The sequence below is a fragment of the Gadus macrocephalus genome, chromosome 16 (assembly GCF_031168955.1).
Source record: "Gadus macrocephalus chromosome 16, ASM3116895v1".
In the NCBI taxonomy this organism is placed as follows: Eukaryota; Metazoa; Chordata; class Actinopteri; order Gadiformes; family Gadidae; genus Gadus; species Gadus macrocephalus.
In genome coordinates this window covers 17,736,085-17,873,584 of record NC_082397.1, presented here as the reverse complement: position 1 = coordinate 17,873,584, position 137,500 = coordinate 17,736,085, and the positions used below count along the sequence as shown (strand labels likewise).

General features: G+C 42.9%; 9 protein-coding genes and 1 long non-coding RNA gene across 14 annotated transcripts; 5 read left to right on the top strand and 5 right to left on the bottom strand.

Annotated features, from left to right (window-relative positions):
- Positions 1-1,545: 1,545 nt before the first annotated feature.
- Positions 1,546-2,503, bottom strand: ly6d (lymphocyte antigen 6 family member D). Its single transcript, XM_060075685.1, has 3 exons — positions 2,344-2,503; positions 1,972-2,070; positions 1,546-1,834 (listed from the first exon to the last, which is right to left on the bottom strand). The coding sequence occupies exons 1-3, from the start codon at positions 2,393-2,395 to the stop codon at positions 1,749-1,751; spliced, it is 237 nt and encodes a 78-aa protein (XP_059931668.1). The 5' UTR covers positions 2,396-2,503; the 3' UTR covers positions 1,546-1,748.
- A 14,710-nt stretch (positions 2,504-17,213) lies between these two features.
- On the bottom strand, positions 17,214-36,828 carry LOC132474201 (integrin alpha-E-like). Its single transcript, XM_060074750.1, has 31 exons — positions 36,673-36,828; positions 36,480-36,591; positions 36,305-36,390; positions 36,131-36,207; positions 24,938-25,046; positions 24,721-24,831; positions 24,472-24,593; positions 23,808-23,962; positions 23,533-23,689; positions 23,265-23,412; positions 22,120-22,190; positions 21,832-21,955; positions 21,374-21,525; positions 21,119-21,259; positions 20,763-20,981; positions 20,542-20,675; positions 20,225-20,358; positions 19,991-20,139; positions 19,782-19,901; positions 19,633-19,700; positions 19,321-19,456; positions 19,122-19,232; positions 18,936-19,015; positions 18,756-18,836; positions 18,609-18,678; positions 18,409-18,510; positions 18,299-18,322; positions 18,086-18,166; positions 17,750-17,836; positions 17,558-17,668; positions 17,214-17,452 (listed from the first exon to the last, which is right to left on the bottom strand). Exons 1-31 carry the CDS (start codon positions 36,701-36,703, stop codon positions 17,417-17,419), a joined length of 3,339 nt encoding a protein of 1,112 aa, XP_059930733.1. The 5' UTR covers positions 36,704-36,828; the 3' UTR covers positions 17,214-17,416.
- A 7,085-nt stretch (positions 36,829-43,913) lies between these two features.
- On the top strand, positions 43,914-57,115 carry dhx40 (DEAH (Asp-Glu-Ala-His) box polypeptide 40). 2 transcript variants are annotated; one of them, XM_060076322.1, is made up of 32 exons: positions 43,914-44,044; positions 44,483-44,809; positions 44,983-45,865; positions 46,030-46,071; positions 46,183-46,242; positions 46,327-46,356; positions 46,459-47,180; positions 47,266-47,387; positions 47,496-47,598; positions 47,692-47,918; positions 48,004-48,089; positions 48,183-48,316; positions 48,542-48,731; positions 49,308-49,452; positions 49,522-49,582; positions 49,731-50,347; positions 50,428-50,573; positions 50,662-50,781; positions 50,967-51,203; positions 51,299-51,365; positions 51,452-51,583; positions 52,156-52,255; positions 52,401-52,487; positions 52,606-52,788; positions 52,927-53,007; positions 53,476-53,633; positions 55,324-55,438; positions 55,576-55,684; positions 55,868-55,962; positions 56,062-56,131; positions 56,459-56,684; positions 56,827-57,115. In XM_060076322.1, exons 16-32 carry the CDS (start codon positions 50,137-50,139, stop codon positions 56,940-56,942), a joined length of 2,253 nt encoding a protein of 750 aa, XP_059932305.1. In that variant the 5' UTR covers positions 43,914-44,044; positions 44,483-44,809; positions 44,983-45,865; positions 46,030-46,071; positions 46,183-46,242; positions 46,327-46,356; positions 46,459-47,180; positions 47,266-47,387; positions 47,496-47,598; positions 47,692-47,918; positions 48,004-48,089; positions 48,183-48,316; positions 48,542-48,731; positions 49,308-49,452; positions 49,522-49,582; positions 49,731-50,136; the 3' UTR covers positions 56,943-57,115. The 2 variants fall into 2 exon arrangements, with proteins under 2 accessions (XP_059932305.1, XP_059932306.1); XM_060076323.1 differs by lacking the exons at positions 43,914-44,044; positions 44,483-44,809; positions 44,983-45,865; ... (10 more) ...; positions 49,308-49,452; positions 49,522-49,582 and having other exon boundaries at positions 49,944-50,347; positions 56,829-57,115.
- Positions 57,116-57,210: 95 nt separating this feature from the next.
- akt2 (v-akt murine thymoma viral oncogene homolog 2) lies at positions 57,211-67,176 on the top strand. 2 transcript variants are annotated; one of them, XM_060076326.1, is made up of 15 exons: positions 57,237-57,636; positions 59,253-59,339; positions 59,467-59,629; positions 59,907-60,038; positions 60,138-60,249; positions 60,966-61,119; positions 61,357-61,488; positions 61,605-61,670; positions 61,781-61,849; positions 61,962-62,084; positions 62,291-62,419; positions 63,544-63,758; positions 64,671-64,758; positions 64,859-64,961; positions 65,272-67,176. In XM_060076326.1, the coding sequence occupies exons 3-15, from the start codon at positions 59,584-59,586 to the stop codon at positions 65,349-65,351; spliced, it is 1,449 nt and encodes a 482-aa protein (XP_059932309.1). In that variant the 5' UTR covers positions 57,237-57,636; positions 59,253-59,339; positions 59,467-59,583; the 3' UTR covers positions 65,352-67,176. The 2 variants fall into 2 exon arrangements, with proteins under 2 accessions (XP_059932307.1, XP_059932309.1); XM_060076324.1 differs by lacking the exon at positions 59,253-59,339 and having other exon boundaries at positions 57,211-57,636.
- Positions 67,177-68,907: 1,731 nt separating this feature from the next.
- Positions 68,908-72,545, top strand: ccnp (cyclin P). Its single transcript, XM_060076327.1, has 9 exons — positions 68,908-69,117; positions 69,381-69,503; positions 69,591-69,663; positions 69,835-69,968; positions 70,148-70,246; positions 70,426-70,581; positions 71,128-71,286; positions 71,454-71,632; positions 72,013-72,545. Exons 1-9 carry the CDS (start codon positions 68,977-68,979, stop codon positions 72,269-72,271), a joined length of 1,323 nt encoding a protein of 440 aa, XP_059932310.1. The 5' UTR covers positions 68,908-68,976; the 3' UTR covers positions 72,272-72,545.
- An 830-nt stretch (positions 72,546-73,375) lies between these two features.
- On the top strand, positions 73,376-78,865 carry LOC132474107 (uncharacterized). Its single transcript, XM_060074544.1, has 4 exons — positions 73,376-74,539; positions 75,913-76,065; positions 76,457-76,707; positions 77,026-78,865. The coding sequence occupies exons 2-4, from the start codon at positions 75,921-75,923 to the stop codon at positions 77,824-77,826; spliced, it is 1,197 nt and encodes a 398-aa protein (XP_059930527.1). The 5' UTR covers positions 73,376-74,539; positions 75,913-75,920; the 3' UTR covers positions 77,827-78,865.
- Positions 78,866-80,566: 1,701 nt separating this feature from the next.
- On the bottom strand, positions 80,567-89,458 carry LOC132474106 (sodium- and chloride-dependent GABA transporter 2-like). The gene is given in 15 exon segments (XM_060074543.1): positions 80,567-81,571; positions 81,695-81,865; positions 82,083-82,183; positions 82,300-82,402; positions 83,042-83,179; positions 83,305-83,417; positions 83,579-83,630; positions 83,632-83,704; positions 83,827-83,930; positions 84,383-84,517; positions 85,996-86,128; positions 86,201-86,288; positions 86,535-86,675; positions 87,490-87,624; positions 87,725-89,458. Coding segments are annotated over 15 exon segments (1,926 nt in total). The 5' UTR covers positions 87,858-89,458; the 3' UTR covers positions 80,567-81,265.
- Positions 84,800-85,987, bottom strand: LOC132474108 (uncharacterized). The gene is made up of 2 exons (XR_009529576.1): positions 85,187-85,987; positions 84,800-84,949 (listed from the first exon to the last, which is right to left on the bottom strand). It is a non-coding gene; the product is annotated as an uncharacterized LOC132474108 (long non-coding RNA).
- Positions 89,459-89,598: 140 nt separating the features above from the next.
- Positions 89,599-99,236, bottom strand: vwa7 (von Willebrand factor A domain containing 7). 3 transcript variants are annotated; one of them, XM_060074539.1, is made up of 17 exons: positions 98,792-99,233; positions 97,790-98,041; positions 97,311-97,544; positions 96,601-96,697; positions 96,086-96,220; positions 95,696-95,891; positions 95,261-95,433; positions 95,010-95,122; positions 94,684-94,800; positions 94,051-94,260; positions 93,221-93,353; positions 92,722-92,874; positions 92,322-92,414; positions 91,574-91,875; positions 91,173-91,309; positions 90,588-90,747; positions 89,599-90,153 (listed from the first exon to the last, which is right to left on the bottom strand). In XM_060074539.1, the coding sequence occupies exons 2-17, from the start codon at positions 98,033-98,035 to the stop codon at positions 89,629-89,631; spliced, it is 3,024 nt and encodes a 1,007-aa protein (XP_059930522.1). In that variant the 5' UTR covers positions 98,036-98,041; positions 98,792-99,233; the 3' UTR covers positions 89,599-89,628. The 3 variants fall into 3 exon arrangements, with proteins under 3 accessions (XP_059930522.1, XP_059930523.1, XP_059930524.1); XM_060074540.1 differs by having other exon boundaries at positions 97,796-98,041; XM_060074541.1 differs by lacking the exons at positions 89,599-90,153; positions 90,588-90,747 and adding an exon at positions 90,774-91,091 and having other exon boundaries at positions 98,792-99,236.
- Positions 99,237-106,459: 7,223 nt separating this feature from the next.
- On the top strand, positions 106,460-120,562 carry LOC132474095 (von Willebrand factor A domain-containing protein 5A-like). Its single transcript, XM_060074526.1, has 19 exons — positions 106,460-106,709; positions 107,335-107,382; positions 107,789-107,991; positions 108,141-108,363; positions 108,618-108,799; positions 109,355-109,469; positions 109,567-109,742; positions 109,850-109,938; positions 110,028-110,172; positions 110,699-110,778; positions 111,209-111,323; positions 111,450-111,608; positions 111,697-111,800; positions 111,927-112,150; positions 113,725-113,841; positions 117,010-117,111; positions 119,363-119,586; positions 119,785-119,908; positions 120,012-120,562. Exons 2-19 carry the CDS (start codon positions 107,340-107,342, stop codon positions 120,089-120,091), a joined length of 2,505 nt encoding a protein of 834 aa, XP_059930509.1. The 5' UTR covers positions 106,460-106,709; positions 107,335-107,339; the 3' UTR covers positions 120,092-120,562.
- Positions 120,563-137,500: the final 16,938 nt, after the last annotated feature.

The following is a 137,500-nucleotide window of genomic DNA, read 5'->3' as shown; positions in this document are numbered from 1 at the left end:
TTTTTGGTCAACCCCAAGGTGTGATGTAGATTAAAGAGCACAACCAATCTTCTTTTGACCCGGCCGCCAGAGAGCAAATCAAGTTCACCATGTGAGCCAAGTGTGAAACACACACACACACGCACGCACGCACGCACGCACACACACACACACACTCACACACACACACACACACACACACAAACACACATGCGGTTTATTCAATATAGAGAACCTTATCAGACCCTGCAATCCAAAAGAGTCAAGGTAGAGAAACATTAACATCAACAATTGAAAGGTGTGGCACAATGACATATATTGTGCCAACATAATTGTGTGTGTGTGTGTGTGTTTGCGTGTGTGTGTGTGCGTGCGTGTGTGTTAAGACACACAGTTATCTTGACTTTGTTCGAGCACATGTCACACACCTACACTTTGTGGCCAGGGGGATTAGCAACCCTCCTGACCTATATCTGTGACTCTGAGTACAGTCTGACCTACTGCATGTGCCTCACAGCGTGCTCTGGCTATATGTAAGGTGGAGCAACACTCATCTGATCAGGACTGACTTTATTTTATCTATATAAAGCTCTCTCTCTCTCTCTCTCTCTCTCTCTCTCTCTCTCTCTCTCTCTCTCTCTCTCTCTCTCTCTCTCTCTCTCTCTCTCTCTCTCTCTCTCTCTCTCTCTCCCTCTCCCTCCCTCTCATATTGTTGGTTGACATCCACACAAGTCCAGGTATGTAATTTTTTAGGTACTTATTATCAGATCGCTTTTTATCCCAAAAAGATATGTCATGTAGGGTGACACTCCATTAGAGTTAAAGTTACATTTTTGGAAATCTAAGCGTCTATTCATCATGTTTTTCAAGCATCATAGTCGGTTCAAAAAGTGGAACAATTAGAATATGGCATGAGCTATTAGTTTTTCTGAAAATGGAACAATGCACACAATTCTGAAAACTTGAAGCTCATTTATCAAATACAAGACTCTAAACTCTGCTAAACTCTAAGCACAATTCCACTGATTTCAAATTTTTGCTAAACTCTAAGCACAAATCTCATCATTTAGCACACTTGGTTCACCTGGATCACACTGGCCTTCAGAACGCAACAACTAATTACCACTAAGTCTAACTCACTTCTCACCTGTTCAAACTCAACTGGCAAAACACTTCAATCATGTGTCAGAGGATAAAAGAGGACTCGGTGAGCTCTACTGTGTTGTAGATATGGTCCTTTGGGCTGATCAGGATTGGAGGTGGGATACATACTGATTTACATGTAGATCTGTTTCACCTCATTTAAATTCTTATTTTTTTTTTTTTGTTGGCCTACGAAAAGCATTTTAAGCAGTCAGTTCAACTGAACATTTTACTGAATTACAGTAAAAAAATATATTTGCTTTGTTACCTTTTTGTACTTGCATTTCATCATTACATCCCCCGAAAGACAATCTAAATATTTTCTTACCGTAGTGTTGTTAATTTTGTGTGTGTGTGTGAGTGTGTGTGTGTGTGCTTGTGTGTGTGTGTGTCAATTGAAATACCGAAAAAAAAGGCAACATCTTGTTTGATTAAAATTGCACTAGTTTAATGCATTATAGCATATTTCCAAGAAAAACTGGACCAATCAAACTAACGAAGAAACAAATGAAGAATATCTGCTCTCTGATTACCAAGTGACCTAGCCCATATGGTATATAATGTTACATTGCATAACGTTTTTTAATGATTCCTTTGATTAAAAAGCGTGGTGGTTGGAGAGGACTCTAGTGGTTGCATTCGTCTTCAATGCAACAGTCCTGGTTCTCGTCAATCTTGCACTCAGACGCACAGCTTCTGGACACGGAAGTCTCTGTTTCAACAAGGAGAGAAAAATTAACATTCACATGTAGCGCTCCATGTGTGTATGTTTTGATTTTCTTCTCTCTTCCGAAAGGAAAAAAGGAAAGCAAAAGAATACCTTTGTAAAGGTATACATAGTCTATTCACCTGTGAAAGACATCTTGCAGAATTTCTCTTGGTTGAGACATTCTGTGGCGGTGGCGCAGCCCTCCTCTCCCTCACAGACGAAACATCTGAGTGTGTGCACTAAGGAAAGGAAAAATATGAAAAGGTTGCTAGTTACCATGTGTTGCTCTTTCTGCCAAGGTGACATCTAAATACACAAATTATGGAAAGTAAACAGCGAAAATAATTCATTTTTTCGGGTATGACACAACCATCCAGATAATTGCAATAATCCAACGATTTAACAGATCATGAGGGAAGAACAGATGAAGCCTCCATGAACTCACTAAAGATAACGTGATACAAATGTGACAGGACATTTAGTCAGAAAGGAATCCAGAAGAAATGACCTACCCTGGGTGCTACACATCAGTACGACCAACAGTGCTAGCAGGAAGACCTTCATGTTGCTTCTGGACGAAGTGGATAGCAGATCTACAGCCAGACCTGCTTTTATGCTGCCACACCGCACGTCCAGCCGAAGCCGGTTGGTCCACTTCTCTTTGAGTCTGTCATACCATTCAGGGTTTGTTTTACTTTTTGTTCTGCTGTTTCACTACATGGTTACGCAGTTGCTGAAACTTACTGTGAATTCCCTAATGGTTACAGATAATATGGTATATGCTATGCTGTGTAGAGTTTCTACTAATGGCTACTTATGTAAAATACGCCAGCATCATATGCATATTTGGAAGTATAGCACATATATACTTTTTCCGGGAGCTCAGCCTTTGTCTGTATTTCCTCCATGCGCCTCAGATTTCTTCCAGTAATTACATGACTGTTTTTCTTTGAAGGGTGTTTTGTTGTCCAACTGGTGGGACAACATTCCTCCCAGCCTGCAACAATACAACAAAGGCTACAGATCTTGTTTTGATTTTGTCTTTTTATTTCCTTGAGGAACTTTTAGAGTGTGCTTTCTTTTAATATCCCCGAGCATGTTGACATGTTGACTGTCCTTTAATTGGTCCAACAACCTCAAAGATACGGGCCTGCAGTCCCCAACTGCTGTGTTTGAAACCTTTCAATCAAGATGATTTGCAACGATTATTTACACATTTTGTAAAATGAATACATTAAGTATATAACCTCAAATAGTGTAGAAGCCTCATTCAGACAACAGTATTTTAAAGTATTTTGGAAAAGTGTGTAGAATTGAGTAGCATGTATCGGCCTATATAGTGTAAAAGGGGCCAGAAGGTACTTCCCAAGCGATGTCACATTGTCTACGACAGCATCAAATAGCCAAGTATCAATTGAAGTGGTTCCTTGATACATTCATGAATTGTATTGAGTAATTTATTCTGTAAACATTTAACCATTGGTATTAGCTTGGGAGTAGAAGCCCTTTGAAGTTTGACGCGATTGTATGTATAATAGAAAAGTTACAATCATGAAGTTGCTGAATGGGACTGTAGGCCTGCTCAAAAGCCACAATTTCTGTTTTGAGAAAGCATTGCTAGATTGTAATCGCGCCAAAGGTCGATTTTTGACAGCGCTGTACTGGCGGGCCCCACCAAACACTTTGTATTTGATTTTTATTATTATTTTTTAACTCAAAACAACTGAGCACCTGTGGCAGTTGGATATTTAGTGGTAAAAAATGAAAGGGTGAATTTGAAGTCACAGAGAAAAATGCTTTTGCTTTTTCTCTCCCACAACCACAACAACCTATTGTTGTGTCACATGTGTCGCACATTTAGAAACTCATACGTTCACATTTTTGCTACAGTTGCTACAATGGATATGGTGTTATACACGTTCACACACCCAGATCAAAATATTTGAACAGTCTCAAATGTGTTTTTTTCCTTTAAAAAATGCCTGGCACTCTAAATTTTTTTATGCACCTATGATTTGTGCACCTGAAGAGCCAGGGCAGGTACTCTTCAGAGATCGACAACCTTTTCACCCAATCAAAGGAGCTTGTATTCCCTGGCGACCAAACGTGAAAAACAAAAGAAGCCATGTTTAAAGAGACCCCACTATTTAGAATTTTAGGAAAATCTTATCCCAATAGTTATAACCCATGCCAACTTTGAGTTAATTTTTTTCGTACCGTTTCATATCGTGCGTTTGGCCATCTGATTGGACAAAAAACATTCGGTGAGTACTTAATATATCTGTCTGTGTGTGTGTCTGTACTCATAGTGTGTTCCAGATGCCTCATACACAACACGCACAAGTTGCTCCTGTGACGTAATTTCCTGGCTTGTAGCACTTATAGCGTTCCCGATGGTCATTGTTATTGTGTCATGTCATTGGCTAGTCATTGTTATTGTTGGCTACATTAGCCTCTTTAGCAAACCAGCTCGAAAAAAAACAACACAACTTTACATTATATTGCACGCACAGCAAGACCGTGCAATGCATAAATTGATGGCTGGAATAAAGAAGCACTGTAATCAAGTGTGTAGGAGCATTTAAAATCAATATAAAATGGACACAGCTTTACGGACACAGCCATTTTTTTATTTGTTTACCTGAACTCGGTGTACTCTCCGAATTCCGAGTGGGACAGACCAAAAGGGGGTGTTCCTCCGTGTAATGCCGCAAGAACACTGGGAGATTTCCCCACTTGCAACTACAGTAGTACGGATGGTTTGCGAGGCATCTGGAACACAACCTCACTTTTCAGTGAGTACGCTGCTTTAAAAGTGTAGGACAAAAATTGTACTTCAGTTGACTTTATTCAAATGAGCGCGTATTGCAGCGTGCATTCACCCATGCGATTGGACAATCAACAATCATGGAACATTTCCACTGCCGGGTACGCCTCAGCCCAGCACGCCTCAGCCCAGTAATGAAGGTGCTGTATAGCCCAGCTCAGTTACGGCTCGCGTTTCCACCGCCGGCGAAGTATGCACTGTTCCTGGGGGCTTGAGTCACCCACAGGTGCTGCCTGGGAGACTATAGGTAAATGTAAATTCCCTTCAACAAGAACACATGTTATTCGTTGCCATCTGGTAGCCATTTGGTGCAATTGCATTGTTTGGCCCGATGTCATTCAGTTATATTTGCCCTGACCTTTCAATAGAGGGGTCAAGCGTCAAAATTGTAAAATGGATTCTCAAAACATCGACCTGTTTGTGTCTCATCAAGTTTATATTGTTATTTTGTATTGGATTTATTGATTTATATATTTTGCCAAAACAAACCTCCCTCTAACTTCACTAAAAACTTGACTTTATCTGCGTCAAATATTGATCCAGGCACTGAAATATTATGCTTTGGTCCAATGGAATATTGGCTACTAACTGATAATGCACTGGGTGGATATCACTTAAAAAACATGAAATATGTCATGTAAAAAAAACATGACACATATTTCAGGTGGAAATTAAATCTTCCATTTATGCTGTGTTCTAGCTTTGTTCACTCTAAACAAGTAGTATCCACACTTTTTAATTTACTTGCGCAGCAATCTCACAGGTGTTATATTTCTTGTGGTACCAATATTATATATTATAGCCCATGCAGTTGATGAGATGTACTTTATTTACTTTGAATGTTATTTTCAGAAAAGAAAACTTGAAGAGGGAAACCACCTCAAAAACAAATGAATCCAAAACATTGATGTATTAATCTTATGCATATATCAAAACATTTATTTAATAATCCCTCTCGCAAAACACAAAATTCATCATCTGATATTTTAGCCTTTAATGATTGTTCTCTTTCACATTAACATGATTGGTTATTTGTCATGAGGTAATGCTGGATGCCGGGCAACCAGAAGTTTGCTGGCTGCTGCCTTCCGTGGCTGACACTCCTATGTTGATGCATGAATGGGTGAATCTGTGTATGAACCATTATTGTAAAGCGCTTTGAGTCTCCAAGTCTGGTCCAAAAAGCGCTCTATGAATGCATTTCTATGTCACTGCTGTCGGAAGAAGAGCACGAATTATGAGCACGAATTATGAATTCAGATCCGTTCAGATCCGTTTGTGGCACATTGTGCTAGAATGTGATTGTTATTGCATTTCTCCGTTACCCTACCCTCCTGTTCGTTCACATTTCCTCTTCCTGTAAATCTGGCTATTTAATAGTAGGTTGAGAAGGAGGTCACAGATGATGTGTGACTGTGAAAGAGGACAACATGAACAAAGAACTATGATATCATGGAAACCTTAACCTATGTTGCATTTACTTTCGGCTTTAAGACCAACAACCTAAAAACTGGAATTTAAACCCCCCTAACTATTCCCTGATTCTGAAGGAAACTTAATCAGAAAATGCAGTGGAAACAGCCCCATTACTTTATTTACTTTCTTTGAAGCCCTAGCCTAGAATAGGACCCATGAGCAATTTGGTAACTGAGAAAAGTCCTTTAGGCATGAACAATAAATAGTTAAATGTTTAAAAACATATTTTTTATCTCAATAGGTAATACTTAAAAATAAAAAATCATACCCAGGTCAGAGGCTATGTTTATCATTGTCGGGATTGTACTAAATTGCCCAGCCTGTCGAGAAAACAAGATCAAATTTCAGTTCCAAATGAATCATTATGTAACAGCCCAAATAGCTTGTAGACTTTGTACAGCACTCTGCTTCGTTCCCCAGCGTCATTTCGGAAATACTGGGTGTGTCCTTGTTGAATCCCGCTGTGACAGATGGAGATTTTAAGATGGAGAGGTCCAGGCGTGTGAAGTCATATTTGGGATGGCAGTTGGAATAGCCTTTTTCAAGGTCACAGTTCCACTCGATCGTGATACCGTTTATGCCGCCTTAGGATAAAAAAGGATGAAATGAAAAAAATCACAAATCAAATTTCAATATTTGTTTCCTTTTTTGTGTTTCGATTTTGAAGCCACATTGTCAAAAAGTTACACATTTTCCCCAACTATGCATGAAGAGAGGTAATTTCTAATCATGTGATAGGTAAACACATGACAAATATGGGACAGTAGAGGTCGTGCTCTAAGCCAAAATTACATTTCCTTAGATATGAATTGTCTGGGGATTCAAGGACGTTGGATCTGTAAAGATTGAGTTAAACAGGAACGGACCAGGGTTGGTACACTTGATGTCACTTCTCTTGTCTTGCATTGGGGAGGCGATATGACTCACTTTGTTAAATCAAAATGGCTAAATTGGATGAAATTCTTGATATTCTTTATATTGTGAAGTTCTAAGCATTTGTTAAAATATGCTTTCTGTGAAGAGAGGAGGCTAGACAATTCAAACATACAAATAAAATCTGAAGTACATGACGACGTTGTGGACCTTAAAGTGGGAATGTGTAGTTTAATTGTGGAGAAACACAAGTGGGAAGATCTCCTGCTCATAGTTGGGGGTAGGGATACTGTAATACACTTTTTAGCCATTAGAGGGGAGAACCAAAAATGTACAGCCCATGGGCCGTACACTTTGTCACAACATACATATGTGAATCGCCCTGTAGTGACTTTCATCAGCATTTCAATCATTTACCTTTATACAGCTACATACATCACCTCTAACTCTCTACTTGGAAGTGTTTATCTTCAATAATAAACACCAGGTTATTAGGTTAACTGGGTTATATAGGTAACATAAACCTGCAATAATCTCTCTCTTGCATGATTTGCACGTGTCCATGCAAATTCTTACTTCTTACTATCAAATTTATTCTCAACGGGACACCAAGCATATATTTCACAGGTCCCGTAAGAGTGCATCTTTCCGGCATCTGCCACTCATGACTCCTAGAGAAAAGAAAAAACCCACAACCAGTTCACATGCCTCCACTGGGAGAACTGGCCACACACATATCGGTTCATGCAGCTAATGCAATCTGAGCAGTTGAAGACGGTAGTAGACAGTCGAAAACTTTTAGAAAAACACACACATTCAGATAATAGCAAGCATCCATCCATCCATATACAGATATATAAAACATACGTACAAATCAGCCGCCATACAAATACAAAGCGATCTGTCTTTTCTTGCAGTTGTCATCAGTTGTACAGTGGCTGGTGAGCAATGTGGGACTCTGGCAGCAAACACAGTTCACCGACACATTCGGGGACCTTTCATTGTGTCAGGCTTTTTTCAATGCATTGTATCATTTGGAGAGCCTTGTGCCTGAAGCTGTGTCACAACAGTTGAGAACTACTGTACTTCCGTTTCACTGCCTGTCACCGAAGTAACGTTGAACGGAAATAACTATCAACTAATTGACGGCCTATAAGTGTTTCTGACAGCGGGCCAAACAAAATGCTATCACATAACAGCAGCCCACCATCAAACCAAGCCAGGTTGCCGAGGACAGACTCCAATTCAATTCAATTACATTTTATTTGTTTAGCCCTTAATCACAGGAACAGTCTCAGCTTGACAGCTTAACAGGCCATATATTTGTGATTTACTGACGAGGCAGTGGGAAACAAGATACAGTGATGGAATAGTGATCCATATGGGACCTTACGTAGAAATACCATAGGAAGTTCAGTTTGACAGTATCATGTTGTTGTGATCGTAATATATAGGCCTATGGATATTGTCAAATTCCCCATGAGTATTGTCATGCACATCATGATCTACACGTTGTGGCCCGGGATTACTTTCATACATACCCAGCATTCACCCACAAATATCCCTACCTCAGCACACAATCCAAGCTTCTGATTCGGTATCTCTATGAAATCGGTCACAAGAAGGTGCGACCCATGAGAACGAAAAGCAAACATAAAGCAGATCTACTCCCACAAGGAACTCTGTCAGAACATGCACTGGTAGCCTATGATCATAATGTTGATTGTATTCTTCACCTTGGGTGGAATAGCATAGTCTTCAGGACCCCAAACCATCAGCCCTGACTCAGTCGTGTTCGTGACTGAGACCCCTTACATCTTACACACAACAGAGCTCAGAATTGACTCGTCTTTCTCCTGGTATCCTTTCTTGTTCACGAACACCCACCTTGGAGTGGCAACCAAATTACAGGCAAGAAGAGAGTTTTGAGGTGGCTGATGTGGATTTTATATTTAAGTTGAGCCTACTTTTGATAGCTTTCTTGCATTATTTATGCACACATAAATATATATTTCAGGAATGGTTTCAAATATACGTACATAAATGCGCCAACAAGGATCCCAGCCATTGTAATGTAACGATGTTGCCGGTGACAAAGGAATGTCCAGTCAGGAGTATGCAACATGCAGTTTTATTCAGTGTATACAAAAGTCACTGTTTGTTAGAAACCTACACCAAATAAAGACTGCATGCAAAAATCCATACCCGGAAGATCTGCTCTCTGATTCTCCATCCATAAACTTCCAAACACAAAATCCCCTCATTTACCTCCGCGCAAAGCGTCTCCCTCTTGCCACTTTGATTGACCACCCACGGATTCAACGTAGAACATTCCAATAAAAGCATGTGGGAACAACTGGCCGAACGGATAATGATTAAACATAACAAACACGTAACACATCAGCTCTATAGAATCCAAGGGGCAAGACCCCCCCCCCCCCCCCCTTAAAAGTCCCTCATCCTCAAAGGGACAAACAAAGTCCTTGAAGCTCTCCACTCCCAACGAGGCCATGTTGGGGCCACGGGGGGCCGGGGAGGAGGGCCTGGTGGTGACTGGGGCCCACTAGGGTCAGGCCAGGGGAGGGCAAGAGAGAAGGGCCGGGTCTGGGGGCCCAGTTGCTGTCTGTGGTGAAAGACCCGGATGGCAGACAGGAATGGGGTCGGTATATAAAGTTCACATGCAACCCTTAATTATATTGCGCACTGTATTGTTTTATCTCACTTATCCTGTGTATCCAAGTGAATCCTGATTGTATCGTCCTTTTGGCATAAATCATTTCAGATGTCACTTCCTTCTCCAAGCTGGGGTCCGGAAGGGGCCCCTAACATTTTTAGGGGTCCAAGCCAACAGGTTGGATCCCTATTGTTTTTGTAAGGATTTTTATTATTATTATTACTAGTATTATTGCTATTTACCTTCTTTTTGTCCTGTTCCCTTAACAATACTCTCAATTATAATCATTTTGTACATCCAATCTTTATCAACATAAAATAACCTGACATCTACAAAAAAAATTGCAATAAACCCGGCCCGTACTAGATGGCTGTACCTGGCCAGGTCCGAGCCGCACCAGGTCTGCTAAAAGACTTGCTCTGACTTGCAGATTTGTCTTTTTCCAAGGCTCGACATAGAGTACTAAAAACAGTAGAAACCTGTTGAATTAAATAATGCATATTTTCTAAAAATGCTCAAGCCTACTAGATATTAAAAAAAAAAAAAAAACTTGTCAGATTCCTTTGGTAGATTAAAGAACCACAATTGAACCTGAATTGGAGCCATGTGGTTGGGCACCTTGATACAATGGATGTGTATGTAGGTAATGCATATGTAGTCACATTGTCTTACAAATAAAAAGTAAAAGAATGAGGATTCACATAAGTGAACTATAGGCTAATTTGGTCTGGGAAAATATCTGCGTTGGTAAAATTTACATCAGCAATTGGCAACATTCAGAAATATATTAAACGGCATTATAAGTGGGCTAGCGTAGCGGTTTGTGAGGGCTGATTAACACCACTTATTTTATTTTGTTTTATGTCAATGCCTAGCACTTACAGACGAGATCGATTGACCCATCTATTTCAAATGTTAAAACAAATCAAATCTCGCTGAATTTGTATTTTAATATTGAAATTAAAAATGATTATTTTACTGCAGTCCAGTTTTATTCTTTCAGAGCTGCCAAGAGGAAGAAGGGGGCAGATGGTAATCGTGAGAGATTGATGTCACAAGGCCTGTATAATCAAAGGTCTCCTCTACTTCTGTGAAAGGTTACTTCTCTCCAGCAAAGTGTTTTAAAAATGTGTTTCTTCATTCTGGTTCTGAATTGACTGCAATACAGTGGCAGTCGGATACGGGATAAATAATTTTTCTTACGGAATTATTTTATGAAAACTCCTTACAACTCCTCCTACATGAATTAATGAATTAGTCTTTCCTTTTGCTGACACTAGTTCATGCTTATATAGTGGCAGCATGAACCATCCACATTGATTCCTTTAAAGTTTAGCCCTGTTGTCCATATAGGCTGATGTTTAAATATTTACGATTAGCAGAGTTACTCTTAAATTATATTCACCGTGAAAATGACACTTTGTTTAGGCATCATGAATATATTAGTGCATACATTAATAGCGAATACATTATCACCTACACACAGCATACAGCGTACACTCAAATTTATGCTCTAAATGCCGGTTTACTTTTTTGCACACCTATGAATCATGGCTGTTAGGCCCTGTGCTGTTCTTCCAGAAACCCATCTGCTCTCAGCTCGATGGTGTCTTCCCTCTGACTTTTAAAAAACCCACTAACTTATCTTGTTTCTTGTCTACCTTTCTGCCACAATTATCGTGGTTCTGACCATTAATAATGCATACAAATGTGTGTTATTGTTTGAAGCCCAAATTAAAAGAGGAAGAGGATTTATTTGTGAAAGTGTTTATGGATTTTTGTTAATGGAAAAGCTAAAATATTTAGCTTCTTCAGCGATTTTGTTTTTAATGCATTTCTGCATGGCCATATCTTTCCCTGCCTATATACTTCCATGATACATGTGCATCAGCAAAGAGGAATGACTGTGCAATATGCCACACAATTGTAATTAGGGGAATTAAAGTTGAAATTAAATGGCATTTTTTAGCACCAAAACACATTTTGATGCATTGAGAATTTGGTAGCAATGCATTGCTACCAAAGCCACAGAAAGCCAGTCCTAAATCCAGACTGCTCTATCCTAACACCACTTAAAACACCTCGCCATTCCTCAGCTATGGCATTAAAGTTAAACTGACACGTCCCCGTCATGTCACCCAGTGCGAGCAGAGACCCCCAAGGTCATCTCCAACGGCCCTCCTGGCGTTCCCTGACCTCTGACCCCTGATTTGTGTGACCCCCGCTGCTGCAGGATCCGCTGCTGCGGATGAGCGGCATACACAGCTACAACCCGTAGCAGATTTTAAATATTTTTCAGGTAAAAAATGTGTTGAATATAGAACTGATTACTATTAGCAAATGTAATACTAAACACTGCAAATCCAAACCATGTAACTGACAGTATTCATTTGTATCCCTACTATGCTGGTCGTTTGGCGCCCTCTAGAGGTCAGAAATGGCCAGGTCACCGATGAGGGGCTGGGCCCTATTCATTCATTCTTTTAAACACTCACTCGCGGTCAAACGATGTTTTCTCACGATCAAATACTCATCAGTCCTAAAAGTTATGGGCTTGTACACGATTTCTGTGTCAAGAAAATATGTGTTTGCCGTACGGTGTTTGCAGATGCATTGATTTAAAAGTACAACTTATTACCGCTGTATCAGCTGTTCTTTCCTTAATAATTTAGGGTTATAATTTACGTTGTAATTTACCCTGAAACGAGATTTTGTTTCAGAAGGCTGGGATATAGCCTACTTTGCTCAAGTTTATTATTTTTATAATTATTAGTAGTATTTTAACGCATGGCATAGCCTACTACACTACAGTGTTCATTCATGTAGCCCCTATCGATTTTTTTTCCCCCACAATCCACCTCATCATCATAATATTTCAATTAGGCATATCGTTTGTATGTTTGTGCTGTGTATAGACTACTGGTGTGCATGCTTATGTTGCAGTCCCGACCTGCCATATGGTACGTCAAAATAGCAACACCAACTGCGCTATCCGGGTAGTGCATTTAGAGCAATTTAGTCAGTTTCGCAACTGCTTTATCGAGCTGTAAGATAGCCATCATGTATCTTTTGGGCCGGAACAACCTCTGCCTTTCGCCGACACGCCACTCAAGGCGCAACTTTAGCGGCGCGAGTATGTGGGGGAAAATCAGCTTTGCGCGGGGGCAAACTAGCGCCGATAAATGCGTTGTGTAGAAAGTCAATTGCATTGGGTGCATGATAGGGCCCTATGACTATTACACTAATAAAGAATCACAAAGTGATTTCCATAAACGATCATAATATGATTGTATATGGCAACCCGGTCCCAACCCCTCGGGCCAGGCGGCCCAGGGGAGAGGTTGTGGAGGGCGTGTACCACCGGTATCCAGCAGACGGAACCAGAGGGCGTCCATTACGTCACCCTAATCGGCCTGATAGACACCTGCTGCGGAGAATGAGGAGGAAGACAAGAGGTACCTTTTAAAATACTGTGTCTCATGTTCTTAAGGGCAGAAGTTGGAGGACGCACGTCCAAAGGAGGACGCACGTCGGGTAAGGATCACCACCGCAGATCGGAGCCCCAGAGCGACCTCCCTCTTCCGGGACGAGACCGGCTGGTCCGGAGAGACCAGAACATTGACCCTTTTTCATGGCTCAGCCCCGCCCAGAAATCGTGAAATCGTTTCTGGGTCTGGTGGGGTACTACCAGAGGTTTATCCCTGGCTTTGCCACTCTGGCCAGCCCCCTGAATGATCTGACCCAGAAGGTCCTGCCAGACCGGGTAACGTGGTCGGAGGCAGCGGAGGGAGCCTTCGCGACTGCTGCTCAGAGCCCATCTAATTTCTTTTAAAGGAGACATATTATGGCGTTTTCACAACAAGTTCAAACATATTATTTAAGTTCCAGAAAACATGTTTTTGAAGCTGTTTGCTGGAAATTACGGTGGCGCTGAGCATTCACCAAATAAAAAAAAGTTTCACAGCTAATGTAGCCGTTAGCACACTCAGGATCTCGTTACGAGATAATATCTCGTAATTACGAGATAAGGATCTCGTAATTACGAGAAAAGATCTCGTAATTACGAGATACGGATCTCGTAATTATGAGATAAGGATCTCGTAATTACGAGATAAGATATCATATTTACGACATAAGGAACTCCTTTACGAGAAAAGGATCACGCCTCTCATTCATAAATAACGTTGCTGGCTAGCTGCAGGCCGGCAAAGATGACGCTATCCGACGCTATCGTATTTAATCTCCTGCTCGGGTTGAGGCAATGGGAAATATTGATGTTCCTTAAAAGTGAGGAGGGCATTAATATAAGTATGTCAACATTGCGCAGACATCTGAAGTCATTGGCCGGCAAAGATGACGCTATCCGACGCTCGTACTTTATTTCCTGCTCGGGTTGAGGCATTGGGAAATATGGATGTTCCTTAAAAGTGAGGAGGGCATTAATATAAGTATGTCAACATTGCGCAGACATCTGAAGTCATTGGGACTGTTCAGGAGAAAAGCCCAGTCGGACCTGATAAATTGCCGGCGAACCGCTCTAGCCGAGCCTTCTCTCGGAGGGACGCTAAAGTGTGTTGCATAGCGACCGTCGTGCATTTTGAAGGCAGCCAGGAGGGATTACTTTTTTGTATTCTTTAATAAAACAGCTACTTTGACTTTCTTGTTGTTTTTTAATGTAGTGTGTCTATGACTTTCGTTTTGCCATAATAGTAACCGTTGTATAAAAGCAATAGATCACTTCAGTCAGTGGTATGTGCTCATTAATAATTATACCACTGTGAAGGTTTTTTTTAAATAATTTAACAACTGACAGGGTTTGCCTTAACTATGTATTTTACATAGTATTTTAAATTTGAATACATTAATTATGTGACATACTGTCACAGCCAATATTAAAACAAAATCTAATGTGGGCAGTGGGACAAAAATTATATTTCCCCACAAAAACAATATTTTATTGATTTGTATAAAAACAATTTAGCTCATTAATTGGAAAAGAGCTTGAGGTAAGACGTTTTCTGAACAATAATGCATAGTATAAAGTTAAACACATAATGCACTGCTGTATTCAACTTTTAAGAGCCGCAATGTGAGGGGCCAGCCACATGCCCTTTAAACCACCATGACAACAACATTTCCACTTCTGGGTTCCACTGAACAATTAACGCGTCAATATTCGAGGGGCTTTGGCACATCAAATGATGGAACAAGCATCCCGTACTGGTTCAACTGCTCCTGCAGGAAGAGAGCCACTTGTAGCAGGTCCGACTGGGCTTTTCTCCTGAACAGTCCCAATGACTTCAGATCTCTGCGCAATGTTGACATACTTATATTAATGCCCTCCTCACTTTTAAGGAACATCCATATTTCCCAATGCCTCAACCCGAGCAGGAAATAAAGTACGATAGCGTCGGATAGCGTCATCTTTGCCGGCCAATGACTTCAGATGTCTGCGCAATGTTGACATACTTATATTAATGCCCTCCTCACTTTTAAGGAACATCAATATTTCCCATTGCCTCAACCCAAGCAGGAGATTAAATACGATAGCGTCGGATAGCGTCATCTTTGCCGGCCTGCAGCTAGCCAGCAACGTTATTTATGAATGAGAGGCGTGATCCTTTTCTCGTAAACGAGTTCCTTATGTCGTAAATATGATATCTTATCTCGTAATTACGAGATCCTTATCTCATAAGGATCTCGTGTCTGTAGCTTTAATGCAAATGAGCTGCTGCCCATTGACCAATGAGCTGACTGAACCACGGCATGGAGGAGAAGGGATTGTTGCCGTTTGCGGACTCCTCAAGCTCTACATTTATATAATATAATATAATATAATAATAATAATAATAATAATAATAATAATAATAAAATAAATAATATTATATATGGGTATTTATATAATATAATATCGCGGCCAAAAGCTATGTGTGCCTCGGAGGATATTATGAATCATAAAGACTGCGTGTGACGTCTCTGGCACTTTCACAACAAGTAAAGCCTTGTAGTGGGGGATATCTCGGCCATGGTTGAGAAGAATTGGGGGAAAGGAACTTTGGCCTTGACTCTCTGAAGTCCATGAATCGCGACATGGAGGAGAAAGGGATTGTTCTCTGGGAGTTGAGATGCCGAACTGCCGCCGAGCTCCCCGCGCCGGAGCTGCCGGACTACCGCCGAAGCTCCAGCGGCAGTCCGGCTGCCGTAGAAGCCGTCCGGCCTTCTACGGTAACTGTGCCCCCTTCCTACGTAGGAGGGGGCGCCGAAACAGACTCTCTCGTTTGGTAACTGTAGGCGGGGTGCTTTCGGAAATGGAAATCTCACTCAAAAAATCATGTACATATTTCATAATATGTCCCCTTTAAGCTTTTGTCCCCATCCACTTTCAATATTAAATAATAATATTATAAAAAATTAAATAAAAATGTTCGGCGAAAGGAGGTGGCGCAAACGTTCCCTGGTGCTATTTTGAGTCACAAACCAGGAAATACCTGGTTTAAAGTCAGTGGAGCGTTGTTCAGATGCTATTTTAAGGGCGCATGCTTAATGTTGCTTGTGCACCTTGCGCATTCACATTCTTGGGAAATTATTTGGGAAAGAACAGCTGATACAGCGGCAATAAGTTGTTCTTTGAAATCAATGCATCTGCAAACACCGTAGAGCTAACACATATTTTCTTGACACAGTCATCGTGTACAAGCCCATAACTTTTAGGATTGACGAGTATTTGATCGTGAGAAAACATTGTTTTACCGCAAGTGAGTGTTAAAAAGAATGAATGAATGTGGGTGCGTGTGTGTGTATGTGTAAAATAATTAATGAATGCGGGCGCGCGTGTGTGCGTCCATCTGTTTACACACTCGCAAACTAAACACGTAACGCCTTATACAGTCCATGGCAAAGTATATTAACGGGGGGACACATGCATACTACGAACACAAGTCGATAACGATAATGCATACAATACTGGTAAGAAATAGAAACACAGTTACCGCGTATCATATGTGTGATAAGTTTTCTTTGCCAACATTTATTTGAGGACTCAGTGTTTCTGAAGTTGCGGAAGAAAACGCTATTCCATGTGTGAATTAGGCATATTATTTGGCCATATTATTTGAAATTTATGTGGTCATGCATCTGTCTCATCGGAGACTGCAAAGGCGCTGTCAAAATATAAACTCGTCAGATTCAAATGCGCTCATGGCCCTTAAAGGGGTTGGGAGATGACACTCTCAGCGGCTTGCTTTGCAACCACATAATACCGTTTTTATTCTTATTTTTTGCATTTGATTTGAATAAGGTAATACAGCAGTATCTAAGGATTTTGGGGCAATACATATGCATGTCATCTTCTTCGTCATTTTTTTTTCCGGCAGAACAAGGATGTGGAAGCCAGGTCGCAAGCATCATAATTCTGGGTTTTTTAATAATAACATTTGTTAAAGAGCGAGCTCCGTCGCTAAATTTTATGAAAAACAAAGATTAAATATGTATTAAATATAGAATTTAACCCATGAGCAGATATTCACACTAGATGCAGAAAACTGTATTTATTATAATGGATATGTATGCAAAATATGTTACAGCTCCATCAGTCAATCATAAAATTGTGCATCCATTAATAAGAAAATAATAATCAGAATAATAATAATAATAGTAATAATAATCATACAACATTTTTAGAAAACAACCATGAACCAAACAGGGCCACCAACTTCCAACTGTTTTTTGATCAGAACTACGTAGACTGATTACGTTTCTTGTAAAAGCCACACTGCAAAAAAAAATATAGATGAAATCAAATGAAGAGGAGACAATAACACGAATAGAGAATAACATGATTAGTTTGATTCATTAATGCATCAATATATCTCTTTACCTTGAACAGGAGGACCACAAACAGCACCAGGACTAAGAAACCCCCAATAGAACCCCCAATGATAGCTGCTTCTGATTTGATCACTTCCTGCTTCAGTATCATCACATGGACCTGAGAGGTGAAGAGTTAGGGAGTGGAACACAACGGTATTCCACCAAGAGCAAAGAGGAATTGTGTTGTTCGAGCCTGTACCTTTGATGACGTTGTGTTGACACCCATGAGAACGAAGTCCTCATCAACGGTCACATTTGCAGAGGCAGTAATTTTGCTCGATGTTCCCTAATCATCCCATGAGGAAAAGTGGAAGGAAGTGAACTTAAGTACCATACAAACACTCACACACACACACACACACACACACATATATATATATATATATATATATATATATATATATATATATATATATATATATATATATATATATATATATATACACATACATAGCCTACATACACACAACTATTTGAAATGAATAATTTGTATAATCTGTCATCTGTCTTGATTATAACGAGAACATCTACCAACCTTCACATCACTAATTGACGTATGGACTCTGATATCTTTCAAATCGGTCACGAGGCACTTGATGTCATAATATCCTTGAGTCTTTAGAAAGAGAAAAAATAAAAATGATTATGTATTTATTCAATCATAATTCAACAAACAAGTATTCCAACCATTATAAATATATGGATGCATTTATTAATGATCTTGAATAACTACATTAGGTATACTTACTTTTTTATTTATCTTACAATGATCCTGCAATTCAAAGTGAAAACTGTTAAAATACAGACCATCACTATTACAACAGAAACATCATTCAAATGTTGTAGTTGCTGACCTACCCTTGGCTCAACTGTAGGTTTAGCCATGTTGGTGTTGTGTTCAAACGTCGTTAAACTGATGTCAACTGTTAAAGTTGCATTATACTTGTTCTCACCACTAAGCTGAAAAGAAGAAAAACATGGAAGAAGAAAACATTCAAAATTGTAGCCATGCATCAAAACTCTAGAAGCATGATTTTCTGGTTGGGTCGAAAACTGACCTTAAATGTGAATGTGATGTCCGCCTCTTTAAGTCTGTCCTCAAATGGTATAACATTTGGGCTGGCAGTCCTATAATAAAATTGTATTCAATCAATACAATTCACTACTCACTACAATAACTGAAGTCACTGCATAGATAGACTTACCCCGATAGCTGCACTGTCAGAGCATTCTTCATCATAAAAATATATGTTTTTCTGTCCAATATTTGGTTGTCTTGGTTTGCACTAAATATATAAACAAACAACTTCATGTCAAGGAAATAATAAAGAAATTGGGTTTCGGATTAAGATCTGTTGTGATCTGAATTGTAAAGTATTACACACCTAGTTAGACTTGCATTGATTTGACCATCACGCATCTCTGCCTTCATATCCACAATTTGCCAATGGATGACAAAGTTGGCCTTTTGGGGAGAAAAAAAAATGAATGTCTGCATTTTAAATAGTTTGAGTAAAACACAATTAACCCTGATTGATGCTGAGAAGCTCTTTGTGCTAGCACCAACCTACCTGTGCACCTTTCTTGAAGTGCGGATGCAGAAGGCGACACCTGACCTCAGAAAGAGGCGTTCTGAGTTCATGATCACACTTGGTCCCCTCTAATGTGGATTCCGGATTATTCTAAGGAAACATGTGGTATTTAGACACAGTTAAACTTAAAGATGATGAGCAATATATCCTGGTAAAACACTTTGACATGATATATTACCACAGTCATATGGCTGTACTGCAGATTATGAGGGTAGGCAAGAACAAGCTTTGTCATGTATGCTTCATCCCCATGGTTGGTCAGATTGAAGGATATTGAGTTGCTCTTGGATGATCCAATGATAATGACGTCCTGACTAATGCACAGGGATGAGATATGAGTCAGGGATCAGTTTTTCAGTGAAATTAGAACATTCCACTGCATTTCACTCAAGTGTTACAAGGCCAGGATCTTTATGTCTGATGGGATATTGGATGATATTTCATTAATTTTTGATATGTTCTGCTATGTTGTGAATGCTATTGGACTCACTTGAGCTTTGAATCCGACAAGGATATGTTTGCAACACATGATCCTTCACAGTTATTGGCAATCATCACCTGCAAATAAATCATCACTGAAACAGACCTTATCAAATCTATTATTTAGGATATTATATCTTTATTTATTTTACAAGGTACCTTTTGAGTAACCTCCTTGGGAGTCCAATATTCCAAAACTCTTTGTGGTTTGCGATTGGCAGTAGTATTCAAAGTGAAGTTAAGCTGTACTGCAATGGGTGCGTAGCAATCATTGCAGCCCTAAAGGGAAATTAAAATGCCGTGTATCAGATGCTCATATATTTCCATTGTATTTTTGCTGAGAGACAAACTATAGGTATGTGACTCACGCTGAAAGTCAGGCTGATATATTGAGGGCCTACAGATGGTTTCCAGTCGAACGCTCCCACCTTATCTGAATTGTTGACGAATGTCAGTCGCTTTTTGTCTTGATCCACGTCCAAAGAAATGTTATACAAAATTCGAAGTTCTTCAGTGTCTGGGAGAGAAATTAGTCAGTGCATTCTGGTCAAGTCGATAAGAAAACCTCTTATTGATTAGTTTTGGCTGTGCCTACAACATACCAGCAATTTCTCCCTGGTCTCGTTGTTTGAATTGGATTTCCAAAGTGACCTTGCCTGTTTTTTCTCGCCATGAAAACGGGATTTTTGTTGGTGACACTTCCAGTACGGGTTTTATGCTAAGTATGGGAAGGGTCCTGATGGAATAACCAAGAGACATTTGAAGCTTAGCATAATCCAGAAAGCTCACTTGGTAGAAGAGTATGGCAGTAGCAATGCCAGGGTTGTGGGTTTCGTTCGACTGGGGCCACCATGTTCAGATGTAGTCACACTCAAGGTAAGATGTTTTGGACAGGTTTTATTTTTGGGCTGCAACTTACTCAAGGACAGTGACGTTGCCTTCACTGCCAACACTGATGTGGCGCTGTCTTTTTCTGTCCACTTGCTTTGAGAAAGCACTGACTGACTGGCCAAAATGTCGGAGCTTCATCCCAATGGACGCAGGGGAAATTCTCTGTAGCAGGAACAGATTTAGAATCGTAACATGTGGCTCTTACTGGCTCTTTGCATCCAAAACAGAGGACCTTTTCAGAGGAACTACCTGTGAATGTAGCGGCTGTAGCTTGTCTGAAACGCCATTGAAGATGTAGATGCTTCCGGAGCCTCCGGATTGGCCATCTTCTTCCAGAGGCGCGCCGACGGCCACGTCAGTACATCCGTTTCCATCTAGGTCCCCGACGCTGGCGATGGCCGAGCCGAACCTGGAAAACACATACTTCTCCAAGCCTCGCCATTCAAAGTCCTCCTTTTGAAACGCCCCCTGGTGGCGGGGAGGGGTGAGGGGGGTTGGAGGGGAATAAAACATTTCGTACAAAGAAGTTAAGGTTTCTTGGCGACACGCAAGGCTGATTTAAAACATACAACTTGAGGTGCTTATTTGATATCGGATCGGCTCACCTCTCCCAGCAGCTTGTATAGAAACACTTTTCCCTCCTCACCCTTCTGGTAGTGGAACGGCGCCCCAACAAGTAGGTAGTCTGTCTCTCCATTTTGATCAATGTCCACAGCACACAACACTGACCCAAAGTACGACCCCAACTAAACATGTGGAGAAAAGATATTACGGGGGAACATAAGAGCATGAGTGAACGCTTTTTCTATGTGAACAATGGCATCTACAGCACAGATATGGTTTATCCGATTTTGACCAACCTGTTCCCCCTGGAGTAGCTGACGCTGTTTGTGATTGGCTGCATCAAAGACAAGCACCCCGCCAGTCAGATTATAGCGAGGGGCCCCTGAGATATAGAGGTACTGTTTTTCTCTAGCGGTGGAGGGGACTGTCGCTGACAGCACACTGTAGCCTGTAGGAAACACAAACACACACACAGACACACTCTCACACACACAGACATGCATCATGAAAAAACACACACACACACACACACACACACACACACACACAAACACACACAAATACACACAAACACATACACACACACACACACACACACACAAACATACATGAACACACATACACACACACACACACACACACATACACGCACAAACACATATACGTAAACACTTGTTACACATTGCTTTAGTGCTCTAGAGTGTTTCATTGCAACAATCTTATGTTTAGCAGCATGTCAATGGTTCCACGTCACCTAGATAGGAGAAGCGTTGTTTTGAGGATTCTGCCTGCAAGAAGCTCACTGGCTGCCCGGGAGGCCTGAGGATGACGCCACCGCTCCAGTCGTTGGCTCCCACGGCTCCAAACAGCAGGGACTCCTAATAAAAGCCCACCCGCAAAGCAGACATGCGTTCCCTCACTGATTATGAATCCCTTGCAGATGGTCGGGGACCCATCCTCCTGATATGAGGTCATTCTAGAGCACTTGACATGGTCCATTTCTGGATCTGGTGTATCGACATGCTCGTGACAGTGGACTTACATCAGGTGCTATGTGACTGCTGAAGCCAGCCTCAGAGAGTTCGAATTTGAAGCCATCCCCTTCGTTTAATCCTTGTTGGACAAAATACAGAATCATAATAATTATGATTCATCGATGTACCTTAAAATAACTGAAACTTTGAAGCATCAATACAGTAATAGTAAATTGGGAATTCATACTAAATTCAGTATTTATGAAGCATTTTTTCTAAATGAATACTCATTAGTAAGGAATTCATAATCAGTTATCAATTACGATAATTCAATTTATGAACCTTTAAGATTATTGATTATTAACAAACTATTTACAACGTGTTAATAACTCTTCATATGTACTTAATAACGTAGTTATTCATATTTGGTCCAGGGAGTTAAACAATTAGATAAGAATTGTTTGTGAGCTCAATTGAGGACTATATATGCCTTACTGCTTTGTACTACTTATTACTAATGATTACACTGTACGGCTGCAATGATTGTTGCAATGACAGTTATAGTATAATGCCACATTGTGTAATTCATTAAATCGCTTGCTCCTATACAACGACGTTCAAAAATGAGTCGTAGCAATTTGGATAACACCTCCTTATTAGAACTCTAAGCCCATTTTTTTTTTTTAAGCTCATAGTGTTTGAACTGAAGCTACTGGGGTTCACATTTTATTTCAAAGTCTCAGAATCATTTGTCCATTCTAAGCTACTGTAAAAACATGGCGATTCAGTGGAAAGAGACTCAATCCCCATGGAGAAATAAATGGCTCATTCTAAGGCAATGAACACAATTATTACCCTATTTTCATGGGAATATACACTAATTAAAACATACTCTTTAGTATTATACTCCATTACTGCCATACCATTCCACTACAATTCTACACTCTGCACCTTTAACTTGCGCCCCATAATGATCATATTAACCATTATCAAACTATCTTATTTGATCATTTATAACATATCACGAATAGCTTACCAACGAGAAGTCATGTATGAAAAATACTATATGAGGATAAATGAGGAATTCACTCTATACTTCTGCTTTATTAACGCTTCAAAGCTGCAGTCATTCTAAAGGACTAGCCAAGTGATTTGAAAAGTGATAAATTGAAAAAAAAAAAAAAAAAAAGTATGCAAAATGTATTAAACCCACCTTCAATGCTACTTAAGAGATTATTTTCGAGTTGGGCAAGGATTGATGTCAGCGCATTGTAGTTATCCACAAAGTTGACATTTTTCAGATCTCCAGCAATATCTTTCATTTCCTTTATTGCCATAGGTTTATGTCTAATTTCTCCCACCTGTATTGTATGTAGAAATATATATATTTGATTAAATGTTTGATCAATTGGATGATCTTGATTATTTGATCATTGAGCATGACCATTATTCAATTAGCAAATTCCTAAGATATTACTTACACCAATAGCAAATCTGGTGACATCCATTTTCTTAAGCATTTCCAGCGCAGGGATAAGGTTTTTTCTATCAAATTCAGTGATTTCTCCATCTGACACCACAATCATCATCTTCTTGGCTGCTGGGTTCGATCCATTGGCGGAAGCAAAGCTATGATCTCTTAGAAAGAAAGAAAATAAATATAAATTAACAGCCATTAGGTCCACTAGTCAATCCTTTTGTAAAAAACAATATACTAATCTATGTATTCACCCCATTTCTTTTTGATTATACTTACAATAAGTACTGTATTGCTGAAGCGGTTACTGTAAGATTACCGATTTGTTCGATGTTCTTCACCTTCTCAAGAGCTTTTTGACCGTTCTCCTTGCTATCATTTAGTGATAGTTCAGACCTGACACTCAATCCATATTGAACCAAGGTGAAGTCACACTGTGAATACACAATACTGTCATTTAATTGCAATTGAGGATGATTATTGTTAATTATTTGATGGATAGATTTCCACACATTAAATTCCTCTCAACATATTCCAGTGAAGAGCAAGGGGCCTATGTGTCAATCAAGGCCTGCAAGCTTCTGAAGCTACATGGACTTCAGCTTTGCCCTAACCTGTAAGATAGTTCATAGCCTACATGTTAGATAGCAATTATGGTCATTAAAATAAAATATGTGTCTCTGTTCACTGTGTTTCTCTGGTCCAGGATACTGTAGAAACATGGAGGTGCAGTCTGGCTCCCTGGAAGAAGACCAGCTCCCTATCTAGATATAAAGGGCTCATTCTATGGTGACAAAGTTCTTGTTTTCATGGGATTAACACTACTTTAAACATACTCACATACAACTCACTACACAACCCTAACTTTAACCGCAGTTGTTGTTTTTGTGGTGTCTATCAAAGATTCATCCATGTAGAATCAACAGTTGTTGATATTACTTACGTTATAGCATTTCTTCCATACATTGGACATCACATCACAAATAAATTGTTTTGCTATTGCAAAATCGGGTCCTGATATACTACCAGAACCATCCAGTACAAATCCAATCTCTGTACCAGGAACTGCAAAACACACACAAACAGACGCACACAAACACACACACAGACACACACACACACACAAACATACATACACTGATCATCTTTAAGTCATTAACCATTAATTGGTGTTGATTGCATTATTACATACCCTCTTCGTCATCGTCATCGTTGTTGTTGTTGTTGTTGTTGTTGTTGTTGTTGTTGTTATTGTTGTTGTTTCTGTTGATGCTGCCTTTGATTTTATCGAGTTGCTCGACCACTTGACGTATTTTTACAGAGGGATATTCATAATTTGACTTTTAAAATGAATGGATGAATTGAATACTTTGCAATGCTATGATGTTCATTAAGGATTCACCACCTACCCAGGGTAGCCGGGTACAACACCTCAGTTTTGCCGAATGCAGACTGAAGACTGCAGTTGGCGTTAAAGTATTCAATAAAATTGTCCATCTTTCTCTGCTGTTGACAGACCTATCAATGGAAGATAAGTATTATTCAATGCAAGTGTCTGAATTCAATTGTCTCCTCTTACCCTCGGCGCAAAGGGGATTTTACCAAAATAAATACCTGGGAAAAGTGGTGCTTGGCAAGCAAACGTTAAAGACAATAATATCAGTACGGTATCATTGCCTTATATTACGGCATCTATAAATAACATGGAAAGGCTGGATTGATCAAATCTGGTAGTAAGAAAGAATAATTTAAGTATTTATAGGCATTATAAATGGCATTTAATGGCTGGAATTAACCATTGCAGCAATGAGGCCTGGGCCCCGTTTCCCGAAAGCGTCGTTAGTGGATCGTGAAGTGCGTCGAAAGGGCATCGTAGAGTTTTCACCGCGTTTCCCGAAAGCATCGTAGGGAACGAACGTCTTGAAAACGCTCGTAGCTAACGAGTACTCCAGGGGTGCTCGTAGGTACTCGTAGGACGCTAAGAGCATCGTCAGCTATAGCCTCAGTGGCGTCACCATCGGACATTCCGTATATTGGATGCGTTTTATTAAAACGCATTGCGCCTTTATGTTCTTAGTTTGGTAATTAATAAAGATTATTAATTAATTTATTAATAAAGATGTTAAAATGGCCAAAATAAAACGGGACAGTCCAGAAAATGTTTGCGCAGGCAGGGCACTCAAAATGTGTGAGAGAAAGTGGGGGGATTTGTGCAGACTGACATAGGCTACTCATAAAACGTAGCATAAAATAATGTAAAAAAAAAAATTAAATTAAACAAATAAAAAAAAAAAAAAAATAACGAAATAAAATAAATGAAAAAAAATTAAAAATAAAGAAATAAAAAAAACTAGAACTGCAAGCAGTTATGCAGGGGTCCAAGAAGTGTGCATTTCGCCGGCACAACGCGAAGCATGTGTTCGAAATTGAGAAACGGCGTATGCCAAAAGATGCAGCTGACTCCAGTGAATCTGTGGATGTAAAGGTTTTGACTGTGGGAGGTTCGGTGTGGGAGTTATAGCCCAAAACGCGTTTTCAGAACATTCCATTGGCCAATTAGGAGATGTATTATTTCGTCGTTTATTTGCGCCCTCTTGTGGCGAAATTTTCCAAAGACAATTTTCCTTTTCCAAATAACTCCCGCCCACATTAATAATTCTTGGCCATATTATCTATATATACTCGGGATTACCCCTTGATGGTTTCCCTTGAGTTTGAAGAACATTCCTTTGGCCAATTAGATGATATACAATTTCCTCGTTTATTGCGCCCCCTAATAGCGAAATATTCCGATTTTCTTTTTGAACGTCAGTAAGGGTACCGCTAACATGTGTCTAAGATTTGGACTCGATCCGATGTCTAATCTCTTTTTTTTTCTGGATTTTAGATTTTCGACTTAAAACTTAGCTAAGCGACAAATATTCAAAACGCTACCGTTTCGTCATCGATGGTCGGATAAAAAAAGTGTTTCATGATTTATTTTCGTGTGCATCTGAAGATGTCGTGTGCAAAGTTTGGTATCGATTGGTCAGGAAATGTGGGAGGAGTAGGGAAAAGGCAGTTTTGCGGTTTTCGCGATCTTGCGAAAAATAATTATGGACGCAAATGGGCGTGGCCTATGCCAAAAGATGCAGCAGACTTCAGTGAATATGTGGGTACAAGTTTTTGACTGTGGGAGTTTCGGTGTGGGAGTTATAGCCCCAAACGCATTTTCCCTTGGAATAGCGCCACCTAGTGTTCGGCTTGTCTGGATTTTGTCGTCTGCGTAGTCCGAAGAGATCTGGATCTAGTCATGTAATTCGCGTGTCGGCACCATTTACGGTTTGGGCTGTGGTCCCACTTTTAGGGAGGTAAGAATAATAGGAACTAGAACTGCAAGCAGTTATGCAGGGGTCCAAGAAGTGTGCATTTCGCCGGCACAACGCGACAAGAAATGTGCATTTCGCCGGCACAACGCGAAGCATGTGTTGAAAACGCTACCCTGAACCTGTGGATACAAAGGATTTGACTGTGGTAGGAGTAGCGAGAAGTCAGTGTAGCGTTTTCGCGGCGAGATTTTGTAGAAGAAATACAATTTCCTCGTTTATTGCGCCCCCTAATGGCGAAATTTTCCGATTTTTTTATCGTACGACAATAAGGTTATCTACAACATGTGTGTACAATTTGGACTCGTTCCGATGTCTAATTTTGGATTTCTTTGGATTTTTGATTTTCCACGTCTAATTTAGCTCATAAACCAATATTCAAAACGCTACCGTTTCGTCGTCGAAGGTCGGATCAAAAAACTGTATACGATTCCTTTTCGTGTGTGTCTGAAGATGTCGTGTGCAAAGTTTGGTGTTGATTGGGCGAGAAATGTGGGAGGAGTAGGGAAAAAACTGTTTTGCGGTTTTCGCGATTTAGCGAAAAATATTCATAGACGCAAATGGGCGTGGCCTAGGCCAAAAGATGCAGCAGACTCCAGTGCATCTGTGTGTACAAGGTTTTGGACTCTGGGAGGTTCGGTGTGGGAGTTATAGCCCAAAACGCGTTTTCAGAACATTCCATTGGCAAATTAAGAGACATACAATGTCTTAGTTTTTTGGCGCCGCCTTGTGGCGAAATTTCCGAAGACAATTTTCCTTTGCCAAATAACTCCCGCCCACATTAATAATTCTTGGCCATATTTTCTATATAGACTCGAGATTGCCCCTTGATGGTTTCCCTCGAGTTTGAACAACATTCCTTAGGCCAATTAGAAGATATACAATTTCCTCGTTTATTGCGCCCCCTAATGGCGAAATTTTTCAAATTTTTTATCGAACGTCTTTATGGTTAGCACCAACATCTGTGTAACATTTGGACTCGATCCGATGTGTAGTTTTGGATTTTTTCTGGATTTTGGATTTTTCACGTCTAATTTAGCTAATAAACCAATATTCAAAACGCTACCGTTTCGTCGTCGAAGGTCGGATCAAAAAAGTCTCCGAGGATTTCTTTGCGTGTGCGTCTGAAGATGTTGTGTGCAAAGTTTGGTGTTGATTGGTCAAGAAATGTGGGAGGAGTAGCGAAAAAACAGTTTTGCGGTTTTCGCGATTTTGCGAAAAATATTCATAGACGCAAATGGGCGTGGCCTATGCCAAAAGATGCAGCAGACTCCAGTGGATATGTGGGTACAAGTTTTTGAATGTGGGAGGTTCGGTGTGGGAGTTATAGCCCCAAACGCGTCTTTCCTTGGTATAGCGCCACCTAGTGGCCGGCGTGTCTGGATTTTGTCGTCTGCCTAGAACTCAGGGACCTGGATCTAGTCATGCAATTGGCGTGTCGGCACCATTTACGGTTTGGGCTGTGGGCCCACTTCTAGGGGGGAATAATAATAAGAACTAGAACTGCAAGCAGTTATGCAGGGGTCCAAGAAGTGTGCATTTCGCCGGCACAACGCGACAAGAAATGTGCATTTCGCCGGCACAACGCGAAGCATGTGTTCAAAACGCTACCCTGAACCTGTGGATACAAAGGATTTGACTGTGGTAGGAGTAGCGAGAAGTCAGTGTAGCGTTTTCGCGGCGAAATTTTGTAGAAGATATACAATTTCCTCGTTTATTGCGCCCCCTAATGGCGAAATATTCCGATTTTTTTTTTTAACGCCATTAAGGGTAGCACCGACATGTTTGTAAAATTTGGACTCGATCCGATGTCTAATTCTTTATTTTTTCTGGATTTTTGATTTTCGACTTAAAACGTAGCTAATAAACAAATATTAAAAATGCTACCGTTTCGTCGTCGAAGGTCGGATCAAAAAGTTTTGCGGGGTTTTCTTTTCGTGTGCGTCTGAAGATGTCGTGTGCAAAGTTTTGTGTAAATTGGTCAAGAAATGTGGGAGGAGTAGGGAAAAGGCAGTTTTGCGGTTTTCGCGATTTTGCGAAAAAAAATTATAGACGCAAATGGGCGTGGCCTATGCCAAAAGATGCAGCAGACTCCAGTGGATATGTGGGTACAAGTTTTTGACTGTGGGAGGTTCGGTGTGGGAGTTATAGCCCCAAACGCGTTTTCCCTTGGTATAGCGCCACCTAGTGACCGGCGTGTATGGATTTTGTCGTCTGCGTAGTCCGAAGAGATCTGGATCTAGTCATGCAATTTGCGTGTCGGCACCATTTACGGTTTGGGGTGTGGGCCCACTTTTAGGGGGGTAAGAATAATAACAAGAAGTGTGCATTTCGCCGGCACAACGCGACAAGAAATGTGCATTTCGCCGGCACAATGCGAAGCATGTGTTCAAAACGCTACCCTGAACCTGTGGATACAAAGGATTTGACTGTGGTAGGAGTAGCGAGAAGTCAGTGTAGCGTTTTCGCGGCGAAATTTTGTAGAAGATATACAATGTCCTTGTTTATTGCGCCCCCTAATGGCGAAATTTTCCGTCATTTTTATCGAACATCATTAAGGTTAGCACCGACATGTGTGTAGAATTTGGACTCGATCCAATGTCTAATTTTGGATTTTTTTTGGATTTTTAATTTTCCACATCTAATTTAGCTAATAAACAAATATTCAAAACTCTACCGTTTTGTCGTCGAAGGTCGGATCAAAAAACTGTCTATAATTTCTTTGCGTGTGCGTCTGACGATGCCGTGGGCAAAGTTTGGTGTTGATTGGTCAAGAAATGTGGGAGGAGTAGCGAAAATACAGTTTTGCGGTTTTCGCGATTTAGCGAAAAATATTCATAGACGCAAATGGGCGTGGCCTAGGCCAAAAGCTGCAGCAGACTCCAGTGCATCTGTGTGTACAAGTTTTTGGACTCTGGGAGGTTCGGTGTGGGAGTTATAGCCCCAAACGCGTATTCCTTGGTATAGCGCCACCTAGGGACCGGCGTGTCTGGATTTTGTTTTCTGAGTAGCGGTGCCGATTCTGGATCTAGTCATGTAATTGGCGCGTGTGCACCATTTACGGTTTGGGCTGTGGTTCCACTTTCAGGGGGAGGTAGAATAACTAGAACTGCAAGCAGTTATGCAGGGGTCCAAGAAGTGTGCATTTCGCCGGCACAACGCGACAAGAAATGTGCATTTCGCCGGCACAACGCGAAGCATGTGTACAAAACGCTACCCTGAACCTGTGGATACAAAGGATTTGACTGTGGTAGGAGTAGCGAGAAGTCAGTGTAGCGTTTTCGCGGCGAAATTTTGTAGAAGATATACAATTTCCTCGTTTATTGCGCCCCCTAATGGCGAAATTTTCCGAAATTTTTATGGAACGACATTAAGGTTAGCACCGACATGTGTGTGCAATTTGGACTCGATCCGATGTCTACTTTTGGATTTTCTGGGATTTTTTATTTTCCACGTCTAATTTAGCTAATATACCAATATTCAAAACTCTACCGTTTTGTCTTCGAAGGTCGGATCAAAAAACTGTCTATGATTTCTTTGCGTGTGCGTCTGAAGATACCGTGTGCAAAGTTTCGTGTCGATCGGTCAAGAAATGTGCGAGGAGTAGCGAAAATACAGTTTTGCGGTTTTCGCGATTTAGCGAAAAATATTCATAGACGCAAATGGGCGTGGCCTAGGCCAAAAGATGCAGCAGACTCCAGTGGATATGTGGGTACAGGTTTTTGACTGTGGGAGTTTCGGTGTGGGAGTTATAGCCCCAAACGCGTATTCCTTGGTATAGCGCCACCTAGTGACCGGCGTGTCTGGATTTTGTTATCTGAGTAGCGGTGCCGGACCTGGATCTAGTCATGCAATTGGCATGTCGGCACCATTTACGGTTTGGGCTGTGGTACAACTTCTAGGGGGAGGCAGTATAATAACTAGAACTGCAAGCAGTTATGCAGGGGTCCAAGAAGTGTGCATTTCGCCGGCACAACGCGAAGCATGTGTTCAAAACAAATGGGCACGGCGTGTGCCAAAAGATGCAGCTGACTCCAGTGAATCTGTGGATATAAAGGTTTTGACTGTGGGAGGTTCGGTGTGGGAGTTATAGCCCAAAACGCGTTTTCAGAACATTCCATTGGCAAATTAAGAGACATACAATGTCTTAGTTTTTTGGCGCCGCCTTGTGGCGAAATTTCCGAAGACAATTTTCCTTTTCCAAATAACTCCCGCCCACATTAATAATTCTTGGCCATATTTTCTATATAGACTCGGGATTGCCCCTTGATGGTTTCCCTCGAGTTTGAAGAACATTCCTTTGGCCAATTAGAAGATATACAATTTCCTCGTTTATTGCGCCCCCTAATGGCGAAATATTCCGAAGTTTTTATTGAACGCCATTAAGGTTAGCACCGACATGTGTCTAAAATCTGGACTTGACCCGATGTCGAGTTTTGGTATTTCTTAAATTTTTTGCTATTCGACATAAAACGTAGCTAATAAACAAATATTCAAAACGCTACCGTTTCGTCGTCGAAGGTCGGATCAAAAAACTGTTCTACGATTTCTTTGCGTGTGCGTCTGAAGATGTTGTGTGCAAAGTTTGGTGTTGATTGGTCAAGAAATGTGGGAGGAGTAGCGAAAAAACAGTTTTGCGGTTTTCGCGATTTTGCGAAAAAAAATTATAGACGCAAATGGGCGTGGCCTATGCCAAAAGATGCAGCAGACTCCAGTGAATATGTGCGTACAAGTTTTTGACTGTGGGAGGTTCGGTGTGGGAGTTAAAGCCCCAAACGCGTATTCCTGGGTATAGCGCCACCTAGTGACCGGCGTGTCTGGATTTTGTCGTCTGCTGAGTCCGAACAGATCTGGATCTAGTCATGCAATTCGCGTGTCGGCACCATTTACGGTTTGGGCTGTAGTACCACTTTCAGGGGGGTAAGAATAATAATCCCTACAAAAACAATAGGGTTCCAACCTGTTGGCTTGGACCCCTAATAATCCTTACAAAAACAATAGGGATCCAACCTGTTGGCTTGGACCCCTAATAATAGGAATAATAATCCGTACAAAAACAATAGGGATCCAACCTGTTGGCTTGGACCCCTAAAAATCCTTACAAAAACAATAGGGATCCAACCTGTTGGCTTGGACCCCTAACAAGAAATGTGCGTTTCGCCGGCACAACGCGAAGCATGTGTTCAAAACGCTACCCTGAACGCTACCCTGAACCTGTGGATACAAAGGATTTGACTGTGGTAGGAGTAGCGAGAAGTCAGTGTTGCGTTTTCACAGCGAAATTTTGTAGAAGATATACAATTTCCTCGTTTATTGCGCCCCCTAATGGCGAAATTTTCCGATTTTTTTTTCGAACGTCATTAAGGTTAGCACCGACATGTCTGTAAAATTTGGACTCGATCCGATATATAATTCTGGATTTCTTTGGATTTTTGATTTTTCACGTCTAATTTAGCTAATAAACAAATATTCAAAACTCTACCGTTTCGTCGTCGAAGGTCGGATCAAAAAACTGTCCGACGATTCCTTTGCGTGTGCGTCTGAAGATGTCGTGTGCAAAGTTGTGTGTCAATTGGTCAAGAAATGTGGGAGGAGTAGCGAAAAAACTGTTTTGCGGTTTTCGCGATTTAGCGAAAAATATTCATAGACGCAAATGGGCGTGGCCTAGGCCAAAAGATGCGGCAGACTCCAGTGCATCTGTAGGTATAACGTTTTGGACTGTGGGAGGTTCGGTGTGGGAGTTATAGCCCCAAACGTGATTTTCTTGTTATAGCGCCACCTAGTGGCCGGCATGTCTGGATTTTGTCGTCTGCCGTCACCTCACGGACCTGGATCTAGTCATGTAATTGGCTTGTGTGCACCATTAACGGTTTGGGCTGTGGTACCACTTCTACGGAAGGAAGTATAAGAAAAATCCTTACAAAAACAATAGGGATCCAACCTGTTGGCTTGGACCCCTAACTAGAACTGCAAGCAGTTATGCAGGGGTCCAAGAAGTGTGCATTTCGCCGGCACAACGCGAAGCATGTGTTCAAAACAAATGGGCACGGCGTGTGCCAAAAGTTGCAGCTGACTCCAGTGAATCTGTGGATATAAAGGTTTTGACTGTGGGAGGTTCGGTGTGGGAGTTATAGCCCAAAACGCGTTTTCAGAACATTCCATTGGCAAATTAGGAGACATACAATGTCGTCGTTTTTTGGCACCGCCTTGTGGCGAAATTTCCGAAGACAATTTTCCTTTTCCAAATAACTCCAGCCCACATTAATAATTCTTGGCCATATTTTCTATATAGACTCGGGATTGCCCCTTGATGGTTTCCCTCGAGTTTGAAGAACATTCCTTAGGCCAATTAGAAGATATACAATTTCCTCGTTTATTGCGCCCCCTTATGGCGAGATTTTCCGATTTTTTTATCGAACGACCTTAAGGGTATCACCGACATGCGTCTAAAAGTTGGACATGATCCGATGTCTAATTTTGCTATTTTGTTAATTTTTGCGTTTCGACGTAAAACATAGCTAATAAACAAATATTCAAAACGCTACCGTTTCGTCGTCGAAGGTTGGATCAAAAAAGAGTTTGAGTATTTATTTTCGTGTGCGTCTTAAGATGTCGTGTGCAAAGTTTGGTGTTGATTGGTCAAGAAATGCGGGAGGAGTAGCGAAAATACAGTTTTGCGGTTTTCGCGATTTTGCGAAAAATAATTATAGACGCAAATGGGCGTGGCCTATGCCAAAAGATGCAGCAGACTCCAGTGAATATGTGGGTACAAGTTTTTGCATGTGGGAGGTTCGGTGTGGGAGTTATAGCCCCAAACGCGTTTTCCCTTGGTATAGCGCCACCTAGTGTTCGGCGTGTCTGGATTTTGTCGTCTGCGTAGTCCGAAGAGATCTGGATCTAGTCATGCAATTCGCGTGTCGGCACCATTTACGGTTTGGGGTGTGGGCCCACTTTTAAGGAGGTAAGAATAATAATAAGAAAAATCCTTACAAAAACAATAGGGATCCAACCTGTTGGCTTGGACCCCTAATTATAAAAAAACAAGCAAAGGAGCAGGCAAAAGGCTGGGATATGGTGGGGATTGGTCACGTTGACGGGAATGTTTAGTGACATGAGGGAGGGTGGAGGGGGTTAAAAAAAAGTCTCAATCACTATTCGACGCGCATGAAAACCAGCCGCGTAGTTATGAGGGAGGCCGTCCTCACACCGATCTTCCTCATCGTCATCGTCCTCAACGTCCTCCGGTTCAAGCAATGCCACCCCAGCCTTAGCTGCAATGTTGTGCAACATAGCCGTCACACATATCACGGCGCATGACTTGGCCGGAGAAAACTGGAGCCCTCCGCCTGACTTGTGAAGGCATCTAAAGCGCAACTTCCACCTCCCGATCGTGCGCTCAACGATGCACCGGGCCAGACGGTGGGCTTCGTTGTATTCCTCATCATGGACGTCTCCCGGGTTATTCACAGGTGTGAAGAGGAATTATTTAAGGGGGGAAAATGCCGTGAAACGCACAGTGCATTCAGGATTAGGACTGATATATGTCGGTTTAAGCCTAATCAATTGTGTTTTAATGTCTTTAGCATTCATATAATTGCAGTCTATTTTTTTCGTAGGCTACTCTGCTGTTGTCCTTGATGGGGATATATTTTAACCCTTTTTAACACAATTTTCCTGCGACATTCCTGCGTCTCCCCCTCCTACGGAGCCCATTTCAGCAGTCAGTAGACAGTTACAATCCTACGACGTCGTGAGTGCAGCAAATGCGCGTTCACGTTAAGAGGAGTTTCGGGAAACGCTCCAAAGAAATTGACGATGGATCGCAAGATCCATCGTGAGAATGATCGTACGAGCGTGGATCCATCGTTATCGGGAAACGGGGCCCTGGTCCTCACTTTAGATGAGTTCCACAAATAACTTATAAAAGCTTATTAATTACCTGAACTAACACGCACTTCAGCATTATTATGTTATAAAGCATTTAGTGCTGTCAGTTAAACGCGTTATTAACGACGTTAACGCAAACCAATTTTAACGGCGTTAATCTTTTTATCGCGCGATTAACGCAATTTATTATTATTATTATTTTTTTTTTTTGGCTCAAAACAAAGAAGCAGTAGCCTGACTGCTATGTTCAAGGCAGCATGTTTGTATGTTCATCGTTTAATTGCACGATAGGCTTTTTTTTTGTATCGTCCTGTTTTGATCAGTATATGCCAATGTTGTTATCAATAAAAAAACATTTGCACAAGGCAAGCCGATGCACTTCTCCATGTTGATAAAAGCATTTAAATTAGAACAATTAATGGGACAAAGAAATCAAGGGATATTTAGCATAGACATTTTTTTTGGATTACTCGCGATTAATCGTCAGTTAACTATGACATTAAATATTTGAATCGCTTGACAGCACTAAAAGCATTACATACATGCTACAAATACTTTTTAAATCATAAATTAACACTTAATAAATGATCCTAATTTTTTTTATCTCATCTCATCATCTCATTTTCGTCCGCTTATCTGGGGTCGGGTCGCGGGGGGAGCAGCTCAAGCAGGGGGCCCCAGACTTCCCTTTCCCGGGCCACATTGACCAACTCTGACGGGGGGATCCCGAGGCGTTCCCAGGCCAGTGTTGAGACATATTCTCTCCACCTAGTCCTGGGTCTTCCCTGAGGTCTCCTCCCCACTGGACGTGCCTGAAACACCTCCCAAGGAAGATGCCCGAACCACCTCAGCTGACTCCTTTCTAAATACATTTTTTTTGATAACTATCTAAATTAGAATTCGAAACCGAATATTAATTAATAAGTACAGCTTACTATACTTTTATTAAGGCTTCAAAGTTGGAGTTATTCCAAATGATACCAAACAATTTAGTACAAATCGCCTATTCATTTCATGCAGCAATGGCTGCATTGAGGAAGAGCCATACAGACAGATTTTTGTAAAAACTGTTACAGTTTATGTCTGTGTGAAATGCTGCTGCGTGGACATGAACATTCAGGAAGCATTTTGAAGTGCACCAAATTTAGCATGAGAGGAAACTGCGGTTTTGAGTTGAGAGTTGTCTGGTTTAACATCACTTTTCAAACATGTCAAATAAACATATGTCAGGCTGCATTTAAATGGGATGTTAATATTGAATGATTTACTAGCTTTAGAATTGGAAGAAAAATACTTAATTTACACAAGTCAGTTGTAATATAACACATATTTGATTTAAACACATATTACCATTGTCTTCTGGTTATCGGCAGTCATGAGGTTTGTTACTGAAACAACTGGCTTAGTTCCTTCTACTTCAGTGAAACCTGTAAATTAAGCGCATTTGTAAAAAGACCAAGGTAAATTGAGTGTATAACATATTTAATAATTGCTAGAAATGTATTGTGATGTTATTTATTTCACCTGTAAGTTTGGCACATTTGCCCTCATCTCCTTTATTCAAAGTGCAATCAAATACCACTCTGGAGTTTGGAGAGGGAATCAGGACTCTAAAATTGAAGTAACATCATGAATAACAATAAATCTAAACACTTAAAACGCTATCGCACTAAGGATGGCAAAAAAGGGTTCCCATTACCCATCTTTGGACTGAGCCTCGGTTTGTCCAAAAAGTACATCGTTATCCTCTTGAAAGGTCGTCACTGGTTTCTCATAGATGTTAAAGCCTTCAGTAGGCCTAGTCCATGCAACTACAACCGTTAAAAGGGTTTATTTGTGATCCTTTGCTCATTTGATTGAATAAAACATTTAAAATCAATTAATGTACTTACCAGTCAATAGCAATAGATGTGCCCACGCCATCCTTTGTATAGTATGGGAGAAAGCAAAAATATCAAATGCTATCCTTCTCTTAGCACATCACACCAGACAGAGAAGTACTCGACACATAGACCACTTCCTGTTTCAATTTTTTCAATTGAAGCTACGGATTTCTGCCTGCGCGTCAGAAACCAGTGACGTGCAGTCAGGGGGGGCAAACGAGGGAAGGCCCCCAGGGAGAGACTTTCAAACGCAATATTTTGGGAAGCCTTCCCATAATGTAAATAGGATCTAAAATGTAGAGACTATTATATATTTCGATTTTTTGTATTTTCTCAATACAGTTCTTACTAGTTTGCTGCTGCTAAAAAGAGTGGTAAAGACAAAACCATAGCCTATAAAGTTGTATGGGTCTGTGTTGAGTCAGATCCTATGGGCATGGTTCCAGAAATCTGATCATTATTCATACTTTTCTGTCTGATAATAATAATTATAACAAAAGAAGGAGACATATGATCACGATTATTATCATTACACTCATAATAATAATTATTGTTGTTGCATAATGTATTAATTATAAAATAATCTTATCCTGCGTGCTATTGTCTTTAGATAGAGAGAGCTGACAGACAAACTGACAGACAGACAGACAGAGTTACTGACACACTGACTGACTGTATGAGGGAAAGGTACGGAAGAGGATTAGGGCCACACATGTAAAAAAAAATTAAGTTCTGACTTTATTCTCAGAATTCTGAGAAAAAAGTCAGAATTCTGACTTTATTCTCAGAATTCTGAGATTAAAGTCAGAATTCTGACATTAATCTCAGAATTCTGAGATAAAAAGTCAGAATTCTGACATTAATCTCAGAATTCTGACTTTTTACTCAGAATTCTGGGATTAAAGTCAGAATTCTGACATTAATCTCAGAATTCTGAGAAAAAAGTCAGAATTCTGACATTAATCTCAGAATTCTGAGAAAAAAGTCAGAATTCTGACTTTAAAGTCAGAACTACGGGTATCTGAAAGGACCAACCTCCGTGGGAGAGACACTTTGCTTTATGCAGTAGGAGGAAACCTATGGAAAGCCAAGAATGGCGCGGTAAAAGTGCAAAACCGCACAGATTCCGTGCGGTTTGGCAAGAATTCCGTACGGTTTCCGTACGGATTCCGTACGGTTTTGAATGACTAATAGCCGCGGCTATTAGTTATTCACTCCGGCTATTAGTTATTCACTCCGGCTATTAGGTATGCAGAAAGAGCCCTCCCTCTTCTTTGCTTGACCACTAAGTTTGAAGGCTGTCTAACCAATCAGTGATGAGAAATACCAGACTAAAGTAACGCATTGTCGAGACTAGAGCTGCAGTGCCTCCATGTTTCGCCGTAACATAAAGCTGTGTTGTCTTTACTAGTTTCACTACAATGTAATGACCACCACTAGCTAGTGGAAAATACATTTGTGTTTAGTACAGTGATATATTTGTATATGTTAGGCTATATATTGAGATGGCAGTGTGCGAAATACCCGTCAATATTCGGGGATGCCCTCATCCCCAGATTGTTCTCGATATGCAGTAGCCAGCTAGGCCATAACATTACAATATTTCATGGATGCAAGCAAGCCAAGACAATCTATCTATATCTATAGCCTACATGACAACACACACACACACACACACACGCACACACACACGCACACACTTTAAACACACTGGTAAAGCAATAGGAGCCTGCATTGGCTAAAGTTGTTGGGATGCACGTTATTTTATAACAGGGAGGGGCAAAGTTGTGCATTACAATGCAAACACGACAATAATTGGCACCGTTCTTGCGCACTCAGAAGAACATGAACTGAATAAATGCCAGGTATATAGCATATCGGAGACGGGCACACAATCAGTGCATTTGCAAATGAGAGCCTGCAGTATGACCGATCTACAGCTAATACGATCAGACGGATACATCATTGTCGATCACATATAAGCCCACAACAAGCCCAACATCCCCACGGCAGGTGCGCTCTCTCTCGCACATTCACACAATCACTCCAACTTCTCCAACTCCAAGGCAAAGCTGTTTCAATAAGACCACAAACAACCACAACTAACCAGCCTACATATCCACAACAATGCACAACAATCAGTTCTATACATTGCGTCTATCTTCTGTTTGGCGCACATGGCTAATTTGCATACTTGCACAGGACTGTCGGCTCCGCTTGTCAAAAAAATAGAACGTATTTGGGAATAAATGCTTTGAATTCTGAATACTGGACTTGGTGAGCCCTCCCTGTTATAAAATAACGTGCATCCCAACAACTTTAGCCAATGCAGGCTCCTATTGCTTTACCGGTGTGTTTAACGTGTGTGCGTGTGTGTCTGTGTGTGTGTGTGTGTGTGTGTGCGTGTGTGTGTGTGTTGTCATGTAGGCTATAGATATAGATTGATTGTCTTGGCTTGCTTGCATCCATGAAATATTGTAATGTTATGGCCTAGCTGGCTACTGCATATCGAGAACAATCTGGGGATGAGGGCATCCCCGAATATTGACGGGTATTTCGCACACTGCCATCTCAATATATAGCCTAACATATACAAATATATCACTGTACTAAACACAAATGTATTTTCCACTAGCTAGTGGTGGTCATTACATTGTAGTGAAACTAGTAAAGACAACACAGCTTTATGTTACGGCGAAACATGGAGGCACTGCAGCTCTAGTCTCGACAATGCGTTACTTTAGTCTGGTATTTCTCATCACTGATTGGTTAGACAGCCTTCAAACTTAGTGGTCAAGCAAAGAAGAGGGAGGGCTCTTTCTGCATACCTAATAGCCGGAGTGAATAACTAATAGCCGGAGTGAATAACTAATAGCCGGAGTGAATGACTAATAGCCGCGGCTATTAGACATTCAAAACCGTACAGAATTCTTGCCAAACCGCACGGAATCCGTGCGGTTTTGCACTTTTACCGGCTTTCCATAGGTTTCCTCCTACTGCATAAAGCAAAGTGTCTCTCCCACGGAGGTTGGTCCTTACAGATACCGTAGTTCTGACTTTAAAGTCAGAATTCTGACTTTTTTCTCAGAATTCTGAGATTAATGTCAGAATTCTGAGAATAAAGTCAGAACTAAATTTTTTTTTACATGTGTGGCCCTAATCCTCTTCCGTAGAAAGGGAACTATAGAAAGTGTCAGACAATGCTGTGGTTCTCACGCAGAAGTTGATCTGAGACTTCCTTGTGCATCGGTGCTGGTGTGACCACAGTCATCTTGTTTGTATGTTGCTGTTATACCAACACAGTCTCACTCTGAGAACATCAAATACCAACTGGCAAAGGCACTTTAGTGTCTTTCGCTGACGGGAAAGGTACCCTTGAGCGTCGTCTGCAGACGGAGAGGGGGTTCAATTCACTACAATGTAATGCCATCTCCGTCGATGTTTGACGTTCAGAGCGGGTGGTCCAGCAGCCCATTCACTCCTGTATTAACCCGACTACGGCTCTAGTAGACTCTCTGAGCATCTTTCCTGTAGGATCGTTTTTAGGATATTTTTCTGTGAAAATGGCGGGCATACTTTTTATTCTGGTTGGAAAATATGATATTTTAGAATAGTTACGCCATTAAAAGTGTTTATATAAACATTTTTAGCGAGAAATGTTCATTTTACTTTCATAATCTTCGCTCTGTGAATGTGGAGGATGTTTGGTTTGATAGTAATGACGAAGAATATTCCAGGTCTCGACAGAAATATAATAACAGAAAGAGACGATAGAGGATTGTCCACTACTGGCTAAGCAGGCGTACACAGTAATTCTTCTCAATATTGAGACTTATGTACCCATGTATTAGAAACCAATCTGTGAAAATAAAGTATGTGAAATGTGTTTTATTTTACTGCAGTTTTCACAGTGTTCCGTAACTTTGTTGAGAGAATAAAGTGGTTGTGGACATCAGTAAGAGGCGTACATAATTTTTACCAGGGTAGATACAGACCTGCTTAAAGTTTTTTTAAATCATTACACGGTTACATAAATTGACATAATCAGCAAAGACAATGGTTTTATCTTCTTTAATAGGTCCATGGGTTTTATAGCCATGATTTAAACGGCAGGCGAGCTGCTGGTTTCGGCGTCCATAGCAACCATCATAGCAACCATATTATTATATTTCTGTCGAGCCCTGATATATTCTTCGTCAAAACTATCAAACCAAACATCCTTCACATTCATAGAGCGAAGATTATGAAAGTAAAATGCCCATTTTCGCTAAAAATGTTTGCATAAACACTTTTAATGGCGTAAAAATACTGAAATATGATATTTTCCACACAGAATAAAAAGTATGTTTATTATCCCAGAAAAATATCCCAAAATCTATTCGATAGGAAAGATGCTCAGAGCGTCTATTAGTGCCGTAGTCGGGTTAATACAGGAGTGAATCAGCTGCTGGAGCACCCGCTCTGAACGTCAAACATCCCGGGGGATGGCATTACATTGTAGTGAATTGAACCCCCTCCGTCTGCAGACGACGTCGAAGGGTAACTTTCCCGTCAGCGACCGACGCCGAAGGGTACCTTTCCCATCAGCGACTGACGCTAAAGTACCTTTGCCAACAGTCGGTATTTGACGTTCTTGGAGCGAGACTGTGTTGGTTATACGCGTACTCACGTGAGTAAATCCATTTCACACAATGTTAGAAAACATTGTCATTTTGTATTTTAAAGGTCCCATGACATGCCACCAGGTGTGAGTGTGATTAGCCGTTACAAGCCGTTTTGAAAATATGGCTCTTCTGACATCACAAGCGGGCGTGTCCACCTAGATGTACGCAGGAAAGATCATTCTACCAGCCTACCCAGTGGACTGTAGCAAACGTTGCTCATCTATAACATCTAGCTTGACACGCCCACTTGTGTTGTCAGAAGAGGTCAATTTTCAAAAAGGCTTGTAACGGCTAATCACACTCACACCTGTCTTGGGAAGTTTAACAAACATCTATCCAGAAATACACAACAGCTCAAGTTTCCTGCGTTACTGGGTGCATGACTACTTAATAATAGTAATATTTCACTCATGGATCTCATTATAGGTTGCTTGGTCTGTAAATGTATATTGATTTTCAGAGGAACCTGGTCTGGGTCTGTCTGGCCCTGTTGCCCGTTCACCGCCGGTTTCATCTGCACAGTTGGCGCAGACCTTTCTCCAACCCAACTAGCTGGTCGGTTGGCTCTCTTTCGCCATGGGAAAAAGAGAAAGATAAAGTTGGGCTGTAACTATTTGAAATGTGATTCTGCTTTTATTATGACCTAAACATAAGGATTGTACACATGTAGATGAACACGGATGTTGCAACTTTGCAACCCCGAGAAAACACGCTTTCTGTGGAGGACAGTCAATACAATATTAGACGTTAGCTGACAAACATGAATGTGGGTTTTGTATCTTCTGTATGGAACAGGCAGTGTTATTAAAAACCTAGATAACACAAATGATATGCCTATAAACAGAAAACTGCCAGCTCATTTTGTAAAACTTGAACCAATTTTATGTGAATGAGGAACAAATATTTCCTTTCCTTTGACCATGTTTGAGATCGTGTTTCAAAAATAGGTCTGAGCGCTTCACGCTCAGACCTCTTTTTGAAACACGATTTGCATTCAGAAACGCCTCCAATGAACCATATATGTTCACAGACTTCCCTTTCCTTAGACAGGAAGAATAACTGACCCACTGACTATGAGAGAAAGAGAACTATAGGAAAGGTCAGGTATGTGAGATAAAGCTGGTGTTTCTCACGCAGAAGTTCATCTGAGTCTTCCTTTGTTCATCGGCGCTGGAGTGACCACAGTCATCCTGTTTGTATGTTTCTACTGTTGTTACGCGTACTCACGTGAGTAAATCCATTTCACACTATGTTAGAAAACAATATCATTTTTTATTTTAAAGGTCCCATGACATGCCACCAGGTGTGCGTGTCCACCTAGATGTACGCTGGATGGATCAGTCTACCTGCCTACCCAGGGGACTATAGCAAACGTTGATCATCTATCCGTCACACATCTAGGTGGACACACCCACTTGGGATGTCAGAAGAGCCCGATTTTCAAAACAGCAGTTTGAGTTTCCTGCGTTACTGGGTGCATAACTACTTAATAATAGTAATATGTCACTCATGGATGTCCTTATGGGTTGCTTGGTCTCTAAATGTAAATTCATGTTATTTGAACGTCACACATGTCATTTCAGAGGGACCTGGTCTGGGTCTGTCGGGTCCTGTGGCCCGTTCACCGCCGGTTTCACCTGCACAGTTGCCGCAGACCCTTCTCTGACCCAACCTGCTGGCCCCTGGTGGTCGGTTGGCTCTCTTTCGCCCATGGGAAAAAGAGAAAGATAAAATTGGGTTGTTGCTATTAGAAATGTGATTCTGCTTTTATTATGACCAGAACATTAGGATTGTACACATGTTGATGAACCTGAATGTTTCAATTTTGAGACACCTAGAAAACACGCATTCTGAGGAGAATGACAGCCAATAAAATATTATACATTAGCTCACACATATGATTGTGGGTTTTGTTTATTCTATATGGAACAGGAAGTGTTATTAAAAAACCTAGCTAAAACAAAGGACACGCCTATACATAGAAAACTGCGCTATAAATTGATCTAAGTAAATGTGCCAGCTCATTTAGTAAAACTTGAACCGATTTTATGTGAATGAGGAACAAATATATATTTTCCTTTGACCATGTTTGACATCGTGTTTCAAAGAGGTGCTTTGTTAATTACGCTCTCAACTTGCATGTATTCCCTTGTCAACCACCTAGACAGTTTTTGATCTAAGTAGAGACATTAGAGGCTTTTAACAGAGAAAGAGTGCATGTCTGTTTACCTTGTATCGCTGAATAAACCATGCGTTGAACCTTTACCACTCTTAAAGTCCTACCTCCGAATCCACGACACCAGAGACTTAAAAATAATGCCTCATCCGTTTCCACAGGAAATGCACAGGCGCGTTGACATTTGCGGCTACAGATGGTTTTGAAAACCCTTCCAATAAATGAAGCTTTCTACATTTACACACATAATGTGTAGTCTATCTATGTTGCAAAAACATAATATAAAAAATAAAACATTGCGTACTGAGGTTCACACATACATCACACACAAATAAAAAGTGTTGTAGTGTTAAAGGCCTACCACTCTCCTATTCAACCTATGACCTTATTTCCAAATGTGAGACATTTCCGGAAACTAACATGTGGTTTTCTCAAGCTACAAGAAGACAACTGTTCAAACTCGATTTAACCTTCAAGATGTTTGACATGCACAAGAGCATAGCTTGGTTCGCCTTATGCAATTTATGTGCATCTTTAAACGGTAAGACGTTTTTTTTTAAGCTGAGATCAGACTACTTGTGTTATTATAATATTATTAATATTGTATAAATGGTATTAGTGTGCTGCACGTGAACCTCCTAAGATGGCGCAATTTTATTGGTTCGCTGTCTCGGGATATTGGGCCATATCCCATGATTGAGATCTCAAACTCTGGATATTATTTTTGCGTGTGTGACGTTCGTCTCGTCACGCTAATGAAAACAAATAAACAGCTAATGAAAAAAAAAAATTTGTGGCAAAAAGTGTTATCTTGTATTTCTTTGGTGTGTTCACGTGTAGTTTATTTATTCACCTCTGGATAATTGTTAATTATTAAAAATAAAACTATTTCTGCCACCCGTCTATGGCCATGCATCTCTTATTGACAAGATGGGAAATGCCACATTTGTGAATGCAAGCTATATGGTATGTCTTTCAGACCAGTCCCATTGCCAGGATTCCTGTGACACTGTGATGATCAGTGCCTCCCTGCGGTCCTCTATCCTCCTACCCTGCCATGCTCCCTTCCTCGGTAGAACTGACTGGATGCTGTGGGTCCAAAACACTGGAGCACCTCTTGTTAATCTGTCGTCTCAAGGGAAGGTTTGGTTCTTGGAGCCCAGGGAAGGTCGGGTGAAAACCTTCCCCAATGAGGGCTCCAGGGGGAACTACACCATCCGGATCGACGGCCTTCAAGAGTCGGACCTGGGATGCTACCAGTGTGGACCAGCTGATGCATGTCACCAAGTGGTAGTTCAAAAAGAGGGTGAGAAATATGATTATTATTCATACTTTTCTATCTGATATTTATAAAAAATAACACCTGTTTTTGTTTTGATAATGATAATAGTAATAATAATAATCATATAATTGTATTATTGTTGTTATAATTACAGAAAGTGCCAGGTATGTGAGATAAAATTGCTGTTTCTCGTGCAGAAGTTGATCTGTGGCTTCCTCTGTGCATCACCGCTGGCGTGACCACAGTCATCCTGTTTGTATGTTTCTGCTGTTCATTCTCAAGTGAGTTATTCCATTTCACACTACGTAAGACAACATATCATTTAAAAACGGTTGACTTAATCGATTGGTCCATGTTTTAAGCAGAGGGCTGTTGGATCATTTAGGTCATTTATTGGCACAGTCATTGATTATTTACTATGAAACAAAATCTGTAGGCCGTCATTTGTGACTCTAACAACAATTGTAGAATTGTACTTATTAAATGGGAAATAGGAGCAAATTGAAAATAGATAATGGACGTGCATGAACAATGTAAATAATAAAGATCTATTTAATGCAATTAAGGACATATTCTTACTTCTGTGACAGGGTGTAAAGGGTGTTCCCTGTCACAGAGAGGGACCCGTAAGAGACAAGGTATGAGGTCGGGCTAAGCATGCACTCAATGCAATATAATCAAAGGACTTATGTAAACCCACAAACAGAACTACGTTTCAGATACTGCCATTCTACATTGTAAAAATGTCATCTATCATCAAGTTGAGGGTTAGGGTTAGGTTGAGTTCATGCTGACTTTATTTAGGTTCTTGCTGGTAGTCCAACAGTATTCATCCATTGCTGTTGGATTTGGGGTTTTATTTTTATTTTTGTTCCTAAGAAAACGATGAGCAGGACCCTGCAGACATTGGTCTATCTGAGGACGAGCGCCTGGCCAGAAATCAGGATCAAGGTCCCCCAGAAACCATCAATGATTATGAGGAACCGAGTGAAAGTGTCGCCCCATGTAGGCCAGTCAGGGGACACCCGCAGCTCGAACGTACCAGGAGTACCGAGAGAAATCATGCCCTGCTAAACCGAGGTTTCTGAGGACGTCTTGCGGTTTATATTTGTGGCAAATCCATATTTTAACAAGCATCTCAATGCCAGCCTAAATCTTACAAGCTGACCTCCATTTTCGTGGAGCGAACTTGGTCTGGCTGTGTCAGGCTATCTATCCGTCTAATACATTTTCTTCATTTTCAGAAATATTCAGCAGACTACGACAAGCAAGTCGTCATTTTTACGGTAATTTGCAATTCGGATGCCTTAATGTGGGCTGTATATTAATATAATTTTCTACATAATGTCTTTAAACTATATATTTTTACTGATATTAAGGCCTTTATAACTTTACAGTAAATCAAGATGATATAATCCAGCAAAGGATTTCCGCTCAAAAAGAAAGAAGACCCAGAGGTAAAAGGAGCAGAAGCTTCAGAAATTAACTAATAAACATAACGGAAAACATTTTCATCGCATGTTATTTGTTTGTTATTGCAGCAGGTCTTCGGGGAAAGAAAGCTAAACAGAGTGAGTAGACCAAGTAGGCCTATCTTAAGTATGTATTATCAGGGTCAAAATTGTCTTTATTCTGTTTTAATGGCTGGCCACTAATTTTGTTGTCTTCTTCAGGATATGAAAACCCAATTTACAACAGCAGCCCCAGCCAAGTCAATCATCTTTAGAAAAAACTAATTTCAATGTCTGCTATTATTGGCTTTTTTATTTTGAATTGAAAATGATGAATAATTAATGACATTCGTTTTATGTTATTATTAATTGTAAGTATTTGATATTTATTTATGTCTCTTGATTCTTATAAAGTTTGAAACTCTCCTTTCATTGTCCAGGAATGTGATTGTATTGCGTGATCCCATGGTGCATTTTTTTCCACCAGGCCCCTACCCGACTGAGCTCATTTCTAAACATAATTATAATCAACATAATACCTAAACTCAAACTTCCCAGACATGTATTTTAATTTCATTACTTTTATGTTATACCTTTGATTGAATTTGTCTTTGTCAAATTGATCAATAAAGGACAAAAGAGAATACCATCCTGTGTTGGCTTTAGGATAATTAGAGTAAATGAGAAACATCTGGTGGTTTAGACCAATCTGCTGACCTAATTTAACATTATGACCTGTACTCACAATAATATTCAGTGCAGATTAATCCAATTCTCCCTGTTGTATTTACTTTATATATGCAAAGTATGTTGTTCCTCAAAACCATTCCAAATGGGGGATTATTCTGGAAAAAACAACACTTTACTTTGCCAGAAAGACTTCATGTCTTTTTTTATATCAAAACAGCAGGTCGAAAATCTCCCCTTTGCAATTCATGTTCAAGGTAAGGCTAAGGAATATGTTCTTATTCAGTAATTTTTTTGAGTTTATGGCCAAGACGTTTTGCTGATTAATACATTTCTACATAGATGAACAAGGCAGGAGTTATGAAGCCATGGCCATTGCTCATCAATGCCACTACTTATTCCAAGAAACGGATAACTTTGTCATCCTTACGGTTTCTTACCATGGCTGTTTTGTGACAAGACAAGTAAGCCGTACTTTGAAGCCAACACACACAATGACCCACATTAATTTATGTTCATATACAGTATATATGCATCATGTCTTACCTACCAAAACCCTGTTGACCTTTCAGAAACATTTCAGAACTTTGAATGTTCTCATTATACAATTTGCAAACAATGGCAGGATTCATATAGGGAGGCCAACCCTTGTGAGATGCATTACTGAACAGAAAGGTACAAATAACTTCCTTGCAGACGCTATTTTGTGGCATCATGTTTGAAGTGACTATTGGAACTCATTGTTGATTATCAGAATGTGTCCAACAGAGGAAATAACAGAACACAAAGCGCTTCCAAAGTCCCCACAATTAACCAAGCCCTGTGACAAAAATGGATTCAACATCGTTATTCACAAGAATGCCACAGTGATCCCTTTGAATCTGGACACCATCCGGATCCCCTCGAACCGGAGCGTTAAGTGTAAACCCAAAACTAGATCCATCAACTCTGTCACTTTCAGCTTTCCCTTCACTGAATGCGGTACCCAGTCTGTGGTATGTGAATCGCTTAAACGCTATGCTGGGTTTAAAGATTCTGCGGACCAATGCATCAAAAATAAGTATTGACTTTATTTATCAGGAGATGAACAACAGCATTATCTATTGGATCAACATTGGTGCAAGAAGAGTCCTTCACCGCTCTACAATAAGAACAGTTCCCTTTCGGTATGAAAAGAAAAAGATTAAAAAACAACCTGGTTCATGTCGCTCTCTAATTCACTTCAATACTTATTCAGTTGCAATTCTTGTCTGTGTCAGACAGACGGTGATGTGCAGCTTTGCCTTGCCGAGCATGTCTCTGCTGGACGTGACGATCTTGGACCAGAAGCCAGAGCATCATTCAGCACTCAAGAGTGATGGAACCATCACGGCAGAGCTGAGGTTTGCTAAAGGTTGTTCTGTGTTTTTGCTCAAATCCTTTTGTTTGTATGTGCAAAACAAATTGACATGGCTAATTGTAGGCCGATATTATCATTTGAGTATTATTGATAATATCAATATAAAATATGTCAACCAAGTGTTTAAGACATTGATTAATATTTAATCGTTTTTTGGGTCAATTAGCAACCCTTTATTGAATAAGGTAAGATACACACATCTACTGTACATCTCTCCAGATTCTTCCTACAGGTCCTTCATCACGTCACGCAGCCCACCAAAAGCCATTCAACTGGGACAGCCTGTTTACGTTGAGGTGCATCTTCTCAAATGTGAGGACGGAGCGCTGGAGCTGCTGCTTGAGGACTGCTGGGCCACGCCCACTCACGACCCGGACCACACCCTGAGATGGAACCTGCTCGTTAAGCGGTCTCTGCACTCTTCTTATTGCAAGTGGTGGAAAGTAACCAAGTATCCACTGAGTCAAAATGTATAGATTTTACTACACTGTATTTATCTGACAGCTATAGTAGTTACTTTAGATTCAGATTAACAATACAAAATATAAGTGCCAGATACATTATATTATTATTTCTACAAGTTGATATTGGTCCCCAGGGGGAAATTCATAAGATACCCAGCAGTATGTAAATTAATATAAATGAATTAAAAATGGCTTTACCTTTTACCAGCTACCACATTAAAGTAATGTACATATTAGTGCATCAATACAATTATTTATTTATTTATATATATATATATATATATATATATATAATTATTCTGACATGGTTCATTTTGCCTAACGAATCAGGTTTATATTTTGTTCTATGAGTTTACTATCGTGTAGGTCTACTTTTCAGTAAAGTAACATTTTCAATGCAGGACTTCTATAGTGCAGGCCTGCTTCTTTTAAGTACAAGATCTGTGTACTTCTTACACCACTGCTTATTCCCTTAAACACTTGAGAAAGTCAAACTAAATCTTTGCTCTTTAATGATCCAGGTGTCCTTTTGGCGGGTATAGCCATGAAGGGACTCTTTTGTTGCCGGTTAAGTCGAGCAAGGAGGTGAGGTATCCATCACTTCGAAAGCGCTTTGTCACCAAGCTCTTCTCGTTTGTGAATGTGCCCCCAGGGTGGAAAAGACTGGTATGTGACCATAAGAAAACAATATACATTTAAGCATTCAAGTCAACTGAAAACAAAATGTTCCTACAGGTGTATTTCCACTGCAATATAGAGATATGCAAAGGACAAGATTGCACACAATGTGACAATAGTGAGTGTTTATATGTTTTGCTTTAAATTCATTAATTTCTTATTTAAGCTACTTTGTAGGCTATTCTCGAAATGTATAGCTATCCTTCACCTTTTAAGAGGTTGTAATAATGCATTGAACAATACATTTGCTGTTCCATCTACTCCAGAAAGAGTACTACAAACAAGACAGGCAAGAAGTCAGAGAATCCTGCCTGATATAGTCTCGGCTGGACCCCTTATCCTTCTACTAAATAAATGACCTGCTGTGTGTTCAACATGGACCTATCAAAGAAGGTTTACAACTGTTCACCTGATCAATAAACATGGAAGGCTGCTGACGGAAACGATGTGTCACGTGTTCATGTTTCAGCCAATACCAGCGCGATGTCAAATGTTTTGCGGAAGTTACTTTTCAAGTAGGCATTTTCGAAACGAAAACCAAGGTAGGCTTTTTTGGAGCCAAGTTAAAATAATGCCTTAATGTTTACCATCACGTGATAAGTTAGACAATTCTATATTATTTGTTACTTTTATTTTGGCGAAAAGAGGAAACCTTTTATACACTTTCGCATCATGTCAAAGCCAAATAAGCATGAAAGTAAGCATGAAAGTAAGCGTGGAAGTAAGCGTGAAAGTAAAGGTTGTGTTGAAGCGCAGTGCCTGCCCATCCTTCAACACAAAGCCACACTTACAAAGCTGGTGAAGGACAACGTGTTCCTTGTTGTGACTGGTGAAACCGGCAGCGGGAAAACCACACAACTTCCTCAGTATTTGTATGAAGCAGGTACGTGAAATCGATTCCCGGGGGGGGGGGGTATAAAACTAAAACGTGTTCTCCAACGTTGACATGACTCTTACTTCAAGGTCTATGGAAGGGGGGTATGATAGGGATCACCCAGCCGCGGCGGGTGGCGGCTATCACAGTCGCTCAGAGGGTCTCTCAAGAGATGCACTTCACCTTGGGCAAAGAAGTGGGCTATCAAGTGCGCTTTGATGACTGTACATCCCAGGTGAGAGACCGAAGCAGGGAGCCATGGGGGGTTATTGAAAATGGATTCGAAATGTGTGAAATCATTAAGTAATTTGTGTTGGAACCAGGCTACGGTGGTGAAGTACATGACAGACGGCTGCTTGTTAAGAGAGATCCTGGCAGATCCTGGCCTTTCCCAATACAGTGTTGTGATTTTGGACGAGGCCCACGAGCGAAGTCTCAACACTGTGAGTGGTTTGTGTAAACGGTGTATTCCATTCTTCTTAATCTTCTATTATTTTAGTAGTAAACTTATATTCTAACTTATATACTTGACTGAAAGAAACAAGGATACTTAAATAGCAATTGGTAAATAGCGAAAGTACCAATTCACTGATGACTATTGTTAACACATCTGCAATTTCTTTCCTAGGACATTCTTTTAGGTTTGTTAAAGAAAACCCTCCTTCAGGCTGATAAAGGCTCCAAGGACGGCTCAGTCCGGCTGCGCGTTGTGGTGATGTCTGCCACGTTGGAGACGGATAAGCTCTCCACCTTCCTCGGCCACTGCCCCGTGTTCACCATCCCTGGAAGGACCTTCCCTGTGACCAGCCGGTTTGGTAACGCCATAGGCCCCAAAGAAGTCGACAGCTCCAGATACGTGAACGAGGTTGGTTGTTTGTAGACTTGCTTGGTTTCAATATTTCATCTTTATATTGTGCTCTTATTTCTTGATATAATATGTTCTGCCCTTCTGTTTGACAGGTGGTGAGAGTAGCCCTCGATGTGCACGTCAGTGAGGTGGCAGGGGACATTCTGGTTTTCTTGACGGGTAAAGACAAACTCAATGTTCGGCTTCAACCCAACAAATGGAAGGAATTCGGTTCTCCTCAACTTTTATTTTTTAATGTCTGACAGGTCAATCCGAAATTGAAAAGGCCTGCGACATGTTGTATGAGAAGGCAGAAAGTATAGACTACCGTTATGATGTTCAGGACCAAACAGTGGAGGGACTTCTGATCCTGCCTCTATATGGATCCATGCCCACTGGTATGAACACAACAATCACTTCATTCTTGGATCCTATATTCTCTCGTTCTTGTTCATGTTTTGAATTAGTTTTGTCCATGGATGAGCAGGTAATGAGATTTCACATCTTTAATGAAAGGTTAATCTTTGGATGTTTATTTGACTTTATTAATTGTTATCTGAAGAAGACCATACACATTGTGTGCACCCCAGTCCACAAACATTTGATACGGATGGATGACCTTTATGCATGTGGAATTTTATATTGGACTTGAATATACATAACCGACAGACGGTCATGTTTCGCAATCCAGAACCAAATTTTACACACAAAATAAAAGCATTATTGGATCCTGTAGTTTTGTCCAATGTGTACAGCACCTGATCAGAATGTGGTTGAGTACATGAATTTACCTCTTCAAGGCAATATGCTGATTAAGGTGCTGCCGCCTTCTCGTCTTGGTCAGAAAAGAGTAAATAAACTGATTGCCAGCAATGGCTATGTTAAATGTCTGCATCATAGTGTGATTTCAATGATGAAAACAAGTTTAATAAAAACGTCCATTGTAACCCCCCCAATGCTTGACTCACAGATCAACAAAGGCAGATCTTTCAAGCGCCCCCTTCTGGAATAAGGAAGTGTGTGGTGGCCACCAACATCGCAGCAACATCTCTAACTATCAATGGAATAAAGTAAGACTGTCTGGTGGTTTGTTGTTGATTGCTGCTGAAATCTTAATCCAAATGAATGGATCTCTGAATGAATACACATGTTCAAGTTGAAACCAAGAGCAAAGTGTGATAAATGATAATGTTTTCTTTTTTATTTTACTAATAGGTACATTGTTGACAGTGGGTTTGTGAAACAGCTCAACCATAACTCGAGGGTAGGCATGGACATACTGGAGGTGGTGCCTATTTCCAAGTACGTGTCTTGTGCTGATCCCCCCCCCCGTTGCTATGACTCATGATGTAAACGTTGATAACTTTGTTAACTGGCGTTACTTATTAGGTCTGGTCTTGGCCTTCTCTCTCGTCAACAGGAGTGAGGCCCAACAGAGAGCGGGCCGCGCTGGAAGAACTTCGGCTGGGAAGTGCTTCCGCATCTACAGCAATGAATTCTGGGAGAAGTGCATGCTTGACTACACGGTGCCAGAGATCCAGAGGGCGAGCCTCACCAGCGTCGTCCTCACGCTGAAGTGCCTCGGGGTTCACGACGTTATCAGGTCTGAATAATCATCCAACTATCTCCCTTTAGGGATTTGAATCACTAGTTCATATATTGTACATGCCGGCTTTACTCGAATAGCCAAAGCTGTTGCTTGATTGGGCCATGCTGTTTGGTTTATTTTGTTTTGTTTAAGGTTCCCTTACCTGGATCGTCCAGAAGAGCGGTTGCTATTGGAAGCCCTCAAGCAGCTCTACCAGTTTGATGCTATTGACAGGTTAGTAGCTGACCGCCTGAACACATTTCTTTTCTACCCCTATGTTCATCTATCTGCATCATGACCGATGCAGTGAGAAATTGAGGCTTGAAGCTGGTGTAGACAACTTGGGAGAAACCAACAAGAATCGAATCAATAAAATCCGAACACTCCATGCAGGCCCTGCTCCTATACCAATCCCCCAAAACACGTGACTAGCTCACTAGCCTCATAATAGGGAATATTTGTTTGTTTAGTCTTGCGGATGACTCCGGTCATGGGCAATTAGTTCACAGAGTGCGTGCAGGTGGGTAGGTAGACAGGTTGGCAATCAAATCCTTTAATTTTCATTCATGAAATGATGCGACGGGTTTATGACAGACACAGATACCTGATTTGTTATCATCAGAGGACAGTTTATTAAAAAATGCATTTAAAAATAAAATTCCTACCCTTGCTTTATCTGGACGACGTCTGTCCTGGTACTAGGAGAGGCCAGGTGACCCAGCTGGGTAGACTGATAATGGAGTTCCCCCTGCATCCGGGCCTAACCAGGGCTCTGCTGAAGGCTGCATCCTATGGATGTGAAGACATTCTCCTCCCCTTGGCCGCCATGCTTTCGGTGGAGAACGTCTTCATCAGACCAGGTACAGCAGCATGAAAACTCGAGTGCCCAGGTTCTAGTTAGGTGAGTGCTGCATGCAGCGCTCAACTATTGTTCTTCATAAGTTTTATTCTTTCTTTATTCTTTATTATTCTCTACAAACTTTGGGACCTATCTCCTAACAATTTTTTTCAACTAGAGACTCCATTCAAATTTTAAAATGTTCAGAATAGCTTGGAATCGCGTGCTTTTTTTCACAATTTTTAAATATGTTATACTTTTTAAGATATTCTACTTTAAAAATACAATCTTTATTTTTTTACATGGGAGTCAATTTGAGGACGGAGGAGCATCTGCCTCTACTTAAGATATCGTAACTAAATCAATTTTCAACCGTTTATCTTCGTTCAAACCATTTAACAAATCTACACACTTGTATCTTCAATGATATCTAAAAGGAATTTCGATATCATTTAAACTTTCTTCAGAATCACAGTTTTAGTTTCATACCGGCTTCGTTTTCAATGAAGACGTCTGCCCATTCTGACACTCCTACTTCTTAAGACATCTCACACACACACACACACACACACACACACACACACACACACACACACACACACACACACACACACACACACACACACACACACACACACACACACACACACACACACACACACACACACACACACACACACACACACACACACACACACACACACACACACACCAGCAATACATTTGACCTTTCAGATTCTTCAGTTCAATTCATTTTACATTTCTGCATTTTTAGCAATGCTTTGCACTTTTCATTCAGCTGTCACTTTATTTGTTTCCAACCATTTACATTTTCTTAAATGGTGTGCATGTTTACTCCATTTGGACTTTTGAACTTCTGTTCAAAATCCCATCACTTGATTTAAGTGGTTGAAATATTTTCAACCTCACTTTGTGCTACAGCACTCACTCACATTTTCTAGTTAATTCTGTGCTTTTTTATGTTTTATAATGGCACTCTATGACATGACATTTCATCATTTCATCTTTTGTACACCCAGGTAATGCAAGCTATCTAACACTTTTTAGGCTCTCCCAGGTTTGTCTTTTAGCTAGGGGAATGTTTTCAGCGAAAAAGCAGGAAGTAGACTTGTTTTTTTTGGGTAGAGAAATATAGTGAGGAAGTCCTCTACTGCAACACTGTTTCACAACCACATGCACCACGTCTCACATGCAAGGGTCCAGGAGAGCTAGTACCTCATGCACCAAATGTGGTGAATAGGAACCTGGCCTCCGACACGTCCTCAACCAATGAAAGTAGGACTGACATGCTCAGTCCCTCTCGGATAAAGTACACACTTCAAAATCTCATGTGTAATAGATGTAATAAATGGCAATTGAGGGCCTTTTGCGGGTCTGCTGGAAACAGCTGAACCCAATGTGAATGGAGAAAGGAGGTTGACGGGACCAATGGCAGCCACTCGGTTGTCTTTGGTTGAACTTTGACTGTTTCACTCGACTGACCTAGCAGCCCAACCACTTCATCAGCTGTTTGGTCAGCATCGGGCCCTTCCTCAAGTGTATACTTTGGGCCAAATATCATGTAAATGTTTTATTTTGATTTAGGCATGTTTTGTGTCAAAATATGCATTTGAGTTGTGCCAACATTGGTGAGGTGTGTTATAAAATACTATCATCAGTATACTAATAGTAACTGTTGTACCATTATCCAGGGCATCCAGAGAAGCAAAAGGAAGCAGATAAGAAGCAAAGAAATCTGGCTGCCCAGTCGGGCGGTATGAATGACTTTGCCACCCTACTGAGTGTGTTTCAGTGGTGTAAAGCCAGGTAAAGTTATTATATGAAACATCTGGAAAGTATATAAGTTATCCATTCGATTTTTTTAAATCAAATCCAAAGCTGAGGAAACTCATGCCACATTTTGACACAAATTGACTTCATGTTTTTTGTGCTGCATATCACAGCGATTCTCCGTCAGCATGGTGTAAAGAGAACTGGATCCACTGGAGGGCGCTAAAGTCAGCTTTCAGCATAGAGACTCAGCTGCGGGAAATTCTGCTCCGGCTACAACAGGTAGCTAGATGACCTTAAATTAAAATCAGAGCTCTGAAATAAAGTTTGAGAGCCTTTTACAGTAACTAAAGTCCACCCATCTCAGTGGATTATGTAGTATTTTGCGTTGTATGCTGTCAGTTCCTCAATGCCAGATTCTATGGTTGGCCTTGATTTGATAATACTGGTGAACTTGCCTTCCAGAAGAAAGATTTCCCTGTGGAAACGTTTACTGGCAACAAAAGTGAACTGTTCAGAAGATGCCTCTGCACTGGATACTTCACCAATGTTGCTAGGAGGTACCACCATGACGTGTCACCCAGAGTTTTTTTCTTCTTCAAAACACCTGCTTGTGTTTTGCCGTGTTTTGACAGTTCATTTCCCTCTACAACACCTAGGTCTATTGGAAAGTTATTTTCCACAATGGATGGTCATGGAACCGCAGTTCATGTTCATCCGTCATCTTCGGTAAATATTTTATCGACATATTTGTCAATAAACAGTCTGTGGAGTATTATTGTTATACAAGAAGACTGCATCGTTAGGGTGGCAGTAGCTCAGGAGGTAGAGCGGGTTGGCTGGTAACCTGAAGGTTGCTGGTTCGATCCCCCGGCGGAGTGTCGAGGTGTCCTTGACAAGGTACCTGACTGATGTCGATGTGATGTACAGCTGCTGCTGGAACAGAGACTTCCAACTCTCCAGCAGTAGCGCCCCAAGGCCAGATATGCGCCCAGCGGGAAAACTGATGATGATGATGATATCATAATGAGCTTTTCCATATATTCCAATCCTCAGTTATTTGACCAGGAGGCGGAGCTGGACTGGGTCATCTTTCATGACATGATGGTCACCTCACGGGTGTACCTCAGGACAGTGTGTCCGATCCGCTACGATTGGGTGAAGGACCTGCTGCCTAAGCTTCATGAGGTTGATGCCTATGAACTGAGCAACATAGCAAGGGAAGAGGTCAATGAGGAGGAGCTGGCCAAATTGGAATCGAAGGAGGCAAAGAGACAAAAAGGTATATTGGCAATGATTGTGGGATTTGTGTGTTGTCATGTAGTTGAGATGGATTGGTGTTATGATTTCTTGGGTTATGCAACATAATAATAAGCTCCATATATAATGCAGATTCTCCATGTTTTTTTTTTGTTTTTTTTTAGAGGGATTGGATGAAGACACGGCAAAGAAATTGGAGAAGCGAAACGACGAGACATCAGTCGGAGACGCCCGCGCTCGCTACCTGCAGAGAAAGTTAGAACGACAACATAAAGTGTGACGTAACAACACGCAGTCAACACCAAGGATGCCCTTCAACACCAGGGTGGAAGTCCCAGTGCCGCAGAGAAGATGAATGAATCATAAATGATGATCCATTCACGCTCAAAACAGGAGCTTTTTAAGATAGGTTTTACAGTGTATAATAAAACGTACAAACTTTTTTAAAAAGAACGCCTTAATTCATTGTACTTCATCCACGGGCAGTGCGTGGGACAGGGCATCGGGGAGCCCCACAAACAGGACGTGGTAGCTCGCCAGCCGCCCACGTCACGTCCTGTTTGTGTGAGTATGCGGGGCTGGTATAGTCAGTCTGGCTCTTAAGACCGAGGGCCTACACGATAAGGAGGCGACCCGCCGCATAACAATAACAGCATCAACTGAACATGGTGCGTTTTTTGTTCCAGTGATCTTAGAAACCGCACTAGTCTCGTCGTGAAATGCGCATCCGTGCTCCGCGCTACGGGGGGCTTTATCAGACTTGTGTCGTGCGAACGCGCTGATCCGCACCGCCGTCACCAGCAGCAGCACGCCGCCGCGGTGTGCGGAGAAGAAAGCAGTGCGTTAAGCCGTGTGATCATTGACAGAGTTCAATACACACTGGCTTCGAGTAGAGCTGGATCTCTTTCTCTCTACACGGGCGGCATTTTAAAGGAGCTCCGCCGCGCACGGATTTATTACCCAGGAGGTGAAAGGTGAGTAACAAAAGCGCTATATACACCACATCAGATCATCAGCAAGCTGCCTGGTGTGGGGGAAAAATGCTAGCTTGTGTTTTAGCTTGAAAGCTACATTTGCTTTGTCGTGATGCGGTCACGGTCAATGTCCTGGTAGACACAAGTATGGGCCTGACTCAACACTCCTGGTACATGCTACTGGTATGGGCCTGATGCACCAGTCCTGGTGATCACTATTATGGGCCTGACAACACTACTAGTACGGGCCCGAATCACCACTCCTGGTGTCCACTAACGTTAGTATGGTTCTCACCTACCACTCCTGGTACACACTAGTTTGGTCCTGAATCACCATTCCTGGTAGACACTACTAGCGTGGTCCCGACCAATCTTCCTGTTACATACTACTAGTATGATCCTGGATCCCTACTCCTGGAATACACTACTATGGTCCGGACTAACCACTCCTGGTAAACACTACTTACTTGTATGGTCCTGAGTCTGACTCATCACTCCTGGTGCACACTACTAATTTGGTTCTGAATAACCACTCCTGGTACACACGACTACTATGGTCCTGACTCACCAATTAGTCTCCCGGCTCATTAAAAGGACCGCAGCAGTGGGTCCTTGATGTTGTTGCCTTAGTTTAGACGTCCCACGTTTAGTCACCCAGGGAACATCCTGAACAGCTGGCCAGGTCACCATGGCCATTGCTCTGCCTCTTGAATGACCGGTAAAGGGACAGATCAAATCTAAACAGTAATAGCTATGTGATATTTGCAATAAAGCAGCCGACTTGATCCAACGTGGTATACCTGTAATTGTAGATTATTGTCCCAGACATATTCATCATATCATAGTCGTATATAAATAGTAACTCTATCATTGTAAACAAAGCGATGCCAACAAACCTCCCGTTTTCTCACGTAATTGTTTTGACTTCACTTTCTAGTTGCAGTTCTTCGGCAAAGGCTATCACGTGGTTGGAGCTGTCGAACTATATATCTGCCCGGATAGTTCATATTTGACAATGCAGTGCAAGCAGTTGTGTAGATGCAGGATAGATAACTAGCTGTCAGTGGCATTGACCTCAAACAGACTTGACAAGAGCTGCTGTATTAATGGTATGACCTTATCATGGCAAAAACAACTTGAACAGAGCTGTTGTGTAACAGAAGGCTTCAGTACTTGGCCCCTGTCACAGAGCCATACAGTAGCCCTTATTAGGGCCCCTTGGTTTACGGCCTCATGCAGTCAGGTGAGGAGGAGCTCTGCGTCCTGTGGTGTAGCAGTACACAAAACGATAAACTTCTGTCCAATAAGCCACTATGGAGGAACAACATTTGCAATAAGTTAAATGTAGCATTGTGTGTAAAGTGCCTCTGATCGACCAGAATCCTCATCTGTAAACATTGCTAATTTGTAGTCCTTATTGTGTTCTTTATCATGGAATTAAACCTATAAACTTGTTTGTGTATAGTCCTATCTCTAGCCTACCGTGAGAGGCCCTATATTAACCTGTTATCATTAATGAATGATAGACATCAAATCAGAGCTTGCCAAGTTCAACTGTACTGTAGTAAAAAGAGATTTGTGTCATGTGGTCATTTGTCTTATCTGTCTTAAAATAGGTCTTGTTATATGTGGTGTGTGCCTACCTTAAGGACCATCATTCATCATTTAGGAATCTGAATGGACTGACAGCTCAGTTTTGAAACGTAATTATAAGGCACCATAAATTCTGACACAAACAAAATTTAGTTTATCATTGTTTTTGTATTGGTCGTGGAAAGGACCTGCACTCCTCTTACCTGAATGAACCAATCTTTGTTTTATTTTCTCTAGGTGCCGTCAAATCAATCCTCGCCTCTTGCCTGAACCTCATCTATACATCGGACAAGTCTTATTTTCTCCACCGCTGCGGCCCCTATAGCCCCACCCTCGACCCCAGGCGCCCCCAGCATGAACGACATCAGTGTTGTCAGAGAGGGGTGGCTCCACAAAAGAGGCAAGTCCCCCGGCCCCCTGCTTAATTTAAGGGTGCTCCGATCAATCGGCCACCAATCATGTCGATCGATATTTGTGGTTAACAGTTTGATCGGTGGCCTCTAGTATTAAGGCTGTTCCGAGCAGTCCTAGCTCAGTTATCTATTGTCGTTACCATGGTGTATATGCAACTTTAACCCTGTTAAAGTAACCTGTTATACACTCAGGAATGTCGCTAACCTGCACTAAGCCGATCCTTACGACCCGTCTCTCCCCCCCCCCCCCCCCCCCCCCCCCAGGTGAATACATTAAAACATGGCGCCCTCGCTATTTCATCCTCAAGAGCGACGGCTCCTTCATTGGCTACAAGGAGAAGCCGGAGGTGTCCAGCGACCACAACCTACCACCGCTCAACAACTTCTCTGTCGCGGGTCAGTTGGGCCCGACAGGGTCTCAAACTAGCTTTTCCAATGTTCTCAACTCTCTTGTTCTGTAAAACACTTAGTAACGCCGCCTCTGCCCTTTCGTAGAATGCCAGCTCATGAAGACCGAGCGGCCCAGGCCCAACACGTTTGTCATTCGCTGTCTGCAGTGGACCACCGTTATTGAACGCACTTTTCACGTGGACAGCAACGAGGAGAGGTATGTGTTGTTTTCTGTTACCTGTCGAGCCTAACTTAAGAGAGCTATGGTTCTTGCCACTTGGAACCCTTATGTTTTGAGGTCGACGGATAAGATAAGAGTTTGCGAAGCCCCTTCATAAGAAATAATGCTACTATATAGATATTGCATAAATTGGATTAAAAAAAGGTAACTACCGTGACTCAATTACATTTCTAGAAGTGTAAAACATTGTGTTTCACATCTCAAGGCACTCGTGATGGTAAACACAATATTGTTATTTCAGTGTTAATCTTTAAAAGAGCAACTACTTCTTGAGGAAAGCAAAGGTCAGACCGAGAAGGTCATGCCCATGGGCCATACTTCCTTCTAGATCATTGTGGAACAGAGCTTGTGCCCCCGTTTGGCCGGCCACTCATGCACTCCAATCAGTATTCAATGCCAACTGTCGTTATGATGAAATCCTGCATTAAAGCTAAGTGTAAGCCCCATTTCCCAAATGAACCCTCAGAGGGAGACTTCCACATAAGCCCTCCTAAACACCCAATCAGAAGGGCCTCTAGTCCAACAAACACAGTGGATTATACTCTGATCCCTCAAAATGTGTTTACTTTACTTTTCCTTTGGTAAAATATATTTATTTGATGCCATTTCTACCCTTTGCGAACAACTTATTTGCAATGCATTTCACGTCTTCTGAAAGCACCCAGCGTGTAACTTTGATCGCGTTGTCTCAGGGAGGAATGGATGCGGTCGATCCAGACTGTGGCCAACGGCCTGAAGAGCCAGCACACGGATGAGGAGCCCATGGAGATCAAGTTTGGCTCGCCCAGCGACAGCACCGGCACTGAAGAGATGGAGGTGGCCATGTCCAAGTCACGCAACAAAGTGGTCAGTGTTTTGGTTTTCTCACTATACTTTTGGTTTGGAAAGCATAAGTGTAACATTTGTTTTCTTTCAGCTCTTTCTTTAGCTCGTATTGATGATGTTTGATTTCCGTTTGAGACCGTTTTATTATTTCTTTGTTGGCGGACGTCGTGCATACATCAAATATTACATTAAAGGAGAGCCGTTGTGGCTGAGGACCAGATCTAGACACTCAAGTGTTCTCGTTCTCTCCTCCCACAGACCATGAGCGACTTTGATTACCTCAAGCTGCTGGGTAAGGGGACGTTCGGCAAGGTCATCCTGGTGAAGGAGAAGGCCACCGGCATGTACTACGCCATGAAAATCCTGCGCAAAGAAGTCATCATCGCCAAAGTTAGTGGTGGACACTTTTGTAACACGAGACCCACTTGGATGACAACAGAAGATGTTTTACCCCATACATCGTTGGGTTTCTTGACTGAAGTTATCTGTGTTTTCCCTCCCATTAGGACGAGGTGGCCCACACAGTTACAGAGAGCAGAGTTCTCCAAAATACAAAGCATCCATTTCTAACGGTAGTGCTGCATAGTACTGGTCGGTGGCCTTAGGGCTCACTGTTTTCAAGATGAAGTGGGTTCATGGGTTCACTTTGGGTTCACTCATGTTCTTGCATCCCCTCCCCCAGACGCTGAAATATGCTTTCCAAACACACGACCGGCTATGTTTTGTAATGGAGTACGCAAACGGAGGAGAGGTCAGTCTTGTTTGTTTCTTTGTATCTTGTTTATTTTTTTCCTTATTTTAAACATATATTATGTGATGGGATGGTTGCTCATTCTTTTGCCTTTTCCCCCTTCCAAAAACAGCTCTTCTTCCACTTATCAAGGGACCGCGTCTTCACCGAGGACCGGGCTCGGTTCTACGGTGCAGAGATTGTGTCTGCCCTGGAATACCTACACTCACGCAATGTTGTTTATCGGGACCTGAAGGTAAGGCCTCCTCTCTAAACCTGGCCTCCTCTCTAAACCTGGCCTCCTACAAGCTGGGATGGTTCACCTCCACAAGTGAAATAATCAAAGAGGACCATTTTTCACAAAGTGGTGTTTAGTCCATGACAAACTTGTGTGTACTGCGTTACGCTTCATATCCAGTTCACCCTCAAGATGTTAACCTGGTTGTCGTGTTGCTCTCTCAGCTGGAGAACCTTATGCTGGATAAAGACGGACACATCAAGATCACAGACTTCGGTCTGTGTAAAGAAGGCATCACCGATGGCGCCACCATGAAAACCTTCTGTGGGACCCCAGAGTACCTGGCACCCGAGGTAACATACATTCACACTGTTCTATTGACAGTTAATAGTAGCAGAACTGTGTTCAATTCCCTCAAATTACCTTTCCTGTGATAATAGGCTAATCAAATCAGAATTTGTACCATTGTCAAACTCTCAATACAGCTTTGAGGATGTTGAACATATAGGAATAACATAATGCAGGAAATAATGACCTTAAGTGAGCTAAATAGTGTTAGCACTGCACAGCAAATAGGATTGTCATTATGTTGTGTTCCTCAAGGACATTCCATCACATTCCACTGAGTTGTTTGCCTGTCAGTTATTTCTTCCTCTTGCCTAAACCTTGGTTAGCTTTCTTTTTCCATTAAGTGGTCAATGATTAGTGGAAGGTGTTCTAAAGCCACCATAGTGGCATCCCCATCTGCATAACCGCAGTCACAAGGCGTTGCTTTGTGCTTTCATGATTAATACTAGGGCGGCAGTAGAGCAGGAGGTAAAGCGGGTTGGCTGGTAACCTGAAGGTTGTTGGTTCGATCCCCGGCTCGGAGTGTCGAGGTTTCCTTGAGCAAGGCACCTAACTCTAATTGCTCCCGACGAGCTGGCTGTCGCCTTGCATGGTTGACTCCGCCGTCGCTGTGTGAATGTGTGCGTGAATGGTGAATGTGAGGCAATATTGTAAAGCGCTTTGGGTGGCCAATGGTTAGAAAAGCGCTATATAAATGCAGTCCATTTACATTTAATTATGCACTATAAAAAAAGAAAACACACGATAACCAATAATGAGCTGCTTCCAATATCCAATAAGATATCACTTACCAACCTGTAGTTTGTGACCGACCAACTGACATCACTAATAATTGTAAACACAAGTTGCAGTTAACACTGCAGGTGAAGTATTATTTTTCCCATTACACTGATAGAAGCTGTCATGGCTGCCGCTTCGTCTTTCTCCTCCCACAATCCACATTCTGCATTGAAGCAAAGTGTAAAACTCAAAACAACTTTATTCATTCATTGTGTTCTATAATGGGAGGAAGAAATGCGAGATGAATTGGTGATGCTGCGACTCTGCATGACCTTGCCGAGGAGTTGAGCGTCCCATGTCTGGCCTAGTGCTCATCAACCCCCCCTTCTTCCCCCGCCTTCTCCATCAGGTCCTGGAGGACAACGACTACGGCCGGGCGGTGGACTGGTGGGGCCTGGGCGTGGTCATGTACGAGATGATGTGCGGCCGGCTGCCCTTCTACAACCAGGACCACGAGCGCCTCTTTGAGCTCATCCTGATGGAGGAGATCCGCTTCCCCAAGAACCTGGCCCCCGAGGCCAAGGCCCTGCTGGCAGGCCTGCTGAAGAAGGACCCCAAGCAGAGGTGCGGTTGGAACACCGCCTCACAAACTGAAAGTGGAGTTTGGGGGGTTGAGAGATTTAAGTGGGATTTTAAGAGATGATCAGAGAAAAGGGAAGCTTTTAAATCTTGCTTGAAATTTTTGGACGGATTTTGATGTCCTCAGTTCGTCAGGCAGACTATCCCAGAATAATGGAGCAGGTACTGAACGGTACCTCCCTGTAGGCAAAGGTTCTCACCTTGGGAACGATGAGATGGCCAGTGCCAGAGGAATTTTGAGATCTGAAAGGCGCATGCATGAAAGGCAAATCTGACTTCAGGTGTATAATGGCTCTTTTCCACCGGCGGTTACGCTTCGGACCCAGCACGCCCCAGCAGTACCCTTATGGTAGGGCGGGATTTAAGCCGGATGGCGATAGCAGCGGAAGCTATGTAAGCATCGGGGCCTCCTAGCAGCCCGACAGTGTAGCCTGATATTAAATCCAAGAAAAGAAAAGAACGCGACACAATAAAAGAGCAACAATGTTGCACGTCCAAGAACGACGTCAAACTTTTGCGCGTCATTTTCCTCAATAAACAAAGCTTTCGCCGTTGTACAGAAATACCTTGCGGGCATTGCGTTTTGTTTTTTATTATTGCCCTGTCGCACGTAACTGACGATTCTGTCGACCAATTAACGGACGGTGTGTGGAGCTCGAACTTGACCGCACCCTTTCAGGCGTCCCTCCGTTAAGTACCCCAACAGAGGAGTACTGCAAGACGAGTAAGGCTTAGTCCGGATCACGGCAACTTTTGGCGGTGTAAACGTGAACCCGTACATTTTGCAGACTGAACTGACCCGCAACTTCCAGTGGAAAAGCGCCATAAGTATTCAGGGGCAACTCCGTTTAGTCATTTAGAAAGAACCAACAAAAGGATTGTATGTATTTGTTTCAGGCTTGGAGGTGGGGCTGAGGACGCCAAAGAAGTCACAAACCACAAGTTCTTTACCACCATCAACTGGCAGGATGTTGTCGACAAAAAGGTAAGCACCTGGAAAGACGTAGTGGGTGGCGAGTTGAGAGATGCTGGGACGCTCCACTAAATGTACACGGGTTCATCTCCATGGTGTCTGTTCTCCACAGCTCATTCCCCCGTTCAAACCCCAAGTGACTTCCGAGACGGACACGCGCTACTTCGACGATGAATTCACCGCTCAAACCATCACCGTTACCCCTCCAGACAAATGTGAGTGGAATATTTAATTGAGTGCAGTAGCATTCAATGACAGACAAATGTCCTGTCTGTGATTTAAACCGAGACATCAACGGTTGTATTTCTAATTGGTGTATTTCCGCAAAGGCTCATGAAAGTCTTTCCAAAGTGAGTCAATTTTGGACACGAGTATTCTCTAAACATGTTTGTGTTCGTCCCCCCACACGGCTGTGCTCTGGGCTCAAGAACTTGAACTCATGAAATCAGCACCTTTCAATGTCAGTGTTAACTATTCTCTTTTCACGCGTCGTGTCTCTCTTCCTCCCCCCTCTCTGTACAACAGATGACACCCTGGACGCGGAGGACGCTGACCAGCGTACACATTTCCCCCAGTTCTCCTACTCTGCCAGCATACGGGAATGACCCGGTAAAGCTGAGAATGGGAAGGCAGGCACACACATCCCCCAACACCCACCCACCCACACACACACACACACACACACACAAACATACACCCAAACCAACACCCTCAGAAAACACGCACTAGCACTGCTGGGGAGATCGGCATGAGGTAAAACGAGAAAACAAATGGCACATGTTAAATTCACACACCGACACACACAAACACACACATCCCCCACACCAGTACATCAGTGTGAGATCAAGACACGGGTCGCCATCAAGACTCAAACACCAGCCGTGGATGGGCGGCCTCGTCGGGTTCCGCACGGACCCCCTAGTGGTCCGCCTCTGTTGCTCCGGGCAACAGAGTTTGCGTCGGGCCTCGTCTGCAGGCCCCCTGCTGCACTACAACGGGCACCTCAACGGGCACCTCAACGGGCACCTCACCGGGTCCTCCCCACGGGACTATAACCAGGTTACGCCTGCATCTCACCACCTCGTCACCAGCTGAAACAATGCCACACGCATGCATACACACACATACACACACAAACATGCACACACACACACCCCTCCATTCACATGTAAAAACCTGAAAGGATTTTTTTTATTTTAAGTAGAATGAAAATTATAACGGTAATGTAGAGATACAGAATTGATTTTTGTTTTTCCATTGATACGGTTTTAAATTAATATAAAGCCATATTTCTTCAATTTTTTTATTTATTTTTTTTTATTTTTACAAGTGCTCTTTCTGGAACTTGCTGTTACAAATATAGTGTGGGACTGTTTCCTACAGGGAGGGAGGGGGAGGGGCACTGGCAGTACCATCGTTAGGAGCTGGACAGAATGTGGTGTACCCCTCTACGAGGGACGCCATCACTTGTGTTTGCACTGTGTTTGTGCATGTGCGCATGTGGGAATGAGTGTGTCGAAGTCTGTGTGTGGGTTTGTTCATAAAAGTGCAAGAGAATGTATGAACAACCATTTGATTTTGAAAACATTCATTCATGTCTATTGATAAGATTATTTTTTTCACCAAATCCGTTAGATAAATATTGAAAAGTGGGGACACTACAGAGTACAGTCAGTGGTTTCACAGTAATGGGGTGATTGAATACTCAAGAGGTTGATAGTTTAAAAATCCGGTCACCTCATTCATTCAGTAATTTCTTGAGAGCGCACAGAACCATTCACCACCATTCACCGTCGCTGTTGAACATGTCTGGGTCCATTGGCAGCAGCTAAATCTGCCGGAATATCACCTCAATCATTTTGTCGGACATCCGTTTTGTTTTTTGTTGTTCCATGTCCTATATCAGTGTAATGATTTGTCTTATTTCGTAAAAAATAAGCATTTGAATGTCCCCATATTTAAAGAATGACAAATGGTTCAATCTTTGCTGTTTTCGCTGTGATGAGGCCAAAAATTGACTGATTGATTTCCGGAGCGGTTGAACACTTTGAATGATTCCACGTGTAATGTTTTGGTCCTCTTCTTTTGTGTTTTTTTTCTCATGCTGTGTTTTTGAGTACTTGCATATTTCTTTTTTTGCCCAGAAGATACTAGGGCACTAGTAAGAATCTTTTTATTTTTTTGTAATCCTGAATGTTTGCTCCGGACAGCAGATTTAAAACACTCTTGTCAACATAAGCATATAGTATTCCATAATTGCAAGTATAGAGCAAGGCATGTCTCTGAACTTTGCAAAATGAACATCCTTGTTTTGTTTAAAAAAAAAAAAATCATTTTGTTTTAATTTTTCCATGTATTCTTTCAACTTAGGAAGAGACGTCTCTTTTGAGTATATATTATATAATATATATTAAAACAAGTTCTTTCAAATGCTGTTCCTTTTTTAGGTTCTCCGTTCCTCTGTTTCAACCTCATCACTTTTACAGCCTGCCATTTCACAATTATTTTAAGTATATGTTTCACTTCCACGCTTTTTCCGTTTTGTCTCTTGTCATTATCACCCCACTCCTAAAATAACTGAACGAATCAAATCAGATTGCTTTGGTTGGCCTTTTATTGTCTTTCAACCCAAAAAAGATTTGTACTAGGTATAAGTCATCAGTACAGGCCAAGTCTTCATTTCCTAAATTACAATGTTAGATAAGGAAGGGGTGGAAAGAGTAAACCATTTTGTAGACATTCTCGTGGAGTCTCCCGTCGATGTTGCAGAGGGCTGAAGGACACGTTTTATTTGTGTGTGTGAGTGAGATACATATGTAGATAACTGAAGACGGTTGTGAGGTCATGTCATCACGGAGCGTGAGTGTGTCCCTGCAGCTCCGGAGTCACTCCCGGTACCGATGGCTGTTTTCGTTGTTACTATTCCAACTTCACCACCTCGTCTCATTGGCTCAGGCAGGGCCAATCAGTCAAGCCTGGTGTCCACCTTCTGAAACGGCTGGGCCGGACCTGAGGATTATGCCACTGATTGTCTCTCTTTGCCTTCATCATTAAAGGGAGATGCCACAAAGCTTTTATAAAGTTGGCTCGGAAGCCATACACTGCACTTTGCTGCTAACTGCTTTGTTTATTAGTGCTTTACAAATGAAAGATGCAAGATGACACCCTTCCCCTGACTTCTCCTGTAGGCGCACACAGGCACGCTACACACCTGTTCACCAGTATGGACAGGGATTCACCAGTATGAACAGGGGTTCACCACTATGTGTATATACCAAAATGGCAAAAGCTTGATAATAGCAGCAATAGAAGGGGAGGCCTGCCTTAGTAGTGATTCATTTGCAGCTTTATAGGTTACACGGCTTATCTATATCTGAATGTGATTTAACTTAACAGTCACGAATGTCACACCTTAATGCTGATGTAACACATTTGATTTTGTTTTGTATTTTTGTTTGCTTGTTGCTATCCAAGTTCAGATGACAATGAGAAAAGCAATCTTTCGGGGAGAACATTGTCCTTGAAGACGGATTCAGTCCCCCACTGCAAGATTTTACAAAGTGATAGGGGAGACCTGCTACATTATGATAGCTTATAACGTTTGCAACTTATTATGTCCCAGTAAAGGTTTTTACTGAATGATTCAGTGTTTGTCTTTTTTTATAGCCTACAATGCACATTTTCTCATATGACGAGAATGTGGATGTCACTCCCAAATCAAGTAGGCTTTAGAAAAATGCATTAGACCAATAATTCATAGCCATGAAACTTTGCCCAATTGTTTAATATCAAAACATAATACACCAACATGAGAACACAAAATAGTGCTGCATCAATAACTGCTTATTGCTTTTAACCTAAACATAGTAGGCTAACCCAATTGTAGCAATGCATATGGCACGTACATAAGCAGATTTATAATATTGTGGGCTCAAGCAAACATCAATCAGTATTTCACATATCTATTGTGTCCATCTTTGTTTGTAATGCTAATTGCTTATCCTCAGACAAAACTCGGCCATCAAATATATAATGCACGAAAGATCTACAAATCTATATAAAACCAACAGCTCTATATCAAACCAACAGATGTATATAAATACGACTGATGTATATAAAACCAACAGATGTATATAAAAGCCCGATTACTGACCAGTGGGCGCGGCGCTCCTAAGCCCAATCAGCGATGCACCTGTCTTCATTAACGTGGCTTGCTGCACGCATGGCGGAATGCTTCACCCTTCTCTCCTACCGCTCCTCCTGAAGAAAGTAGCTGCAGTGGTCTGGGGAGGCAACTCGTGGTCATCGGCTGTAATAATGGCCAGGACTGGGTTCTGCGATTCCAAGCCACTGTTGGACTTACACAAGAAGGTGTGTGTAGCCTGGTGTTTATTTGTTTCTACGTATCGCCACGTTTTCGTGGGGCTCGTGTCAACTTTGTGACCTCAATCGTTGTCTTGGCTCAGGCGTTCATTGAACGTTAAACTGTGATGAGGAGCCAGCTGTGTAATTTACTGCCTTGTTAATTTTAGACATTGTCAACGATTATAAGCTCTGCCAAATGGTGGGTAATATGTAAAACTATGTTGTCCTTCCTTCTGTGACGTAAACGTTGGCGCAAAATCTTCTCACAGGCGGAGGAGAGGCGACCAGCCCTCCGAGCCTGGGCCAATGCAAGTGAGCCCAAAGACCGCAGACACCCTCCAGAAGGAGAGGAGCCCAGGAGAGGCCAGAAGGTGGAGCCAGAGTGTAAATGGGTAAAGTCGTCCTCCTGTTGTCCTTCTGTGAGGTATATTTATTTTGTATTCTGACATTAATGAATGGTTTGCTGTTTGCATCTGCAGGAAAGGAGGCTGCCAGTGTCAATAAAGGAGGGCAACATCACTGGCTACTATGAAAATGATCTCACTGCTTGGGGTAATTTTCTGGGTACTTCCACGGTTGTTTCAGTGTAATGCATACATGCGTCAGTGTAGCTGAAAGGGGCACCAGTGCAAGTACTTATCTTGTGGTTGGTTATGTGTGACGGTAGCATTATTTTGCTCTCTCACACTTCTTCATCTAACCCTTGCGCTTTCCTGTCTTCAGTTGGCTTGTCGTATGAGTTGCTCTACCACCAGGGGTTGGAAAGCCTGCTGCGCCGTGAGGTGGAGAAGGCCATGGAGAAGCTAGACCTCACCTGGGACCGGGCGTGTGCCTGGGACATGTTTGAACACATGATGGTGCGACCCTTTCAACTTTTAAGATCCAAACATAGTAATCCACGTTGTGTTTGTGTGTGTATAGTAGTAAATCAGACCCAAACAACTACAACCAAATTTTTCTAGCAGAGAAAAAAATCATTTGATTATGTTCAATGACTCAAGGGTGACCTGGGATGTTGGTCTTTCCACCTCGACAGACAAATCAGTACAGAAACACCTTTGCCAGTGCTGAGCTGCCCAGGCCCTTCACAGACACCACGCGGGCCGTCCTGGTGGACTGGTTGATCCAGGTTCATGTGAGTGCTCTGCTTGGAGTGCTTTTTTTTTTTTTTTTTTATAACGTTTACTCCATCGGTCACTAGAAAGGACTGTCGCAAACGCATTTTATATATTACTCAGTCATTTCTTGGTAGGGTAGCATGGTTGCAGCAGGATATTTTGGTGCCCAACTTGACCACATGTCTGTCCATCCCAGGAGATGCTGCATTTCCAGGACGAGACTCTGTACCTGGCCATCAGCCTGATGAACCGGGGACTGCGGCAGATCAAGGTGTCCACCGTCAACCTGCAGCTCCTTGGGGTGGTCTGCCTCTTTCTGGCGGCCAAGAAGGAAGAGTGTCTCGTCCCTGAGGTACAGGAGTGTTGATTGATTTTCTATGAGGAGACCGAGACCTCTTTTAATAGTGAGACGGTGTTGCATTATTTGGGTTATGAATGAGACGGCTCTTAAAAGAAACGGAGAAGCTAATGATAACCATACAGGCATGACACTGACTGTACTGATATATATAATATGTATTTAAATCAGTTTCCAACTGATTTTTAACTGTAGACTGTACTCGGAGCACCAGACTAGGGAATATATATGCATCAGGTTCTCGGTCCGCTGTGATTGGCTCCACTTTTGGATGGATCAACAAGTGTGATGTGTTCTTCTCGGGCGTGATGGCAGGATTTATAAAAACATCGCATTGTGGATGGCCATTTCCAACTGACTTAATCCAATATTGTGGGCCTATGAAGGTAAAGAGTAACCTGTAGAGGCTCTGCCCTGCGTGTCACCAAAACAGCCTCTCCCCCAGCTTAAAACATCACATCGCTGGGGTCATATGAAAAAGGTGTACATTTATGTTGCAGTACTGATGACCCTGACCACCGTTGTGGTATCCCGTTGTAGGTGTCGGAGCTCTGCTACCTGATGGATAACGGTTATACAAGGAAGCAGCTCCTGCGGATGGAGCGGCGAGTGCTCTCCGGACTGCAGTTTGACCTGAGCCACTGTTCGCCGCTGGACTTTCTGCTGTTCACCGCCTCCATCGCACGGTGCAGCGCCAAGGTGGGTCGATGGGGCTGGCTCAATGCAACAGAATGCATTTCTGGAGAGGAATAGATAAAAAATAAGTATATATGTGTGTGTGTGTGTGTGTGTGTATATGTGTATGTATATATGTGTATGTGTATGAGAATGATAGTGTGTGTGTTTCTTATTTATTTGTACGCCAGGTAGTGTGGATGGCCCGGTACCTCCTGGAGCTGTCCCTCCTGGAGGGGGAGTGTGTTGTGTACCTGCCCATGCAGCTGGCCGGTGCAGTCCTCTGCCTAGCCCGCAGGGTACTGCAGGAGCCCCCCACCCCCGACGGAGACGCCGCCTGGTGTATAGCATCCATTATCTACATTGGCAGGTGTGCTTTCCATAAAGACACACAAGCATTGAATTAGTACGACGCCAAGCAGCTACGTTAAACTTGGTAGTATTGTGTCTGAGTGTGTGAAGTGTTTGGCTTCCTTCTGACTATCTGTCAAACATATTAGCTGCGATCCTTTCCTATTCTCTTTTTTTAATAATATATTTGATAAATATCATGCCTCATTAATCCCAAGGAACTATAACATAAATTAAATAAGGAGTAGATTGGTCCAAAGGCGGGGGCAAATGGGTGAGTTCTTTTGGAGGATGCTTATGGACCACTGTTGCTGATCTCGGCAGGGTGGGCATAGGACTGGGGCAGTCAACCTGAAAGCTCTGTTTATATTCTGAGGGCCGCGTCCTTTTTTATTGCAGTGAGACCACTCTGCTGAGGATCATGCACATCCTGGCGGGGGCAGCAGCCAAGGCCCACTGCCAAGAGAACCGGGGCACCTTCGTGAAATACTCTTCTGCGTTGACAATGCACGTCAGCAGCCACCCGGTTCTACAAAACGCGTCGTGTCGGCTGCCTGCATACCTGAAATGGCCGGAATCGCTTGTGGAGCTTGCATTGCATGAAAAGATTGCTGAGGCATGGGTGCCACAAAGACTTGATGAGGATCTTAAATTGTGAACATGTGGAGCCCCAATTTCCTCAAGGAGGTGGTGAGAAGGATCATCCAAAATGCTGCACAAACTATTCTGCACAGTTGACTAATGTAATGCCTGTGAAATGCCAACCGATGGCTAAATGTAGTTGTATATTTTTAATGCTCTTATCCTGCAGATGATTTTTGAAAAATATATGTATAATGTGCAATGTTGCTTCTGGTCTTACCTGTGTGGACTAAGTTGTCCAATAATTTGATAATTTTTAATGTGAAAAATAAAGTGTCTGCTGCAACTAGTACTGGTTCTACTTGTCTTTAGGCCACTTCCTTGCATACACATCCCATCGGATACAATCTGCGGCCCCTAGGTACGAAGAGGTCTCTCCACGCTTTAGCAAAATCACACGCAAAACATTTTCTACCATGCGAATTATCAGGGCTGCACTAATTCGCGTCATGCCATGAAGTGGATGGCGAGCAAAACCTCCATGTATGACGGACGAGTAGAATGGACTTGTGGACTGGTGTTCCTGAATCTTCGAACGCCAGACTTCCGCGTATTCACGCGAGATCACGAGATAATCCTAAACCTAAACCTAAACTCACCTTCCACTCCCAAAACTATTGCATTTAAATGCCACGCTTTGTCCTTTCTGACATTTTCCTTATAAAAAGGATGATTTGGTACATAAATGACTTCATGTTGCTGAACTTCGACAATGAGTCTCTCGTCGTCCATGTTGCCGACCCTCTGAGACCCTTTGACTGCTGACCTGGTGCCACCGGTCATGACGTAATAATGTTGATGTGAAGTTACATGAGCTGGGTATTGCGTTTTATTTTGAAAATTGACCGGATGCTCTATGGCTTTTACTTTTCACTTCCTGCCCGGCTCGACCTGCTCTGTCGAAATTGACGTGGTTTAGCAGCGGCTCGCGGCAAAAATAGAATTGGACGGAAAGATAGCGCCGCGGCGCGTCGTGCCGCTCCTGGGACGCTGCTGAAACGTTCCGCGGCGCGCCCGGTGGAAATGGTCTCATTGATTAGAGTGAAAGCGATCAGCAGCGGTGACCGCGGCGCAGCCGTCCCGCGGCGCGTACGCCTCCGGTGGAATCAAGGCTTTGCATGGTCATGCTGTGCGTTCAATACAATGTAAAGTTGCGTTGTTTTCGGGCTGGTTTGCTAAAGAGGCTAATGTAGCTAACAATAAACGACTAGCCAATTTCATGCCACAATCACAAAGACGAACAGGAATGCTATGAATGCTCCGAGACCTGATGTGACATCCAACGGGCAACTCGGAAGGCTGGCGTCCGAGGATTCAGGAACGCATCCTCTCCCCGACACGTGCAAACTTTTCTGATTGGTTGTTGGGATGTCGTCAGGTTCCTGCATATAAAATGAGGAACGTTTTGGTTACCGGTGGGTGGTCCCAAATGCGATAAGATGCATTTTGTTTTCACGGATCAACGGCCGCCTTGGAAAATCATGTCCTGTTCTTGGCAGAGCGCTTTAATAGTGATCACATTGTACTCTTGAATGCAGATATTAATGTGATAGCCAGTTGCAACCCAAATGTTTTTATTATTCGTGGTTTCCATTACTACAAAACTGGTTTCTGCAGCCCTAAGGTAGCCCTTGTTGCTCTGTATTGACCTCTACTTCCTATCAGGTGTAAACAGTGTCCATGCTGGTGACAGGACCACAGCGGGCAGTGCGCACAACCCGGCCGCAGCCTGTTTCCAAACAGAACACTGCCAGTTTAAATTCTTAACTTGTTTTTTTTTATAGAGTTCATGAGTATGAAAGATTTTATAGAGTAGCCTACATGAGTGCAACACAAGTTCCGACCGTGATCCGATATTCTCCCCGGTCTCCTCGCGCACTTCCTTGATAACATCCCAGCTTGTTGTTGATTCGTTGTGACTTGGTTGTCGTCACGTTGAAAGCGACATCGAACTGCTTAAGTTATATTTAAGCATTAAGTTGTTCCTAGTAAAGGACGTTACTTGTCGGCGGTGTAGCCAAATTAGCTGAATTGCTAGTAAGTTTTGAAACTAACTAGGGATTTCAAAGTGGAGTACTTTACGCACAGGCGTGGTGACTTACGCATAGCTGTTGCAGCGCCCGCCGTCACACCCACTTACCTACTGTTCTATGCTGGATAATGCTGGATAAAGAGTTTAGTTTCCCGTCAGGGACCATGGACATAAAAACTCCTAATGCTCGCTCTCCCAAACCTCGTTGAGGATCCACAATCGCTCCTTCGTCTAGTGTTGGTTTTCTCATAGGTAAGTTTGAATCTGTAGTCAGGCTATAGTTGGATCAAATATATATTTTTATATGCAAAATATCGGCATATATATATATATATTTACAGTAGCCTACATTACATTTGAGTTCATATGTGTATTGGCGTATAACTTATATTATATCAATAATATCTAGTCAGTCTGAGTTGTTACATAATGTCGTGCAATTCGTCTAGCCTGTCTCCCCGCCCGTCTGAGGCCTGCCCTGTCAGCACAAAGGGTTTATAATAAGATCACAGCTACAGCAATGTACCTTTATTCTCTATAGCTAAATACTATTTATATTGAATACACATTATCCCTACTTTGTAATGCTGTCCAGCAACCATTTGGTCTCGCGTACAATCCGACGTTTTTTTATGCTGAAGTGATCCTAGCACTTTGAACAAAATAAGAATGTTGTGTGTGTCTGCGATTCTCTAGTCAAGTATAACGTTACGTTATAAGTAGGTCTAAAGACTTATAATATGTAATGAACTGCATCCTCATCTGGTATACCGATTAACTGACTAGTAACACATTGTTAATTACGCTATCTCTACATAACTCAAATAAAAATATATGGTGCCAACAATTCACATAATCAAAATACGGTCATCCCATTAAAGTCTTTACATTTAGCATTCTTTAATGCCATTTCAAAAGAGTATTTCGTTTGCCTGGTGTGTGTATTTTCTGGGGGGAGGGACGCTGTAGTCACCATAGCACATGCACTGTACCAATATACACGCCCAGTTCCAGGGTGAGTTAAGGACAGCACAGCACGTTATCAGGCAGTACCAGTCTTTAACATTGTGTGCATAGCTGTTTAATTGCTATGTCTTGGGCTGTACCTGATTGGATGGTCTACGAAATAACGCCCAAACAGAAACAACCATAATTCAATTTTCAATTCAATTCAATTCAATTTTATTTGTATAGCCCTTAATCACCATTACAGTCTCAAAGGGCTTAACAGGCCAAATATTAGGCTAATGGAATGCAGATACACAAGAGGGAATGGACGGTTATTCCTCCTTAATCCCTAAATTGTCTTGTTTAAAACCAGAGAACATGGAGTTATGACCACATGTAACTACTGCCCCTTCCACTGTAAGATTAATTCTGTGATATTAGCTAAATATAGAACGGCCCTGTTTTGTGTGTGTGTGTGTGTGTGTGTGTGTGTGTGTGTGTGTGTGTGTGTGTGTGTGTGTGTGTGTGTGTGTGTGTGTGTGTGTGTGTGTGTGTGTGTGTGTGTGTGTGTGTGTGTGTGTGTGTGTGTGTGCGTGCGTGCGTGCGTGCGTTCGCTTTGCCTCCCTGGTAGGTTCTGTGTATCATACCTTTATGGGTAATTTGCTTTAACCCTTAAGAAATCAGCATGTTGAAGAGTCAGCCTCCCACCAAAAATGCCAAGGAGAAGAGCAACAGCGCCACCCTACTGGCCACACATGGTGACTGGGACAAAGAAGGATGTGGGAGGATCTTAGAAGGCTGCAGCTCAGAGAAAGATTCGGGCTACTCTGGTTGGTTGATTGAAATCCGGCCTCAATGCTGTCCTATCTGTCACTTTATTCACAGATGGCAAACCGTCCTCAAGTCCACACACACACACACACCGTCTACCTTACTCTCTCAGTCTTTCTCTCTGTGACTGTATTTATTTAATATTAATTCTCTCTCTCGCTCCCCTTTCACCAGACAAATTGCCTTATAAGAGACAAAAACACTGATAATGTTCAGCAATCAGTGGTGCAATTATTGGCATCTTGGGGATTCAGTTGAAAACAATCTGCATCCACACGGCTAGATTATTACTATATTTTATAAACTGGACCTTTTAGATCCCACTGTCTTCACTCCTCCACCTCCTCCTCCTCCTCCTCCTCCTCCTCCTCCTCCTCCTCCTCTCTGCAGACAACGGGTCTGACCAGCAGCACACGGATGCAGGGTTGCTACGACGCATCGTCACAGGCCAGTCCGGCCCCAAGGGTTACGGTGAAGTGCCGAGGCAGTGTCCTGTCCAGCTCCCCAGCCAGGGCCCGCCTCATCAGGCCCCACGCCGCACGGAGACCGATGCTCTGATGCTACCAGGGAGCGATCGTGTCAGCCCAGTCTATATCATACAGAACCCGATGCCCCACCAGGAGAGGTCCACAGTCCACAAGGTGCTCAACAAACCCATTGCATGCATGCAATGTGGGCATGTTCACTCTGCATTATTATCATCATCATCCACATTATCATAAGATATCTAAAGTTGATGTAATACCATCAGCAAAAAGGCTTTGGCTCTGTAGATCGATAGACTTGTGAAACATTAACTTGTTTGTTTGTGCACTAGTCTTGTGCATAAGAGTTGTGTCACATTCAGATGGATGGTTTGTACTGTGGTGATATCAAGGCTTTCTGTTGAAAACACTATTCAATTTCAAACAAATACTGATTACAATTTAAAATGGGCTAAATGGTGCTTTTCCTTGTAGGCGGATGTGAAACCTATGATGTGGACAAACCCCAAAGATGGGTCTGGCGGCGCCAGCCCCGGCCAGGTGCTGCTAGTACAGCAGACCAGCCTGGCTCCATCCCGGCCGCCTCTCACCAAGCACCGCAACAAGTCCCAAACCCGCATGGTTCTGGGCACGGGGAGGCGAAAACCCACCTTCCTCCGCATCGCCCCACATCCCAGCAAGACATCCCCGGAGAACAACTCACCGAGCCCGGGCCTGAGACGTCCCAGCAAGCGGGTGTTGTGTCCCGAGCTCAAGAGAGACGAGCCTGCATCTGCAGCCAGCAGCTCCCGCCCGCCGCGTACCCCTTCCTCCTCATCTGCCTTGCGAGCGACCAAAGGGACCATCCCCGCCGGCGCGGCCTGCTACCGCCGCTTCCTCCACACCGTGAAGGCCCTGAAGCAGTCGGGTCTGCTGGACATCACCCTGCGCACCCAGGAGCTCATGCGTCGGAGCACGGCCACTGAGCGCGACATCGCCCAGCTGAGCCAGCACACCCGCCTGCTGAGTCAGCTGGCCGGCCAACCGGGCGCCGCTAGCCAGGTGTCGGACGGACACGCGCCGTGGGAGAGGCTTCACCGGGCCATGGCCCAGTCAGGTGGCTACCCCAGCCTCAAGGTCCCGCACCGTGAGCCCCACTCACCGAGTCGCGACGGCGATCTCCCCGTCTCCCCCTCATCCTCCCCCACGCTCCCGCCCGGCCCGAGCCAGAACACCACTGGTTCTGAACCCTCCGGGAAAGTCAGCTTCATGCCTCCTGACAGTTCTACGGGTTAAGAAGTCTTCAGCGTCAGGGTGGAGCATTGGTCTAAAACCCTTTGGTAAAGGTTATGTTCCCGGGGCTAAATGGGCTTGGTTATTTTTGTACATCGGTCCAATTTGACTGTAAGACTGTAAAACAGTAGCTTTAAAAGCAAGTAGCTTTAAAGGCCATTGTAAATGGCTGTTGTTCTGTCTCATGGCTTAGAGCTCCTTTCTCTTTTTGAAAGAGAAATGATTTGTATTGGCCAAAGCAGAGATGTGGCCTTGGTGCCAACTTTTATTAAATCAATGCCTTAAAGAAAAGCTGAAGATAGTCTGGTTAGCCGATAAAAGAATAATGATCTGAATAATCCAAGGGATTTCCTAAGGGTTGTCTGCACCCCAAATTCACATGAGATGCAGAGACTATTGTGCCTTTAAAATCACTATAGCAATCATTAAATAAGTCATCCGTGTGGTTGACAGAGGTGTTATTTTTATAGAGGGGAGATGACGATACTACACTTGTTGCCTTCCGAGGCATGACTCAGAAGGCAACTTGATAAGGTGGTCATGGAAAAGGAAATGTGTGCAACAGAAAACTCTGGTAAATTGTATGTTGCATCGATGTATGCCAAGACTGAGCCTTGAAAGTTCTAACTTATTTATTTGTCGCCCATAAAATGTTATGATTTGGGCACATGCTAAATTAAATGTATGTATTCGTGAAGTCCAGATGTTTGCGTTAATCACAACAAGGTTTTGCATATTTATACACACATTTCGGTGTATTGGTAATTGTGGCCAAACCAATTTTTTTTTGGGTTCAATAATTGACTATGCTAAACTATTACTTTTCATAACATTTTGTGGTCACAAAGATGAGACTTTTTTAACTGACCTTTTTTTACTTACTCTAAATGACCTACACTTTTGCACCATATGCCTTCAAATGCTGATAATACAGGAACTCAATCAATATGACCTGAATGAAAGCCTTAATAAACTGGAGTGAAGTGACATTATGACCATCCTTCAATACTAAATAAATATTATATTTAATTTATTAATGAAACATTATTGCTCATCTACAATTAATTTATGTATAGATCAAATGCACCTTGATAGTCCCATTTCTCCAGACAACTGACTTTGAATCATATCTTGAGTGAAATAGAGAGGAAGGTATGGGAGATAGGGTTAGGGGGTTAGGATCGTTAAAAACCCAATATACACCAAATATACACCGAGTCCCTCTGTCATGACTTTGTACGATCCAAATTCTTGTAAAACTTCTGACCCTTGGTATTATGTTTATTTAAAATAAAATAAGTAACTTAAAGGCACCCAGTGCAACTTTATGTAAACATTCAATGAAAAATAAACATTCAATTTCTAGTCTTTTTTACACGTAGTAAGTTTCAATAACTCCATACCATTACATATCGACATTCAAGGAGCAAAGATGAGACGTCGTTGTGTGGTGAGAACTGATAGAAAATCGTAAACAACAACAATCGCCGGTGGGGAGAAGCCATTTTTCCATTGACTGGAAGCCTGCTTTATTTATTGTAGGTTACAAAAAATAAAGAAAATGGCGGCATTGTTGTTGTTATCGATTTTGTATCAGTTCTCACCACACAACGACGTCTCATCTTTGCTGCTTAAATGTCGGTATGTAATGGTATGGAGTTATTGAAACTTACTACGTGTAAAAAAGACTAGAAATTGAATGTTTATTTTTAAGCCTCGAAAGTTGCACTGGGTGCCTTTAAGTAAATAAGTAAATAAATAAATAAATAAATAAGACACTAAGTCCCGTCTGCCGCTCATGTTATAACACAGCTGGAAATCGTGGATTTTCTGATAAAGACTGCAAGCCTTTTTGACAGACAAAACAGCAGAAACTATGTTAAGTTTGCTCGTGCTGCCTTTTTGGTTTTGTCAAACAGGAGACGCTCACCCATCAATCAGAGGGTAGAGATTCCTGCAGGACGGTTGCGCTCGATTTCACTAGCCCAGTTGTGCCTGTTCATCATCCACAGCATCCATTCTCTCATTGCTTGTGTAAAAAAAAAAAAGTAGAATATTAGATTTGAGGACGAAATGATGGGGTGGGCTAAGGCAAGTTTTGGGTGGGCTTGAGCCCACCCAAAAAAGGTCTAGCTTTGCCACTGCTTATATGACAGAAATCACCCATCAAACCTGTAGTGCCGTAATGGAATGACGCGCACGCACACACACACACACACACACACACACACACACACACACACACACACACACACACACACACACACACACACACACACACACACACACACACACACACACACACACACACACACACACACACACACACTTTAATTAAATGCATACCATTTGTTCTTGTTTCTCTGTTTTGAGATTCACACACTTAGCATTCTTGTTTAAATGTTACAAGTTGAGTTAATAAACTGAACTTGGAAATTGTTTTAAGTTGTTGCAGATGTTATCTCCGCTAATTTTATTAATCGAAATCAATAAATATTAGCAGGTTCTCAATAGTAGGCTATTTCAATTCAGGGAGGGCGCGAAAAAATATCAGTCTCCTAGGGTGGGAATGACAGAAAATAATTGAGAACCACTGGTCTAGAACATGTTGTACTTTTTGATTAGCTCACGTTGTTATGGCAATGAAAACGCCCACAGCTCATAAAATAATGCCAACGGTTTTGTTTTAACTGAAAATGAGCACCCTTTATTTTTGCATCAGAACAAGATTTTTTTGCATCAGAAGTTTTATAAAAATGTATGGGTCCCTGAAAGTGAGACAACGTAGTTAATTGCTCCCGAAATAGTGGTATGTTCCTCATATTATTAATCTAGTACATTTTGTACCAATTTGTTTCAGTAACTGTGTAAATAAAAAAAGGGGGGGAAACATGGTCATTTTTGAGTGAAACTTACACAAAGGAAATTGAATATACCTCAAATTTGTTATTACAGTTCACATCCATTGATTATTCCATTGAAAAAGCAAGGCCATCTTTTTTATATAAGCCTTGTGGGGTATGCTATGAACCTCGCTGAACATACCCAGGCTTTCTTTGGAAACTCGCGATCATAGTTAAATAGTGCATTGCGTCATTTTACTCACCTTTACAAACTTGATAGATCAAGAGCAGTCTATTTCACTCAAGAGGTTCAGATAGTCATAATGAACTCCTATGAGGCGTTCAAAAATTAGGTCACAACTAGGGGCAAAACAGTTGCACATAATTAGGCTAGGGAGGCATGCTGGCAAAAAAGAGCCGATGGTGTCAATTTGTATGAGTGTTAAGATTCCGCATATTGTCTTTATATGGTGTTGTTTTGGCCCCAATGTATAGAGGAACAAACTAGTGAGAATTGGTGTTGACAATACCAAGGTGTGGTCCAATGATGTACTGATGTCAGCGTTAATATCATGTGGTCTATTGAGGTAAGACCACGGCTACACCTCCCTGAGCGGATCCACCTCCCTGACATGGGCCAGTGGCTCCACCTCCCTGTCCTTGGGCAGCGGCTCCACCTTCCTGTCCTCAGGCAGTGGCTCCACCTCCCTGAACGGCTCCACCTCCCTGTCCAGGGCCAGTGGCTCCACCTCCCTGATTTGCTCCACCTCCCTTAGTGGCTCCACCTCCCTGAGAGGCTCCACCTCCCTGAGTGGCTCCCCCCCCCTGTCCCAGGCCATTGGCTCCCCCTCCTTGTCCAGGGCCAGCGGGTATTTGGCGGCAGGTTGACACAGACGACGCAATCGCTAACAGCGGGAAAGAAAATACATTGTCAAGGGTTAGGGTTAGGGCATGTTACAAACTGGTTTAGATTGTGATTTGTGTTGAGTACATGTGGTATAAAAGACACGACAGAACCTCCCCTTTACCTGAGGCAGAGTTCCAGGCACAGTGGCCAGTTTTATCAGCGTCACTGCTGGGACCAGAATCATGGAGGACAAGGCCATCAGCCAGCCCAACGTGTATGCCCAGGTCGGATACACGTACCAGCGGTTGAAGGTGAGTGGCTGGTAATCAACCATAGAGTATATAAAAGAGACCTGTAAAAGGGTCAAACATTTAAATAACCAGGAAGGTTGAGGACATTGTGGACACCGCATTCCAGGCTGCCTTAATGCTTAAATAAATACTTTCTTAGTTTGATGAAAGTTTTAAGGGTGAGGGTGGGAATATAGTTTGGGTTGAAACCCAGTCCTCTGGTAAGGTACTGTATGTACATTTGAAGAGGTACACCAAAAGGCTGTTCTGCTCTCTTACCAGTGAGACCAGGGGTGTGAGGTAACGCCAGCATTGCTTAAAGAACCAGTTGGGCCGCACACCTGTCATATCCTCAATGATGTCATACATCCGCTCAGCCCCTGGTGGAGAGAAGAGAGAGAGGATGACAGGATATGTTTCATTATTCAAAGACAATTCTGTTTAACTCTGTGGTTTACCCAAATCATTTTTGGGATATAAAAGTAGGATTGCTTACCAAATATCCAGCCAAGTGCAAATGCTTCAAACACACAAAGGCAGAGAATGCATGCTCCATTACATGCATAGTAATCAAACAGCTGGAACACAAACATTCCTCCCTGATGGAGGAGAGATGAGTTTATTGATGAGTTTAATTTATAGTTTATCGGGTGAACACAGTTGCTAGTTGTAAGGATGTATAACAATATGGTCATACACAAGAATAAGATACTAAAATACTTAGGAACTCCAGAGGAGACCACCAGATCAAATAAAATATTTTGATAATGTAACAATTTAATATAATATTTGGGAGCATTTGTAAAAAAGAGAACTCTGCATTAGAGCTGTAACCATCTCTCTGAGTTGTTCCACTGGTGCTGGAGTAGCTGTGACCTAACCCCGTCCTGCCTTGTGGGGTCAATGTGCTTCTGAGGGGTTTCTTTCTCAGGGCTGGTTCAGTGGGTCGTTAGTTGAACCACACGCACCTGATGCAGACCAGCGGTAAGAGAGCAGCCTGCCTGCCTGCTTCCTCTTTCTGACAACACGGTTATCCCCCTTCTGTATTTTGTTGTTATGTTCTGGTTTTGTACACACACAACCGCCCAAACCTCATCCATCCAGACATCCATGACACCATTGATTAGCTTACTATCACGTCTCATGGTTATCCTTAATACCTGTTGTCATTTCCATCGGTTCTTTAAGCAAAACAAAGAGTCCTAACTGTACTGTTATTGACCTTTATTTGCACTGACCTCCGTGACCATGACGAGCTGCGAACAGAAGCAGACAAAGCAGAACAGGAGGAGCAGGAGTTCCCGGCGGCCGGCCTTGCGGAGCACTTTGGGGAACAGATCTATGACCGATGTCATCACCACCTCCAATGCAACAAACTTCAAGGGAAAATAAAAGCAGGAACAGAAGATGGATCACGTGTGTGTTATGTGTACGGCGAAGACTATTATATCTGTATTTGTATTGTTGTTGTTGTGTTTGTTTTACTTTTCTCCATTCTTACCTGAGTGTCCAGGCCCAAGAGAATGATCATAATGAAGAAACACACGGCCCACAGCTGAGGCAGCGGCATCATGGCTATCGCCTGAGGATATGCAACGAACGCCAGCCCTGGGCCTGATGATCATTGTATTAGATACACAATCTGTTTGTGTGAATTTTTCTTGACTTTTACTTATTTACTGAAAACACGTTTTCTGCATTTATTTTTACTAATTTAAAAAAGTATATCAAAAATCAGGGATTTCTTTCTCTGCGCATGCAGCTTCATGCAGTACCTGACTCTGCCACTTGATCAATGGGCGTGTTCTGCATCTCTGCCATGAATCCCGAGTACTGAGAACACAGCGAACCCTGCTACCACACTGGTGCAGCTGTTCAGCAAGCACAACCACAGACAGTCTCTGTAACATATCATAAGAAAACACTTTACTCAGCTTCATCATTGAAAGCAATTGACTTCCACAAATCTCAAGGGTTTTGGTGAGCGGCCTAACCATGGAATTGTGATTTGTTTCAGGGTCACCTGTAGCAGTTGTTGTAGTAAGGGTTATAGCTCCCTAGCACGGTCAAGGATCCCACTCCTATGCTGTAGGAGAAAAAGATCTGTGCACCAGCCTCCATCCATACCTGTACACAAGGTAAGGGTATCTATTCTCATGGCTCATGCTTGATTACACACTGAGGAACGAACAACGTTAATTAAAGGTATGATATGTATATTCTGCCGCTAAGGGTCATTCGATCAAAAAAACAGATGTAGTTCTACGACATAGTAAAGTTGTCATGGATGTATTTTTGTATTATCTTTGATAAAGCGTGCATGCGTTATTCAAGTCGCAAACATAGTCACACGACTGCTCTAAGTCGCACGCCCTTGTTCCTTATGCTCGAGGTTATGGGGCAGTACGGACTCCAACCGGCATGGAGTCAGAATCTGGATCCACAAACACCTTTTTATTTTTATAACACAATATATTATAACTCTAAATTTTAAAGGAACACTTAATAACATCGAGCCCAGACAGTCTTCCCTATTCATCCTGAAGTGTGGGTGTGAAGGGGGGTGAGGCCTTGACTACCTGTGGGTCCAATAGATGTGACGGCTCTGGGTAAAGATAGTACACCACTCCGTTCATAGCCCCCGGCAGAGTGAGTCCACGGATCAGCAAAATGAGCAACATTAAGTAGGGAAAGGTTGCAGTGACATACACCACCTGGAAAAAAACATTGCCTTTATGTACTTTTAAAGGTCCCATGCCATGAAAATCTCACTTTATGAGGTTTTCTAACATTGATATGAGTTCGGTGTAAAACGAGCACTAGGTATACTCCTCGCCTTTGGAAAAAATGGAAGCTCAGGCGCGCTGATATGGAATGTGGCCCCATATGTCTTCAGAAGGGGCCAAGCTACCTCCCCTTTCTCTGCCTTGCAGAGAATATATAAAGAAGATATATAAAGAAGAAGGAGAGGTGTGTGATCATATTTTGATTCGCCATGGTTGTTAAATACCGGTGCTCCGCAAAGCTTGCCTCCGGCTTTCGCTAGCTTGCCGCCGTTTAGTTCATAAACCTACGGTAGTCTATAGCGATCAATTTGAGCGAGTGCACGAAATGTAACAACTTATTTATTTTATCACACAGGCTAGCTACAATCAAAACACTCATTGTTTTACACGAATTGGCTAAACAAATGACCACTGTAGCATATTTAAACACAATTCAAATGAACACATTCAAAAGTATTTCTGCTCAATTTAAAAGGTTGAATCTCCTCGTGACTGAATGTTTGTATACAGCGCGCATGCTGTATGCGCGCAGGGTTGATGCGCTCCACTTTTTTCTGTGGAGAACCAGCGCCTTGAACATTACGCATAAAACGAAACCGGATTGTTTTCGCCCGTTTCGGCTCCGTGTGGACGGGGCCTTATTTCCAATTGGTCATTCTGACCGGAGACGTTTAGAATTTTCGGTCCTCCTCATTTTTTTCCGGTCAAAGACCGGTAATTACCGGACAACCGGAACTCTGGCCTCGACAGCTGGGCTCCGGCGAGAGACAATTGCGGGCAACAATCTCTTTCTCTTCCCTGTCGCGGTCCAGTCTACTTCAGATTGATGTGGAAGTGGAAGAACCAGAGACGTCGGAGAACCCGACGCAGACGTTTGAGATTCATATTATCGTCTGGAGGCGCACAAAGCTTTTTGCTGTGATAATATATATTATATGATATAGATATCTATTTATAATATTAAAGATTATAATATTTATTATATTGAGATATAGAGCTCCAGGAATCCCGCCGGAGCATCCGTAGGGTTCTAGAATATTTACAGAACACGGCTAAATGCTGTGCGCGCCTCGCCATTGCGATACATCCACTGTAAACAGAGCGCATGGTACCATGGCCACCAGCTGCTCAGGGCCACACCCCCATCCTCCTCCTTCACCTGCCTCTCTCCTCCTCATTTGCATTAAAGCGCGTTTGGGGAAAGCTCAATGTGCGAGTGGCTGTAATTCTGCACCACGGCTGAATTTCGGGAACATCTTCAAATACTGTGTTAGGGGTCCACTAATATATATATTAAAGCATCCATAAAGTAGCATGCCATGGGACGTTTAACAAATGTATATTTAACAAATTAAATAGAAAATATGAAAAAAGACAAACAGGGCCTTCGAATAGTTGGCAAATACCTTGCCTGTTGAGCGGACTCCTTTCCAGATGCAAAAGTAACAAGCGACCCACACTACAAGGGCACAGAGCAGCAATTCCCATCGGATGCTGCCAAGTTCTTCAATCCCACCTGAGATGGACAACGCTCGCTGTCTGCTCAAAACAAAAACAACAACCAATTAATAGTGTTCAAAGATTTTTCAAAGACCTCAGACATATACTTACTCCCAAAACTCTGTGGATGCGGAGGTAGAGTTGGTCTGGTTGTTCCATCCGACGGCCCCGTTTCCCAGGGAAAATGATACGCATTTGTCTGATAGGGTTGAAAGTTATTTTTTTAACCCACAACTAAACGAAAGCAAGTCTGCAAGTCACCAAATGTCTCAGTTTAACAACGTACAAGGTTCTCAACCATCTCAACAAAGGTTTACTGCTTTATTCAAATAATGGCGTGGTGCTTCATAAAGACACCACCCAATGCAAACACTAAATTGGGTCCGGTGTCCTGTCCCATTCCTCCTAAATGCATAAGGTGAATTATAAGGAGTGTTACTCATACCTGTGTTCCAGTAGTTAGTGCAGCTGGCCCAAGGGAGCTCATAGCTGAAGGAAAAGATCAAGTAGAACAGGGCCCAGGTCAATATGACGGGGTAGGTTATGCAGCTGTACAGCAGAACCACCTGGCCCCCATAGCCTATACCTGCAGGATAACATGGGGAATTTCTGTCAAGGGAAGCCCTCAAAATAATGAACAACTCATCAAAATACATGACACAGGTCTTGTCATTTTTCGTTATTTTAATTTGGAAATATTACATATTATACCCTTTAATCAATAAGGTCCTGTTTATTAAAAGGTAAGCAAGTGAAAATACTATTGGGTTATGATATGCGCTGATGCTTATAGAGATGATTCGGAAGCATTTAAGTGAACCAATGGCAAGGACCTTTTTAACTCATTTAAATATGTTGGCACATTGTATCATTGTGGTAATGTGTTAGAAATGGTAGCTAAGCCATTACTAGCCAGCTGGCACTAGGCACTATGCAGTGGAGCATTTCAGAGCCTTGTCAAACATTAAAGACGTGTGGCACTTGTGTTGACACTAAAGCCATTCGGTTTTAGTGTGTTAACACACTGACACGCAACAGCCTCATTGTGTTTGAATTTTATTATATATTTAGAACGGTACGTTTGTCAGTGGTCGCGGTGGCACATGCCACAGGCCAATAAACCATCTCGTTCCCACTGACTATTTGGCTAAAATCATCAATACATCAATACAAATTATAAAATGAGTTTACGAGAAAGAAAACCCCAAACGCTCTTACTTCTATTAGTCTCCCGGATCTACCTCATTGACACAGTCTCAGTCTAAATTTATTAATAATTTGGACACATTTTTGATCCTGAAACTGAGCTTTGTGCCAAAGCTTTAATTTACTTCAAGGGTATTTATTTTCAGTTTGCACCATTTCTAAGCGGTAAGTCACACCAAAGCACAAGTGGTTACCTTCTGCCAGAGGGCAAAGCTTCCTCCACACAGTGATTCCTCCTTCCTGGGTGTACTGACCCATCGACGTCTCCAACAGGAACAGGGGCACCCCACACGTCACCACAAACACCATGTACGGCACCAAGAACGCACCTGGAACCACAGGCAGACACGGCTCAACAAAGGTGGGGGGGTACTGAGACGCAAAACTCTTTATCCGAAGATGAGATTAAAAAATGTTTGATTATTATACCCCCTCCATTTTTGTAGCAGAGGTAGGGAAACCGCCAGACGTTTCCCAGGCCCACCACGTTCCCTGCGACCGCCAGGAGGAACTCTGTCTTACTGGCCCATTGTCCTCTCTCTTCAATCGTCACTTCCCCCATTTTGTCCCTCGTGCAGTTTATTCCTGATTTTAAGCCAAAGCTGTCAGAACAGATCTTCTTTCCTCCTGGAGTTTAGTCCTGATTTCAGCCAAAGCTGTCAGAACAGATCTTCTTTGTGTTCCCCTTCTCACCTGCTCTGGCGGTTGGAAGACCCAGTTAGTCATCTGTTTCCCAGTATGGCTTCATTGGGAACTAAAGCTGTATGCTACTGATTGACTGAAGGCGATGAATCTCTAAAGCCATTTGAAAAAAACCATAGCAGCTCAGGTAGTTTTGAAATATTCCTTAATCTAGAAACACCTTACTGTCCCATTTACTATTAATAAACACCACATTTACACTTGGAAAATGTGCCCTTGCTAGATTTTTTTCCTTTTCCATTACCTTAAAGCTATATATTATTTTAAAGATTAGACTGACAATTCTGGTACATTATTGAACAGGGATTATTAAAGGTGACGTATTATACCACCAGGTGTGAGTGTGATTAGCCGTTACAAGGCGTTTTGAAAATCTGCCCCTTCTGACTGATCACAAGTCCACCTAGAAAGTCCACCTTCAAAACAGCTTGTAACAGCTAATCACATCTGGTGGTATAATATGTCACCTTTAAATCTGAAAATCTATTTTACATCTGACACATGTCTGTCTCAGGCCCCGTCCACCGAAACGGAAGCTCCCACGGGCGAAACCGTTCCGGTTTCGATCTATCCGGTTTCGGAGTATCTCCGTAAAGACGGAGTCAAGCGAAACCGGGTAGATCTGTAGAAACGCTATAGTACACATGCCAGGCCCATAAGGGGCGCTGCTTCTGCTACAGAAATCCAGAAGAACAATAAAGAAGAAGAAGAGGCGAACATGCGCAAAAAAGGCTGCCCCCCGAACCACCCGAACACCGTCTCAATAAATAATGGCTTAGCAACCCAACAAGGGACATGATTTGCTGCAGAACGATTACAAGGCTGTAGTCATCTTCTTTGTTGTTGTGAGTTCTGAGACTCCGCGGGCTTAACAGTCATTGGCTAGAGGGTCGAGGGGTGGGGCGATGACGTCATGGTTTACGGTTTCAGTCCGTTTCAGGCGTCCACACGAATCCAAAACGAAACCGGGTAGATTTGAAACCACCTCCGAGGGTGGTTTCAGAAGTTTACGGTTTCGGTCAGCGGATTCGCCGGCTTTGTGTGGACGGGGCCTCAGTCTCAGTTTTTCTATAAATTTTGCTGTGATCGTATTGATTAATGATTGTTTGTGGCACTAACTACCAGAAATTGGCATGTGTATTTATTGTGTTTTTGTTTGTATTATGGCTCCTGGACTTGGTTATAATTTTTTTTGTGAAATTACAATCATATTGTTTGTGGATACTTTTGATAAATTTACAACTGATGTTTGTAAGATGGCCTTGCAATTCTCAATATAGATGTCCAAAGAAAGTTAACATTAAATTGTTGGTATAGACAGCTTTTGTAAAACCATAAAAGAAAAAAACAATGAAATTATTTAGTTTTCGGGGCCATTGAAGACCTATAGAAATTGATAGGACAAACTGTAATTCATGTTCCGTGTACACCTCTCAGTTTGAAATGTTTGAAGTCACACAAAAAGTTTTCATCGATTGCTTACATTTTCCTACACGGCATTGCACATGTTTGTGAATTACAAACATTGGATACCGGTTTTGCCTTGTCATGTGATGCTAGAATGCTTTGACTGTTGTGGCTTGATTCAGAATACAAGCAGCTAGTTTACAATCCGTAACATTTATTTTCAGTTACAAAGAACAAAACCAGATGAGTCCACAGGCCCAAAGCATCAGCACACCTGTGGAGCAGCTGAATATAGTCGTCTTCCCACTTCCATTAGTCTCAGAGTCCTTGACCCTTAGCCCCCCCTGCTGGCCGGAGGACAGATGACAGCGCCTTAAGTTTCCAGCCCTGTCCCACACCAGGAGCTCAGCATGTGGGGCACAGCAGCCAGCGTTGTACCTCACCCACATGGGCTGAGATGAGTCCCCAACCCACTCGGAAACGTTCATAGGGTGCTCTCCCTTTTTAAGCATCAGCTTCTCCTGGTCTGGCTGTTGTTGGGTCCCAGCCTGGCCTTCCCCAGGAGGTGTGGGGGCATGGGGGAGGAGGGTGAGGAACCCCTCACCCCGGAGCAGTTGCAGGGAGGCCAAACCAGAGCGGCCCCTGTCCGATACGGCCAGGGAGACAGTCCAGCTGGAGTTGGTGCAGAGAGGAGGGCAGGCTCTCTCCAAGCGTAGGGTGGAACACGATGGAGGAGACATATCGGGATCCTTAGGGAAGAAGAGGATGGGAGGTCAGTGAATCGTCAGTGAATTATCCATCAGGATAATACAAAAACAGTCTTCAATACACCGGCTCTAGTTTAGTTCAGTTTTCGCTCCACGGTAATAATTTTGGCACAAACCAATGCACACAAGTGCACTCAAAGCCAATATTTAATCATCTGAATTTGATAATTCGGCGGAATTGTATAGTCAAATGAAAGGTAGGAAAATGTAAATGTGTTTCTTTTGAGATTCACGGTGTTAAAAAACGATTCCTTTCCTGGAAGACATACCTAGAATATTAACAATATGAGTGGCCAACATAACACATGCTTTGGGATTTCTTCTATAGGTGTTTTTCAATGTTTTAAATGATGGGTTTGGGACAACAATTCGCCCTATTCATTGTGACTTGGTGCATCAACGGTCCAGGAACCTACGGGAGGAACCACTGTGAGGTAGGCCACGGCGTAGTTCGAGTCCAGTGAGTCCAGGGCGCACACGCTGAGAGTCAGGGTGAGGGGGGCGCCGGCCTCGGCCGTAGGGGGGGTGCGGAGGTCCACCTGACCACGGAGAGACCCCTTCTCAGCCACGGGGAAGCTAACGAGCAGGTTTAAGAAGACGGAATAATGTGGAACATTCAGTCATTGATTGATGGATTGATTTTATTTCATAGTTTTAAACGTGTATTGTATTGGCAGCCAAACAAACACATCCATACAGAAACCTCAAGGATAAAGCCAAAAAGTGGAACACTGATTGCCAATGTGGTCCTTAAGTTTAAGGAAGGAGGATTGGGGGACGGGAGCAGAAGTTGAAAAGAGGACAAGGCAGCTGTGTACTTTAAAAGACGAGTCCACATGAAATACTTCAGTTGTGTCATAATTGTAGTTGAATTCCACTTTGTGAACACCAGACCAGTGCCGAGCCATTGACAGTCACAGCTGTTGGGAATAGAGTGCATGGTCTCAGCGGTGTGTTGTTGTGTGGATGAGTTGTTGTGCTGTTGTGTTGTGGTGTCGTACCTATGAGGGCCGCTCGGATGCAGATAGCCGCGGTCGTCGGCGGCGGTGAGGTTGAAGAGGCGTGCAGGGCCGTGGTTGAGGACGTCAAAGTGGACCGTGGTGCTGTGACCCGGCACCAGGCGGGGCACAGACACAAGCTAGAGGAGGTTTTTCAAGAAAAAGTGAAAACATATACACGGTTTCACCTTTGTATGTATTTATAAAGTTGATTGATGGAATTGACACCATTACACAGTGAGTTTCAATATCCATAAGCCGAGGAACGAGCAATAGATTCAATTCAGGGATGGTTTCAGGGCTTGATGCTTTACAGTGCAACCATGTTCTTTTCTTTATATTATATATATTTATATTTATCTGCGCTAGCATTAGTAGCTTCCCACTCCACCACCACCACCTACCCGTATCTGAACATGGGTGGGTTCGATCATCTCCGTGGACACCCTTTCCAGCTTGTTGCCGCTCCCATCGCGTCCGGACAGGCGAACACAGAAGGGCACTCTGGGTACCAAGTCCACCACGCCAACCAGCTCCTCCCCCACATAGGAGTGGACGGACAGGGACGAGGAGGAGGAAGACGAGGAGTTGAGCCACACCTTCTGTAAGCTTTCTCCATTGGCTGCCAACAGCGTCACATGACTGAAATAGGCCTCCGCATTGGAGGCGAGTCCCTTCACGGTCAGCACCAGAAAGGTGGGGACACCTGCAAAACAACAGTTTCAGATGTATCAAAAGTAAAATTTAATGCTGACTAAAATCATAGTATAACACATGGCTATTAAAGGTGACATAATATACCACCAGGTGTGGCAAGCCGTTTTGAAACTAAACCTCTTCTGACATCACAAGTGGGCATGTCCACCTAGATGTATGACGGATAGATGAGCAACGTTTGCTTCTGTCCACTGGGTAGGCTGGCAAACTGATCTATGCAGCATATATCTAGGTGGACATGCCCACTTGTGATGTCAGATTTCCCACAAAGGCTTGTAAGGCTAATCACACTCACACCTGGTGGTATAATATTTCACCTTGTTCCAAGTATTGAAATTACGAAAGAACCGAGTGTGGCGCTATGTGCTAAGAGAGGTAAGGTACTTTGAGTTAACAACACACAGTGAACCAATAGTGTCCCACAGCCCCACTCACCTGCTATTGGACTGCCCTCAACCCTTGACAACCCAGGGTGAGTCTCATTGGCCACCGTGGCAAAGTAGTACAGGAAATCCACACTGCTGTCACCTTTGAGGAATTTATTATTTTTATTTTTTTTGTTCCATTACCTCACAAAAATAATAATCTGTGTGACAGAACTTAAAGTGATGGAAAAAAAGAAATGATCAATGTGTACATTAAGTTTATAAGCTGACTTGGAGATGTCAATTAATATAATGACAATTCTTGACGAGCTGTAGGTGTGTACTGGAGTTTTTGTTTTTGGGTCCTGTTTTTCATCACCTCAAATGCAGCTGCTAGTCTGATGGTTCTATGTGTCAGTATCAATAGCAAGAGTCTTTGTTGGTGTGATTATACCCCTCACTCTTCTTACCGATGATATTGAATGTGAAGGGTCCGTAGGTCCGGGCGTGAAGGTGCCACTGTCCTGGCTCCACAGGAGGCAGCAGGCGCACGCGGCCGAGGCCTTCAAAGCTCTGGCACTCTGCCAGGGGCCCGTCCTCTGCCAACAGAGACTGGCTAACGCCTATGTCAGGATTAGGAAGAGACAAACCTCAGAGGTGAATCCCTCAATAGAGACCATAACCATTAGTGAAGTAAACAACAACGGTTGTGGACACTTTTATCATGCATCCATGTAGCCATGTATATTTATTTCATCGTCCTCCTAATACAACTTCTCCTTTGAGTTCCTCGATGAAGTTCCTGAGTTTGAGGAAAAGGTTTTAAATGTCACCAGTTTATTCAGTAGCCAAAGTTAATGGCTTCGAGCATAACAAAGAGGAGAATGGTGATGAAGTTGAATGCCTGTATTTCGACCATGATATAGTGTGTAGAGTGCAGGCCCTGTGGGTGATTGTGTGGGGACTCACCCGAGGGATCTGTGAGGTTACAGTCTCTGAGGGTGCCAGTGAGGTGCAGGATGACTCTGTTCATGGCCCTGTCTACTCTGAAGGGATGATGGACGTCCACGCCACTGTCACTCTCCACGTGGAGTAGTGTCACCTGTTAGGGGGGAGTGTTAAGTTAACATGTTTAGGCAGTGGTTTCGGCCTGCTGTGTGACCCCATTATTCGGTCAGACAATGTATGCCATCTTGTTGCACAGCTGCTTCCCCACAGATATTTTAAACCCCATTGACAACTGAACGCAGTATAGTGAGGAGCGCCGCCCTCTCCTTATAAGGAGCTTGTCACGGTCCGCTTCTGATTTTCCCGTTCACCTGCCTGCCACGCTGATCTCTCCTCATCAGCTCAACCACCTTCACCTGTGCTCCCTCTATATCAATCCTCTCTCTCTACTCAGTCTCTGCCAGATCGTCTCTCGTTACTCACAGAGCTTTCCCGCATCTCCAGAACTGTTTCTCCAACGCTGATCCTGCCTGTTACCGAACCCTCGCCTGTCTGACCGCCCGCCAGCGATCGAGTCCCCACCTGTCCGATTACCCGCTGGTTACGGTACCCCGGGCCCCAGTCTACCTGATTGCCTGCCGGTCCCCGAACTCTTGTCGGTCCCCGTTTACTCTGCCTGCCCGATCCTGATCATCGGCGCCATCAATAAACCTTTGAACTGCCCTGTCACCATTGTCGGTCTGTGCACTTGGGTTCTGCCTAACCACCCCCGTTACAGAGCTACTATATAGTCTTTGTGTCGGACTCTCGAAGACAGATCTAGAAACAGAAAAATGGTGTACGTCAAGTACCTTGTCGGCCACCGTGATGTCTTCCACTATGGCCGAGACCTTGTGGATCTGGGCGTTGGTTGTGAACACAGTCAGTCCCCCGGACGCAGCGGACAGGGCGGAGTACAGGGAGAAGCGGTCAGGGGACAGGTGCTCCCTGCTCCTCTTACTCCTTCTCCTTCTGGCCGCCGCCCTCTTGTGACTGGGGTCCTCCGTCAGCAGGAAGGTCACCTGGGAGGGGAGCTCTTACTCTTACTTACACTCTAATGAAACTATGATACAACATATCTTTTACATTTACATTTGGGGCATTTAGCAGATGCTTTTATCCAAAGCGACTTACAATAAGTACATTTGTCAGAAAGAGAAAAACAATATATTGCTGTCGGTACAGTAAGGATGTGCCAAGCTTTTACAATTGCTAGGTTAACCGATCCCCGCATACAACAAAGATAGCTAGGATAAGAAGCTACACAATGTTAAGTACTATTTTTAAGTGCCAGGACGTACAACATACAATAATCTTCTTGTGTATCTTGTGTTATGTCCTGTAATTTTTTACTTTTTCCTCAGAGAAAGGCACAAAATCACTGATAGCTTACTAATGGAAATACTGGAATTCAGTTGAGCAGCGAAACGACATAGACGGTCTACCTTGCATTGCTTCTCAAGCGTCAGGGCCTTCACTGAGCTGAACAGGTGTGCGTCTTTTGGCGACGCATCGGTGAACACAAAGATCTCAGAGAGTGGTGGACTGTGCGTAAGAGCAAGCTGAGGACACACACACAAATACACAAACACACACTCGGTTAGGTTCGACATAGACACTTCTGCATGCGCACACAGACGCACATGCACAAACATGTACACGCACACACACACGCAGGTGCGCACACACACACACACACATACACACCGGCACCAAACACTAATGTCTGAGACGGTGTTCTTCAACAGTGTTGGGCTCTTTTCCCACTAACCTGAATGGCAGAGAGGCTCATCTCCGGCTCATCTCCTCCCCCCAGGGCCATCAGGTCCTCCAGGTAGCCCATGAACTGCTCCGGATCATCTGTCTCATACACCGGGCCCACCTCTGCAACACGGCTCAGAATAAAGCATGCTCACCCTAACGCCAACCACTCATTCCTTCATACAGCTCTGTTCAACGGGCTCTAAGGAAGTGCACCCTCAAAGTGGTGTAGGATGGCTGTGGTGGAGAGGCAGTCCTCACCGGGGTCGTGGAAGGGAACCAGCAGGTAGGTGCCGGGCTGCCCAGCGCTGGACTCTGCGCGTCCCTGGATGATGGCGAGGGCCCGCAGTCGCGCCGCGTTGATCTCCTCGAACATGCTGCCGGTGGTGTCGATGACAAACACCAGCGCCGGGGGCTGCTGCACGCTGAACAGCCTGGCCAGAGCAGGCCCAGGACAGAGAGGCATCATGCTTTGGACCCTACAGGTCTACTCCTTGGCAGGAGAACAGTTTGGATTGTACATTGCGGGGGGGGGGGGAGGAGGGGGGAAAGACCTAAAAGGAGACTTGATGATATACTGTGTGCGTTGTTTGAAACATCGCACTTATTTTTCGTTCGATTTTGTGCTACTTTTGTTAACTTGGCCACTTGAAGGCTCTGGTCACTCTGTGACCAGGAGAGGGTGAGCAGACTCACCTGAGGAAGGGGGCGTGGCCCACGGTGTCCCGCAGATCCTTCAGCACTGCCATAGTGGCCTCTGAGGCCAGCCGCGCAGCCTCCAGATGCAGGTAATGGTGGGGGGAGAAGAGGGGCGAGGTGCTGTCCTTATTGATGCCCCCCTTGGCGCCCATTCGACGACTGCTGTCCAGGATCCCACCGTGACTACATTTCCCTGTACAGCAGAAACGGCCTGTGTGATTATGGGATGCTATTGCTACAAAATAAAAAGCTAACCAAAGTTTGAATGTGAATTTTGAAATACAGAATATTGATTTTAAGACATTGAAATCGGCCCCCCAGTGTCTGCTGTGGTCTTTCTACAGATCATAAGACATAAGGTGGTTTTGAGCATCAGCTGTGACCCACCCTCTGGTTTGGAAGGGTTGTCACTGAAGTAGCCGGTGGTGAGCAGTCCCAGGTGAGGCTGTCTCTGAGTGAGCCTGGGCATCAGGTTACCTCGGCAGGTAGCACTGAAACATTCCATGCAGGTCAAAGTGGCCTCTGCAGCACATACAGGAAATGATAGGGTTATAAGTAATGCAGCCAATGAAAGCTCCTGTTCAGTAGAATGGTCATTCTGTTAGGTAGGGATGGATTTTGAAGTTAATCATTGGCTCATAGGCATCTGGATCAGGAAGATACTGGGCAGCTTTGTAATTATATTGATAGGAGAGTCATGTGAGTCTGGATGTGTTTTTGGCATTCACAAAGACATGGATGACTGGGCGATCTACCAATCGACAGGTACCAGGTTGGGTAACTCACACTCAGTGGGGAACAAAGTATGAATATAAGTGTTGTAGTGTAAAATGTTATCCAATACAAAAGTTATCAAGGTTTTGACGTTTTGATCATGTTTAGACACCAGACACATCTGTTACCCTGAGCGACCGGCACCGCAGTCTCCTCGGGCTGCAGTAGGTGATGGTAAATGTCGCGTTGGCCCATCTCCACCCAGTTGCTATGACTGTAGAAGTCCTGCCGGGATGGATAGAGAGGACCAGAGAGAAGGAGAACAACGTTATGCTGCTTTGTAGGTTTTCATGGTCTTTTTTTATTTAAGTGCAAATGAATAATGCTATTCTAACTAATACTAGTGCTTATGCTAGTCATATTACTACTACCACTTCTGCTGCTCATAACACTTTACATAATGATATATTTATTAACCATTAATTTACATTTGTTTATGCAGTAATAGGCATAATCGTGAACCATCAGCGTAGGGGTAAGGGAACAGAAAAATGTGTGGGTTAATTTATGAAAGAATTGGAGATGGTGTGCCAATCCAACCAGAGTAAATGTGTCTAACAAGAACTGAGACCTCAGCCGGCCTAACCCTGTTGAATGAATACCTTAGTTAACAATTGAACATCATGAGTAAATTGGTAAACCATAAGTTAACAGTTCATGAACTTTTAGTTAAAGCTTATCACTTCATTAGCTAAGGTTAATTAATGGTTCATTAATAAACCTTTCCCTAAATTCTGAAAAACATAAACTTGGGTCTTCAAATTGAAAGAAAGAAGAACCGGTTGAAAGGCCTGGTTCTCCTGGGTCTCCTCCAGGGTCTCCTGGGTCTCTGGTATACCTGCAGGGAGTGGAAGAGCTGTCCCAGGCTCCGCCGGGCGCTCTGGTGCTGCGCGGCCCGGGCCGAGAGCAGGGTCTGGGACCAGGCCTGGCGGAGCACGGCCGTGGCCCCGTCCACGCGCTCCGAGTCAAAGTGGAACACCGGGTCGGAGCGCGTGGCGCTCAGGAAGTCCATGGCCGCGTTGGACTTGACCACCTCCCCGACCGCGCTCCAGAACGCACGGCCCAGTCCGGTCTGGAAGAGGTCCCAATGACGGGTCATCACAATGTCATCACAAAGGCCATGACCATTAGCAATTGATCATACTGATATAATAGTATATTCGATTATAACTTTGTTTATATTTATTTTTATTTTCATATTGTATTGCTATATTATTTATCTAGATATCAGTATTTTATTCTGCGTGTTACAATTCCGCCTGTATCTATCTTTCTACCTAGCTACATATTATATATATCCATATGAAAAATACTGACTTTTACCTGTTCCTGCGTGTCATGACCGCGCTGGTGTCTGCTGACCCCTGCGAGCGTCTCCATGGTGACGTTGAGGATGGCCCTCTCCGTGATGTACTGGTGGGTGTGCGAGTCCCAGGCCAGCGTCAAGGCGCGGGACCAGAAGTCTGGGAGGAAGCCGGCGCAGGGCCAGGCGAGGAGCAGGTAAGCAGCAGCCAACCAGTGTAACCTCCTCCTGTGCCATCCCAGCCCCACCGGGCGGCCCATCACCTCCTAACAAGGGGACGGTTGGCATCACAGCGGAGTAGAGTTGAATAAAACGACAGATAAAGACGAGCCACTTACCAAAGATTGTCACAGTCAAAAAATTGAAAGAGGAAAACTGTAATAAGAGCGAGGCAGAGATATAAATGTTTAAGAGTAAAGTCACTCCCTAAACACATTGAAATTGACAGGTTTATCCTCCCACACACACAAACACACTCTCCTTCACTTCTATGTCAGTGCAGCCTTGTCTGTCCAGCACCTCCTATTGTTTTGAGACAGCTAGATGCACAGACAATACACTGCTTCTGTTCCCATGGCCTCCGCCAAATTATGACATTGACAAGAAACAAAGACTGCATGAGGTCTTTAACAAAAAACATCCATGATGTATTTTCTTCTATTATGTCATCCTGCATTGAGCAAACCTCCTTCACTTGATCGACTCGCTCTTCTTCATTCAGTTCCCAGGCAATCCATCATAGTCCATACAACATTTAACGGTGAAACAGGAGTAAGCCATGTGAATTCTTATTTTTTGGCATTATTATTTGCTGTTTTTAACTTTTAACTTTATTATCGCTTTTGCGTAAGCATCATTAAGGCTGTGCCACGCCCAAAGGCTAGTGTACACGACATTCTTAATGTACAGTATAACAAAAAGTAACTGCCAAACGTGAAGCATGTATTCTGCCCCGTGGAAATACTCACACAGAAAGTTGTGTTTCAATACTTTGGTACTACAAAATGCTTCCTCACCTCAGTTCCCTTGGCTGTTCGATGCTCTCGTTCTTCTTAAGAGCTCATCAGACCTCTCCTCCAAAACCAGACATGTTACAGAAAGGTGTCTGCATAGGGAATTTATGCAATTCTAATGTCCATAGAGATGCATACCGGAAACATTCCACTCCGTATTCTTAGAAGTCGTATTTATAGTAGCAGTGATGCAATCATTAGTTATGATGGCTGAGTCTGAAGATCTCTGACAATCAAAAGTTATAAATTAAAGTAAGAAGCAACCATTTCATGGTGGACAGACAGACGCGGCGTAGTCCTGCGTGTTTGTGGTTGCGTGTGCGTTTGTGTGTGGAAAAGGACAAACGTTGGGCTAAAGACATCCCACCCCAGGCCCAAGTCCTCTCCCCCAAGCCTGTGCCTCTCCTCTCCCCGATTATCACACGCTGCATTGAGCCATCACAATAGGCCTGCATACATTACTAGCCCTGGTGTTCGGTCCCCCAACCCCCAGCCCTCCATTCTCCCCTCTTTTCTCACCAAACAAAAAAAAGAAACTTGAAGGCGCCCCCCCCCCCCCCCCCCCCCCCCACCACACTCAAACCTAAACACACACACACACACACACACACACACACACACACACACACACACACACACACACACACACACACACACACACACACACACACACACACACACAAAGACACACACTCTTCCCCTATTAACCTTCCGTCAGACAACATTGCAGGAGGGGCATAAGTTGCTAACCAACGCTAAGGTTGGCGTTGCACTTTTTGTATGCATTGTGCCTGGAGATGGAAGGGGCCCAGAACTTTGAGTTTATAGGAACCTGACATTTTCAGCTGCCATAAAATGTTGTGGATCGACTTCTGCATGGTTGTTTTCTTATTTCGTTGAAGGTCGTAATCCTATTCCAATTCCTGCGTCACTTTGGAAAAAGTCAGACGGAGAGATAGACAAACATTCAACCACACAGAAATTCTGAACAGACAGCCGACACACTCCAGTTCAGGTGGTAAGTACTACTCCATCCCAAATCCATCGCAGATGACACAAAATCAATCAAGTTATCTCAGTTAAGCCCATAGTCCTTGCGTCTGTAAATCCCTCTTACTTGCAGGTGTAGTGCCAAACAGTGATAGTCCACCAAAATCATGCATTTATTGACTCAACCGCAGTTCTGTCTCTTTATAACATAGAGACAGAACTGCGGTTTCTTGTGACTACGTGTCAATAAATTAATTGATTAACAAGGCATTTATTGAACGACAACAGTAGTTCTAAATAATCGATCATCACGTGGTGGTTCATGGAGTCCTCAGATAGTTCTTTGAAGTGCTTGGCGGGCCGTATTTTCTTTTTCAGGGTGGTAGGGGAAAGCACCGCCTTTTTCGCCTCTGATTGGTTAGAAGGGCTCTCCTCTGATTGGGTATTTGATTTTGCTGTGATACGGGTTGGGGTTAGGGTAGTAGTGGTTAGGGTTAGGGTAGTAGCGGTTAGGGTTAGGCCAGGGATGGGCAACTGGCAGCCTGCGGGCCGCATGCGGCCCGCATCCTCACTCAGTGCGGCCCGCATCCTCACTCAGTCAGGCCCGCACATAAAAAAAAAAAAAGAAGAAGAAGAATTGATCGAGTTACAGAAAACTCGGTCAAGAAAGATGAGAAGAATTCATAGAATTCGAAGGCAAACCCATGCGTCTAGTTTGCTTAGAAGCGATATCAGTCATTAAAGATATCCACTTAAGTCGCCACTACAACTACTACAATTGCTTGTTGGGTTTGAGTTCATTGAGTTGTTGCACTTAATGTTGGGCCTCTGTTTTTCAGTTTTTTGACTTCATTGAATGATGATGTATGTGAGCCCTTTGCACTGATAAAAATACTGACCATTCATGTGGCTGTTTGAGCATGGAAAACATGAAATGAATGTATGTTGGTTCAATTAACATACCGTACATAGGTTATGATTCTGGAAGATTTTTAGGTAGTGGCCGCATCCCCAAAATGCACCAGAATACAGGAAATCATATCTATCAAATTCAAAATTGTGTAGCTTCTCTCAGCTCACGTTTGGTTGAAGTGTGCAGTGATGTGGCCCTCGATGGTTATGATGAAAAATGTGGCCCTCTTTATCATGAAAGTTGCCCATCCCTGCTCTAGAAAAACAAAGGTCTCCACAGATGCATCCAAAGACGGATCGGACGCAGTGCTGCTCCAGGCTGACAACGATGGCCACTGGAGACGAGTGGCGTATGCATCAAGATCAATGACGGAGACGGAAACGAGGTGTGCCCAAATTGAGAAAGAGACCCTAGGGTTATTGTTTGGATGTTTGGAAGTTTCATGAATACATATGCGGGCTGCCTACTTTCACATCAGAAACAGATCACCAACCACTCATCGCTATCTACAAAAATAACCTGAATGACGTGTCTCCCAGGATTCAACGTATGATGATGAGGTTACAAGGATATGATATGGATCTGATCTACACGCCAGGGAAATACATAGTCCTGGCTGATGCACTGTCTCGAGCACCCACGCCGCCCCAAGCAGCTGTGCAAGCAAGAGAGGCACAAAACAAAATCGTCAAAAGAGCTTGAAAGGCCTGTCCACTTAATTGTCTCTTCTCTCCCAGTGTCAGACACGGTGCTGAAGAAGATTGCACAGGAAACTGAACAAGATGAGACACTGCAGGCAGTGGCAGAAAAACTCCAAAAAGGGTGGACAAAAGGCACGATCCCACAATACTATTCCATCAGGGCAGAACTGAGTGTGGCAAACAGCCTACTGCTGAGACCAAAATGGGATCATCATCCCAGCATCTATGCAGAATGATATGCTCAGCAGAATCCACGAGGGGCACCTTGGCGTAGAAAAATGCAGAGCAAGGGCACGGGAAGCGGTCTACTGGCCAGGTATAAACAGAGACATTGAGACACTGATTAGTAAGTGTGATACATGCCAAAGACACAGATACAAGCAAGCTAAAGAGCCAATGTTGATCCCAGAAATGCCGACTGAGCCATGGCAAAAAGTTGGAACAGATCTCTTTCATGTAAATGGAAAGGACTTTCTCTGAGTGATTGATTATCAATCAAACTATCCTCGCATGAAAAGCATCTTTGGCAGACATGGCATTCCCCAGATAGTCCAAAGTGACAATGGTCCGCAGTACAGCAGCCAAGAGTTTCAAATGTTTGCAGACGAGTATGGGTTCCAACACACTACATCGAGCCCTCTCTATCCAAAGGCTAATGGTAAGGCAGAGAAATGAGTGGAAATCGTTAAAAGACATCTAAAAAAGGCTGCAGAGACAAAATCAAACCCTTACCTTACACTGTTGACTTATCGGTCTTCTCCTCTGGGAGGTGGAGCATCACCCTCAGAGCTCCTCATGAACCGAAAACTGCGCAACACATTACCACACATGCCAAGAAAGCAGAAAAACAGAGTACTCACACAAAAGCACATGTAGCTGAAGTGGGCACAGAAGAAGCATCATGACAACACGGCCAGGAGTCTCACACGTCTCTCAGAACACGACGTGGTCAGAATCCCCACACATGGAACAGAAAAGCAGTGGTGCTCAAAGAGGTCGGTCCGAGGTCGAACACGGTACTAACGGAGGATGGACATGAATTCCGGAGGAACCGCAGATGCCTGCTCAGGACTCAAGAGACATTTAGAAAGCAGTCACACGCAGAAGTGACAAACCCTCCTGACGCACACCAGGATGTGCAGCCCACATAGCATCAGACACCAACATCAGAGACAGGGGCACCTGTCTGCCATAAGTCTAGCAGAGCTAGAAGATCAAGAGTGATGATGGACTTGTGAGGGTATTTGTGGTTTACATATGTCAGTGTTGCTTAACCTGAGAATAGTCTTAAAGTAAAGGTTATGGGAACATTAAAAAAAATAAAATACTGTTTATTACCTTGGTTTCCTGAAATAAGAGGATATCCTGTTTATTGCTACTGTTGCATATCTGTTACTTACTTTATTACCTACCGTTACTTAATGGTGTTACCTGAAAGAAGAGGTTTTACTGTTCATTACCACTGTTACCTGAAAGAAAAATAGTACAGTTAATTTACACAGTACAGTCAATTAAGGTTACTTTCTAAAACCTGTTATCTGAAAGAAGGGATTAATTGTTAACCTTGTTTACCTGTAAGAAAAGCTTTAGGTGTGGTAGCCCTTACTGTGTTTAATGGGTTTAGGTGTAACTTCCAGGTCTAGTCTTGATATAGCCTTGGGCCTACTATTATTTGACTTTTAACCTCAGAGAAAGGAGGATGAAATGATATGTATGTTCTGTATATATGTTATATGTTATGACCACTAGGTGGCAGTGTTGATTACTAGATCAGATGGAGCTAGACTTGAGAACGACAGAACAAGTGTAACGGAGAACCATGAAGGCTGGTAAAATAAAGACACCTACTTAGAAATATCCAAAGTTGTTTATTTATAATTACATAACTTTACAGAAATGTCATTAGAAAAACGTTTAATGGTGAATCGGTCCTAAAATATTGCATTTCCCATTCAGAGATAATAAAGTTTAAGGGTCCCATGACATGAAAATCTCACTTTATGAAGTTTTCTAACATAAATATGAGTTCCCCTAGCCTGCCCAAAACTTGTGTTTGGTGTAAAACGAGCACTAGCTGTTCTGCTCGCCTTTGAAAAAACGGAGGCTCAAGGGCGCTGATTTGGAATGTCTTTAGGTATGTCGTTTTCACCCAATCACATGACTGCTGAAAACGAGGGATGCATCTGATTGGCTACAGAGAGTTCCTTGTTGAAAAAAATGCATTTGTGAATCTAGCGACGTCAGGAGAGTCTCAAAAATCCACATATAAATACAGTCCAGTTCACAAACAAATGCAAACAAGTACACAAATGAAAAGCGTCTTGTCAATTCAAGTTTAACACTTTGTATAAAAATGTAACAACATCCAAATACATTTTTCATGAAAATTGCAAATATTTTTTAATTAATATATTTATGGATTTATATTACATTTATTTAAAACAAGAAACATTTGTGTGTGGATCAGAAATGTGTTTGTGAAACTTATTTTTGTTTATGGATTTATTTTACATTTACACATACCGATATCCATTTGTGTGTGCATTGAAATGTACATGTGAGAAGAGAGTAATTTATGTATAAATCACAAAATACATTTGTGAATCCTTCTCCGTGCATTCGTTATTAATGAGACTGTTCTGACCCCATACTATTCCTCCATTCATTTAGATGAGCGAAAGAAAGCGTCTACTCCAAAGCGTGACAATGAACACGTCTTGCGAGTTGGACCAACGTATCTACTTCACGCTTTGGCGTGATACCGGGTTGCACACACACACACACACACCCGCACACGCACACGCCCACACTAACACACACACAGTCGCACACACACACACACACACACACACGCACGCACGCACGCACACACACACACACACACACACACACACACACGCACGCACGCACGCACGCGCGCGCGCAACTACCGTCCTAAAACGCAACCCTCAAACTATCCCTTCAACAATTTCGACATTCCTGACTAGATCGTTAACATACCTGAAAAGGGGGAGTGATAATCACGTGAATGATACTGTGTTTCCTCAATTTATGAGGAAGACACCGCCATTTACCGAGGAGTACCTGGGCGGAGACAAAAGCGATCGATCTCAGATCAATTCTAATCCATCACCCGATCACATATTAGCAATAACTCATTAATAAACTAAACAATATGGGCTAATATAATCCACTTTTAGAATTGTAATCATTTTTAGACATTTGATCGATTATTACTATTTTACAGAATTGTTTTTTATTCAATCACTATGAATGATGACTCAATCTTTTTTAACATTCTCGCAGACAAGGAAATTATTCCATGAAGTATTACTTTTCACGATATAGCCTAACTTTGCTTCGGAGGCAGACACTGAATCTGCCTTGTGTATGAAAAGTGCCATATAAATAATGTTGCCTTGTCTTGCCTTCGTATCATGAAATGATAACTAATCAGGAGTTAGGCCTACTTATACTTTTTAAATACTTGTAGCAGGATAGAGGTGCTATCCATGTTAGTCACGGTTAAGTACCACTAGTGGCCGTCATGATGTGGGCGGTATAAAAGCAGCCATCCTCCACCTGCCTCTTTCTTTTTGCGCTCCTGTCACTTGCGCGTCACTTCCGGGCCAAAAGGTAGTCTGGTCCGATAGGGCGACTATTTGTTGCTGCTTCAGGGTTTTCGTGCGAGCTATGGTGTAAGTTCTTGTAAGCAAGTTATTTTAAGTATTCTTTCGTGGCAATGTAGTTGATGCTGTCTGATGGCTAACGCTAGTGTGTTCTCAGGTAAACGCTGATGACGGCCGGAGTCCTCTCTCACTCCCTCCTCCTGTGTGAACGCGAGTGTGTGTGTGTGTGTATGCCAGTGTTTGGTCGTAAACAGGTATGTGTTAGCATAGCAAACAACTGTAGCATTTCTGTTGCCAGGCTGATCTTGCCTTCCCACGCTACTCTGCATTGCTGGCTGATATTGCCTTTCCACGCTACTCCGCCTCACTGTTGCTTCCGCCGCGTTGTTTACTTCACGTGCTTTGCTCCGGCTGGCACCTCGTGCCTACTGCCGCCTGTCGCTGCGGCGCACCCCCCCCCCCCCCCCCCCCCCCCCCCCGAGTAGTTCTACCAAGGGTGCTCATCCAGTGTGCCTTTTAACCGGGGTTTCCCCCCATCCGTGTGTGCATGAGTGTTGATGTGTGTTCTAATTATTTGAATGATTTGTTTTCTTTTGTTTTGATTACTTATCTAGTTTTGCGTTTATCAACTATTTTGTGTGTATTGTTTGTTTTCGTTTGGTTGCATGGTGAAGATTTTGCATTGAAAAGGAAAAGTTATTGAATAAATTGTATTTTTCTATAACATTTGAACTACGTCTCATGCCTTCTAAACGAGTGGACTTACCTGTGTGCTTTGCACTTTACATAAATTCCTTGAGGTGAAATTCCCAGGGTGGCGTTGTCGGTTCCTTTTTCTTATTTCTTAGTTAGATCTTTTAGTTTATTTTCCTTTCGCCCACCACCTTGCCACATACTATTAGTGCATCTTTCAACTTGTCAAACAAGGCGCTGAAGAATTTTAACCACATACGCATTTCATTCATTTATTTGCATTTGATTTCCAAAAACTCTCTCAAAGTAAACACTGTCATGATGCTGTCAGTCTGCAAACTGTTTTTGAGCAAGAGCAACACGCAATATATAAAAAACATAAACGTTACTGGATCGATTTCGGTATGATATATAGGCTACATAGCCTATTGTAAATCAACACATTTATTGACCGCAGTTCTGTCTCTTAATAGTAATATAGAGACAGACCTGGGGTTTCTGGTAACTAAAGAGTCAATAAATGCATTTATTTACAATGCATTTATTGAATGACAACGGAAGTTCAAAATAATGTATCGTCACAGGTTGGTTCAGGCTTCAGATAATTCTCGGAAGTGCTTGGCGGGCTATTGGATCTGATTAGAAGCAGATTAATTAGATCCAGTGGCCCGCCAAGCACTTCCGAGAACTATCTGTCTCAATGAACCACCACGTGACGACCGATTATTTTGAACTTCTGTTGTCGACAACCTCTCTCTAAATAGTTCTGGTCAGACTATTGGGATTATTAGTTAAAGGCTCCGGCCTGGTCTGGACCAGAACCAGAGGTTTACCACCCCCTGGGAGGTAAAACCTCCCAACTGCAAACTCAATGGGCGTGCCCTGGTATTAGCACTGCGCAAGCAGGAAGAAGGACCCAGTGCGTTCCTAGCTTTTATATGCTATCTATGTTTCCTAGACTTGAGACTGCACACAACATAAATATCTACGAAAAGGTAAGAAGACTATTTGCCTCAATAAATTGACTTTAAAAGTAACAAAAATGCAAAGCGACATATTCTGTAGTTGTCATTTCATTGCAATATCTTGGACAGTGAACTTGGGAAGCTGTGGCCTACCTTCCTTGGTTTACAACTTTTCTATATAATGACTATATTTTTATTATTCTTCATCTGCTGTTAGCTACTTTTATTCGCGTATGTCACAACATGATGACAAGCGAAACTATTCCAGTCCAGTTACGTCACAGCCCAGCGTGGGCGTTTGTGTGCGTGTTCAAGTTCAATTTTGTGCGTGTTGGCTGGTATTTTAAATATTATTCAAACCTTCCTCTGCCTGTCATGACATATTGACGATAATTAACCTAATCATTCAAATAACATTAAACAAATAATTGAAAAAATAAATAAAAGTGTGTGTGTGTGTGTGTGTGTGTGTGTGTCAGTGAATAATCAATCAATAATCAACTAGGGGTTCCTTAATCAAAGTACAGCAGGCTTTTATAGTTTATCAGGCTAGGATCACTGGTTCCTTTCATTACTTTATTACTTCTCCATTATAACTGACACATACTCGTATGCACCCCTCGAATACAATATTAACTTCAGGTGATTTCCACAGGCATCATGGTGAACTGCTGTGGTCTGCTTACTGCCACCAAGGAACCAGGTAAAGTTCGACTGAACACAATTGTTGGATTGTCTTCATGTGTTCTCAGTAAATGTGCCTGCAAACCTGCAGTGAAATTAAAGGCAAAGGCAACATATTCATACGGGAAGTGGTTTAGTCTGATTCTTCTGTCCTATTTATTTGGGGGGAAACCCCCATTCCCCTGCTCATCAAGGGGAATTTAGCTCATTGGCCCATGTGAACGTATCACACGTGAGCAGAAGTGAATGTGCTGATGCTCCATCCATCCACCAAAATATAATGTGTCAGGCGGTATTTTTTGATGGTTAAATCCCAAAAAATAGAACAACATTATCAACAAGAAAAAGGGTCAGTGGGTGGCTCTTCTAGATTAATGTTTTGTACGGTACGGGCTGTGAGACTTTCTAGGCTCTGTGTTGAACAGTTCCTCTGAAGAGCGTCGACGTGGAGGTCACGGTGCGGGATCACGTGGCGACGGTCGCCGCCACCCTGCTGTATGAGAACAAAGAGCAGAGCCCCATCGAGGCCGTCTTCGTCTTCCCGTTGCCCGGCGATGCCGCCGTCTGCCATTTCAGCGCCAAGATCGGCCAGTCGGAGGTGGTGGCCGAAGTGCGGGAGAAGCAGAAGGTTAGGGAGGAACTCGCTAGACAGGTTTCACGGTTTCCAAAGGACACGTTTGTTTCTCTGTGTCAGCATTCATCTGAAGACTTATTTCGTCCTCGACTGTGTAATACTAACACGTGTCCAACCACCCTTCCCCATCCCCATCCCGGCAGGCTCGCGAGGAGTATGACGACGCGCTCACCAGGGGCCAGCAGGCCTTCCTATTGGAGGAGAGCGAGAGGAGCCCGGACGTGTTCTCCCTGAGCGTGGGCAGTCTGCCTCCGGGGGAGAGCGCCTCCATCAGGCTGGAGTACGTCACTGAGCTCGCAGTCCAGGCTGACGACGGCCTGAGATTCTGCCTGCCTGCCGTGCTAAACCCACGCTATCAGCCTTTGGGTGAGGAGGAGCCATAGCCATGATTCAACCTGATTATTCCAAGCAGCATATGAGTAATCAACATGATTACTCAGCATCTCATGATTATTCAGCATTTATGATTATTCAAGATGTTTTCTCAACATACGTGATTGTTCAACATTATTAGTCAACATGGCCTTTCAACATCCCATATGGTCATTCAACATGGTAATTCAACGTCTCATATGATTTTTCAATATGGTTATTCAACATATCATATGATTGTTCAACAGGCAGTGATGGCGGTGCTGGGACCATCAGCTTCGGCCCTGGCACCTCTGTACCAGCCAGTCTGGTGCCCTACAGTCTGTCTCTCTGTGCCAGTGTCTGTTCTCCACGGCCCATCACTAAAGTAGAATCCAACTGCTCCCTGGACCCGGTGCAGTACCTCAACCAACAGCAGACCCAGGCCGCAGTATGTGTCTTTGTGCCTAGTATCTCAGTATCTCCTCCACACACCTGTAGTCCACAGTGTGTGGAGCATTTAGAACATTGGTTCTCAAAATGCGGCCCGCGGGCCAATGGCGGCCCGCAGAAAAATTCCTGGTGGCCCGCAATGACATGAAGATGCAAGTAAAAAAATAGAAAATGATTTTCATTTTTATTTTATTTTTATCTTTTGTTATTATATCAATCAATTTAAACAAAAATAAATAAATATAAAGAGAAAATTCGACTCTCTCTAGCTTTCAATTAAATACTGTTACATGTGTTAGTTTTAATCGGACTGTTCATTTCTTTAAAAGGATGAACCTTCGTGATTTAGACCTCACTTGACCTCACTCCCAGAGGTCAACCGTGCAATGTTTTTTTCACCACTGGGATGCTGACGGCATTTTCTGCCTAATTTTTTCCCTTTGGTGGCCCTCAGTCAAAATTTGGGTTCCTAAATTGGCCCTCAGCTGTCAAAACTTTGAGAACCCCTGATTTAGAAGAACTGTTGTAACTGTGTACTCTCTGCTGTTGTCAGGTAAAGCTGGCCGCGGGGCATAAGTTTGACCGGGATGTAGAGCTGCTGTTGTATTACAAAGACTCCCACCTGCCTACGGCTGTGGTGGAGGCGGGCTGTGCGTCTGCTAAGCCTGGTGTGCAATAAAACCTCTTTCAATGTCATCAAATACTGCCATTCAACAGTTGTCCCGAAGCAGGATCTGACATGAGTTCTGGTGTCCTGCCCCGCAGGTTCTCTGATGGGCGACCCGGTGGTCATGGTCAGCCTGTACCCCGAGTTCCCGCCGGCGGTGATGTCATTAATGACCAAGTCTGGGGAGTTCCTGTTTGTGATCGATCGTTCTGGAAGCATGAGTTCGACCATGAGTAATGCAGATAGAAGTCAGATTCGCATTGATAGTGCCAAGGCATGTAGCAGCTGTTCTCTATTCAGGATTGAATTCCCTTTTGACATATTTTGTTAGATGATGGCTTTTCAGCACCTACTCATTGGTATGCTGTTACCAAACTTTAGGAAACACTGCTTCTCCTGTTGAAGAGCCTTCCGATTGGCTGCTATTTCAACATCTACAGCTTTGGTTCCAGTTATACCCACATCTTCCCGTAAGTCATGTTTGCCATCAAGTCAGTCATTTACATCAATTGTTTTGATCATTTTGCTTATGTGTGTGTGTCTGTGTCTATGTGTGCAGGCAGAGTGTAGTATACAGCCAGCAGACAATGGATGAAGCTCTGAAGGTGATTGAGGACCTGCGGGCCGACATGGGAGGAACAGAAATTCTTGAACCACTTAAGCATATCTTCCAGCAACCCTGCATCCCCAGTCAGCCAAGACAAGTATGATTGACACACACACACACACACACACTTACTTACTTACTTACTTACTTAGTTACTTACTTACTTACTTACTTACTTACTTACTTACTTACTTAGTGTATACACCGTGTGTTTATGTTTTTAACTAGTTGTCAATAATATAAATTCTGAATAATGTGGTTTATTATTTTGCATATTACCATCACCAGCTGTGTGCGGACACAAATCCAGCTGGTGTTGGTTATTGATTTAAAACTAATTCAAGGCACAGTGGGCCGCCAGTACATTTAGCAGCGGTTATATGTGAACTCTGACCCATGGCCATTCTAGGTTCTCACTCTCCCTGGTTTAAACCTGCTGCACCTCTAGCTGATTGTATTAGGTTTAAACCAGCTGCACCTCTAGCTGAATGTATTAGGTTTAAACCTGCTGCTCCTCTAGCTAAATGTATTACAGTAGAGTTATGCTTGATGGATGAGCCATTCATGCCCTTCTGTAGAACTATGTTGGGCAGGACTAATCTCATGTTGTCTTTTCTCCGTAGCTGTTTGTCTTTACTGACGGCGAGGTGTCTAACACCAAGGCAGTGATAGATGTGGTGAAGAGGAATTCTGGTTCTCACAGGTTGGGCGTGCAGTGCACAAGGGTCACATTAGTTGATTTTGTGTGTGTGTGTGTGTGTCTGTGTTGGTCAGTATAATCTGTGTAATGAAAACATTGTTAAACCTCAATTATTTACACAATGCTTGAAATAATTATGTTTGTGGTTTTAGTCTTGGTTTGAGTATGTGTACACATCCGTGCGTGACCGCTCTCTATACATCCATAGTCCGCCTGACCGCCGTCATCCCTTATCATCCAGTTATTCTTTATTATCAAGGACTCATGAAAAAAACATATCATATAGTGTAAGCAAACTTAAATAAAATGCTTGATCAAATTAAGTTAATTTACTCTTGCCTGTCCTGCATTGGGCTTAGCTGATAGATTAAATAGGTATTAGTAGCAAAGCTTCAGTTCCCTTTAAAACGTCTCTTGATATACTGTCCCTCAGGTGTTTCTCTTTTGGTATTGGCGGGGGAGCCAGTACGGCCCTCATCAGCGGGTTGGCCAAAGAAGGACGGGGCCACGCCCAGTTCATCACCGGTGCTGACAGAATGCAGTCCAAAGTAAGACAAGGACCCGGGTGCAGATAGAGACAACGGAAGGGAGTCAAAATGAATACTTTTTTCTCTGTATGAAGCTGCTGGGCTTAACTGTGATACTACAATCTCCTCCTTCTCACCGCCCACAAGGTGATGCAGTCACTGCGCTTTGCTCTGCAACCGGCTGTGGTGGACATCTCTGTCACATGGGACGTACCTGCCGGTGTGTCAGTCACTACACTTACTCCGCCCATCACAAACCTCTTCCAGGGTCAGAGGTCATTGATCTATGCCCAGCTCACTGGAGAGGTATAATGTGTATCAAAGAATAGATTCACCTACATACTAATATGTTTTGTTAATATATCTATATATTAAATATGTTGTGCTCCCGCAGGGCCCTGGGGATGCAGAGGGCTGTGTGACAGTGAAATATAGCCTGGCAGAACATCCTACTCAGAATCAGCTGAATTTCCGCCTCAAGCCGACAGAGGACACAGGGTAAGCCAACGGTCCCTCATTGGCTCAAAAGAATGACCAAGGAGTGTCTCTAACTATATCATCACCATAGCAATACGTGGGGCAAACATGGCTTCTCTCTCTCTCTCTCTCTCTCGCTCTTTACAGGTTGACTGCCCACCGACTGGGGGCTCGGACCCTGATTCGCTCTCTGGAAGTGGAGGCAAACGAACCCGGTGACCTTAGCGACCAAGTCAAGGCAAAGGAAAAGGTGGTCGAAGTCAGTGTCCAATCAGGAGTGAGCAGCTCCCTTACTGCCTTCATCGCCGTGAACAAGGGCAACGGGGAGGCTTTACAAGGGCCTCTTCTGCGCAGAAATGTGCCGGCACCGAGTACGTCTATCCATACATCTGCCTGTCTCCCCGCTCGCTCTGTCTTTCTTTCACTATGGTGGCACTCTAACCTCTGTACTGCATTCACAAGAGGAACAGATAACGCAAGCATTATAATAGATGTGTAATAGGAGTATGATCCTAGAAGCTAGCAAGATGCAGGCCGTCTTTAAAGGGACACTGTGTAAAAATTACTCCCATCTAGTGGTACAATTGTATATTGCATTCAAACTAAAAGTGCTCGATTGTTCAAAAACTACGGTGGGCAGTATGTGCCAAGAAGCTGTGTCATGACATCCAATACTACCTCATCGAGTCATTCGAGTGATGATGAGGTTCGTTATTTCAAACAAATTTCAAACTGCATTGAAACATTAGTTTAAGCTAATGATGTATGAATAATTACTCCTCGAGCAAGATAGTGAATCATTCATCATTCACGCTGGCTCAGAGAGAAAACGCGTTTGCATTTCCTGTACCACGTAGTGCTTTTTGTCCCTCTCGGCCGTTCATAGACCGGAAGAACATGGAAGCTTCCATGAAGCTTACCCGTCCTATGTAACTACATATTAATTATTCTTCGCTCAAGAGGATAAGTGAGATTTTTGGCAGAGATAATTTTACACCAATGAGGACTCATTTATGAATGAACACGTTGATTTGAGGTAATAAATGACTTAAAATATTACACAGTGTCCCTTTAAAGCGTTTAACCTCCTCATCCCAAAAAGGCCCGTATCTGGGTAATGCCCCTCCCCACAATTGCAAAGACGTTTTAAGGGCATTTTAACACATGAGAAAGCAGTCCTGGTAAACCCGGATATACTCCAAGAAGGATTAGAATCTCAAGTTTTAGGCTATCATGACAGATGATAGCTACACTAAATATAATTTAATTATTATGATTTAATTTTAGTTCATAAGAACAAGATAGATACAAAAGTAGTTATGCATTTCATAAATGTGTACATTTACAGAATTAACATCATTATTACAATATTTGATCTAAACAAACAGAAATCACAAATATCAAAAAGGAAGCTGAGACTCCACTGAACAGTTTAAAGCCAATCTCGCCAATCTACAGGCAAAAAACAATCAAGAACAATCTTAACTTATTTTTACAACCAACAATTATGCCTTAACTTTTGTTTTGTTTGATTGAATTAGACCACCATGAACGGATAGTCTCTGGGCACCATGACAACTAAACATGAGCTGCGTTCCAAATATTTTATTTTATTTTTACTTGCAAAGTACTTTTGCACATAGTATGCATGCAATTGGGACATACTACGTGTGATATCTAATAATAAAAAATGTTGTTCTATGGCCTTACAGTATCGTAGAGCTACCAAATGATAATGCACTAGGTGGTATTCAATCTAAAACATGACATTTTAGAGGTTTTAGAGAGGGGAGAGAGGGTGGTTTTTCATAACCAGAGGCCAGAGGAGTAGAGAGCATTTGGCTCATCCAGCTCTGGGTCACATCGAAGTGGATCGACAATGGCATCTGAATAACTTTGTCTCCTTCCACAACAGACTAACCCAATTCCTCTTTCCTCTCACAAGGGATGAAGATGGGCATGATATGGGGGCAAATGGCACAGCAGCAAATGGCACAGCAGCAAATGGCACAGCAGCAAATGGCAATGACAAGATGTATGGCCATGCCTCTTTCTGCAGACCGTAAGTAAACAATCCAACTTGCCATAACATAAAACGTAAAAAATAATATTAATTTAGAAGGTATGGATACATTTAGATTGATATCTAAAGTATGATGGCATGCAAGCTCAAATCTGGGTGAACAGGGTACTTCACTTTGTTTCGCTTCCTATTTGTTCTCGGCCATTGGTAGTAAACAGTAAAAAATAAAGTAATCTATAAAGCCCTCCAATGCACACCTTGAAGAAAGTCTTTTAGGGAGAATTTAACTTGCATTTTATGTTCCAACCCCCACATTTTAAGTAATTCTGTAGAATCATCCATGTAAGAAATTTTAGTTTGTATCAGTTAATTTTGTCTTGCTTTGTATTCCTCAAAGAAACGTTGTATTGTGTACTTTAAATGACAATGCGCTTGTCTTGGTTCGATGAGGCAACATCGATACGTACCTGATTGGTACGTATCAGACAGACAGAACACACTCAATGATATACCCGATGATGAATTCTGTTTGACATTCATCATTCCCCCTCTTTGCGTCCTAATCTCAATAGCTCACTGAAGGCTGATTTATTTCAGAATAGTCCTGTTTACACATTGGACAATGATTCACAAATATTTTCCAGAGTGCCACACGATGTCCTTGTTATAAGGAAAATAATTGTGTTTTAAAGGAGCCATATTATGGTGTTTTCCCAACAAGTAAACAAGTTATTAAAGCTGTTTAATGGAAATAGCTTTTAGGAAAAAAATCTCGCCGACCGCTGTTCCCCTCTGTTTCAGTCCCTTCAGAATGCGCTGTGTCAGGTGCATGTAGCTTTAATACAAATAAGCTGCTGCCCATTGACCAATGAGCTGTCAGAGGGAACCACAGCATTGAGGAGAAGTGATTGTTGACGTTTGCGGAGTCCCGAAGCTCTATATCTATATAATATAATATAACATAATGATAATAATAATATTATATAATATCTAGGTATTTATATAATGTTATATCTAATATCAAGGCCAAAAGCTATGTACGCCTCAGATGATATTATGAATCATAAAGACTGCGTCCGATGTCTCTGGTACTTCCACAACAACAACAACAACAAGACTCGAAGTGGGGGTTATCTCGGCCATGGTTGAGAAAAATTGCACGACATGGAGGAGAGAGGGATTGTACTCCCGGAGCTGAGCAGCCGGATTGCCGGCGAGCTCCCCCCGCCGGAGCTGCCGGACTGCCGCCAAGCTCCCCCTGCCGGAGATGCCCTGGCGGAGCTGCCGGAAGGCCGCCAGAGCTTCGACGGCAGTCCGGCAGCTCCGGGGGGGGGGATCTTGGTGAAGGTCCCCCACCGATTTCTTTCAAAGAAATCTGTCCTATCTCAATTTGTTTAACAAGCAAATATTGTCAGGCTAAAATCCCCTCGGTGATCTTCTATTCATCCTGATCCTTTAAATAGACTTATATAGTTAAAGGAACAAACTAAAAATAACAAATCAAGCTGTTGAGTACTCATTACTGTGAGTACTCATAAGTACTCATAATCAAGAACGCAGTTATTGTATTTTTATAGGCATATATTCCTACAATTTGTGAGACAACTTCTCGCTCCAAACAGCAAGTATGGCTGACATTACCGCTGCCCACTTGGAGGCGGTTTGTGCTCCCAGGATGGTCCATCTCTGCTGCGACTCGGCAAAACTTGTACTGCATTCACAAGAGGAACAGATAACGCAAGCATTATAATAGATGTGTAATAGGAGTATGATCCTAGAAGCTAGCAAGATGCAGGCCGTCTTTAAAGGGACACTGTGTAAAAATTACTCCCATCTAGTGGTACAATTGTATATTGCATTCAAACTAAAAGTGCTCGCTTGTTCAAAAACTACGGTGGGCAGTATGTGCCAAGAAGCTGTGTCATGACATCCAATACTACCTCATCGAGTCATTCGAGTGATGATGAGGTTCGTTATTTCAAACAAATTTCAAACTGCATTGAATCATTAGTGTAAGCTAATGATGCATGAGTAATTACTCCTCGAGCAAGATAGTGAATCATTCATCATTCACGCTGGCTCAGAGAGAAAACGCGTTTGCATTTCCTGGACCACGTAATGCTTTTTGTCCCTCTCGGCCGTTCATAGACCGGAAGAACATGGAAGCCTCCATGAAGCTTACCCGTCCTATGTAACTACATATTAATTATTCTTCGCTCAGGAGGATAAGTGAGATTTTTGGCAGAGATAATTTTACACCAATGAGGACTTATTTATGAATGAACACGTTGATTTGAGGTAATAAATGACTTAAAATACTACACAGTGTCCCTTTAAAGCGTTTAACCTCCTCATCCCAAAATGGCCCGTATCTGGGTAATGCCCCTCCCCACAATTGCAAAGACGTTTTAAGGGCATTTTAACACATGAGAAAGCAGTCCTGGTAAACCCGGATTTACTCCAAGAAGGATTAGAATCTCAAATTGTAGGCTATCATGACAGATGATAGCTACACTAAATATAATTTCATTATTATGATTTAATTTTAGTTAATAAGAACAAGATAGATACAAAAGTAGTTATGTATTTCATAAATGTGTACATTTGCAGAATTAATATTATTATAACAATATTTGATCTAAACAAACAGAAATCACAAATATCAAAAAGGAAGCTGAGACTCCACTGAACAGTTTAAAGCCAATCTCGCCAATCTACAGGCAAAAAACAATCAAGAACAATCTTAACTTATTTTTACAACCAACAATTATGCCTTAACTTTTGTTTTGTTTGATTGAATTAGACCACCATGAACGGATAGTCTCTGGGCACCATGACAACTAAACACGAGCTGCGTTCCAAATATTTTATTTTATTTTTACTTGCAAAGTACTTTTGCACATAGTATGCATGCAATTGGGACATACTACGTGTGATATCTAATAATAAAAAATGTTGTTCTATGGCCTTACAGTATCGTAGAGCTACCAAATGATAATGCACTAGGTGGTATTCAATCTAAAACATAACATTTTAGAGGTTTTAGAGAGGGGAGAGAGGGTGGTTTTTCATAACCAGAGACCAGAGGAGTAGAGAGCATTTGGCTCATCCAGCTCTGGGTCACATCGAAGTGGTTCGACAATGGCATCTGAATAACTTTGTCTCCTTCCACAACAGACTAACCCAATTCCTCTTTCCTCTCACAAGGGATGATGATGCGGCAGCAAATTGGGGCACAGCAGCAAATTGCACAGCAGCTAATGTCAATGCCAATGGCACAATGTGCGCCCATGACTCTTTCTGCAGACCGTAAGTAAACAATCCAACTTGCCATAACATAAAACGTAAAAATTATGTATACATGGATACATTTAGATTGATATCTAAAGTATGATGGCAAGCTCAAATCTGGGTGAACGGGGTACTTCACTTTGTTTCGCTTCCTATTTGTTCTCGGCCATTGGTAGTAAACAGTAAAAAATAAAGTAATCTATAAAGCCCTCCAATGCACACCTTGAAGAAAGTCTTTTAGGGAGAATTTAACTTGCATTTTATGTTCCAACCCCCACATTTTAAGTAATTCTGTGGAATCATCCATATAAGAAATTTTAGTTTGTATCAGTTAATTTTGTCTTGCTTTGTATTCCTCAAAGAAATTTTTGTATTGTGTACTTTAAATGACAATGCGCTTGTCTTGGTTCGATGAGGCAACATCGATACGTACCTGATTGGTACGTATCAGACATACAGAACACACTCAATGATATACCCGATGATGAATTCTGTTTGACATTCATCATTCCCCCTCTTTGCTTCCTAATCTCAATAGCTCACTGAAGGCTGATTTATTTCAGAATAGTCCTGTTTACACATTGGACAATGATTCACAAATATTTTCCAGAGTGCCACACGATGTCCTTGTTATAAGGAAAATAATTGTGTTTTAAAGGAGCCATATTATGGTGTTTTCCCAACAAGTAAACAAGTTATTAAAGCTGTTTAATGGAAATAGCTTTTAGGAAAAAAAAATCTCGCCGACCGCTGTTCCCCTCTGTTTCAGTCCCTTCAGAATGCGCTGTGTCAGGTGCATGTAGCTTTAATACAAATAAGCTGCTGCCCATTGACCAATGAGCTGTCAGAGGGAACCACAGCATTGAGGAGAAGTGATTGTTGACGTTTGCGGAGTCCCGAAGCTCTATATCTATATAATATAATATAACATAATGATAATAATAATATTATATAATATCTAGGTATTTATATAATGTTATATCTAATATCAAGGCCAAAAGCTATGTACGCCTCAGATGATATTATGAATCATAAAGACTGCGTCCGATGTCTCTGCCGGAGATGCCCTGCCGGAGATGCCCTGGCGGAGCTGCCGGAAGGCCGCCAGAGCTTCGACGGCAGTCCGGCAGCTCCGGGGGGGGGGATCTTGGTGAAGGTCCCCCACCGATTTCTTTCAAAGAAATCTGTCCTATCTCAGAAAGCCAATTTGTTTAACAAGCAAATATTGTCAGGCTAAAATCCCCACGGTTATCTTCTATTTATCCTGACTCCCCTTTTTAATCAGACTTGTATAGTTAAAGGAACAAACTAAAAATAACAAATCAAGCCGTTGAGTACTCATTACTGTGCATCTCATCAAGAACGCAGTTATTGTATTTTTATAGGCATATATTCCTACAATTTGTGAGACAACTTCTCGCTCCAAACAGCACCGACATCACCGCTGCCCGTCTTGGAGGCGGTTTGTGCTCCCAGGATGGTCCATCTCTGCTGCGACTCGGCAAAACTTGTGCGTTCAAACTGAAAACGCTTGTCAGTTGGCATGGTTTAACTTGGTTAAGGGTGGAAAAGGAAAACTGTTTACTTTTTGACTAAAGTATATATTAAGTATCACTAAGCATCTTAGGGCCCGTGCCCATATTGCATCCGCTTGGCTACTAGGTTAACATCGTAATGCTAACCTCTTATTATACATCCATGAGTGATAACCAGCTGACCTAAACTGCGTTTGGGTGGAAGGGACTACAGAAGCACTTTTCGGAAAACATCAGAGATATTATTATCTATAACCATTCCTCAATTAAAAATCAGCGGTATATTCCATTTTTTTATATTTTTTTTATAGGTGTACCGATGTCCATTAAAGGTCCGTTTTATTATAAGAAGAAAAAAGGTCACGCAGGTACATTTTCTTCCAATATATTCTTGGCAGGTTTGCGTTTCACTTATCATTTTGTATTGATTTTGTTGTTGTTGATGACTAGTGCTCAGCCAACCAAGAAAAGCTGAGCTATGCATCGCTTTACAGACAACAGTTACATTACCATTGGCTCTACTGATACTGCCAGAGATGCAAAATCCTACAGATTTCACTTGAAGTTTGATCAACAATCTAATCGTCGAGAACCATCCACATAAATAAATCGACAGAAAATAATAAATGAGCAAAAAAAACATCTGGGCAACTAGGAAAACGCACAAAAGGCAAAGTGCATTACTATTGGTATTATTCAGAAAATGTATGAATTGTACTTTCTTTTTACTTAAGGTTCAAATATCATAGCGTATCAAGGCTATCATTCTGCTGGAATGGTAGAAATGGATTCCGCTGATTATGAGGATCCACAAGATCTGGCTATCCCGGCTCCAAGGGACCCCATGCTACAGCTGATCTCCCTCCAGAGGGCTTCTGGCTCCTGGCTACTGGAGTCCGCTCTGGCTGCCGTATTTGGAAGGACCCTCAAGGATGTGGAGGGTGCAACGCCTGTGTCGGTGTGTTGTTTTCTCATATGGTTTGGGGCACAAAACATCTGTTGGATTGACTAGATTTTAGTTTGTCTTTCATCAAAAGAGAAAGAATAAAAGAAGAAGAATCAGTAAAGAGTGAATTCATGTAAATTAGGAGATCATTTTAGATCTATCGCCTCTCCTGGCTTCTCTCATCATCATGCATCGTTGTGTTATTTTTAGGTGAGCCCAGAAGTGTGGGCTACAGTTCTGGCTGTGATCTGGCTCCATGGCTTCAAGAAGGATGCTCAGGAGGAGTGGGAGTTTCTGGCAATGAAGGCTGTGTCATGGCTGCTTGGGGAAAAAGGTCAAATGAAATGCTAGTATTAAGATTACTTTTTTTCTCACATGGATTTCATTGGAACACTTGAAGTAATTCTACCTGATGGTTTGTCTGTTTCCCTGTTCAGTGCCCTGCATGACAGAGTGCGTAGAAGCAGGGAATGTCCTGCTGGGATGCCAGGTGCAGGAGTCTTCCATGGGAATGTGAGTGGTTCAGGGTGTAAGCAGGGCAGTGTCCCTGTTCTGTGGTTCACCGTCAGCTGGGGGATGGTACACTTTTCAGGTCCTTCCCAGAGCTGTTGCTTGTCCTAATGGCCTTTGATTATTTGTGCCTTTGTGATTATCTGCACTGGATGTATTCTTCCAGGATAAGCCATGTAACCCAATCCACAATGCATGCTTTAAAGATAATAATATTAAATTACATTATTCATTTTATCTTACATTTTACAACGGATACATGTAGCAGCCTACCTGTGTGTGGCAGGCTACCAAACCTGTGTTTTTTGCCCAAGTTATCTGTAATTTGAAGCCTAAAACAAATGCTAACAAAATGTGCTGTAATTGGGATCAACTGTTATTTTTATATTTTGCTTTAATACGAGACAAATGGCTTCTGTCCTCATTTGTTTTCATTACAAATAGTCATGGTGATTTAATAAACTCTACCATAAAAGTGTGTGTGTTAGCATAAAAATAAGCCTATCATTTTAGAATATGAGTGTTTTTTCTATTGTAGTGAACATAGGAACCATATTGTAATCATTAGGATTAGTACTTTCCTGACTTTTTGGCTCCAAAAGTTATAAAAAAAAAGGCAGACTTGTAGAACTCGTAAAATTAGTAAGGGAATCAAAAGATGGGCCACAATAACACATAGTTGGCGCTATTGGCCTTGCAGTTCAGCATTTCAACAGGCTGCCATTACCACTATGACCACACAACTTGACCACAACTTGACCACAAAACTTGACCAAACTTGAAAAAATATTTGGTGCTGAAACTGGTAAAAGCTGCAAACTCGGCACAAATGTACCATGTGACTGTGGGACGATATAAGGTGATGCATTCATAGCAATAAGGCGAAAGACGACAGAGCTTTACAGTTTAAAGTGAAATATATGCATGTCACTGATGTTTAAACAACTCAAAAACACAGGAAGAGAACACTCTCAGACCAAACACCAAGTTGCAACACTAACTTCATTCCAAAATGGGGAGCTCTACTCCAGGTTCACCAGAAGAACTTACTCGACAATCAACTCGACAGCTATGTTATATCACCTTCAGTGTTTTTCTGTTAAGACCTGACCTGTGTGCTGTCATAAGATCTGCCTTTTACATTTTTGTTGTTAATGTTTTTGTTTTTATGGGGCTCATTTTCTTTTATCATCACGGACATACATATATTGCGGTTTGCCACTCCTTTGGCACTGTACCCGACTCCCACGCAATGTTGAATAGGCGTGTCAACCATGACAGCCCCTCAACACCCAGAGCCTTTAGCATTTCTGGCTGGATCTCATCAATCCCTGGGGCTTTGCAACTGCAGAGATGTTTGACTACCTCAGTGACCTCCACCAGGGAAATCGAAGACGAAACACCATCAACCTCGAGCTCTGCCTCCAACATAGAGGGTGTGTTATTCGGATTCAGGAGTTCCTTCCAACGTCCGACGACCTCCTCAGTTGAGGTCAACAGAGTCCCATCCTTACTGTACACAGCTTGGATGGTTCCCTGTTTCCCTCTCCTGAGGTGCCGGATAGTCTTCCAGAAACGCTTTGGTGCCGACCGAAGGTCCTTCTCCATGGCCTCTCCGAACTTCTCCCACACCCGCTGCATAGCCTCCGACACGGCAGCAGCTGCAGCCCTTCGAGCCTGTCGGTACCCTGCAACCGAGTCAGGATTCCTCCAGGATATCATATCCCGGAAGGCCTCCTTCTTCAATCGGACGGCTTCCCTGACCACCGATGTCCACCACGGTGTCCGAGGGTTACCGCCCCTTGAGGAGCCTAAGACCCTGAGGCCACAGCTAGCCGCCGCAGCTTCAACAATGGAGGCTTTGAACACCGCCCACTCCGGCTCAATGCCCCCAACCTCCACAAGAATGCCAGAAAAACTCTGCCGGAGGTGTGAGTTGAAGATACCTAGGACTGGGACCTCCTCCAAACGTTTTAAATTCACCCGCATTACTCGTTTGGGCTAACCAGGTCTGTCCGGAAATTTCCCCCATTCCCTGATCCAACTCACCACCAGATGGTGGTCGGTTGACAGTTCCGCCCCTCTCTTAACCTGAGGGTCCAAAACATGCGGCCTCAGATCAGATGACACGATCACGAAATCGATCATCGATCTTCGGTCTAGGGTACTCTGGTACCAGGTACACTTATGAGCACCCTTATGTTCAAACATGGTGTTCGTTATGGATAATCCATGACTAGCACAGAAGTTCAATAACAAACGACCACTCGGGTTTAGATCAGGGAGGCCGTTCCTCCCCACCACGCCTCTCCAGGTGTCTCCATCGTTGCTCACGTGGGCGTTGAAGTCTCCCAGCAGAACTACGGAGTCCCCTATTGGAGCCCCATACAGGACTCCATTCAGGGTCTCCAAGAAGGCCGAGTACTCTGAACTGCTGTTTGGTGCAGACGCACAAACAACAGTCAGAGTTTTCCCCCCTACAACCCTTAGGCGCAGGGAGGCGACCCTCTCGTCTACCGGGGTAAACTCCAACACCGCTGCGCTCAGCCAGGGATTTATGAGTATCCCCACTCCCGCCCGGCGCCTCACGCTCTCGGCAACTCCGGAGAAGAATAGAGTCCAACCCCTATCCAGGAGTACGGTACCAGAGCTGAGACTGTGCGTGGAGGTAAGCCCCACCAGATCTAACTGATGGCGCTCCACCTCCCTCACAAGCTCCGGTTCCTTTCCCCACAGCGAGGTGACGTTCCACGTCCTCAGAGCCAGCTTCTGCCGCCCGCGTCCGTCGAGACCCCTGACCTTCGCTGCCACCCATGTGGCTGCGCACCCGACCCCAACGGGTCTTCCCACAGGTGGTGGGCCCATTGGATGAAGAGAGGGGGGGTGCCACGTAGTTTGTTCGGGCTGTGCCCGACCGGGCTCCGTGGCAAACCCGGCCACCAGGTGCTCGCCATCGAGCCCTCCGTCTGGGCCTGGCTCCAGACGGGGGCCCCGGGCTTCCTCCGGGCCGGGTCACATCTCCTCTTCTTTCGTTATTCATTGGAGTTTTTGAACCATTCTTAGTCTGGCCCCTCACCTGAGACCACTCTGCCATGAGAGACCCTACCAGGAGCACAAGGCTCCAGACAACACAGCCATCAGGTTCACAGGGACACCCAAACCTCTCCACCACGATAAGGTGCACGGTTCCAGGACTAGGCCCTCGTCTTCATAGAATTTAATTAATGCAGTACATTTTTTAATTATCATGTAAACATGAAACGTGTATTAACCTCTTCATTACAAGGCCTTTTCTTCTGATACTATTTGTAAATAAATATATCTCCAAAGGTAAAATTGGTACCACAAGCAGGCTATAACACCTGTGAGATTGTTGTGCAAGTGAAATAATAAATGTGGATACTACTTGGTTAGAGTGAAAAAAGAGCACTGCATAAGTGAAAGATTTAATTTCTGCCTGAAATAAATGTCATGTTTTAGATTTAATTCCATCTAAAGCATTATCCAGCCCTATTATACTATAGGGCCATAGGGCTAGAGCAAAGACAGAGAGGTTTTAGGAGAGGTAGGTTTAGGCCAATCCTCAAATAAATCAATAAATCCAATGCCAATTGACAACATCAACACGATGAAACACCAACCGTTAGATATCTTCTGTATGCAATGTACATTTTGGCTACAGGCCAGACAATCGCAATTGCACCATAGAGCCACCAGATGGCGACTATTTTCTCTGAAACCCTCTCTGAGAAGACGTTTAGTTGCAAAATGTATACACTGGATTATTTGTTTATTGTGTTTTATAAGATCATACACCACTTAGATGCCTAAAACAACAAAGGTAAGACATAATCTTTGGTTGCATAAAGAAAAAGTGAAGTTTGCTCTTGATAGGTTTTTGCCTCAAGTTCGTCTTTTTATTCACAAAGTGATACAGTTTGGACTGATGGAATTATTATTTGTGTTACATTGAGTTGTCCTTCGTGTAGCTAACAATTTTGTATGTTGGACTAAAAGTAGAGAAACTTATCTTTCTAGGAAAGTCTCTCGGCAGCTCTGTCAACAGTTCAGGTTTTTCATTGCATGCAAAATAAAATCACGATTGCGCATGCGCACATGCGTCCCGGATATTGCAGCTGAGTGCATGATGTGGATGAGGGATGCACCGGTTTCACGATAATTTAATTCGACACGGTAAAACTTTCACCGCGGTTCATCGTACGACTGGTAGGCTAACCGCTTCATAGTTGGAGCTAACTCCATTTTATCAACCAAATAAAACCAGGGAAAACTGTCTCATAATACAGCATACAAATAGCACGTAGGCTATCGCAAGGATTCGCCCCCAGAGGGCACTCGGGATCACAGTTCAGAGCCCTCGGGCGACACAGGTGTCATCCCAACGTGACAACCCCTCCCTGATCCTGAAATGGGTGAGCAGTTCGTCAGGTGCCTTTGTTTGCCAGCCCTTTCTGATGTGGGTCGACAGTGTAGAGAGTGCAGGTTCGTAAGCTGAGGAGTGGAGCTCCTGCAGCGACACAGTCTCCTGAGGGGGTGTGTGGAGGAGCTGGACGAGGTCAGGCCCCAAGGGTCAGGCCCGGCCTGAACCTGTCCGGGGGCCAAAGTCATTGTTGTCTTAGTAGGTATTTCGAAATCAGTAATCTTGTATGACAGCATTATTCATGATCATAATTATTGATTCGATTTTTATTATTTTTGAAAGCACATGAATAATATCTTCCCTATCTTTTGTCAATACAATTTGGACTTAGGACTTTGGATCCACGGTTGCTAATACACTCAAACTGTGGCTTGCTAAGAGAAGGACTCTGGAAGCCACTATAACGCTACACCTACACCACAAGACGTTCATTTTTTAGGCCCCGTTTTGACTGCTATGTGTTATGCAAAGAGTGAATTTGCATTGGTGAGACAGAGCTTCTGAGTTGTTTAAACATATGTCTGCTGCAGCTAGTGCTGCAGACATCTCAGATTTGAGTCAATGGTGGCTGCTATGGCAATTCCACCTCACCACTTAAAATGGGACCTGGGACATTTATTTTACAATTCGAAAGTGTTATGCGTGTGTGTGTGTGTGTGTGTTTGTGTTTGCAGTGTTGGGAAAGTTCACTTTCTTCGTGAACTAGTTCAAAGTTCAGTTCAACATTTTTAAAATGAACTAGTTCAGTTAAACAAAAATTTGAACTAAGTTCACAGTTCCAAAAATGAACTAGTTCATAGTTTTTTTTTCCCCCAATATGTTGCTTTGAGCTATAATTTTTTTCCGGTATTTTGAACATTGAGCCCCCTTTCTGGTTAGTCTCGGATGACATAGAGTGTTTGAATCAAGTATCGTAGCGAAATACAGTTTATATCGTGTTTTATTGCACATTTAGCGCATTTTGTAAATCCCATTGATTTCTGTTGGAAGACTCATTGCTCGTTGGCCGGAAACGGAAAGGGGGGGTGTTCACGTTTGGTTGTAGTCTTTTCGCTCGGTTCTAGCCCTACTGTTGAGATGGAGAACCGAGCGAAAAGACTACAACCAAACGTAAACAGCCCCCCTTTCCGTTTCTGGCTAACGAGCATTGATTCGAGGAGGCAATCTAGTCCGCTGATCTAGCCAGAGTATTTATAATTCGAATATAATTGCCCAGCCTTTATACCATAGATACTCTAGGGTCTAGCATATAACCGCTTTGTCTGATTACAGTTTAATACATTTTTCAAAATTTACCAGCTCTCGTTTTGAAGAATAATCTCAGCTCCATTCGTTTCAATGGGAATCACGGCGGTCTATCTATACTAACATTTAACATAAAGTGTACATATTTATAATTTGAAATTCGTCCCAGCCTTTATACCACAGATACTAAAGGGTCTATAGCATGGTTTCTCAACGAGGGGGGGGGGGCGTTCGCACAACCTAGGGAGGTGCTGGGAACGTGATTCCATTTTTGGGGGGAGATTTGAAACTCTTTTTTTTTGGGTGAGAAAATAGGCTACCTCAAATAAATAGCCTATTTTCATTATTGGTTTCTAACCCCTCTACCGTCTCAGCTACTTTTTACTGTCTATGCGCAGTTGAACAGTGATAATACAGCGCGGTTCGGTCCTGCACACGCCCAGACTCCCGTTACATCAGCTATCGTCATGATCTGTATATTAACACGGATAAACCAAAAAATGTTGTTTCATAGCCCGTTTTTCTCCTTCCTCTTCTTCAGTTCCAGCTGCTCTGAGCGTAGTCTCCACGAAAAGAGTGTTGCATTTCAAATACAAAATATATAGGCCTTATTAGGCCTCTGCGTGCAATCTGTTTTCGTGGAGTACGCGTTGCCTGGGCCGCGGTGCCCGTGGTTCCCGGGCCATTCATTCATTCGTTCAGGGGGCATGGCGGGAGCCGCGGGAGTGGTCTCGGTGCCCAAGGTCACGGTGCCCCGGCCGCAGGGTGCCGCGGCCGGGGCACGACGGGAGTCGTGGCGGCCGGGAGTCGCGGGTGTGCCCGCAACGCGGCCACGGTGAATGAATGTTCAATCCAACCATTTCTCTCTCTCTCTCTCTCTCTCTCTCTCTCTCTCTCTCTCTCTCTCTCTCTCTCTCTCTCTCTCTCTCTCTCTCTCTCTCTCTCTCTCTCTCTCTCTCTCTCTCTCTCTCTCTCTGGAAAAGTTTAATTGAATGAATATTCATTAATATTTTAAGCAATATAACACGAGTGTGAGTGGGTTTTTTTGTTTATTTTGGGGGGGGGGGCAGAGGATCAGGGTAAGGTCAGGGGGGCGTTTGCTCAAAAAAGGTGGAGTAAATAGTAAATAATAAGTAAGCTGACAACACCGCCACTGCAAATTAACCACACACAGATAACCATGGCAACCGTTCAAACAAATGTTCTTTTTGCGATCATACTGCACGCTCATCCGCGTGTTGATGAACAAATAATCCCCCTATTGAACGAAGTTAAACCGAGTAAGCGTGCCGTTCACAGACACCAGAATGAACGAGTTCACAGTAATGTTCATCAAGCAGTAATACAGTACATTCAGTTTACATTCTCCCAAAATAAGACTGAGTTCAAGAACTATCGTTCAATGAACGCGTTCTGGCACAACAGTGTGTGTGTGTGTGTGTGTGTGTGTGTGTGTGTGTGTGTGTGTGTGTGTGTGTGTGTGTGTGTGTGTGTGTGTGTGTGTGTGTGTGTGTGTGTGTGTGTGTGTGTGTGTGTGTGTGTGTGTGTATTCCCCTTTAAATCACATGGACGGCAACAATAATTGTTCAATTAATCAGTACGTTGTTGTTGCTCTGTTAACACACATTTAATATTGACTTTTATCAAACAAGATTTCTGTGCAGCGGAAGCGCATGGCTGTGCATGCTGACAAGGCCAGTGGGCAGAAATGTATCACCCGGCCGATACCCAACGAACAGTTTAGGACTGCGTGGAACGAGTTGTGATTGCAGTGAAATTCAAACCAACACAATTCCCATTATCGTCCATCAAGCCAAGCCGCTAATGCTGGACAAGCTGTGCTCCTCTGCTCCTCCATCTACTCATGTCACCTGACGGGACTTATATTTGGAAGAGAAATAAATAAATTGTATTATTAATTTGTTGATTTGTCCAAGCCTCTCGAAATACGATATACAAATGACAGTCACAGTTGGAGAGGGTGATCCACAATTGAGCCAATGTTTTTGGTTCAATGGTTCTTAACATAACTTGAACTTGATGCAGCTTAGCCAAGGTGAGCCTATATTTGGTATGGTCAACAATATAGAGTTGGCTACAGCCTGTTATATCTAAACACTTTCTTAGGGGGTTTCCAAGGCAACCCCAACCAGAAAGAACCAATTAGAACTGACAAAGGCTTTCCAAACACTAAAACTGCCCAGAGATTAGAGATGAGGAAAAGAAGAGGCATCCTTGGACACACAATGCATGAATCTCTCTCTCTCTCTCTCTCTCTCTCTCTCTCTCTCTCTCTCTCTCTCTCTCTCTCTCTCTCTCTCTCTCTCTGAGGGCGGCAGCTGATGATAAGGATGATGAAAGCAGTGTGAACAGTGAGCGTGCTAGGACCCTCATCCACTCTCCACTTCGATTGAGGTCATGAGTTCTTCCACACACACAAAGACACAAAAATACATGGAGACCTATAGGCTAGGGAAAATGAAAGCTAGGGTAGGCAATGTGGAGAAAAAAAAATCCATCTGGCCGCCAGTCATGCGCAATGAGTGCCCGTCTAGTGAGCCAAGGTAGACCGGTAAGCCATCCAAGCATTTAATTCGGGTCGAATGAATTTACTGGATGGGCTCATGACCGACCTGGACAGCCACAGATACAAGATCTTATTTTTAAGAGCATTTAATGAATTAATTTCCTCCAGGATGTAAAGTGAATTTCAACAAATATATATAAAAACAAATAAAATGTTGCATACCCTAGCTTTAAGACGTTCTCTCTCTCTCTCTCTCTCTCTCTCTCTCTCTCTCTCTCTCTCTCTCTCTCTCACAGAAGCTTTCTTGACGTTTGAACTGAGGACTACACGTTTCCTTCTTTTCGCCCTTTTTTCCCCCTCCTCCATTTCCTCCTCCTCTCATTGGATTTCCTTTTGATCTCTCCTCCCTCATCTTGTCGCTTTCTCCTCGCCTAAATGACGTTAGGCGTATCCCTCTCCATGGCAACACCAGATCCCTGCATTCTTACACTCGCAGGCACACGATTTCCCTGCTCTGTCTCTATCCCCACTTAGGACCACCCTCTCTCTCTCTCTCTCTCTCTCTCTCTCTCTCTCTCTCTCTCTCTCTCTCTCTCGCGCTCCATCGCAATACTCGGGCTCGCAGTCATTCACTCCGTCGCTGTTTCCCCAGCTGATGCTGCAGTGTGCAGGGTGTCCTAGAGATGTTCTCCCCAGCAGGTAGAGGAGCCGCGGGGGACCCGAGGTAAGTGTTAACAGGAGAGAGGAGGAGGAGGAACACAGGTGGCGTGGTGTGTGTGTGTATGATCAACAGTTGTAGTTGTGTTCAGGAGTGACTCATTTCAAACACAGATGTGCGTGTGTGTCTGTGTGTGTGTGTGTGTGTGTGTGTGTCTGTGCGTGTGTATATTAAGGATGCAAGAAATACCGAAAAGCTCTAAATGAATACACCGTTTTGTAGCCTTTATTGTTTCCGCGATGGTTTCCACCAATGTACAGTGTGTACATTGGTACTATTATGCAAATTGTATATCGGTTATGTCTGTTATGTCAGTTTAAACTGCTTTATATACAGTCTACCTTAAATCAGTTCAACCTGCTTTATATACAGTCTAGATTAGGTCAGTTTAACCTGGATTATATACAGTCTTATGTTAAATCAGTTCAACCTGCTTTATATACAGCCTATGTTAAGTTGGTTTAACCTGTATTATACAGTCTATGTTCAGCCACTTACCTGTATTACATACAGTCTATGTTAAGTCAGTTCAACCTGCTTTATATACAGTCTATGTTCAGTCAATTTAACCTGTAGTATATACAGTCTATGTTAAGTCACTTTAACCTGTATTATTCAGTCTATGTTACGTTAGTTTAACCTGTTTTATATACAGTATATGTAAGGTATGATTAACCTGTATTATACACTCTGGTTTAAATCTGTTTAACCTGGGTTAAATTCTATGGTAAATCAGTTAAAAATCACCTCTTTGAAATTCAAATATGGCATTTGAAGTATATTTATTATAATCAAATGTTCACTAATTCAGATCCGTATTTTGACCACAATATGAGTCATGTGAATGTCTTAATTTGAATATATGCAACTTGAATTTGTACGTGAATATGTGAATCTTGAATAAAATATATTTTTTATATTTTTTTAAATGGCTAAACTTATAATTAATTCCAAAGACGTGAATTCAAAACTAATTAATTCAGTTTACCCTGTTTTCAAAAGAGTAATATGTAAATGTAATGAATTCAAAGTTGTTTACATTTCAATATACATAATCCAATGGCTTCTAAAAATTCAAAACATTATTGCAGTGATTTGCTTCCATACTTACGACTTAAATTTCCTCAAGATAGTCAAGTTTGATTGTGTGTGTGTTTGTTTGTGTTTGCTATATAGATGGACCCACACAATACACAAGCCGGATTGTGTGTGTGTGTGTGTGTGTGTGTGTGTGTGTGTGTGTGTGTGTGTGTGTGTGTGTGTGTGTGTGTGTGTGTGTGTGTGTGTGTGTGTGTGTGTGTGTGTGTGTGTGTGTGTGTGTGTGTGTGTTTATGCCTGAATGAAACACCACCAGTGGCCATCGATACAAGTAGTTAACCTTTCTGACCCTGTTTGTTAGAGATATGCTTTGCAACATACACAATTCAAATTGCCCCCTATAGTCATACATATTTGGCTTATTATGCCCGAGACTTTAATGGTGATTAAGGGCTATACAAATAAAATTGAATTCCGCAATAGGAGCATTGGAATGTTAGCTGGTTATGTTCTCAGAAGCCCTTCACTGTAATCTCCTTTGTTTTTGTGTGTTATTTGTATTCCTCTTATTCTTCTGTGGGTGTCGAGTCAGGCCTGCAGCGTAGCCGTTTGCAAGCTATGCTCCATGGTCAACCATCTTCTGCTGATATATCAATAATGCAGACCTGGATGAATTTATGTACACACACACACACACACACACACACACACACACACACACACACACCTACACACACACCTACAGCGGCCACACTTCCTTAATGCTATCAAAGCCACAAACAGTTTAGATGGCTGTGAGAGCCCATGAGGCTAAGGGGCTTGACGAATCCCAGCTACAGGAGGATGGCCGCTGTCATCCGGCCTCAGGTCCTGATTGGCCCAGACCAGTAGCTAGATGCTGCCGCTACAAGGATGAAAGTGAGGGTGGGGGGGGGAGGATGTCTGAGCTGACTCACAGAGCAGCTTGTTATGAAAGGTGTGTTCTCCAAAGAGACACATTGTTGTTTTTTTGCAAACATCAAACTCACATGCTGTAGTGATTCATAGTCAGGGGTTTTGCTGTTTTTGATGTGTTAATTTTATTTGAGGTTTCTTTCTGTGGTGCTTACACCATCTGCTCTATTTCCTTTGTTGATACCAGTCTTGGTTCAGTCACAATAATCCATCAGGAGAGAGGCAATATTCTACCTTCCCTCTCCTCCCCTCTCATTTCCTATATCTTCTTCTCTCTTCTTATCTTCTCTGTCATCTCCTATCCTCTGTCCTCGCCTCTTTTTTCCTCCATTCTCTTCTCTCATCTCCTCTGCTTTCCTCTCTCACATCGCATCTATCCTGTCCTTCGCTTTCCTCTCTCCTCCTCTCTCCTGTATTCTCCCCTCTGCTTTCCTCCCTCCTCCCTCTTCTCTCCTTTCCTATCACCTCTCAATCCCAGTCATTTCATTAACATCCTTGCATCACTCTTTTCCTTTTAATTTCCCACTCCCTTCCCCTTCCTTCACAGGTTTATTATTTGGCCTCGATATTTACCAATCTCATACTCAGCCCATCTATCTTTTTGATTTGTTTCTGGCCACCGCTATGTCACTGGCATCATAACTCTTTAGCTGTGTGTGTGTGTGTGCTTCAGAGCTTTAGGGCCCTTACATAGTCGACGCAACGCTACGCTTACGCGTCCAAAAGGCGACGCTTCGGCCGCCATTAAGCGTCGAAGCGTAGCAAAACGCGTCCTCCAAATTTTTGATACGCGACGCGCCGATCCATGCAATACCAAGCGTAGTCGGTGGGGGCGATACTGCAAATATTGTACATTATTACTACTATAGGTTATACTTACAGAAGAACATATGAGAGGATGCGGGAACGTGATAAGAATGAATTGACGTCTCTTTTACTAATTATCTGTGCCAATTTATGCGAACCCTTCCACAGGGTCAAAGTGCTATTTTGATGCGCGACATCAAACAGCTGATGCGGGATTGTGAGCCATTTTAATGATCTTCTTGTCACCCGATATTCGTTCTATTACTGGCCTTATTTGTTTTAGAATTAGCCTATTTGAATTAATTACGTAATGTTTTGTGTTCACGTTCTATGTGAAACATAAATGTTCATGTTCTGTGTGAAACATAAGTTCAGTAGCCTCTTTGAGTGAATGAAATTTGAAAGCGTGAGTGTGTAGTGAATGAAAAATGTGTGCGTGTATGGTGGGACTATTTTCTGTATTTGATAAATAAACCCCTTTTCTCTAATAATGTTGCCTACCATATAATTTCTGTGGACATTATGCGCTATAGCTTAAAGCCTTTGGTAGGCCTACACTTAAATAATTCATTCATCTGTCAAGGCAATAGCTCGTTGTATAAACATTTTATATGGATATGAATTAATGAGTTTGACGTAAACCAAATTAGGTAACTTGTGTAACATGATAACTAATTAATCAAAAGTCATGCTTCCAAGTGACCAATGTATATACATGTATTGGTCAGTGCGCATACCCAATCGTAGCACATTGTACTGGTGGGGAAACACGCCAGCATCTGACAAAAAATAATCTGCCTGACAAGGGCCGGTTTTGGTGAATCGGGAAGATATCGGATGACTCGCGAAAGGAGATCATCAAACTTTGGCGCCGACATCCGAAAATACTGGAAATGCCTCTCCTCGTCCATGCTTCGCATTGGAAGCACCAGAGAAACAAATTCCCCATCATGATCTCGTGTGGTATTTAAAGGGCGCACATACCACCGCCTATCTCTGCGCTTCATCACTCTTCTTCCGTAGCCACTTTGATCGGAACGTCACCTGGAACGTCCCCCCGCGAAAACACCGGTGACTCTGCTGCCACCCATGGCGTGAGTGGTGTATTGCATGGCATGCATTGCCCGCGACGTTCGCGTATGCTGTGTAGACCAGCCGTTCTCAATCTGTGGTACGCGTACCACTGGTGGTACGCGAGCGCCCTCTAGTGGTACGCGGAGTATGAACGATTTTTTGAAGCAATTTTTTGAAGATGAAGCAACCGTTAAAACAATGTTCTGCATGTACCCATCATATGCAATGATCTTAAACCTGCATTGACTAACTGCCTGTGACGATGAGTAGGGGAAGCAAAAATTGTGCAAAATCGTCCTGTGACGAGACGTTGAAGTCTGCCTTCAGGCCAGACATTTCTGGACTTTTGGATGCAGCGACGCAGCGAATATCCTGCGCTTTCAGACAAGGCTGTGCGCTTTCTCATTCCATTTGCGACCAGGCTTCTCTTGGTCGCAAATGGTCGCATATAAGAGCGATGACTACTGTCATGTCATCGCTCTTATTTTATCCCCAAAATTCAGCTGATCGGACGCATCACACGATTCGGAGGCATGCTTCACATTTAAGGATTTTAGAAACTGATTCTTATTCTTTTTTTTCAAAAATGCATTCGGAAGAGAAGGGAGACTAGCGTTGCTCACGGGTTGGAATGAAAGGGAGAAAAGGGGACAGAGTTGCCTGCGGAAGCGATGTCTGAGATGCAGAGACTGCTTCACGCTACCAGTGTCTGTTTCGTACGGTGTGGAATGAGAGCTCGTGGAGGCACTATTGCGCGAGTACGCCTGCGTGCTTGCGCAATAGCATGCTGCCCGAGAATGAAGTATCGCTGTCAAATCTGTCCCTGGGAAAAGTTACGTTGCTTGCGCCGAATTGAAAAAGGAAACCGCTATAATGAAATAGCGGTAATATTTCCACATTAATTGATAAAATAACAGGGGATGGGAAGGGGGGATGGCTGTTTCAGAAGGGGGATGATTTTGATCATTTTAATTCCAAAGGGGGATGCCATCCACCCTCATCTCGTGTGCTGGAAGCAGGTTGGATACTGAACCAAGTCTGAGGCTAAAGCTAACCTCAATCGACCCAGACATGTACCCCTCTCACTAAGCATGATAGGCCTAATTTTCAATGTGTGCCTGAGTACATTCTCCTTCAAACCTAAACATAGTTTATATTCTGACCTTATGGCACTTACTGCAGTATTTTTTAATACTGAATACGTTGTTTTTCTATGATACACTTGTTCATACTCATGATAGTTTGATTACAGTGTTTTCGCAGTACACATGATTTCTCTCTTTGCTGTGCGTGATTGCTTATAACAGGATTGTTTGACTCCAGTATTTAAATATTCATGTTCAATTCTTTGAATGTTTTGATGCAGTAAAATTTACCTCACATGATTGGTTGACTGCAGTTGTTAAAATTAATATTCAGTGCTGTGAATGCTTTAATGCAGTATACTTGTTAATAACCTCACTAGATTGACTGGTATGTTATATGCCAGATATCCCCATTTGCTGGGTAGCCCTATTGAAGCAGTTGTTCAATTGTTAGTATTATCCCGTTGCAAGTGTTTAAATACAATACATGAGTTATAGACAGTTGGTTGCTTCAGTCTGGTAAAGTTATGTGAATAATAAATCGTCTTATCAATATTAATGCCTTCTGTGTAAACTCTATGTAGTTATAGGCCTACGCACTTTATTTGAATTCCGGTGGTACTTGGAGAGCCAAATCATTTCTAAGGTGGTACTCATGGTAAAAAGTTTGAGAACCACTGGTGTAGACTATGAAAGGAAGCGCGACGCTCGCGTCACTCACGTCGTTTACGCGCGTCGCTCGCGTCGACTATGTAAGGGCCCTTAGGAAGTGTTGTTTTATCATTATTTTGTTGGGGTTCCTTTGCTTGTGCCTGTCCCTAAAGTCTGGTGCACTAGCAGTCAGGGGATGTGTGAATTAAATGGATGCCGTGTCTGTCTGTGTGTGTCTCTCTCTCTCTCTCTCTCTCTCTCTCTCTCTCTCTCTCTCTCTCTCTCTCTCTCTCTCTCTCTCTCTCTCTCTCTCTCTCTCTCTCTCCCCCCCTCCCCCTAACCCCCTCTGTTCAATCTTGTCTGGAAGAGTGAACATGGGAAAAGAAGAGGGGCTCAAGGCACTATGGAGATTGTGTGGAGGATGAAGAGCCCTGTGTGTCCTTGGTGCGTGTTTGTGTGTCTTTTGGTGTTGTGTGTGTGTGTGTGTCTATACGCATAACAGTATGGGGATGTGTGTGTGTGTGTGTGTGTGTGTGTGTGTGTGTGTGTGTGTGTGTGTGTGTGTGTGCGCAACTTCAAATGTGGGCCTGTGTGTGAGCAAAGATGTAAAGATGATGCTACCATGCTTGTGAGTGTGAGACAGTTGGTGAGCATGGAGGGGGAAGGGGAGATGAGGACTGAAGGGATCACCCCTCCCCCCGGCCCCCCTGCTCAGCTCCATGTGGAAGGACAGAAATCACAAACACATCCTCGTTGTGGAATCACCGCAGGAATGTGAAAAGCACACACACACGCATACGCACACCCACGCACGCACTGCCATAGCGTTAGACATGCAACCACCATCATGCCGAGACCAAAGCATCCACACACGTACACACACACTGCCATACTGGTACACATACACGTGCCCATCTACACACACCAATTGCACGCAAATATAAAAATAATGAACCAAATAACCCTGCAATATTTCACAGGTTAATAGCTGGAGTGTAGCAGTAGAGTTGCGATTCGTGGGTTTCTTTTCAATTTAGTTTTGGGTTGTAAAAAGTTAGACAGATGAGGAGGCGGTTAGGGAGACAGAGAGCTAATGATGCAGCTATGTCTAGATATCCACACCCTCGCCTCTCCTCAAATTCTCACTAGCGCTTTGGAAGGGATTTGTGGCTGTGTTTGTGAAGAAGGTGTGTGTGTGCGTGTGTGTGTGTGGTGTGTGTGTGTGCGCAGAGGGTGTGTGTGCCGTGGATGTGTGTGGAGGGTGATTCGTTGGTAAGATGCATCACCTCCATCTGCAAGTTTCTCCGCCCCCCCAGGGTAGCCGTCAGATGAATAAACACTTTGATTATAGAGAGAGAGAGGATCCGCAGCATGAGGAATGAGATGGAAGTAGCAGGGGAAAAAAAAAATTGAAATTTGAGAATCAAGTAAGAAAATAAAATAAACAGCATTTAGGAGAATCAACAAAAGAGGGTGGGAAAGGTACAACACCACGACTTGACATCCACTTGACACGGGTATCTTAATATCCTTCAGCGCACCATTCATCTTCTAACATTAATTCAATTATCATGAGACTGTGACATTTTACATGTCCATTGTCACCGACAAGAACGAGTAGGATTAAGTACGAAACACTTTGTGTCATCCATCTGTTTGGGTCACAATTACTTGTGTCTAGCGTTGAAGCCCTAATGACTGGGGTATTATCTATCTGTGTAAAGCCAGCCTCCTAATTATAGAGATACTTGCATAGAGCAATATCGGGCTTATGGCTGAAGAAACCGCTTTTCCTTGACCTCGATGGAAAACGTCAAGGAAATATTTGAAGAAGAATCCATCTGGGCAACCGTGTTGCTAGCAGAATCCGACTGGGCTTTCTAGACTACGTAATTATGTAGTGAGATTTGGTTATGCAAGCTGGGCAAACTTGTATTTGAAAGTTAACCTTTAGTTCTTTATAAATGTGGATTCTAGTTTGTGTACATTGTGTAAGTAAGCTCTATGTGAGTGTCGGCTTAATGTTTTGGACAAAAATAGAGCAGGCCTAAGTGGCTGACTCATTCAGCTTAATCCATAGATGATTAAGCCGAGTGATGTGCGTGTGGAAGTGAACTGAACACCCTCCCAGGGCTTCTGAACAGCCAGACCCACTGGGTGGCGCTAGAATGGAGGAACCCGGGGGGATATGCCAGGAGGACAATGATGTATTGTAAGCAATAACTACAGAACCATCCCGCCTCTCTGAGCTACCAGCTAGAGCAGCTTTGGGGCTAATAATTCATCATCGTTTGCTCTCAGTGGACTGACACAGGGGGACCCTAACTACTGGCCTACCAGTCTGTATTCTAGAAGACCATTACGATTTATTACGCTCACTTTAAACATAGGGCATTCTGTCTCATCGACTCTTCACAATGCCATTTGTATTTGCATCGTGTATACACACCTTGTAAAGGGAGAAATAAATGTATATGCTCCCTCATTAAAACCATTACTTCATAATTTCTAACCCACCAGAACACTTCCACCCTCCACACAAACACACACACACACACAAACACACAACCCTGCACGCACACAACCCCACGTGAACTGCACACAATGTGTATCTGCCCTTGAAATGAAATCACATAACGCCAAAGGAGCTTTTTATTACGACGCAATCAACAAGGTGACCTTGCGATGGAGAGACGGGCCAGGTGTGCACGCACACTCGTCTGAACGTCAACTGAAAAGGGAGCCAGAGAGGAAGAGAGGGAGATGGACAGGGGGAGGGAGAGGGGAGAAAGAGAGATGGAGGGGGAGAGGGCAAGAGCGAGCATGAGAGAGAGGAAGCTAAACAGATAAGGCATGCATATTCTCTATTGATGTTC

What these genes read in the sequence shown, in the direction of transcription:
- LOC132474201 (XM_060074750.1), bottom strand. Translation starts at nt 36,703, where the DNA reads ATGGCGTGGGCACATCTATTGCTATTGACTG. An exon ending in GGCAACGTCACTGTCCTTGA is followed by an intron (nt 20,359 to 20,541) that starts GTAAGTTGCAGC and finishes TTATTCCATCAG; the next exon opens with GACCCTTCCCATACTTAGCA. An exon ending in ATATCAGCCTGACTTTCAGC is followed by an intron (nt 19,902 to 19,990) that starts GTGAGTCACATA and finishes ATTTCCCTTTAG; the next exon opens with GGCTGCAATGATTGCTACGC.
- vwa7 (XM_060074539.1), bottom strand. Translation starts at nt 98,035, where the DNA reads ATGGGCCGCCCGGTGGGGCTGGGATGGCACAGGAGGAGGTTACACTGG. An exon ending in CGCTTGAGAAGCAATGCAAG is followed by an intron (nt 94,261 to 94,683) that starts GTAGACCGTCTA and finishes CTCCCCTCCCAG; the next exon opens with GTGACCTTCCTGCTGACGGA. An exon ending in CTTCACATTCAATATCATCG is followed by an intron (nt 92,415 to 92,721) that starts GTAAGAAGAGTG and finishes AATTCCTCAAAG; the next exon opens with GTGACAGCAGTGTGGATTTC.
- ly6d (XM_060075685.1), bottom strand. Translation starts at nt 2,395, where the DNA reads ATGAAGGTCTTCCTGCTAGCACTGTTGGTCGTACTGATGTGTAGCACC. An exon ending in ACTGATGTGTAGCACCCAGG is followed by an intron (nt 2,071 to 2,343) that starts GTAGGTCATTTC and finishes TCCTTTCCTTAG; the next exon opens with TGCACACACTCAGATGTTTC. An exon ending in CTGCAAGATGTCTTTCACAG is followed by an intron (nt 1,835 to 1,971) that starts GTGAATAGACTA and finishes TTGTTGAAACAG; the next exon opens with AGACTTCCGTGTCCAGAAGC.
- dhx40 (XM_060076322.1), top strand. Translation starts at nt 50,137, where the DNA reads ATGTCAAAGCCAAATAAGCATGAAAGTAAGCATGAAAGTAAGCGTGGA. An exon ending in TTGATGACTGTACATCCCAG is followed by an intron (nt 50,574 to 50,661) that starts GTGAGAGACCGA and finishes TGTTGGAACCAG; the next exon opens with GCTACGGTGGTGAAGTACAT. An exon ending in ATGTTCATCCGTCATCTTCG is followed by an intron (nt 56,132 to 56,458) that starts GTAAATATTTTA and finishes TCCAATCCTCAG; the next exon opens with TTATTTGACCAGGAGGCGGA.
- akt2 (XM_060076324.1), top strand. Translation starts at nt 59,584, where the DNA reads ATGAACGACATCAGTGTTGTCAGAGAGGGGTGGCTCCACAAAAGAG. An exon ending in TTGTTTATCGGGACCTGAAG is followed by an intron (nt 62,085 to 62,290) that starts GTAAGGCCTCCT and finishes TTGCTCTCTCAG; the next exon opens with CTGGAGAACCTTATGCTGGA. An exon ending in AAGAAGGACCCCAAGCAGAG is followed by an intron (nt 63,759 to 64,670) that starts GTGCGGTTGGAA and finishes TATTTGTTTCAG; the next exon opens with GCTTGGAGGTGGGGCTGAGG.
- LOC132474095 (XM_060074526.1), top strand. Translation starts at nt 107,340, where the DNA reads ATGGTGAACTGCTGTGGTCTGCTTACTGCCACCAAGGAACCAG. An exon ending in CTGACAGAATGCAGTCCAAA is followed by an intron (nt 111,324 to 111,449) that starts GTAAGACAAGGA and finishes ACCGCCCACAAG; the next exon opens with GTGATGCAGTCACTGCGCTT. An exon ending in AAGCCGACAGAGGACACAGG is followed by an intron (nt 111,801 to 111,926) that starts GTAAGCCAACGG and finishes CGCTCTTTACAG; the next exon opens with GTTGACTGCCCACCGACTGG.
- ccnp (XM_060076327.1), top strand. Translation starts at nt 68,977, where the DNA reads ATGCTTCACCCTTCTCTCCTACCGCTCCTCCTGAAGAAAGTAGCTGCA. An exon ending in AAATGATCTCACTGCTTGGG is followed by an intron (nt 69,664 to 69,834) that starts GTAATTTTCTGG and finishes TCCTGTCTTCAG; the next exon opens with TTGGCTTGTCGTATGAGTTG. An exon ending in TCGCACGGTGCAGCGCCAAG is followed by an intron (nt 71,287 to 71,453) that starts GTGGGTCGATGG and finishes TTTGTACGCCAG; the next exon opens with GTAGTGTGGATGGCCCGGTA.
- LOC132474107 (XM_060074544.1), top strand. Translation starts at nt 75,921, where the DNA reads ATGTTGAAGAGTCAGCCTCCCACCAAAAATGCCAAGGAGAAGAGCAAC. An exon ending in GAAAGATTCGGGCTACTCTG is followed by an intron (nt 76,066 to 76,456) that starts GTTGGTTGATTG and finishes TCCTCTCTGCAG; the next exon opens with ACAACGGGTCTGACCAGCAG. An exon ending in AGAGGTCCACAGTCCACAAG is followed by an intron (nt 76,708 to 77,025) that starts GTGCTCAACAAA and finishes TTTTCCTTGTAG; the next exon opens with GCGGATGTGAAACCTATGAT.